The 143,469-nt window shown below is 39.1% G+C and overlaps 8 protein-coding genes across 16 annotated transcripts in view; 2 read left to right on the forward strand and 6 right to left on the reverse strand.

Annotated features, from left to right (window-relative positions):
- Positions 1–568: 568 nt before the first annotated feature.
- On the reverse strand, positions 569–9,475 carry pfn2b (profilin 2b). Of its 2 annotated transcripts, none has more exons than XM_010736631.3 (3): positions 9,101–9,467; positions 5,787–5,979; positions 569–2,551 (listed from the first exon to the last, which is right to left on the reverse strand). In XM_010736631.3, the coding sequence occupies exons 1-3, from the start codon at positions 9,227–9,229 to the stop codon at positions 2,454–2,456; spliced, it is 420 nt and encodes a 139-aa protein (XP_010734933.1). In that variant the 5' UTR covers positions 9,230–9,467; the 3' UTR covers positions 569–2,453. The 2 variants fall into 2 exon arrangements, with proteins under 2 accessions (XP_010734933.1, XP_010734934.1); XM_010736632.3 differs by lacking the exon at positions 569–2,551 and adding an exon at positions 2,609–2,953 and having other exon boundaries at positions 9,101–9,475.
- An 18,433-nt stretch (positions 9,476–27,908) lies between these two features.
- Positions 27,909–63,659, forward strand: tsc22d2 (TSC22 domain family 2). Of its 2 annotated transcripts, XM_010736643.3 has the most exons (3): positions 27,924–30,274; positions 60,711–60,762; positions 61,160–63,659. In XM_010736643.3, exons 1-3 carry the CDS (start codon positions 28,656–28,658, stop codon positions 61,469–61,471), a joined length of 1,983 nt encoding a protein of 660 aa, XP_010734945.3. In that variant the 5' UTR covers positions 27,924–28,655; the 3' UTR covers positions 61,472–63,659. The 2 variants fall into 2 exon arrangements, with proteins under 2 accessions (XP_027145830.1, XP_010734945.3); XM_027290029.1 differs by lacking the exons at positions 60,711–60,762; positions 61,160–63,659 and adding an exon at positions 57,497–58,098 and having other exon boundaries at positions 27,909–30,274.
- A 5,198-nt stretch (positions 63,660–68,857) lies between these two features.
- On the forward strand, positions 68,858–88,774 carry rubcn (rubicon autophagy regulator). Of its 4 annotated transcripts, none has more exons than XM_027290024.1 (22): positions 68,858–68,996; positions 71,111–71,264; positions 71,868–71,951; positions 73,121–73,280; positions 73,464–73,570; positions 73,850–74,075; positions 74,732–75,157; positions 75,905–75,952; positions 76,634–76,726; positions 77,214–77,329; positions 77,481–77,679; positions 78,008–78,115; positions 79,047–79,121; positions 81,378–81,438; positions 81,582–81,714; positions 81,896–82,041; positions 82,269–82,333; positions 82,653–82,891; positions 83,224–83,285; positions 83,368–83,521; positions 83,689–83,782; positions 86,306–88,774. In XM_027290024.1, the coding sequence occupies exons 1-22, from the start codon at positions 68,974–68,976 to the stop codon at positions 86,440–86,442; spliced, it is 2,910 nt and encodes a 969-aa protein (XP_027145825.1). In that variant the 5' UTR covers positions 68,858–68,973; the 3' UTR covers positions 86,443–88,774. The 4 variants fall into 4 exon arrangements, with proteins under 4 accessions (XP_027145825.1, XP_010734935.3, XP_027145828.1 ...); XM_010736633.3 differs by having other exon boundaries at positions 68,873–69,153; XM_027290027.1 differs by lacking the exon at positions 79,047–79,121 and having other exon boundaries at positions 68,873–69,153.
- Positions 88,775–89,102: 328 nt separating this feature from the next.
- On the reverse strand, positions 89,103–94,137 carry LOC113748018 (5-hydroxytryptamine receptor 3C-like). 2 transcript variants are annotated; one of them, XM_027290461.1, is made up of 9 exons: positions 94,024–94,137; positions 93,682–93,842; positions 93,532–93,576; positions 93,113–93,219; positions 92,573–92,742; positions 92,170–92,330; positions 91,217–91,427; positions 90,299–90,499; positions 89,103–90,138 (listed from the first exon to the last, which is right to left on the reverse strand). In XM_027290461.1, exons 1-9 carry the CDS (start codon positions 94,076–94,078, stop codon positions 89,852–89,854), a joined length of 1,398 nt encoding a protein of 465 aa, XP_027146262.1. In that variant the 5' UTR covers positions 94,079–94,137; the 3' UTR covers positions 89,103–89,851. The 2 variants fall into 2 exon arrangements, with proteins under 2 accessions (XP_027146262.1, XP_027146263.1); XM_027290462.1 differs by having other exon boundaries at positions 89,961–90,092.
- A 17,225-nt stretch (positions 94,138–111,362) lies between these two features.
- On the reverse strand, positions 111,363–120,696 carry LOC104923521 (5-hydroxytryptamine receptor 3A). Of its 2 annotated transcripts, XM_019273278.2 has the most exons (9): positions 118,730–119,047; positions 117,750–117,910; positions 117,595–117,639; positions 116,137–116,243; positions 115,724–115,893; positions 115,257–115,417; positions 114,501–114,711; positions 113,674–113,883; positions 111,363–113,042 (listed from the first exon to the last, which is right to left on the reverse strand). In XM_019273278.2, the coding sequence occupies exons 1-9, from the start codon at positions 118,782–118,784 to the stop codon at positions 112,750–112,752; spliced, it is 1,413 nt and encodes a 470-aa protein (XP_019128823.2). In that variant the 5' UTR covers positions 118,785–119,047; the 3' UTR covers positions 111,363–112,749. The 2 variants fall into 2 exon arrangements, 1 of the variants encoding a protein (XP_019128823.2); XR_003464016.1 differs by lacking the exons at positions 111,363–113,042; positions 113,674–113,883; positions 114,501–114,711; ... (3 more) ...; positions 117,595–117,639; positions 118,730–119,047 and adding exons at positions 119,835–119,874; positions 119,957–120,083; positions 120,168–120,696 and having other exon boundaries at positions 117,861–117,910.
- Positions 120,697–127,418: 6,722 nt separating this feature from the next.
- Positions 127,419–129,247, reverse strand: LOC113748022 (transmembrane protein 44-like). The gene is made up of 6 exons (XM_027290478.1): positions 129,093–129,247; positions 128,781–128,867; positions 128,520–128,690; positions 127,935–128,096; positions 127,686–127,754; positions 127,419–127,587 (listed from the first exon to the last, which is right to left on the reverse strand). Exons 1-6 carry the CDS (start codon positions 129,234–129,236, stop codon positions 127,465–127,467), a joined length of 756 nt encoding a protein of 251 aa, XP_027146279.1. The 5' UTR covers positions 129,237–129,247; the 3' UTR covers positions 127,419–127,464.
- Positions 129,248–133,001: 3,754 nt separating this feature from the next.
- On the reverse strand, positions 133,002–139,383 carry LOC104938924 (5-hydroxytryptamine receptor 3A). The gene is made up of 9 exons (XM_010755382.3): positions 139,308–139,383; positions 138,386–138,546; positions 138,229–138,273; positions 137,313–137,419; positions 136,868–137,037; positions 136,414–136,574; positions 135,707–135,917; positions 134,848–135,057; positions 133,002–133,529 (listed from the first exon to the last, which is right to left on the reverse strand). The coding sequence occupies exons 1-9, from the start codon at positions 139,360–139,362 to the stop codon at positions 133,255–133,257; spliced, it is 1,395 nt and encodes a 464-aa protein (XP_010753684.2). The 5' UTR covers positions 139,363–139,383; the 3' UTR covers positions 133,002–133,254.
- A 1,371-nt stretch (positions 139,384–140,754) lies between these two features.
- Positions 140,755–143,469, reverse strand: part of LOC104938923 (5-hydroxytryptamine receptor 3A) — a 7,877-nt gene continuing 5,162 nt past the window's right edge. Inside the window, exons 7-9 of one of the 2 annotated variants that reach the window (XM_027289941.1) lie at positions 143,388–143,469; positions 142,153–142,362; positions 140,755–141,504 (exon numbers count right to left, since the gene is read on the reverse strand). The exon at positions 143,388–143,469 is cut by the window's right edge and continues 129 nt beyond it. In XM_027289941.1, coding sequence (XP_027145742.1) covers positions 141,221–141,504; positions 142,153–142,362; positions 143,388–143,469 — 576 coding nt within the window. In that variant the 3' untranslated portion in view covers positions 140,755–141,220. Of the gene's footprint in view, positions 141,535–142,152; positions 142,363–143,387 lie in introns of both variants that reach the window. The other variant, XM_010755381.3, reaches the window with a different exon arrangement.

Genomic DNA, 143,469 nt, shown 5'->3' on the forward strand with positions numbered 1-143,469 from the left:
ATCTTAAGTCTCACCCCAAGGTCCATTTAGGAGCTGTCCTACAGCTTTCAACCATATCACATGAGCTCAATCAGCAGATGGTAATTTCCCCCTGGGATTATTAAAGTATTTCTGATTCTGGTTCGCACAGTTGTCATAGCAATGTTCAACCTGTTTGAGCTTCGTCATTCTGCTGTTATCACACGCTTTACAGCTGCTTCTAAAGAGACCATAGCACCTTGAGGAAGATTGTTTCGTCAACTGCAGTTTTCAGAGTCATGAATGAACTTCGATTACCTAAAATCAATGAGAAAACTGAGGGAATGGGACTTCAGGACGTTTCTGAGAGCTGCTTCATGAACTAGGATTAGTTAAAGGGGTTTTACTCTGCAAAGTCATGCAAGAACTTTGAAATCAGAAAGACTCCTGTCCAATAACTTCAAGTTAAACTTGACGAGTTTACCTTTCAGAGTTTTCAGTCTTGGTACTAAGCTAACTACCTGCTGGTTTTTGTGTTTTCTCATCTAACCTTTGGTAAGAAAAGTGACAAAGACACAGCACATTGGGTGTGAAAGACAGCAAACAATTATCTGGTTGGAATAAATTTATTTGATCTGTCTGTAAACAAGGTGATAAATCAATTTATGGCATTTCTTGGTTTTATGCATATGAAATCAGATGCATTAAAGAGACTGTATCCCAGATGTAAGAAAAAAAAAGTGGTGAGGAAAAGGAAATGAACATAAATCAGCTAACACGACTTGAAACTTTTTTTTTTTTTCTTATTTTTTCTTATGAGTACACATATCCCACAAGGCCTAAACAGTGGAGCTGAAGCTTAAAGAAAGAAAAAGTGCCAATGAAATGACTTCTTATTGGACAGTGGGTGAAATCCATCTTACAACAGCAACAGATCTCTATTATGGCACAGGATACACAGGTTCTGCAGTTAAGTTTCGACAAGACAACCATAAGCGTCTTTGTTCCAACCAATCCCATCTCACATTGAGTGTCATTTCTACTTTTGAAAGGGTTTGTTTTTTTTAGTTGGATGTTACAGTTAGCAGTACTGAGCGTGGACAGACCGTGTGATACCCCAGAGCTCAGCTGACTATAGAGTTGAAGGCAATTTATTCCACAGTTTTGTAGTTGTCAACACAGCATGGGTTTGTACAAATGCAGTTGTTTGTTTTCTAAAACAAAGAAAAAAAAAAGAAAAACCTGAAATGAGAATTCAGATACTCCCACCCTTACCTCCCCTGTAGCTTCATATTTTATAACCATAGTAAGTGTTACTGTCTGGTTAGTGATTCCTTCATCAGAAAAAGTTAGCAGTCATCCTTCACATGATTTAGAGCAATTGTATAAACACCCGAGCTTTGACTACACTTGGTCCTATACAAAGAAAAATAAATCAAACTGGACACACTCCAGATGGTAATATGCTGGGATTTCTACTGTCCAAAAAATGGCAGCCTTTCAAAAAACAAAAAAGGAAATATATTACAGGAGCTGGCAAACAAAAACAGTATTAAGTGCCTGAGCCATTGTTACTGTGGAATGTCCATGGGTTTTCGTGTAGTCGGGGAGGTTGTGATGACTGGAGGAGGCTACCAGCAACTGGACGACACCAACGCTCGCGAATCCAGCTCATGATTGTTAACTGAGCTGATCAGAGCATCCCCACATGCTACCTCCCTTTTTAGAAATGGTAGACGGGACAGAGCAGTGAATCTGTAAGGAGAGAAGTTGGGGCAGCTAGCTGGGTGGTGTAGTGTTTGATGTAGAGTGTCTCCTATGAGGTTGTATCGTCGCCTGCTTTGAGCAAACAGGATGGGGAAATGGGGGGGTGGGGGGGGACTGAAAATTTTGGCAGGAGGAGTGGGGTGGGAGGCATGGGTAGTAATCGGTGTGAGAGGGAAATGACAGTGGACTGAGATATGCACACAGTCTGTCCTCCTGGACATAATGTGGTGGGGGAGTAGAAGAGGAAGACATGACGAGCTTGGTTACCACTCAAGTGCTCCAAAGGCATCGGCTGCACAGAGAGGGAGTGTGTATGATTGGGTTTGGGAGGGATTAAGTAATGGGCACCGTGACAGAGAAAAGAAAGAAATATCTACTTCAAATCGATGCTATAGCTTTTATTGTTCAGGTGTTTGGCCAGAAATCTTTGCTGGTCTTGGTTAAGTACAGATTTGTCATGACATCCTGTTAGCAACATGCTCATCTTTGCTATGGATCAACTTATAGTGCTCAAGGGGGTAAGAGTACACAACGCAAGTGTGTTAAGGAAAGGACGGGTTAGGGCAAGATGACAAAATATGGGATAAAAAAAAATTTTAAAAAGAAATGGGGAGAAGAGAAGGCAAAAAGAAACAAAAAAACAAGTAACTAACAACTAGGACTGGAAGTAGTGTGAAATGCAACAGGGTGGTAAGGGTGAGCTGCTAGGTGGCTGGGTACAGGCTGCTTTAGTATCCGGACTTCCTCAGGTAGTCAGCCATCACATATGCTTTCTTGTTGAGTTGCCCTCCATGGACACCTTCCTTCCCCATGACAAAAACCAATGCTGGAGTACACAAAGGAAAAAAAACAAAATAAATGAACAGACATGGTGATAGCAGGGTTGGAAAATAAAGTACGTTTATTGCCACCTTGCTAAATGTGGGGCTACATTGTTGAGGACAGAGCCTGGACCCTGCACTTGTTCGAAATGCTCCTGGGATTTTGTTTAATGGGACTGTTCGGGCAGGAAACATGGGTCTGACAGTAATTTGGTATTTTTTTGTCTATTTTTTTTTATGTTTTGTGTTTTTTTTTCACGTTTTCTCTCTCTCCCTCAACTATGTCACATAAGCTACGTCAAAACTAAACTAAAACCCTGAATCCCTCAAGTATTTTGCCATCGTGTATGCCTTCTTATTCAATCCGCCTCCATGGACCCCTTCTTTGCCCATTACCAAGACCAAGACTGAAAGAAAAGAGACAGAGAAGGAACATTTAGAGAAGGAGCGGAGACCACACAAGTGAAAAGTGAAGAGCACAGAGCCCAAAGCAACAGGCAGACAAGGACAGCTACAGAGGAGGATAGTGGCGCGCGCACACACACAAACAAACAAAAAAGCAGTGCTTTGGTGTGAAGACCGTACCGAGCCTGAACGTTCATTTTCTTATCAGTGCTGCTGGTGGTGAAACATCACACATTAGAATTAGGAAGACAGAGCACAGGTACGAGGGGGGGAGGGGGTTCATGCAAAGCTGTTTCGAGTCACCTATGATGACTAAGCGACCAGGCTGAGGCTGAGCTGTCGTTGGTGTTGACTTCCACTAACAAAGAAAGCAGTTTGATATGGACTATTGATAAAAAGGTAGCCGTTACTACATCAGCGTAGTCCGTCCTCACAGAAAGGATTACTTGGTCTGACGCTATACCTGGTCACAACCTGATAAGATCAAGGACCAAGTAGACCAGGTGCAGATTGGTAATGTCACACCACAAATCTTTTGAAAAACAGACTTGAATACAACTTTTGGCAGCTATCGTTCATTAGGTGCACTATTATGAATGTATTCATCCATTTAGTAAAAAAAATTTAACAGCTGCATTCATTTTTTAGCAAATGTGCAAGATCTCTTCTGAAAGAATAATGGCAACAAGGATCACCATACATCTATATTGATTTATTTGGCCGACATATTGTCAATAAGTAAGCTCAAATTTGCAAACGCAACTTTCCCAAAGTCTGCCAAATCAGCTTCTACCAGGTATGATATGATCATGGTGCTAATGTAAGGGACTAGCTTGGCGTTCATCCTTTTGTCTGCACTAACTTCACTCTACTGTAAGAGCCTCATCGTTATGTTTCATCTGTAATCAATACACACCACGCCAGCAGCAACAAATAGGAAAGTGAAGCTTCTACTGAACACTAACAACCAGGACTAATGCAGCACATATGCAGATACAGGAGCATGCGTGTGGTACCTCTCCTCAATACATGTAAGAGCCCTGAATAAGTATTTTCACAGGAACACGGTGGAAGCACGTGAGCAGGGAAACAGATTCATACTTTTGAGGGTAGGGTGTGTGTTAACCAGGAAAGAGGAAGATACATGCAGTTCAGGAAATGGTTAGGAAATCCTGGCCCAAAGGGTGAGTCCAGTGTGTGGAGAATAGGAACCAGTTACAGTCTCACCTGGAGGTTTTAGTAGTAGCTGGGAAAAGTAGGGAGGACAGGGCATTGGGGCCCATAAAGGCAACATGAAAACTGGCACAACTCTCCGGCAAGTCCCCAAAACAGGAACTTATCTCCATTTTCTTAAAGCTGTACTGATTTTGTATGCTACAAAAGGGGAATTTATCATTGCTAAATCAGTGTGCAAAATTTAATTTGTTCACCAGCCAAACGGCTACTGAATGTTCAAATTTTACCAGCCATGTGCAGATTTTTACCAGCATTTTGCTGTCTCCATTCATATTTTACTGCTCAGTCTATTTAAAGCTATTCGTTGTAAACATCTGTCGGTATATTTATGGTTTTAATTCTCAGGAGGATTTCACATAACCTATGCACCAAACCAGAATTTTCTGATAACGGAATACATGTTACCAATGTTTAATATTTTACACATCTGCATGAAGCACTTCATTCAAAATAAATTAATGTTTTAAAAACAGCTCCATGAGAGTTGTGACTGCAGCAGTGGAGAGTTTCAGGCATGCAGACCACAAATCACGTGACAGATTTATTGTTCTGATTGATTCATTTTCAATTTGACGGATACTTATTTCTGTCTGAAGTTTAGAGCTGAACAGTACCTCGATATGGACTTTATGCAATAACATTTACTAAGAGTAAGAATATAATGCAATTATTTTTATCATTTTAACATCTTGTTATATAAACGTTATGTGAAAATCTGAATCATCGAATAGATCAGGAAAAGGAGAAGTTAAATCTTAACAGAATTGAATGAGGTCGATAAATGTCATGAACAAGGAAGCATAAAATCTCTCTACACAACAGGTATGCAAAGACCAATAATAAAAGTGCAAGCAGCATGTCATGAATTATTTATGAGGACTGACTTGTTCATCTGTAAGATAGCTAGTCTTCCTTATGCCAACAACAAGTCATACAAGTTAAATTAAACTACTACAATTAGGGATGCACCGAATATTCGGCAACCAAAAGTATTCGGCTGATTATTGCAAAAAAAAAAAAAAAGCCACATTCGGCTTTCGGTGAAGTGGCCGAATAGTGGCGTGAGAAAATTGATGCAATGAAACAACAAGCGCGGTGATCTGGCCAGGGTTGCTGATCCTTTTCTCATTCATACACAATAAACCGGAATGACTATGACTTCGGTATTCGGCCAACTATTTCATTTTTATTTGGCCGAAATTTTTCATTTCGGTGCATCCCTAACTACAATAATAAGCTATGCCTGACAACTACTGGTATGAGAGTTATATTGTAGGGAAATTCCCCTTTTATCCTGGCCTTACATAAAAACTTGACATTAACTTGCCTTCAGCTCTAAAACAAACTGAGTTTTTGTGTAGATTACATTTAGCTGAGATGCACTTGTTCCCCATCATAATTAAAAAGGACATTTAAGGGTAACATCCTGCGATTCACAGACTTTTAACAGCAGTGTATGTCATATATTGAGGAAAGGTGCATTCAAGATCTATTCCACATGCACAGACAACACAGAAGATATAAAAATGGCTTAACTGATGGCACTAGAATAAAAGCAGGGTATGGTGCTACTGTAGCACTACAGACATGGGAGCTCACCTTTGCCGGCTTTGCCTACAGTAATGTTGTATGTTGGCTCTCCTCCTTGACTCTTTGTCCGGATGTCCATTGTCCAGTCGCCGTCAATTAGGAGGCTGTCTCTGATTACGGAGCACTTTTTATTGCCTAAGGTCATCCCACTGGTGAAGAATCCCTCGCGGTCCTTTCCTATTAACACATCGATTTCTTCAGGCTAAAAGAAGGAACACAAAACCAATCAGTCAGGTATATGCACATTTCAGCTATAGTTATCATTTTAATGCAAATACCCATTAATCCAGGTGGTCTCTTCCGTTTTCCCTAAGACATAATTTGTGGGTGTTTCTCATTGCCTTTGCTGAACATAATTCTCATCTCCTGCTCCACAGTGTGGGTCTGTCAAGCCTTCTGAAGCTGATTAAGTGGCACACAGATAAACTGTTTAATTCCTCTGCCTCTCAGCTTTCTAACACTATGCAGTGCTCTTAAAAGTACAGGATACCCCATGGGTTTTGTACATATGATACGTGATGCGAATATGGAATCTCTTAATGCGATATTTCAAATCATGACATAAAACACTGATGATTACAAGTAGATCTTTTGTGTTTTTAAAACTGAAATTGTGAAAAAGGTTAATTTCACACCACACTCCTACACAGATTAGAGACATAAGGTTATACACAATCTAATCCATTTTAATAAACCATGCACTTCAGTGTACATGCTGGATTAAAGTTTAGAAACAGATTATGAAATATGGACTTTTTGGATGGCTTTGGGGTGCAAGTACAAACATTTTCAGGAAATGAGAGGAAGCACTATATTCATTGTGTTCCAGTCTATGAATGGAAATCTTACATCCAGACATAGGGATTCAACTGATGATTCAGATAGCTTCCAGTGACAGGGAAATTAGCTGCAGATATTTTAATCTTTCATATTAGTTGCATTCAATTTTAATAATCTATGGATTCGCAGAATATTCCATCGCTGCACCCGTTTAAAAAAAAATATTCATATACAGCAGTGCATCACAGATCTAGAAACACAAATTAATGATAAAATTGAAGAGTCATACTTAAAATGTGCAAATCTGGATCTACCTGACAAACCTTCAAGTCTCATTTCTATAACCACAAACTATTATCCAAGAGGATAACATGAGTGTGACTGCTTCTGTGACCAGGTATGATGACTTTCAATGAGAAACAAGGTTTTGCTGTGTTTGTTGTCATTCAATCTGGTTAATTATTTGTATTTATTCAGTTCCTCCGTTTAATAAATAGCCTATAAATCAATCCTCAAATGCATGTTTGATGTCTAAAAACAGATTTAATCTTGCCAATAAAAGTCTTTTTACTCTGCTAAAGTTGGTCAGGATGGTAGATGACAAATATTGAGAGGATGTTCAAATGAAGGGGGAAAGGTGCCTGGTGTGTTTAGAGACACAGCTGACTCGATTATACCATCACTGGCAGGTCCTGAAATCAGAGGCCCACTACAGTGGACACACATTATGCAGAGTACACTGTATTGCTAATATTCCACTTTGTTTATCCACTCTGCTTATATCTACAAAAATACATTCCCGCCCCACACACGTCTTCAATTAAACTGGATTTATTAAATGAATAAATCCGCAGGACCAAAGAAAAGAAGGAAAAAAAAGGCGTCGCCCCCTCAGCTCCAGAAGTGCACAGTCATGGCACACATGAAACCCTCCAGGAGGAAAAACTGTAAACTCAAAGGATTTCTGCCGGCTCGGATAACGTTAGCATGGCGGCTAGCTCCACGCCGAGGCCCGGTTAGCTCATTAATTACATTTACCGTCCTCTTTCCTCTCCCCTGAGGGGGGATTCAGTCTCCTATGTCCGCATGAGACTTGTATCGCCGTTTCACATATTCAGTGTGAGCTTCCCGCATTCCTATAGCAAATGTAAATCACCGGGTCTTAGAGAGCGGTGACAAAAAGAGAAAAGAAAGGCAGGCTAACGCTGATAAGCAGTGAATTAGCTCTGGCTACACGTGTGCCTTTTTCCACACGGCCAACAAGACTCGATCAGTTTGTACACTTTGGATAACGTTACCCGGGCCCAGGTGGCCGGAGTGGACACTCCCAAGCACCAGCGGCACAGCCCGTTCATAGTTCACTTTTCTGGGGGGCATGGCTTCTGATTTTTTACAGCGAAAACGAGCCACATGTTCGTTATAGTCGCCGTTTAGCTCGGTTAGCGTTCACCTGCACACAGATTTAAATTATTGACTACTAATTTATTTAACAGACAAAATGGAGGCTCAAGGAAGCGCCCGAGACGATTGTTAGATTACAAGTTGGATTTAAGTTGTTTGTTTAAACAAAGAAAAGTCTAAAGTGTGGCGACTTTAAATAAAATAAAAAAAACAAATAAAAAAGTATAAATACAAAAAGGCGCGAGTTTAACCGTTTAACGGCCGTCAGCCGAATCCAAACGGCTCGGTTTGCCTCCGTGAACAAAATGAATAAGAAGCCCGGAGTGTGTCCGCCATCTTGGAAAATAAGGGGCGGTATCACGGTGCCGCCAGTGTGATTCACAGAAGCCGTAAAGGAAAAAACGAGAAAGAGCAGCGGCACGCCAGCACGTCGCGGACGCCGTGTGATCGCCGCCAACTTTGCGCTATTACCGTTAGCGGATAATGATTTTCCAATGGAGGGGGGATGACCGGCCTGATTTGAGCTAACGGCGAGCTGCTAATCACCGTTAACGTTCCGCTGCTCGGTAATACAGCCGGCAGACGGTGTTTGTCCACTGAGGAATAAACGTTTAAAAATAAAAAACGTCCAAAAAAATAAAGCACATGGAAACAATTCATCATTCTTCTAATTTAGGATCGGTATAAATCGATTCTGCTTTGTCCGGCTGGCTCATTTCATCTGACCGGTATCACAAGCAAACACGGCTAGCTGACGCTAGCTTGCGAGCTAGCACTGCTAGGCTAGCCCGTTTAGCTCGAGTTCGCGGCACCTTCAGTCAGTGTTTCAGTCATCTCTGGCTGCTTTGGCGGCTATTACTAAAAAAAAGGGGGGGAAAAATGAATGTAAAAGTTAAGGTGAACATTGGGTCTAATTTACCAGATGGTGATATAAAAAAGGATTAGTGGTAGGTTGAAAGCAACGGCGCATACGTGCCAATGCATCTTGTGTGTGTGAGACAACCGGATACCATGTGTACCACACACTGCTCGCCTTATCCCCATTCAACAAGGCCTGGGCTATGCAGACAAACCCACCGGCATGCAAAACGTACATTTTCCTCCCGTGTAACCATAGATCAGGACAAACACATCACACTCACCGTTATGTTGGCAAAGGTACCGCCGACGAACGATGCCCAGACGTATTTGGCGTCCGTGTACCCAACAATGGCCGAGTCCTGGCAGCTGCCATCAGCCATCAGGTTGTCCACGTAGTTTTGCCAGGACATGTTTGTGAAATTAGTTCTAAGATGGAAAAAAATACGTAGGGTGAAGATAAGCCACAAACGTCTCTTGAGCGACGAAGAAACTGTGAGGAAGCTGTATTTATCAGTGGTTTATCGGGCCTCCAGCAAGCAGAACCCTCCCGGCTCCGTTACGTCCCGGCTTTCTTCTGGTCTAGGCAACGAAGAGAAGCAATCGGGCAGGCGCTTGGGTGTAGTCTTCACTAAATCACTCCGCGTGGGCTGTTGTTCGCCCTGCTGCCTCATTGCATGATATACTGCGCAGCGGATGAATACATTGTGGCAATAAGCAAGACAGACTATTTTTTTCCGTCTACATCAAAGATTTGTTAATTATTGGAGATTTAAATATCCAAAAAATGCGCATTTACACAGCTTTCAAAGAATAGTACACCATTTAGTCATTGTTCCAGGCCGATCTAAATCATGCTGGTGCAATATAATTCATTATAATGTATGTAAAATAGTTTTGGACACACAATTCACATGAGTTTTTACCTTCTGATGATCACTGAAGTCACATCAGCTACCTCATCTTGTGTGAACCACTGGTTGTTCTCATTATCTTCATATCTCAATCCATTTTTTTTTTCTAGTTCTTGATTTAAGATTTATCTGATAGCTACCCCATTTTAATCAACTGGGCAAATGGACACAAGGATACAATCACCACACATTTTCAGTTTTATTTCTACTGTAGTTGTTCTGTTGTTTTTTAATAGGTCAGGGTCTCACACTGAAAGACAGGCAAATACCCTCAAAAAGCCCCTAGGTCATCACAGGGTAAAACATGAGAGGCAATCACACACTGTCACTATTCTAACAGGAAAATCTGAATCTCCAACACATGCAGTTTAAACATCTCTGGATGATGGGAGATTAGCTCCTGTTATGAAGTTTACATTTACACTTACGCAGGATGAAAACTAAACCAGTGTGTTATATTCTGTAATGTAAACCACACTGTGCTGTGCTGTGTGCTGGAAACAGAAAATGTATTTACATATATGTGTGTATGTTTACATTTTAAGCATAGCTTACGGTCTAGAATATCTTCTTAAGCAGAAAGGATCTTTTGAGGTTTAGTCACAGTATTTTTCCTTTGAGTTAGCCACCATTTAATCTGAGGTACATCTTTGTTAAATCCTTCTATATACTACACCAAACTGGTGAATAATTGTGGAGTTTGTGTAAATTAAGGTACCGACATATTAAAAACTCAATACTTTATCGTCACTTTAATGTAGATGATGGTCGTTTGCTTTGGTGAGCTCACATAAAGCTAAACAAAAACATAATACAGTACCTGGTGATGAAGATTTATCTGCTGTGGATCAAACCTGTGGGTGTTCTTTTACACGACAGCATCAAAATACAAGGACACACATACCGTGTGTTTGCGTTTTATCCTTGGAAACCGTTAGTAAGGTATACACATGACTTTTTATATTCTTGTTATCCTTTCTCTCATCCTGTCACCCGAGTGAACTACTAAAATTAGCAGAACACATAAACAGGCTGTAAACAACTTTCAGAGTTTGATCACCACATCACATAGCACATCTTCAGTTCCCATCTTGGAACTACTTTTATTGAACAAGACCACATGCAGGTTAGGTTGTGCAATGGCAAATCAATGGCAGTTAAGAATCATTATCAGAATCAGAAATACTTTAATAATCCCAGGGAGAAATTCTTTAAGGTTTGAATTTTTAAGGATTGAACGGAGAGCATTAATCAGTGATTTTTTATTACTCAGATCAACATGACTCAATGAAATGGTGCACATGAAACAGACATAATGTCAACACTTGAAAAAGTTAACTTAATTCAGAATTTTATTTATTCAACAACTGCAACGTCTTAACTTCACCGAGCTCAGTTTTTATTGCACAGAAAGCATCTACTGGTTCTTTCTTCCAAGGCTTTTTGAAGCGCCGCATCATGTGACTGTTTTATCTCTATCTAGAAACTTCTAGTGACTTATTTCACTTACTCCCTCCCTGCAGAAGAATGAGTGGGAAAAAGTTATTAATTGACCAGGCAGAAGGAAGTGAGCAGGTCAAACACTTGTCAATCAACCAGCCACACCCATATTCTTTTCTCCTATTGGATGCCGTCAGTTTCCATGGCCACCTCTGTTTTGCACTTGTGCTCTGTCAAAATAGTACCACACACAGCCAAACCACTCAGGCTGCACATGAGTCATGGAGATACAGAAAAGAGAAAAACTTGTTTGCTTTAGAAAAGGCTTGGTTTTGAGAAAGGCTATTAACATCGTGTATTGTCCTTAACAGCTGGATAACAAGGAGATAAACACAGCGAGTAGCTATTCACTGTTTTTTCTGCAAGCTATCATCATTTTCCCTTTTCTGCAGGCACATGGTATCTATGTTTTTTCATGCATAAGTATATGATTTCAAGATAAAAACAAAAACCCTCACAGTTTCAGTGTTACAGAGAATAAGTCAGTGTAGTTGTATAGCAGTACAGTATTTGTGGTATATACTGTATAGTAGTATAGTATCTACACTCTGACTCTAACACCGTGTCCTGTGGCATCCTTTTGGCTCAGCAGGCAGATGCATATACCATGTGCCTGTAACTGATTTACAACTTGAAGGGCATGTCGCCATCTTTTTTTTTTCCATCTTTCATGCCTCTATATACAGATATTTCTAATAAAGTAGAAAACCAGAAGAATGCAAGGAAGTAAAAGGCTTTGAAAGCCAGCAGCAATACCAATGCTTGCACACTGAAGCTGCTGACAGCTAGTATTGTGTGCCTTTATGGCCTGTGACCTCGTAAAACGAGGCAACACATATTTGTGATCCCCTGTCACAAGCTGCACATGCAGACTGATGAACAGGAGACCTACATGTTTAAAACCACTTAGCCAGAGTATAAATCATAAATTACAAAAGTGAAACTTTTTATTTTGCATTTAGATAATCACTGTTTTAGTTAAAGCTGTCTATATCTTTTATGTTTATACCAAGTAAAGACTAACATTAATCAATCTGTTAGCCTATCTCTCAGTACTTTGGGTTTTCCTGGGTTTCCTGGGTTTGCCTGGGTTTTTGGGTTTGTGTTTCTCAGCCCGAAGCCCATTTGTTTATAATGAAGACATTCATTTTTATTTTATAAACAACTTGTCACAATTTTCCCCAAAACAGCTGGGCACTGTAACGTTTCACAAACGCTACTCAAACAGGAGGATTTTGTACATTTGATGGGGACTATTTTAAGTGGTGGATTAATACACATATGGAGTATTTCCGGCAGCAGGACAGCATATGTGGGATTGGCTAAAAAATAACTACAGTCCTAAATTTATGGTAATGAAGGAACATGTCACTGAGAGCAATAATGTGGCTCATTCGTGTGTTTTGAAAAGCTTTCAGACATCAACAAAGGTCTATGGTACAGAGTTCAGGTGGTATCATCATCAGGTGTGTCAGGGTGTGGCTTCTGAGCACAACTTTAGTAGAATCATTTTATTGGTGGGCTCGTTGGTTTTGGTCTAAATATTTCTTGATAGTAGAAAATTTTAAAAAAGCTAAATATTTGAAAAAAAAAACAGTTTTTGGTTCACATATTTCTGTAAGACCACAAAACCCCTTATCCTCGGTTTTGTAATTGTAACACAGGTGTTTCTCAACAAGCCTAACACATGCTAATGTATTAATCAATATGTTTACACTGAAATGAGTAGAAGAGTAGAATAAGCTAGGTGGTCAATATTACAAGCAACCAACAGGACAGAGGTCAAAGGTCAGAGCCACAGCTGCCTGACAGGGTTTGAAGTTGAAGTTATCAGCCTGCAGTCTTTAACTATGACTCTGCAGGAGGCTCTGCTTTGTCTCATATAGTTCTTCCAATTAGACAAAATTATTTATTCATGATTCTAGTATACTCTTTGTCTTGCATAGCAGTGGAAGAAGTGGACCCTATTTATAACTGACACAGATGAACACTCTCAAAGGTCGATAAGCTTTGGTGTATTTTTAATAACATATATGGATAAATAAATAATCTTTTCACTCCCTGACACGTGATAGCCTGAACTTGGGATTTCATGCTCAAATCACACCATTTTGTAATATATATTTCATTTTCATACATTTTTAATTCATTTGAGAGCTCATGAGAAATAAACAAAGTGCGTGATTCCTCTGTAAATTAGTGTTAAAGCTAATGAAGAGGAATTCCTGATATTTTTCTCCAATGTTGGCAGTGCTTCGTCAGTGTGTTCCCTAATAAAAATCTCAACATGACGACCATGATTTAAAAGTAACTGAGCCTTAGACTGTCATTCCTTCCTGGAGCGGCTCGGGTGCAGTGCATTAAATATTGAGCAGCAGCAGGTAGGGAAGATGGAGCACTGGGGCTGCTCTGTTCCTAGAAAATGTCTCCTCTCTGCATACTAGGTCCCAGGCCTGTCACAAACAAAGGAAATCAATAGTAGCCAAGGATTGGGGGAAACGGAGGATGCACACGTCTTCACCATTTGAGGGATACAGTGGAACGCATAAGCTTTGACATATGAGCTGTCAGAGTCAACTTCATGTGATGAGTGTCCCTCCAAGAATGGTTATAAAGGTTTTTTTACTCAACAAGGTCAAGACAGAGCTAGAAAACAATACCATTATCATACGATAACATATCTGCTGTTCATAGCAACTTATGACAAAACATGTGATAACGAGCTTGCCTGACTCTAGTAACCTTTGCTCCCTGAAAAAGGTCATCATGGGAGATCAAAGGTGGTCCATCTGCATGGCCAGTAGTCAGTCTGCATGTGTTAGACACAGCGAGTCATACAATGAAGCAGTCTTTTCAGAAGCCTGTAAACCCCCCATCTGTGGAATGAATCAACACCACCATTGATCACAACTGCAACGTGTGGATGTCACACACACATGCAAATTAACTCTGAAAAGCACATGCACATCACACACACACACACAAGGTGAGCCTACATAAACCTGCGTCATGCTGAGAGCAGTAGGTTAGTCTGCATTTGACTAGCAATGATGTAACCAGAAGGCCTTGTCTGCAACACACAGAAGAAGAAAACTGTGTAAGAAATTAAGAACTATCTCCCCCTTTGTCTTATTTGGGATAATAATAACAGCATCTCACTTAATTTGTCAACAAAATGCTGATATCTAAAAATGCTGAACCGCACCTTTAATAAATCTAAGAAAAAACATTTAATGATGCATGAGATCTGTGTAGTAAAAACACTTCCTGTGTGGCTCAGCTGCTTTGCTATGAAACCCTGCCTGCCTTACTGTTTCCTGTGTCTTCGTTTGGTTTGAAATCTTCTCCATTTTTCTCCTGCTCACCCCATAAAAAATGCTTGAGGAATGTAGATCATGCAACACCCACATTTTGTTTTCTTTAAAGAAGTTCACTTACAATAAAATGTAAATGTAATTCCTCTGATGGCATCTGGATGTATGTTCCTTAATTCCCAAAAGCACCTATCATGTAGCATTTTATGAACACATTTAGCAGGGATAAACTTTTATTACATGCTCAGCCAGCTGTAAGGAAGGGCAGGGTTGTTGTTCTGCAGGGCAGCAAGCTACTGTACATCTAGTCCCTCTAACTTCAGCGTGGTATGATAATGTACAGACTGGATATAAAGCCCCACTGTTCTGCACAGATGAATAGTCATGATTCATAGTGAAGGATGAACTGAGTCTTACTCTGGATGGACATTCAACACGGTCTTATCAGTTTCACTGTTTTACTGAAAGTCTCTCTTAACTTCTACTTTACGATACTTCTTATCATGATTTTAACTTCAGGGTTGGTCCATTTAAGCTATCTATATTAAGACACACAAAGAAAGAAGTAAATCATAAATGGTTAAATAATTAAGAAGGCACAGTCTGGCTGAGAAGTGTGAAACGAGGTTTCCTTTAAATCCTCCCAACGAGAATGAATGGGTTTTCCACTTGAATGAACTAACGCGAACTTAAAGTACCATATCCTTTTAAAGCAATACTTAAACGCTTTCATGCAGGTGGAATCACTATTGAGTAGTGCCTGTCAGTGTTAAAGAAGAAAATTGGCCTCTGTTTGATTCTGAGTTATTTAATATGTGTTTGACTACATGCCAAAACCTGTGATTCCTGTCTCATAAGTAAGATATATAGTGTGTACAGTTTATGTTATAGCATCTTTTAAATCATTCCAAAAGTTTAAAAAAGTGAGAGTGCAGGTGAACATATTGTTTTAGTACATACTGACAAACAGGTGTTGGTCAAGTCACAGAGTTAAATCTTCATAAATGAAAGCTACTGATGCTGATAAACAGCCAGACAATATTTATCACGGGTGTTTCTCCCACTTTGGTGCCTTGAATGTACTGAGGTTGGTTATGACACTTTTTACCCTTCCTACATCTGCCTGTAAAAGAAGCACAGCTCAGTTTCCTGTCCATGGTGCAGGAGGAGGTGAAACAGAAACATCCACTGTGAAATCACTGAAGTGTTTAATGTTAAAGTCAAAGTGAACTACTCATTCCAGTCAGTGACCTTTAGAGCAGCACATCTCTTCAGAAGGTTTTTTGAAAAATGATAATTTATGGGGAAAAAATATCCTGGAAACCAAAAGTGAGAGGCACCACTGCGGAGTGTTTGATTTGTTTATTTTACTGCTTATTTGTTTACCTTAGTAGTGAACTTTTGGCCAAAAGTCGCCAGTCAGGTGTTCATGACTCTGAAGGTGATCACTTGTGACAACCTGGTGCCAGGTGTGGTTATTTTTCTCTCTCTGTTGCTAAGTATTGATGAACGCCTTGCATCTGTCAACAGTTCAACATCTGGTTTGTTCTTTGAACACCACACCTGTTGATATGTACATGTGTTTATAGCTTGTATCGAGACATCCACATTTAAACATATACACACACTCACTTTCCAACCAGACATGCTACTAACCAAGAAAGCCTTCCTTTAAAGAGCAACTGTCATTTGCAAGTCAAATGAATAATAAACGAGAAGTACCACTGCAATGTACAGCACTTTGTGTTAAAGTACGTTGCATTGTTCAAACAGGTTGAAGTCTGACAGATATGTTTGTTTTTCTGCTACTGTTTGCTTAAATTATTAATGGTTTTGTAATAATGCAAATATCAAGCATGTAACAAGATTTCATGTGACAGAGCGAAACTACACTGCTAAACTACATCTCATCTGATCACATGTACAATATTATTTAATTATTATTTTAACCAATTATTTGTTATCAGCAAGGAAGACAGATGCCAGTGTGGTAAGTACAGTAGAGAATCTGCTGTTTCACTGCTCAGTGATGACACCTCCTGGATGTGGCTGTTTACTACAGCTTTGATTTATATCCTGAAGATGAACTGAGAGAAGTCATGAGCAAACTGTGGCACAGATGGTGCACTAGAGCTACTGGTTAGAAAACACTTGGCAGGTCAACACATAAAAAAAAAAATCCTCAGGGAAGAAGAAGAAGAAGAAGAAAACAAGCTGCCTCGAAGCCAGATTATTGTTTGTGTTAAATCATGTCAGTTTCTCACAAGCAAATAACCTGACAACATTCCTAAGTAACTGTTGAGTATTTGACCACATTAAAGCTGATACTGATGAGTATCCTCATTTGATAATGAGTGCCAACGGACCAGTGGAATTACACTGGCAGCAGTCACAATGTGGGAACACATTACTTTCTTTTATTTTTTATACAAGATTAAGTCAGTCAAGGATGATTAAAAGATCTTTATAAAATGACAATATTAAAAATTTCACCAAGCAACCTAACTGAGTTAAGAGTCTAATGCATTCTTGCATGGGCAGAAAAATAATACTGAATGAAACATCAGATCCAACTTGTTCACATAAAGGTTTTTTTTACGTTTACAGTGGCATTTTAAGATTTTAAACTTTTAAAATGATTTTATTGTCTTAGTTTAAATCTGTTTTGTTTTATTGGGGCATATAACGATTGAAGTGTGCCAACAATTCAATATTCTATAATATTTTAAAGTCTTCAAAAGCAAGCAAGACCAATATTTTCACTTAAGAGGTCATTTTCAAAAAGCTGAGTTAGCTTTAATGGTTGGAGGCTTGACACAAGAATAGAGAAAAATATTTAAAAAATTATACGACTTTGCTTCAAACAGTGCATTATATTGATGCCATTTTCTCCTTAAAGGGGCTCACAAGTGATTTAGTATTGGGCATAAAGGGGACTCACAAGAGAGATTTATAAAAAAGAATGTCAAATCAAAGATGAGAGCCTGAGAACTAGATCCTCTGCCATAGCCACATGTGTAGTTTCAGAGCTATACAGTGAGATAAACACATAGTTAGCCGTTGAAGTTTTTAGTGGAAAGAGTAAGATCAAAAGTACAAGTTAGTACAGTAACAACTAAAATGTGTGACAACTAGCTGTCAAACAAGTAACATCGTCTCTCATACCATTTTTATGAATGTTTCAAACAGAAACTTGTGTCCATTGTGTTCATAGCGGAAATGAATATGATTATACATGTATTTATTTCCTCCTATCTTAGCAAGACATCCCTAAACCCATGACAAATAGTCCAAATTTCTGATGAAGTTCATCAAAAGGTCTCATGTACGACCAATCCTGAAGTTTTTACATTGGCTACCCATTAAATTCAGAATCCAGTTCAACATTCCTGTATAATCGTGTTTAGAGGCTTGCATTGTCAGGCCCATGTCTACATTAAAGAGCTACTGCAGCCATATAAAACCAGTAGGGATCTGAGGGCCTCTGTTTCTTGCTCCAGGGCCCAGACAAAAGGAGACTGTGGTTTGTGAGGTTAGCTCTTACACTTAAGAGCTCTCTTCCATTGGACTTAGGACGATGTGTGGACACTATTAACACCTTTAAAAAAGCAGCTCAAGATGACCCATTTGGTTTGACTTGGTTTTGTTTAGTGTCAGCACATAAAGGGTTTTATGTGAATGAATGAATGAATGAATGAATGAATGAATGAATGAATGAATAATAAATCATTCCTACAGATGATGCTCCAGTAAGCACATTTGGGGATCTGACAAAATGGCGAATGTCACTTTGTCAGCTGTAGAACTATACTTGTAGTTGCTACTAGCAACAGAGGACCTAACTGGAACAAACCACGATGCCACCAACAGAGTATTTTAATCGGAGCCTCTTTGCCACATCTCTCAAACCAGACATCTCGAGTTTGCTACGCAGATTTTCCCCAATGAATAAGACCCTGATGACATCATCAAGGTTATTTTATTAAGCTCCTCCAGAACCACAGAACCCATTATGCAGTTGTATGTATTCACAAACTGCAGTGGTTCATCCTGTGTGCCCTTTAAACTTAAAGTGGCCTAATTATAAACAGTATACGTCACAGAAAGAGAAAACTCTGACCACATGGACTTACAGTGCTTCCCATTTGTTCATGTCCAGTCTCGGTTGGACACTTTGACCTCCACACCCACCTCTCAACCCCACATTAAGCCTCCCGATGGCCCTGCTGGCCTCTCAGACTACAATAAAACGCCATAATCCACTTCAAGCCTGGCAATTAAGAAAATAAGTCGCTCAGGATTTGGAATACAATGAGAAGATTAAAAGATGGCAGCACACCTGCTAAACAGTAAGGGATATTATGGCTTGTCTGTTGGTCAAAGGTCATTTGCTTTAGGCAAAACCTTGAGTCATTGTGGGCGGTGTTGATCCACTCTCTCTACACAACATATAGGCACTTTTATGAGCATTTAATCAAGGTGGAATGACATGAATGACATGTTTACTCCTTCACCTTCCCTGTGATTTTCACAAACACTGTTACTATGCCCGCTGGCAAATTCACACTGAAGTAAATGACACTAATTAAGAGATTTAATCCTTTCAAAGAAAACGGTGGTTTGCTGTTGTTCAAATGAGGATGAATGTTAGCAGGAAAACAAACTCATTGAGTCAATGGATGGTTGTGTATGCATGTGTGTGTGTGTGTGCGTGTGTATGTTTGTGCATTTATATAGAAGGATTATGGCACTACAATAGTTTCAATTGATTTTGTATTTAAAAAAAACAAAGAAAATTAATTTGACAGGTTTTCAATTCAAATTTTAATTGATATACTGAATCATCTGTTGAAAACAACATTTTAACTCCCCTCATTCAAGAAACATACTGCTTTTCCTTGAATTCTCCATTTGAGATTCATGTTTTGTTTTGTTTTTAATCTTCTTTTTCCAAATGTATGAGGAAGCATGAATTATTTTTAATGTTTTTTTTTTTTTTTTTGTGCAACGCTGTTGGAGAAAAATGTTCTGCCTGCCTCTACTGCCTCCACAGCATCTGCGAAAAGTTCTTTGACGAAGAGTGCTTTGAGCTAAGTGCTAACGTCAGCTTTCTAACATGATCATCACAACATAGCAATGGTAATATTCTGATGTTTAATAGATGTGAGCTTTACCATGATTACTATCTAAGTTTAGCGTGTTAGAATGCTGATATTAGCCAATTAGCACTAAACACAAAGTACTGTTGAGGCTGAGATAAATATAAGTTTTTCAGGTCATAAACCAAAATACTGAAAAAGTAAAAATATGTCCTGATGGTGGTGCTAGAAGTCCTTCTAATATGACATTACCATGTTTACAGCCATGCTGTTACAGTGGCTAAAAATTGAACATTTCAAGTTGATTTTTCAAGCTATTAAATGTTTTAAAGCTGTTAGTCAGACTAAATTAACAAATTTGAGAAATAACTTAAAGCTTATTATGGTACTTTATATGCACTTAATATGTCAATCAATTAAGATGTAACTGATATGTCTCTGATAATTAATAAAATTAATTTGTATTATTATCAATAGTATAATTAAGCATTATTAGTTAGTAAGTCAGAGGACTTACATCACATGATACAGCCTCCTTGAATATGAATAAAACGTGATTTTCTTTTATGTGATTCTGAAATGATAATTGTAACTTTATTACAATGATTTTTTGTTTTTGTTTTGTATTTCTAGGGTTTGTAGATGGAGATAAGTTACAGTGAGATGAGAGCTTGAATAGTCAGTCAGTCAGTCAAGTTTCACCTTTTGACCTCTAACACTGAGCTGAGCTGAGCCACTTAAACCTACCTGTTTACTGAAGACAAAGAAGTGTGAAAATGTAATGAAGACTTACTGGGTGCAAACAGGCAGTAGCTGATCACAAATACACATATGCACACTAACACACACACACAAATAGATTTATTGTGTGTATTGTTTTTTGCATTTTTTGCATGTTGAGATCCATTTGTGAGGTGTGGTGAATCTGCAAGTAGACACAAAAACTTGATATCTCATTGCATAAGACAGCACACAATCTGTTTCCATGATGCAAATCGCTATTCAGGGGAATGAGATGTTTTGTCAGTTGTTTTGACACTTTGAGCAAAATGATTACCCTGACTGATCGAGATAAAAATCTTACATGGCAGTAGTGTGAGGTCATTGTTGTAAATTTATGCCCACTCCTTTCACTTGAATTATGACATGTAGTGACTTCAATAAAATTCACGAAATTTGAAGAGGAACTTGTTCACGTTCAGTTATATGTGGGCGTATAAGCATATATTATTGTTTCCATGCTTTTCAACACGTATCCACATTTATGAGTCACTGTCTCTCCTTCTCACAAACAAACCCACAATGTGATCCAAAGTGCCTGATGAGAGATAATCTTTTGGGCCAAGTGCTTGAACACAGAAGATTTCTGTTGTTTTCTTCAGATGTTGTTGCAGTTTCACACAATGAATCGGAACTACGTCTATGTTCAGGATTACAGCTTAAAAATCTGTCCTTAACAGGAATGTTTCACCTTCTCTGCGTTCAGCCTAAGTGGCATTATTCTTTGTGTTTTAAGGGTTTTAAGACTGCAAGGCCCTGAACTTTGTACTCTTTGTTTTTTAGTAGTGTGCAATTTTGGTAATTAGGGAATTTAAACATATTCTAATGTTGGCCTCAGTATAAAATGCCCATGATAAGATTGTTGGTGAAATGAGTTACAGGGGAATAATCAAACAAAATCTTAAGAAATAACCTAAAATTACTGAAGTAAAACATGTTTTTAAAATATGGCACAAATGTGATCCTGATTGAGAGTTTGTTCCACTGTCTGACCGCTAAGACACTAGATGCACAATCCCCCTTTGTCTTAAGAGTGCACACAAGTGATCCCTCAAAGGTTTGATAAACATGGAAATTATGTGAATCATACTGTAAGCTTCACATTTATCTAAACCATATGAAAACTCCATTTATGACAGAATGTGCTATACAACTCCCTGCAACAAAACACAGAATGAGCAAATATCTTTTTGAATAACTGACAGTAAGATAGATCAGAAGTTAAGATTGTGTAGGATCTTTGCCAAAGAGAATTGAAACTGCTCTGGAGGTTTGTGGTGGTCAAACTCTGTTGTTGTCCTGACATTTTCATTGGATGCAGAGGTTAGCACTGTCACCTCACAGCAAGATGAATTGGTGACCTGTCCTGTGTGTTCCTCACCTCTCACCCAATGCTTCAGTCACCCACGACCCTGAGTTATGCAGGATGGAAAATGATGGATTGATGGATGACATTTTCATATTTGCTCTGATTTAAGATGACAGGCCTGTATTTTCGATTTACAGCCTTTAATGTACATTTCTCTTCAACTTAACGTTCTGACTGAGGAAGAGCATCAAACTTAAGTACTTTGCACTTTTTTTTACATCCAGCAGCTCCTCTGCTTTCCTCTTTGTGCCTGCTTCAGACATAAAATGACTTCATTAAAATGATAAACGCTATTGTCCAATGAATCACAACCTCCAGTTAAAAGCCCATGTAATGTAGTGTACCTGTCTTTGTCTGTGAAGGTGATTAGAGAGAATAGATGTTACACAAGCAGATGTATCAGAAATGATTCACATCCCACGACACAATCTTAACTTCTGATCTATCTTACTGGCCTATAGGAGTATTCCTTGTGAGTTGCAACTCCTGTGCCAAATAAACCAAAGGGAGAGACTGATTACTTTGGTGGTCTTACATTCTCTGTGAGTTTTCTAGTTAATATACACATGTGTTATATAATTTCAATATCATATGTCCTGGCAGTGTAAAAAGAAGTTGCTATGGTTCAAAATATTTTGTGTCTGTGTTCCAACAGTCTTGTTCAACCTTACAGACAGACTGTGTATATTACAGTAAATCTTGTGGATTAAACCTATGTTTAACTCACATAAAGCATTTTATAATCTCAGGATATTGTGTAATAATAACTGGACTATGAAACCCCCAACAGGCTGCCTCTGAAGGAATTCATTAGTGAAAAAGAGGATGAACATGCATACCTCGGCAGAATAATGACAACCCAATTGTAATGGCACTCCAACAGCTCTTCTTTCTTTACTGTACCACTTCTAGAGTCAGTCGAAAAAACACTCTTTTTCCACGTGAGCGACAAGACATGACAACTTCCTTTGTCTTTTAAAATGTTTATTCAAAAACAAAGTAAATTACAAAGTCTGACGCACGATCAAAAGACTGCTCCACCATGTTCTGACTCGAAACTTAAAGTATACACAGTCAATTACCATAGTTACCACTATATAGTGACATCACATCATAGAATTTAGAGCATAGAAATTTGCTATTTTAAACTAACATACTCTAAGCCTTGTATGAATTATAATGAAGTTATCATCAATCATTTTTGACTGTTTTTTAACTTAAATTACTATTGCTTAACTGGCCCTTATTGGCCCTTACACCAATAATTTCCGAAAATACACCAGACTTTAACTCAGAGTTTGTTCTGTGAATCGCGCTTATTTGGAATCCAGGGGACAGAGGTCCACCTTGAAATAAATATACACGTGACAGTAATTTCACTTTATTTAACACTTACTTTTATTAGCTGTCAGACACAGGGAAATAAATGGTCACGGTCAAAACTAACAAGCCAATGTGTGTTTTCTCTGAAAAAGGAGCCTAATAAACCTGAAACCATGCACAAGGTTCATAGGCATATTTCATTATTTCGGATTTAGGTTGGTCAAGTTGCCCTGAACCAACCCCTTGTACCCATTTCTCTGGGGAAACCCTTCTTTTAGCAAGTGCTGAGTGATGTTTGGTCAGTGTGTTTGTTGATCGTGCACTCTCAGACCCCACAGTGCTTTGCTAAAGGCCAGAGGTCTCCCAGGTTGGGCTGCTGAAAATGACCGCTGGCCTGGACCTGGGGCCCCAAAATACAGTGGTACAACACCAGTCTTGTTGCTGCGGTGGTACACTGAAAGTGGACCCAGCATGTTGGACTATGACAGCCTGGTAGTCTTCGCCCTCAGGCTAGAGTAAATAAACACAACCAGCTACACAAACACTTTGGCTGGGACTGGGAAAGCCCACGCACAGCCCGCTACTAAAGGAGGGTGTCTAAGTATAGAGGGGGCTGTCGGAGGTGATGTCGCAACATTGTTTTTAGGGGGAGTTGTTTCCAGGTCCATTTAGAGAGGAGTGAGAAGTAATGTTTGGCTAATAAAAACACATATGATCTTGAAACAATTTAAAGACCACTGCTATGTGCATTTCAAAATCAAATTAAATAAACTCATCACAGTAATTCAGCATCTTTGTTATCAACTGTTTGATTTGAGTACATCCTCAAGCTCATAAATAAATACTTTCTACGATAAGCCTGTAAACGAGCTGCTTTTCCACACAAGTAATCTTATTTCCATTTATATAATAATAATATGTATGAATGAAGTCATAATCTTTTGATGTGGTATGTGTCTTTATGTGTCACTCCTGTCACTCCTTATGTCATTCCACTCTCAATCCATATTCGTATTGAGTTGTTTTTCATCTCCCCTGTCTTATCTGAGGACAGCATGAAATTGTTTTTGTCAGACAGGCCTTGTGAGTCCGCACCCGGACATTATATAACAGTGTAATTCAATGATTAGTGAGTCATGTCAGGGGAACAATACAGAAAAGCTATTTTCAACGACACTGTTCATCACCTGTAATAAACTTTATGAAAATACTAGAATTAGTTGTAATCACACGGTTATGTCGTTTTCCAGAGCAACAAGGCTACAATAAATAAAAGGCTATGGGATGTGGGATGGTGAGCTGTTGGTTAAAGTCATAAGACTGAGAGGTCACAGGAGGTCTCTGTACATGACAAAATGTCCTTGGGTGACACACTAAATCTAATATTACTACTACTACTACAAAGCTTTTATTTTTACTGCCATTCTCTACAGTAACAGTTCTGTATTGTGCATGTAGTGTCTGTGGACAGAGGGTTTTGTATGTTGTACAAATTATAAACCCTAGGAGGCTAATTTGTGTTTTTGGGCTGGCTACACTGTACACTGGGACTGTGAAAGCCACAAAATAAACCAGAGCTCAGATTAAAGTTCTTCCAAATGGATGTCTTCAGTGTTTCTTCAGATTTTGTTTATGAGAGCGACTTCTCTCGATACTTCTTTCCACAGTTCCATATTTAAGTACAACTTTGAGATACCTATATTTACATTTACTGCTTCTTCTCCACTACATATATTTCACAGCTGTTATTTTTGCACACAACAAATTGATCATTTTATAAAACATAAGATAGTACTTTATTTAACATGAAGGAAAGTGTTGGAGTACAACGTAGGAAAAACAGACAATAAAAAAACAAACAAAAGATTTATTTTATAGATTAAATTACCCAACAGTATATAAAGTTTTCAAATTGAGCTCAGATGCCTCCAGATGCATTATTAAAATGCCTCTTAGAGGGTTGCGTATCACAAATTTAAATACTCACTAATGATAATAATAATATGACAACGTCCAAATGGAACGCTGAATAATGAGTACTTTCTTTTGATACTATAACTGATAATACTTATAATACAATACCTTTACTTAAGTAAATTTTTATGCAGGACTTTTACTTAATGGAGTAGTTTTTACTTTGTGCTGTTACTTTTATTCAAATGAAAGACTAAACATTTCTTCTACAGATGGATTGGCTGTGTATTAAAATTAGGAGTTTATTTAAGATTTTCCTCTTTTTCTGGGGCCAAATTTCCATCAGTGTATTTCTGACACATGTGCTTCTGCATCGTCATCATCATGTTTCTGCTCAGACAAGCAGTTCAAGAGAAAGTAGTGAAAATGTATCATTATTTGGGGTGTATTTTTGGCTTCATGATAAATGTGAACTGACAGGAAATGAGGGGAGGGCGATGTGACAAAGGCCCTGAACTGAACTTTAACGGAGGACTTTGCGATTATCACAAAGTCACCAGGATGTCCCACAGTAAAACTTTTGTTAAAATCCAGATGTATGTTTGAATATCTGTTTTGAAGATCTGCACCAAAGACTAATCACTTTGTATGTAATCACATTGTATTTCAGTTTTTAAAAAATGTGTCACAATTATTTCAGACGTATTAGCAAACAAACAGGTCAGAAAGCATCTTTTTTGGTCGAGGTAAGTTCTTACCATGATCAGAACTGACGTCAGTGAAATATAGGCCAACCCCGTGTCCCATTTCTTTTTGCGTCATGTGTTGATCTTGTGACAAACTGTCCTGCAGTGAGCACAAGCCTTTGATGACTTTTATTGAAGCAATAATCTCTAGTCATAAGATCAGTGATAATGAATCATTATCAGGGGATAAAGTCATTAATACAGTGTGGTTGAAATCAGATAAACAAGTTTATTTCCTTTTATTCAAAAGGTTTGATTGATGACAGGGAGTCCAAATCATTTAAACCTCTGTTTACATGCTACAAGTGCTGCTAAGCTCACATATGAGTCATCACGTTCATATGAATTTAGGTGTGAATTGTGATAAAAATCTGGGCAGTATCTTAAGGTGACTACCTCTGACACACCTTTTTATCAAGGGTGTTAACCTGTCCAAAAGGGGACTATTTCTGTCCTCACAGGATTGACCCTGTAATACTGTGCAGTAATCACTCACTCCTTAAGAATCTGACAGAACAACACAATTATAGCGTGATGATAAATGTTTTTTTTATCTTTTCAAAGCAAGACTCTGGGTCAAATGTCCAATGAAAAATTCAATTGAAGGAAGGTGGAGTAATCATACAGCTTCAAACTAGATCTATGGGGATGTACATGGGAGGAAACTGAAGATCACATCTGTTTTTAGCAGCATATCAAAAATGTGTCATGTACATCAGCCTCTAGTGACAAAACACATGCAAGAATTAAACTGGTGGGAAATTCTGACATTATTAAATGCTGGAAATATCAAAACACAGACAAGAATGCATTATTCTCAATGACTTAATGTGTTTTGTTTTGTGCTATAGGCTACCCTTAGGGGTCACCATAGTCATGGGCCATATGTATGAGGCATTTCCTGCTTCCTGGCCATGACTGGCTGAGAAATGGACACAAGCCAAATGCTGATATGCTGTACTGGAGATTCTGCCTATATTACTAGCTGCTTTGTTTGCGACAAAAGTTTGTTGTGTAAATCCATTAAAGGAAATAAAGAGCACCTTATTGGTGACATCTTCTTTTATTACTTTTACAACACAACACACAAACCTGTACAATCATAGAGAAAGTATTCATGAAACTCAGTCCGCATTATGCCAAGTTAGCAATTTACATAGGATATGGGCTCTAAGACTTCCTGGAGATAAGTGATTCATTCAAAAACAACTTGTGTCATGACTCAGTTTATTTAACTGACTGGCTGCTTTTGACTGCGATTTTAAAGAATGAATGTTTCATACTTTAATCCCATAGATAGAAGCTAATTTTGTAACAGAGATCATCACTTTAGAAAAGATACTTCCAAAAAAGGACTTCAACCAGGCAGCCATGTATATGTATTATGCTCCATTTGTGATTCATGGGGGTGAAATCATTATGGTACAAATAGTGCAACAAAATAAAGAAACAAAAAAACAAAAAGTTTTCAATGAACTTGGCCAGCTACATTATTAAAATGCTTCTTAGAGGGTTTTACTGTACATCAAAAGTGAAAATACTTACATAAATAATAAGATGATAGTAGATGTTTAAGTATGTAAGGGATTGTGTTGTGTTATGGATGTTGTACGAAAAAATAAAAAAAACTTTCTTCCTGTGCATTGATTGTCTTATATGTATTTTATCATTAATAAAAAGACCATTGCAAAAAAAAAAAGGGCTGAAAAATAAAACCATATTTTTGATACAACAACTAATCTGATCTACTTTACCTATACATGCACCTTTATTTTAGCAGTACTTTTACTTAAGGAGTAGTTTTTGCATTTTGCAAAAAGAATATTTTTGTCTGGTAGTAACAACATGTATTTGTGATTTATAGGGACAGTTTAATCACCAAATTATAAACCAGACGTCTCCTAAAAAAAAAAAAAACTAACATCTGTCGACCTGGCTCTTACAGGGGTGGGTGGGACGTTAACCGGACGTGACGACATGAACAAAAATCATTTTTAAGCGCTGTAAAAATGAATTTCGCTCTTATGAAATTGTTGCACGCCTTCACAAACTGCGGCTCAGGTGAAAGTCTGTCGGTGTGTATTTTTTATTTATTTATTATTTTTATGAGTATTAGTTTTTTGTTTTACTGAAAACTAGTCTGACCTCCGTACCCAGGATGCACTTCGCTCTTGCCATCTTGTCGAGCGGCGGGCAGCAGCTAGCCGCCTGTTAGCCTGTTAGCCTGTTAGCCTGTTAGCCGCCGCTGTGGTGAACTCGTTATCTGTCAGCTAGCCTGCTAGCAGCAGCTGCCAAAAGTGAGCTGTCCGCACGGCGAGAGGCAAAACTTCACCGACTTTCAGACCGTTTTTTTCCCCCTCTGTCCGCCACTGGATTATATCCTCTTTTTTCTTTTTCTTTTGAAAAGCCAGTGGATTTGTTTACATCATGATGTCGCACATGCTGGTGCCGAGGTAGGGGAAAACTAGCTACCATCAGCTAACTCAGCTAGAAACACATAGATAGCTGAGAAGAAGAAGAAGAAGAAGAGTGGGCTACGAGACCGGGCCCGCCTCAGACTAAAGTACCGGTGGCAGCTGCTGAACAAGAACTTTGACAAGGGCCTGTTTGCAACTCCGCTGCCGGGACAAAAGGAAGGCCGTCCGGGTGTCAGAGAAACAGCCGGACACCGCGCAGCGTTTCGGGACTTTCGCAGGACCTGGCCCCCGCGGTTGTGACACTTTACTCAGACAAGAGAGGGGAAGAGGAGCGGTATGGGAATGTCCTGTGACGGTACGTGTCTGTGTCATATCCCTCGACTGTGAAATTACTTCGCAAGACATTTAGTCTCAGCGCTTCGTTTTCATCTGGGAGAAGACAGACTTGACGCAGATAGTCAACATGTCGAAAATGCCAGCGAAGAAGAAAAGTTGTTTCCAGATCACGAGTGTAACTCAGGCTCAGGTGGCGGCCAGCAGCATCACCGACGACACCGAGAGCCTGGACGACCCGGACGAGTCTCGGACGGAGGACGTGTCGTCGGAAATATTTGACGTTTCTCGGGCAGACATGGGTGTGTGTGAGAGGAGCTCATCCGAGGAGACCTTAAACAACATCGGGGAGTCTCAGGAGGGACAGCCGCCTACCACGGGTCCTGTCAACGGGGGTCTCTCTTATAAAAGTTTTGGCACTGGTCGTGTCACCCCACATAATTTAGGAGGAAGTGTGCCCGTGCCAGCTACAGCTCAACCCTTTGTTTCAAACTCAGCCACCCATCCGTCGACAGTCACCAGTTCAGTCCCTGCTGCCACTGTCTCCACCAGTGTGGCTCCCACTCCTCCTGTGAGCACCAGCTGTAGTTCCCGTTTCAGGGTCATTAAACTTGACCATGGTACCGGAGAGCCCTTCAGGCGGGGCAGGTGGACATGCACTGAGTTCTATGAGAGAGATTCGGATTCAAACGTTAATCGAACTGTGGATAGCATAAAGCCGACCGTAGTCCTTGATCACAGTATAGACAGGGACAGTGGTCTAGGGGCCACCATTAACTCTGTGGTCACTAGCAGTGCTTTTTCTGCACAGGCTTTGGAGAACACCACAGACAGTGGTTACTCCGCCGCCGCCGCCGGGCACCCCGCCCACCCCCACCCTTCAGAGCCTTTGCATCAAGGCTACAGCGTGGCTCCTCAGATAGGGAGCGGGGCAAGTGCCTTCCAGCCCACAGGGTATACAACTATAGCATCACAGCAACCACAACCGGCTCAAGTCAATATGCAGCCTGTTGCTCCCCAAACCTTCCTCTCTAACAGCCTCAATGGTGTGCACCAAGGTGCCATGCAGCAGAAGTCTCCCATTATGCCTCCTGCCACGCAGGCCCAGCAGTTTGCCTATTCTCCTCATCCCACTGGCCTCTCAGCTGGCCAGCCGGACTATCGTCAACAGCACTTTGGCTCAAGCACTCAGAACCTTCCCATGTCTGCCCTCCCCGTGGGGCCTCCAACCAGCCAGATACCTTCACCTCTAATCATCAGTGCTGGTCCAGGAGCCCAGGGGCTGGGTGGAGAGGCAGGCTCAGCCCAGGGTCCCCTGCTACAAGTGGGCAATGCACCAGCCATGGCCACCGTCCTTTCAGGAAGTGGCCAACAGCAGCATGTCAGCCAGACACAGCCTTCAGGAGGAATAGGCATTGCCCTTGCACCTTCCGTCACCACCACCGCCTCACACAGTGGTGTCCAGAATGCGCCTGCCACAGTGCCCAGTACCACCAACACCCCTCCGATTGGAGCACTTGTCCCGCTCCAGGGAGCCCACGGAGGAGCCACAACAGGCCTTCCCTCCGGCTTCAACATCCAGGCAGAAGATAGTAGGCAGAAGTCTGACGCCCTACCTCAGCCCAGTGCCGGTGTGGTGCCAGGGAAAGATGGTGTAAAGCCTTTCATTGGTGAAGGCCTCAACCTGCCCACTCCTGCTGTCAACAGCCTGTTTGGCATCCATATTACCATGAATGTGGATGATGACAGGTAAGGGGTTATAACGCACAAAAGGCCTATGTGATGTTCACTTCCATAAATACTGTTTACTGCTTTTTTGATTGGGGCATGTTGGCAATCTATGGGCAACATAATATTACAGCACAGATACAAGCTGCCTGAGTGTATGAAGGGGGAAATAAAGCTAAGGTATTTACAGAGAGCAGCGCTGATGGATGGTTGGAGGTAGTACGTATGTATGTGGAAGTTTGCCCTCATATTATACATTCTTACTGCATTCTACAGCGGTGTGGTCACACTGTGGAGAACGCCTTTCCCTTCACCAGTGCCAAAGTTAAGCACACTATAAATATAAGTCTTTGGCTGTGCTGAAAGAACAATAAAACAAAACACAATTTACTTCGATCTGTTTATAAGTGTAACGTTGCCGATTGGGAGGAACGAGGGATTGGAGGCGTAGCGCGCCAATGAAATCTGGCAGACTCTGTCTTTGTCATTAATAGTCAACCCACAAAACACTGCCTAGTGTTGCCTCTCTAGACACCCACACCCCCCTCCCTCAAGGCTCCATTCAACCATACAGGCTGTTGGGGTTTAAGGGGCGTTAACAAACATTTGGATAAGTTGCAACACACGCAGTAGCTGTGTTTTGTAGCTGTCCAAACATGGACAGTCTGTTTTTATTCTTCTCTTTGCTTAGAAGAGACAGTTAGCATTGTTGCCCCGTAAGGCAAACACTGACTCTTCACTTACCTACTTGCTGAAATGTACACACTATAGCTATTTTTAGGGTCTATGGCATGGTCCTCTTCACATCTTGAGCTGAAGTGCTGTCACTTCTTTTTGCCATTCCAAGTTAGCAGCACAGAGTTGGAGAGGCGATGTGCGCGCACACACACACACACACACGCACACACGTGTAAAGTCTGTCCTGTATTTATGTAGGCCTCAGTGTTTATCAGTGTGCTCTGTTTTGTTCTTCAGTGCTTATTATGAATGGTACAGCCAGAGAAGGAAGTGTGTGTGTGCTTTAGGACATTGAGGCCTGATTTTTATTGCTCATAGTCGAGATTTTCCAGAAGCTAATCATTGTTTACTGAGAGACTTTATCCCAGCAGCATCATATATGTGCTGATAATGTGCAGAGGGCAGAGATATTGTGTGTCGTCCCTGATTTCAACAAAGGAACAGCCAGTGCCCATTTCCTAGTCATTCCTGTTTGTGTGTGTGTGTGTGTGTGTGTGTGTGTGTCTGTGAGAGTGAGAGAGAGGAGTGACATCAGTGGCTGTCTGAGTAGCTATGGTGATGCTGGCAGCAGGACAGGACAGGATGTGTCAGGAAGGTGGAGAGGACAGACAGACAAACAGACAGACAGACATCTACATCACACACACACACACACACACACACACACACACACCTGTGGCAGTAATACAGACACGTAAGCCACTCTGTCTGTGGCAGTGATGACATGGCCAGACTGAATCAGCAGTACAATGTCTGCCTGTCGGCTGTTGCTCTCAGACTCGAGTCCCTGTCCGTGTTGACACAGCAGCTTAACAAAGTGTTGACTTGTTCCTAACCTGTTAGGGGCTTAAGCACCTTCCTCATGTTCTCCTTACACTTCCTCATTTTTCATAAGACCATAATTGCAGAGGTTTGAAACTGCATATAAACCCTTGTCACTTGTCAAGTAAAAAAAAAAAGAATAGAAAAAGTTTGCAGCTTACTTAATGCAGTCACTAGTGGAGGTCAAAAACTGAATTTTCCAGTTGTGTTAGTGGAATTTGGTGCACCTCCAATATTTGTCTTGATTGGCGTTAGCTGTGATGTAATAACCATTTAATGACTTTTACACTGAGCTACTTGTGGATGTCGAGTTGACACCAAACTTGGTCGACCATCAAAGCTTTAAAAATGTTCCATGGGAAATATTGACCATTGCTAAAAATGTTCCTGATGGTTTTGTTCATTGATCACTTTGTACCAAACTTTATGCAACGCCTTAGCTGCTTAGGAACTATGAAACCAAACATGTTGGACAGTGAACTAGGGAAATCAGAAACTTGTACATAGGTAGTAGACTTTGTTGAGTTTTAACAAAACTTTGAACACTGGATGGATTGTGCCTGCTGCATATATGCAGATATGTATACACACTGAATTTTGGTTAACCTCAAATCTGTGTGCAGTTTTTAAGTTGAGTTTTGGGGCCCAAAGGCAAGTTGGCAGTCACAGGCATAATTTTAACTATCATCAGTTGTAATTAAAATGCCTCGTTAACTCACAACGTTCTTGTAAATTTTAGTGAGTACCCCCCTCCCCCCAAAAAAACAAACAAACAAAAAAACATATTTCAAGGCACACGCCCCATCATAACGGGACACGCGTTTTCAAACTTTCTCCTGATCCTCATCAGAGGTGCATTGTTCTCTGCACAAGATCAGCCTCGTCAAGGAATCTGCTGCTCCAAGTTTCATTGTTTCTGTTTTGAATTAGAGTACATCACAAATGTGGAACAAAGCATTGTGTGGGTGGAGTCGTAAGATTAGAATGATTTCCCCTCAGCTTGGAATGGTTAGCATCTCTGCTCAGCACGCTGCAGCGCTGCTAGATAAAGCGATGAAGCTGCCCCCTGGGAAAAATCAGTTTCCTTCAGTAGGGGTACTTGACCTTTAACTCAATTACTTCTTTCAGGACAGACCACCCTCCCTCCCACTTGTACTGTCTCATAAGGAATGTTAATTACTAATCCATAATTGATGTTTTCCCAAGCAAAAGAACAGTGGCAGCTTAATTGTACAGTGACAAGAAATGCGGTGTGACGTTAAGTCTGGTACACAATTTAATGCTCAATCATGACATCCAGAGAAGGAGCCCAATACCTGACCAGATCAAATAGATTAATGTGATTGAGAATTGAATTCTGCACAACATATTCATTTTCCTTTCACATGTTCTTACTGGAAAGAATAATGATGTATTATGGGTCACAGGGTAGATCTGTAATGCAACCTTCTTTTTAAATGGTGAGTCATTTTGCTCTTTTGAAATCACACAGAGCACCACTGGTGCACTGGGGGTATATTATTTACCTTTTCCTGGATGAATTTGTATGGTGGCAAGACTCACCTTTTACTACACTGTCTTGCTTTCATTTGACCCTTCCTCTGCTATCTGAAGCATGTGCCAGAGGCCTGCACACTCTTCACCCACCCTTACACTCACTAACACTCTTGACACTGTTGGCTGCTGTTTTTCCTGAGGCACATTCGGCATGTCAGTCTTCCTGAAAAACTCATTTTTTCTAGTGCTAAAAATAGAAGTTACCTCAGAAGAGCTACAGATCTTTACTTTAGTACAATACTCATGTAAAAGAACAACACTGAATATCTCTTTCAATATCACAGCAAAAAGTAAACAAAGTCCTTGGCACACAAAATACAAAGTTTTTTTCTTTTTCGTTAAATTAACACCCTGCACACAGTGCTGGTACAGGAAAGGTCAACTCAACACATAGTGGGACTAGTTGTAGTGTTTCCCACAGAATGATGGTGTAACTGCTTGTAAAACTGAGACTGTGTCTTTAACAAAATTCTGGATATCATGTCTGTCTCTCTTAGTGTTTGTCAGTAGACCTCACGGGAGGAGGAAGAGAGCAAGGCAGAGATTGTCTACCAGTTAATCGATACAATCGATTCAATAACTTTACTTTTGACTACCAGACTTGAAAATGACCAAGTTCAGCCAGTCTGCTGTTGGCTGCTGTATGAAATACAAGAGTTGAGGTGACAGTTATTTTTCTCAGTCAGTATGAAGATTCGAACATACTACCATCCAGTCATAAGCATGGTTTTGTAAACTTATTCCCGGCGGATTAAAAGGCTGCCGCTCATATCAGTAAGTAATCCAATAAACTTGTGCCAACAAAAGGAAAGTAAACCAGACCTGCCTAATTTACAAACCTCCTCGACTTGTATGCTAGAGCCGACATATGACGTCACCGTGCAATTGTGGAAACTCAAATACACACAAGAATAATTTCTCCTCACACACATTGAATGTCACATAAAGTTGTAATCTGATTGGAAGCTTTATGAAAGGTCAGCTGCAAAGTGCGTGCGAGTTCAACTTGGTGGAAATTGTGAGTCGTCCATCTCCAGCTGTGGCGAGTGCAGTTGGGAAAACAATGGTTCACACTGGTGGAGAGTAATTTTGTCGGCAACCTTTGTTGCCGTCAGTCTTTCAAGCAGCCGCCTGCTAAGATACATTAACACTGGATTGATTTGAAGCTTATTAGGATCTTAGCAGGTATCTAGATGGTTAGCACTTAATGACTGTCAGCTCAGTGTGTCAGAACAACATTGTTTTACTTGTCAATCAAGCAGTAGTGAATGGCCGTAAGGTATAAAGAAGAATCTGTGTTTCGCTCCAAGTACTACAACATGTAATTTCTGAGTAGAGCAGGAGGCAGTGATGCACTGCACTGTATCTAAAACTTAATTAATAATAATAATATATATTTATTTATTTCTATTTTCATCATTGTCTATCCCTAAATCTGAAGCAAATGAGCAGTACATTAAACATTTTAGAGAGTTGGAGTATTTTGTTGAATCCCTTAATAGTTAATTTCTATCTTTCTCCATGTCATCTTAATTTATTTTTTCTCTGGTGCTCTCAAACAGTCCGTCACACACCATCATTTTCATTTATTTTTATGAACCAGTGAAGAGACACTGGCCATTGAAATGAGCGGCGTTTTTTTTTGCCTTTTTAAAAGCTGTGAAAGACACATGGTTTGCAAGCCTGTGTCAGCGACTGGTCAAAAGTGCATGTTATTGACTGATATTTTATTCATTGTTTTGGACAGAAATCAATCTAAGGATTACAAACATAGAACAGGGGACAAAATGTATCTTTATTTAATTGTAGAAGAGCCAGCCTCCACTGATTGTTAGTCTGAATGTGCGTGCGTTCAATGCTCGTACTGTAGCGCCTCCCTCCATTTTACCTCTTGGCACTTTGACAGTTGAACACAAAGGGGGAGGAGCTGAAGACAGCGTGGGATGGAGAGTCCGGTTTAGGATGGGGCGCGTGTTTGTGTGTGTATGTGTGTGTCTGGGGTTGTAGTTTGGTTGCCACAGTGCCTGGAAACAAGGGAGCAGCTTATTTTCCACAGATAGCTGACCTGTCTGAACTTCCAGGGGACACATTCCAGGAGCCCTGAATGGCTGTGATTGTGGGGGCGTCCCGGGCTGTGGCCTGAGCAGACGGGTCTGCACCAGCTCTGTTTTTGGGCTGGCCCACTGGCTCTGCCTCGTGTCTGTCTCCCTGTAATGTGGCTGTTCTGTCTCCCTGCCTCTTGTTTTTTGTCTATCCCTAACCGACCTGTTAACTCTCGCTCTCTCTCTCTCTGCTACTAAACTGCTGATGCAGTTTTTTTTCTCATCCCATCATTCACATCATTGTCTTTTCTAGTTTTATTTAAAGCAAGAGAGAAACCTCAGTTCCTACACAAAGTTCTCTTTTCTTTGCTTTTAAACTGGGGTGAAAGTTTTGGTGTTGAGCAATCACCAGCATGTTTTTACAAGCCTAATAACTGACCACAGTTGGCTTTTAATAATGTCTCCTGGAACTGCTGTCATGGTGCAGGCGAGTACAATGCTTCTTTCTTGCACAGAGGCAGAGGAAAACTAATGTCCTGTTTTACTTTCCCTTTTTTTAAAAACATACATTTTCAAAGATCTGAAGAGGCCAGCAGTGTGAGGCAAAGTGTCGAATAAGTTAACATCGCTGGACCCACCCTGTTATCTCAACAAGATGTTGTCAGGGGATCACTTCCAATTAGAGTGGACCTGCCAAAGCAAGTAAACAACCATGCTCCTGGCGGCCTACCATAACTAACTCAGTTTGTGCTGGAAGCAAGGGCATTGAATTAGACGCAGAGTGTGTTGCAGGTTGTTCCAGGAATGAGGACAGTGTGTGCAAACTGTTGCTGTTTGTTGTCTTTTCCAAAATGGTCTCAGTGCAGAGCAGGTTAGACCCCTTCTTTTAGACCGGTCACAGCATGTTAAGTATGCACTGACTCATTTCTAGCCCTTTGACCATGGAAGAACCCTGTTGACAGGTCCTTGTTACCAGGCTGTACTTTTCAACACGGATAAGGGGATCCAGATCGATTGTGTAATGTTCCAGTGTATGTGTCAAAACTTTGGGTAGGGATGTTAACAATTTGGTTAATTTTCCAAGTGTTTTTGTAAGCTTGACATATGACAAGACTTTAGTAGAAGAAGTGGCTGATAAGTGAAAAGAGGAGAACACTTTAAGCCTCCAAAGTTAGCCAAGCCATGCCAGAACTAATGACTACATTTCCATGGTAACAATCAATGACATGTGCTGACCAGTAGCACCAAATGGAAAGAAAGTGGCTGATGGTTTGTAGTTTGTTAGCAGACTTGGAGTGAGTAAAAAAAGAAGGGAAAGAGTTTCGAGAGAGTACAGTGACCTGCTGGAAAGTGAAGACATTAGTCGCTTTGGTTCTGTCCTGACTGAGCTCTTCCACATCACTAATTTGATAATAGAATACAATGGCTAGAAAATAATAATTTATTGATAATGAAAATAAACGTCAGATGTAGCCCTCCATGCAAGTTGTTTCCATTTCACAACGTCATGTTAAAAATGTGTTAACTACTTATCTTGATGAAGTCCTCCCACACAAGCACCTGCAGCATGTAGCTCTTCCTCTAACAAGCTCACTCTGGCTCTATTCTTGTGACATATGGATACTGCTGTTGCTGTTGACCTAAAACTGTACAGCATGCAGCACACTATGGAGCAGGATGAGAAATGAACTTTTTAAAATGTCAACAGCTACCAGCCTCTGACATATAATCCATGTTCAACAATCTTTATTGTATCTACCACTGTCATGTTTTACCAGCATTTGGCTGATGCTAATTACCTTCCCTGCATTGGAGGGTGATCTGTTAAAAGACCTTAACTGGTTTGAACTTTCTGGCAGTAAGATATTTCTTTACAGCTTCAGAGTTTCAGGGTACAAAATTAACTTTTTTGTCCACCAGCCATGGCATGACAGCAATGACTAGGCAATATTCAAATTTTACTAGCCACTTAAAAGATTACTCTTGTGTTGTTTGGCTAAGACCATTTGTCGGTCTGCAGATCAGCATGTGGCTAGTGCTAATTTCGTGTTCTGACTCTTTTGGTTTACAGTAAAGTCAGATATTTAGATACGATGTTGAGGAAGTGAGAGAGAGAAGAGTTCAAAGTCTATTTCTGTGACTATTTCTTTGCAAACATCCCAATGCAGTTTTTGGAAAACCACTGGGCAGAACTGGCCACATCTTAGAGTTTCGTTTCCTGTTGTCCTTCTGATCCATTGTCATGCTAATGCTAATGATAAGCACCAATAAATCAATATAGTTGACCACATATCAGAGCTTGGTCTTAGAGGTGTGGATTTGACTGGAATTTTGGGGGATATTAATGTTCTCAGCTGTAAATAAGTTAACCACTTGCTGTAGAAAATGTTAAGCTCTGTGTCGCAGCCATCTCCCAGAGTGGGAAGCAAGAGCTGAACAACAGGGTTTCAGTGCCTAAGGCCCCCTGGAGCCCGAGATGACTGAATAGTGAGTAATGAGGATGTGTGGAAAGCATTGCAGGCAGCTGCATTTGAGTCATCCATCCTCTCCCTGTGCTCTCGCTGGTTTTCAATGGGTGTCGTCAACTGATCTGGCTCACTTGGTGCCTGTGACTGTTCATCTGTTCTCCTGTCCTCTATGTGAGCGTGTGTGACAGTGACAGTGTAGGATTGGCTGTTTAGAGAGGGTCCAAGTTAAAATGATTTAGAGGGTGCTCATGTTTGGTGTCTCCAAGGTCAGGGACTTTTTTTTTTCTGCAGTGTCTTTTTAATTTTTTTTTTATAAACCAATCATTGCTTTTTACATTCTTCAATCTTCAGGCTTTGTCTGTAGTAAGTCCACACACAGTGAGAAAAAGCACTCCAAGGATGAAGTGCTTAACTGAAGAAGACTTGGCCCTACCTGTTTTGGCATAGAGAATATGAAATAGGATTTAAGTTCATGGATGCCACATTTTGACATGAAAAGTTATAGTTCTCAATAAGCAAGTGAAAACAAGCACAACCTTCTCTAAAGGCCATCTAAGGTCACACCTATTCTGCGCTATTCTGAATCTAACATCCATGCAGGCTTTTTGCTAAGAAAGGCGCAGGTTTTGTAAGAACCGAGGTTTCCTGCTTTGCTTTGATGTCCGCTTTGGTATTCTGTCAAACGCTTCCGCCGTCGCCTTCCTCTTTTTTTTTCTCGAGTTGACTTTGAGTGTCTCCTCTCGCCAGCGGTGAACCACTCTCTGCCCCCCCTCCCACTACCACCTCCTATAATGTCTTACAATGAGCAGACTCCTGCAAGGAAACGGACGTGAGTCATTGTGGCTGGGTAGACTGATAACTGTTTATTCACTCAATCCAAAAGACCGGTGTTGAACAGATGGTACCTTGGCTTATCACTGAATCAGGTTAAGATTTGTCATAAGTGCCCCAACTCGTCCCCTTTATTTCCCATCCAGTGAGGCCATCCAGATAATATCGTTTATCTCAGAGCTTCCAACAAATAACTTCCTGTAATTATGTGATCATATTTAAGTAGGTCTGTGTGTATAGCTACTACCACTTAGAAAATGATTATTCTTTTCGTAACTCTTTGTTGAACGCGTTGCATCATGCTGTTGTGATTCAGTCTTTATTGATTTACTATGTAAAAAATGCTAAAATGTATAAGAACTCATTGATAATCAGAGGCCTTTCATCCTCTTTGACATTGTCAGGCCTCTTTTAGCCTTATCAGGAGCAGTCGTCACTGGCCACGTTGACCTCCTGGTTAGCACTATGGTGAGGTATGATGACTGGTTCGTCCTGAACTTTCACACTGTCGTGCCTCTTCATCTGAGTCAGCCTCTAAGTTTAACATGTTAAAACATTTCTCTCACATTCTTATCAGTCTTACAACGGCGAAACAGGAACACAGGTGAAAAGTAACAACACATGTGAACTGAAGTAGTACACTTAAAACTCAACAGAGATATCTTTTATAAAATAAAATCACATTTATTAATATTTATGGTCTCTCACCAGATGACCTTGCAAGTGTCTGTTCTACATTTAGTACTCTGTTTCTTCTCATTCCTCTTCTGTGTACTCAGTGGTGGAAGAAATACTCAGATCATTTACTTAGTAACTAAAAGTATTAAAAATACAGCTGCAAGTCCTTCCAGTCAGTGTGTGACAGCGGTCAGCGCACAGTATTATCATCAAAGTAAAGTACTAAAAGTACTTTATGTGCTCTTATGCAGAATGGTTTAAAACAATGTATATTATATCACAATTAGTTATAAATAGTTATAATGTTGCAGCTAGCAAACGTGGGACTGATTTTATGATTGACTAAACTGCTGTAATTTTACTGTCTTTTATTTATAATAATATAGTGATGTGTGTGTATATATATTTTTTACCAGTAATCTGAATCTGCATGTTAACTGATGACTACTGTTATCAATTGAATGTAAAATAAAAGTAAATATTAAAATATTAGCTTCTTAAATGTAGTAGAGTCAAAGTATAAAGTAACTTAACATGGAAATACTCAAGTAAGGTTCAATACTTCAGTAAATTCACTTCCACCACTGGTACAGCTCTGCTACTTTGCCACCCTCAGCTCTGGCTGAGAATGAGGTCAGCCAAAAAAACTCCATATCAAACAATGGAAAATATTCTGCTACCACTTCCTGTGCTGTCCATGAATGCACCTCAGCAGACGCAGCAGCTGAAACCAGGAAGGGCAGAGCATTGGCATTTTATCTAGGATTGCAACAAATATGTCCGACAGTGTGACTGTCCCTGGAATGTTCATTTCATCGGTGTGAGAGGGAACCAAAGACAATAAAACATAGAACTTCTGGAAAATGTGATATTTGATTAGATCTACTGCGTGTGTGCTGATAGAAGACGTACAACCAATACAGGGGACCTGCTCATAAACACACACATGCACCACCAGTGACCCAAAACTCCACAGTATAGCTTAAGTATAGCTGAGGTACATGAATGCATCAGTAATTTACCACACTTAGTCATCATCATAATGACTAATAAATACTTTTGATACTTTTGCATTTATAATTAACCTTACATGCAGGATCTTTTACTTTTCCCACTATCTTCCTACCTCTAAAGATTTAACTGTAATTTCCATGACAAAGAAATATGTAAATCCACTTATAGGGATAGTTTGGGTGTTATAAAGTGGGGTTGTACGAGGTACTCATGCATAGTCAGTGTGTTGCCTCCAGCAGACAGTGGTCCGCACGCTCCCAGTTTGGATAGACAAAAGCCCTGGTATGGAAGTAGAGCAAAGCACTACTGTGGTACGGTCAGCATAAAAACATGTTTTATTCATGTAAAAAAGGCGCAGCTAAAAAAAGTGTGCGCTATAGTGAGCATATTCTCTTCGCTTCAACTTGCCGTCAGACAGCCATTTCTCTTAAGGCTACATTCTACAAGCGTAGAATTGGTCTATTCCTGTCTGCTTCTTTAAACTGGGAGTGCGCTGACCACTGTCTACTATAAGTAACACACTGACTATGCATAAGTACAGCCTCACTTAAAAAAAAACCCTGAAGAGTCCCTTTAAGGGTTAACATGACAAACATTTTTGTATTTGTTCAACATAATACTTACCTTTTCAGAGAAGTGTTGAGAAATGTACAAAGAATGTCTAAATAACACGCACAGTAAAATAATATTTAGTTTTCAGTCATTATTAAAGCTGTGGCTTGAAATAGTAAAAATCCACGTATGATATTAAAGTTGTGCGTCTCATTAAGCATCCACAAAATGAGTGAAAATAAGCATTCATAACTATTACAAAACCCACTTTATAAACTGCTCATTTTGCTGTTTAGATGATTTCTGTGTAAGCACAGAAGCTAAGTAATGTAACGTGCAGCAGCAAAACAATTTTGGCCACCTAAAACAATCAATATCCGTTCAAGTGTACACCATATTTAGAATATTTTCAGCACTTTACCTTCCAACAGGCAACTGAAACTGTTACTAACACTCTCTCCTCCTTTAACAAAAACAGTAATTTTACCAGAATATTTTCACAATTGACTCCATGAATTGAGGAATTATACTGACCAAACCAGAGCTGGTGATTGTTGGATCAGTGGAAAGACTAACCAAGATGTTTGAATGAGTTTCATTTCATTTGAATAATCGTGTTTTACGATGAGTTAACAAAGCGCTTAAGGTTATCTTGGTTGTGTTTTTCTGTTTCTTAAGGATCATAAATTATTTGGTTTCTTTTGGCATGTGCTTGGCTTTGTGGTAGATTGAGTAACAGCAGAGAAGTTTTCTTATGTGGCACACCTGACAGATTTTTGTACCACAGATTTAGTGATTCTAAGAATTAATTGTGTAATACATTCCGAAGAATGACCACGCCAATTCAAACCTGATATCAGGAAGTTTACAAAACCTTAAATGTAATTATTTCAAATCTGGATTAATACTAGTTCCTAATACTTTTGAGATGCTTCTTATTATGCACATAAGACCCTAAATGACACTGTTGGAAGGCTTTAATGGATTTGGGTTTCCAGTGGTTTCAAGGATTAAATCTAAAAAGGAGTAATATACCTTACAGGGCTCAACATAACATTTTTTCCCTAATGTCCACCGCAGACATGGAGTTAAAGTGCTCAAGGTCGGGACCCTCCAGACATTTCCAAACCTGAAAAATAAAAAAGTAGTAGTTAGGACAACGTATTCACAAGGAATTATAGTTTTAGTTTCTTGTGATCAGACAAGTAAGTAAGGATAGGATGTAATCATACCTGCTTATAGTTTCGGCTGTAGCTTCAGCCTTCGTCGGAGCTGTTAAAGCGTCTTGTTGTGACGTGTCTTAAAACAGCTGACAGGGCCGGGAAACCTTTCAAAATAAAGTTCCCCAGCCCAGCCATGCCCGTCCTCACGCCACCGGTGGAAAATGGTGTCCCAGGTATGTGGGAGACACGTTACACCAAGACGCTTTGACAGCTTCGACGAAGGCTGAAGCCACAGCCGAAATTGTAAGCAGGTATGATTGTTTTGGATCTAAACAGTATAAGCACTATGAAACTGTATGAGCAAATTTACACACTATAAATTTGTGAATTTGAACTTTAACTCACCTTCGACGTCACATCGGAGCAATATTGGGACCCGACGTCGACAGTGTTTGAGCGACGGTCTTTTCGAAAGACATGAATGGCTGCTGCTCCGATTTAATTGTGTGGTAGGCAGCGTTGATTAGTTTATCATGAGCATCGATGGCATGCTTGCTGAAATTTTCGGTACCTTTTTAAAAAACAAAACAAAAAAAAAACGCCCCCGCCCGGTCAGCCTTCGCTGGAAATTGCCGACAAACACAACAGAACATTTCACCTCTGTCGCTAGGTTTTAGCCATGTATACTGTTGAGTCCATGAGGGAATAAAAAGCCTCCTGCTTTTTTCTGCCCTGTAGTTCTCTTTAGTGGACATTTTCTTTATTATTTATACTTTGTCTAAACAGTGTTTTGCAAACAACTTTAATGCTTTTTACCGGTGAAATTCCCGGCAAAAATCCAAATCTCAAATTTCGATTTATCCATGACTCTGATTGGCCAGTCACTGGCCCGTTCGGGTTCAGTGCCAGTCAACTTTCCCTGCATGTACTTTTACTGGCCCCGGGCCATGGGTTATGTCGGACCCTGCCTTATGATAAACATGATTTTGCTGTCCTACATTGAGCATTAAAGCCCCCGCTCTCTCTCCATTATCCTTTTCTTTAATACAAAGTACTGTAAAAGCAACCGTGGCACTGTACACTTACTGTACTAGAGAAAACTTTAGGTCAACGAAAGTTTACCTTAGGGCAGTCAATGTAATGCCTACAAGACACACCCAGTGTACGGTATGCAAAAGGAGTTGGTTGTGATTTGTCACAGGAATCTGCAAGTGTTTTTTCAGCACAGAGATATGAATGCCCAGGCAACCAGCAATACAACAGTTGGGAAGACCCTGGATCAAAGCCAGAGTATGGTATTGAACAGTTGCAATAACACTTCCATGTCTAGAAGTATGGCTCCTTCTGGGCCCATATAATAACGCATAACTGCCCAACTGTATAGTTATGTCTTAATGTTAGATATTTTTTTTGGACAAAAAATTATAAATGGAGACACGCTGCTTTGCCAAACGCTGCCAAGAAAGTCATGCTTGGTGTGCTCCTGTCTGCTCCACCCCTGGCAAAGTCTCTGGAGAGTGACAGACCAGTGTTGTTACACAGCAGCTGACAAGCTGAGACAGAAACAGACCTGAAGGCCAGTATGGCAGAGTTCACTTGGCTGGTGTCACGCTTCAGGAACCAATTCTACACTTTATTTAACCGGCTGAGTCAATGAACTTGAGCTGTGGTAAGTGAAATTGAGCAGATAGGGTGGCTTAGTAGCTCCAGGCAGACGCTATCAGCTGCCATCCAGCTGAATGAGCCACCCCAGATCCTGAATTATACTGAGTCGCCGATACTCATGGTAACAATTATGTGTAACCAGAGCAGAAATTAACACCCTCTTCTTATGAGAATGCTCATATCAGTGTGACATATTTTCACTCATCTTTCACTGACTTTAAATGGTTGCTAGTGTTTGCTGAGGCGTTCAAGCCTGCCTTTAACATCCCTTTAAGCCTGAGTGGAGTCTTATTTACCACGTTTACTTAAAGTTGAATCATAAATACCCCAACAAATCCCTCTTCTGTGTCCTACGTGCTGTAGCCTCCCACAGGAGAGTGGGCGGGGTAGGGTTGTCAGTCGTGGTTAGCTGCACAGCTGGGACTTCGCCTGACTCGGGTATGACTGCAGGCTTGGCCCCATGCAGAGGGTCACGTCCCTGTTTGCCATCGAGCCTTTTCCTCTCTCTCCCACGGCATCTCCTAATCACTGCGTTATGAGAAGAGCTCTTCCAACTCATGGGTCAAATCTCACCCCTCTGTCCAGTTTATTCAGCCTCCCCCTTTATGAGGCTTCAGCCAAAAACTCTCTGCAAATTTAACTTGTGTGACATAAGCAGGGAGGGAGTTTTGTATGCACGATTTAAAGATAAAGATGTATGGTCACATGTGTGCACGGGTTTAAAAGTCTGCCCCCACACTGTGTGCATTCAGCAACATCAAAGAGTCAGTTTCAGGAAAAACAACTCCAGGAAAACTGCCCACAGTTAAAAACCCAGTGTTTGGTGTTTCATGCAGTGTTGCCTGTCTGTATATTTCTGAGTCTATGGGCCGAAGAAAGCCCCCTTGTTTTTAAGTTATTTTAAAGGAAGAAAATTGAATTTTTCTGCATTCCATTAAAAGCAACAGTTTTCCTCAAGTGACCCGAGGGAGCATGTGTTCATTCAGGTCCATGCAGCAGCCTTTTCTGAGACAGCTTAAGGATTGAATGGGGTTTACAGGCGAAATCCCACTTGAGACTCTAGTCTTCATCTTGTGTATGTCGTGCCATGATTAACCTGTCAGAGCGCAGGGATTTTTATGGGCGTACTTGTTTTTATAAGTTCCTGCTCCATGGCATTGAGTTAGAACCTTATCAAACTATTATGTAATGTCATTGTCGTTATATCACATGCAATAACTAGATTAGATCGTTCTTGAATGACCATTTTATGTTCCCTACACATTGTCGTTAATTCAGTTATGTAATATACTAAACCTTTTGGTACGACTTCTTACGTTCTGCATGTTTGGGTTTTTATAGGCTCTTTGTGAGCCGCTGACTAGCTTCTCTATTGACAAAGGTTTTGGCTGCTTAATTCCTTGTCAATCACGCATCATAGGAGCAGAGAAACGATCTCACAGATCGGACAATATTGTGTAACTTTGCTTCCAGCAACTCTCCCAAACGTGAGACCCATATTTTGGCATCTTTACTTAGGGTGGTAACTCCATTTGCCACTTATTGTGGCATTGTTTGATTGTTTTTATTCAAAATATCTCACTGTGCAATGCCTGCATTTATGATCTGCGTGGGTGACTAAAGTCATAAACAAACACCTTCACTACGCAGTGTTTATGCTCTGCTGTAGCAACTCAGAATGCACGTAACCCCAAAGACATCTGTCCAGAATGTGTTACAGTATCACTTACAATGACCTTAAATGAATTAAAACAAGTGTTTTATTATCTTTTGTCCTACTTTTTTTTTTTTTTTTTTACACTAAAGCAGTAGAAGTAAATGTGGAAGGAATAATAACCATACAAGTTTAAAATGCCAAACAGGCAGGAAGGTAGAAGTATCATAATGTTTCTTATCTACCTGTTTATTATCCTGCATTGTTTTTGTGACCTGTGCAAATTTAATCAACAACCTGACACAATTTCAACTCTCGAGTAAATTTTAAAGCGTTTAGCTACAGGATTCTACATGTCAAGTCCAAGTAAACAGACCCAGGGAAACTGTTGTACGTTGATGGATGGGAACCGAAATGACCTTAAACACTCACGTGTTTTCAGGAGTCATGCGAACAGTGTACAAGCAGTGGCCTGAGGTGGAGGCGCTGCAGGGCTTCTTCCAATTTCTTCCTCTGATCCACAGAAGCTCACCTTTCGAGTGAAGTGCAGTCATGTGCACATCTGTCAAAATGCAAGTGTCAGTATTTAAATGAATTCCTGAGGGGCGCAACGAGTTTTCATAGCATTTTCTAGCATCCCTTGCAGCTGTAGGTCAGATGAGCCATATATTTGTCAGTTGGCATACCTACGAAACAACATTCTGCTAATTTGACTATAGTTGTTTAAATATTTGCTTCCAGCTACAGTGCTAGTTTCAACAGCTCAGCTTGGTCTAATTAAGTTAATGTTGTAAATTTTCAGAATGTAAGCAGTGCTGTCTAAAGATTATTTTAATATGATTGAACTCAACGATTTGATTTATGTTATGAGTTGTGTTATGATTTACTATCAAAACCAGTGAATGTTTGGCTTTTTTAAAAATAAATTAGTTATCAATATAAAGAATCTGATAGATTTGTGTGCGATTATTTAAGCTATGTTTTTGTCTTCTTTGTGACAGACCTGATTTTACACGTGTTTTAACTACACGTGTAACCTAAAACTGCAACATGGCTCTACATACAGCTTTACACACATGACTGTGACCCAAAGCATCTTTTTACTCTTCAGCTCTTTATTAAAAAATGTTTTTACGTGTTTTATGTACGTGATTGTATATTGACCTAAAATAAAAAATAACTACATTTTTAAAAAGATAGATTTCGAGAAGATTTGGAAAAATATTTTAGGTGAATTATTAATAATCTTATTTAAACTCCTGAAACACATGTAGCAAATCATAAATAAAAACAAGGATACATTTCAGTGCTGTGGATTTGATCAAGTGCAATATCCAGATTGCAGAGAGATGCCTTTGTCAACAATTTCTATATCCAGATGTACAAGAACATGTTAGCTTGGTACAGACCCCAACAAATTTCATATCATTATGACTTTGAGACAGTTTTTTTTTAAGTGGGGAAAAAAATTAGATTTAAAAATTCCCACTATTTCCAGATGGTTTTGTTCTAAAACCTTAAAGGTAGATTCATTGCAGATTGAAACCCCCTCGCCTCACACTCTTTCATAGCGTCAAGGAGAAACTAGGGTGGCCTGATTCAAAACAAAAACATAAAAACGACATAACAAATACATTAATAAAAGCTTAATTGGGCATACTCCATTTCTGCTATACTCTGTAAATACAGAAAATCTCACACAACAGACCTTTTAATTGTTACTATTCTCTACTGGCCTGTATACTGTGCACAGGCCAGTACATAGAGAAAAGCCAAACAAACATGTGGTGGGTCTTGTAAAGTGGCTCTTTACTTAATACTTCTGCGCACTACATAAAGCACTTAAAACACACTTTTCTTCCTCAGTCCTACAATTCCTGCTATAAAGAGAGAGGTTGTTGAAAGGAGTTCAGGTGAGGTGACATGACATGACTTTTAAATTCTGCTGCTTTTCACACAGCTTTCCCTCAAATATCTTTACTTCTCAGCTCTCCTGATGCCTCTGCTGCTTTGTTGAAGTATGTTGTTTGTGAGCTCTTTAAACTTACTGTGTCTAAATACCTCACCAGAGCATGAGGAAACTCGAAGGCTCTGAGCTGTTGTTTGTGGGGTGTGGTTAGATAAATCTGTCATGGGCTCAGATATGGAAACTCGGCTGTAAATCACTCGTGTCAGGTTACCAATACAGTAGCATAGTTAGCTCCTCTTTTCTTGTTTCATAAATGAATTCCTTTCTCCTGCTTTTGTTTTTCGGTCCTCTGGGGTCTCGTATATAGTGAAACTGTCTACTTTACGATTTTGTAGACCACCCCTACTCTCATTGTAGGACAAGCCCATAGAAAGTTTTACTTTTAGTGTGCAGACAGAAGGGTAAATGACATGAACTTGAACTCAGCAGGAGCATGGACTAAGTGAGCTGTTACATCTAACCTCACCTTGTTTCCCTGATCATTTGTTTCTTACATTGCCCCTTAGTACATTTAATATAAAGCTCTTTGTTGTATTTAATTAAATGCAGGTTAGTCTAGAACAAACCTCACAAGTAAAAGCAAATCTTCTCTGGCCTCAAAATGCACAGCCTATAGTGCCCTTCTAAATCAGACATAACAAATTGCTTCACAACAAAAGACACAAGATTAAGACATACAATACAGGCATATTAATAATAAAAGAATCAATTTAGAAAGTTAGACGATTCGATTAGACGATTATGTTACATTATGTCTAAAAGGGGTTAACGGTATTAATGGACTATCTTTAAAAAAAAAGGACACTACCACTACTACTATGTTGGCAACGTAGAGACGTTCCCACTTTGAGTTTTACGCAAAGTAATTTAAGAGGTGCTGTATTATTTACACAATATTATCATATGTATATTATTAATGTGTTATCAATATTTCACTTATTAAATATCAGGATTATCATCAATACCCACTTATCATGATGTCCTTAATTTGAAGCTGCAGTTGAAGAGTCAGAAGTGAAAGAGCTGAAAGGAGTTGAAATGTAGTGTCGCCCTTTTATAGTTGGGCAGTAACCAAAAGCAAATAATATATTGTCATTCACATACTATACAAACATTTAATTCACTTTTTGTCAGGCTTATTGGACTGTTCAGACATCCAGGACTGAGATTTTTCACCAGGTTATACAATGAACTTAGTGTTGTTAGTGTCATCTTGTGCTAGCAATTACCTGAATGCTAATAAATATTTAATGTGATTCGTAATTCTATCTCCCTTCAGCCGCTGTGCCAGGAAAAACTGGTCCTGTTTGAAATTCACTTTCTTTTCTACAAATCGCTCTGGCCAAGTTGTACAGTAGTAATACGTTCATGGATTTTAACAGCTAACAGCTGTCCAAGTTATCCATGATAGCTGGTAACTTGTGACATTGTTTACCTGACATAAAATTCCTTGATTACACACTACATACATTTGAGTGTATCTATAGAAAATCACATCTATCTAAAAATAAAAGGCCAAAACAAAGCACTTTTCAACACTTTTGGGTTTCTAGTTGAGGAAAAGATGGGCATTGGCCATGTGACTATCTGTCACATGATTTTTATCGTCTAAAACATTTTTATGTGTTTATTTTAAGAGTCTGACAGAAATAATCCTCCGTGGATGAGTACTACAGATGTTATTGTCACATAATGACAACAGATCTGTTGAATAAAACGGATGTTGGTTTAGCACTTCAGGTTATAACTTGAGTTTATTTCAATATTATTACGTAAGACATGGGAAAGTGGAGGACAGTAATAGCAAGATACACTATATAATGAGGATTTTAGGACTTGAAAATATACTGGTATGCCCATTTGGCACTTGGTCTTGCTTTTATTCATTTCATGTCTAAAAAGAGATGGGCAATCTGGATTGTATCCTCTTGACCTCTCAGTGCAGTTCAGGATCTTCCTCTACTCATTCACATTCTCTCTTCCCCTCTCAAAGAACATCTCTCTCTCTGTCCCTCATGTTTCTCTCTACCAGCGTACAGGTTTCCCCTTCCTTTTACTCATGTTTCTCCTGTCTCTGTTTCCTTCCCCATTAAAATGCAGGAACCCATCCACTGCTTTCTACCAGGCTTTCCGGCCTAGCAGATTACGAGGGTCAAAGCCTGTCAACGATAGGTATGAGCTCGGGTGTGTTTACATGTGTGTGTGGCCTGGCCTGGCTGACTAAACCAGTCCCTGCTCGCCTTCAGTACTGCGCACCTTGCAAGAAAACGTCCTTTTTCACTTGTCGTTTAGCTCGTTATGGATACTTCAGTGTCATTTTTCTGAAAAGGAACTGGCAGAAAATGACTGTCTGACCAATGATGATATAAAAATGTAGGTATTGGCAGAAGAAATTGTGCTGTTGTTTCATTCAAAAACTGACATACATAAATCGTTATTTCACTGTATTGGCAGACTTTCTCCCCCGGCATTTCAAGAATAACTACTGAATTGAGTGAAGAGCTGGACATTTCAGCAGCAGCAATGCATGTATAATGCATGGAGAAAGCATGGAACTGTAGGAAACATCAGGGCGCATTTTGTGACAATTTTGTGACGTTCGGCCAGTCATGCGAATCTGCTGCTCAGATTTCTCCTTCCTCTACGCTAGAGGAAACGTGCCAGGGGGTTTTAGCACTGCAAATAGCTAATCACACTGAGATAACATGACCGTGGTTGTGTGTTATATAACATACTATTCTCTAGTCCGTTTTGCATGCTCAGATAAGAAGCTGATGATTACTGACGTGGATTCTTTGGCTCAGGGAGTTGTATTTTGTATCTTTTAAGAACTCGTGCTAAAGCCATAGAAATGAACAAGAAGAGCTAGAGCTGCACTAGTAACTAACCTGTCATGACTGCTGATACTGAAATGATATCAGCTAAATCAAGTTAACCCAATATGCCACCACTCTCATAACCCAAGTTAAACAAAGAAGCACATTTGTGCAAAAAAGATGAATGGATGTGCTGCCATTTTGAGTTTTGAATAATGAGAGTATTAAACAATTTTTAATCTCACAGAAGTTAGGCTGCATTATCAATGGATCGTTAATTATTCAAAAGAATGCGAGTACCTGTCGATTAGTGTCAGCACTATAGGCAAATAAATGCCGGTTTTTCATGGGAGTAAATGTGTCAGTGGTTTGAGTGGTTTTCATTAGTCACATTTACATTTGTTCCCATGTGCTCTCTCATGGAACCTGTTTGAGGTTTTGATTCCATGCCATGGGTATGTAGTTGGCTGCCAACAAACAGCGGCAAACAAACTTTGGAGTTAAGGTGACAGCACATTTTTCATTCAAGTTCTTATTGTCAAACATGTGGTTGACTTGTCAAGTCATGAAATTATATGATAAAGTCTGATTAAGCAAGTCTTAGACACCAAGACCAAATCTGAGTCCAAGAATACAGGGGTTCTTTCAGGGAAAGCTGGGGCATTGGCAGGAAGAGTCATTTTCATTTGGGGTTTTATTTATTTATCACATCTGGACAGTGGGTGGTTTAGCTTGAGGATTCACTCAGCCAGATCTTACCTAGTCTATAAATAATCAACAAATAGCTTTTCATCATGTGGTTCTCCCTGGGACAAAAGCTGTCCCTCATTTAAATTAATCATTTCAGATAATCCAATTGTTATTTCACAGTTGTGATCAAAGAGATTAGTCACATCCATTATTTGATTTTAATGAACCCAAATGACTAACTGATAAATGCCATGTGAATATTGTTGTTTATCTAGGCTCCCATGTTTTGTTATAGCTGTTGGCAACTGAACAAAGATGATTAGTGGAGTAAAACAACTTTGTCATGAATCCAGAGTTTGTGGGTGTAATGTGCTGCAGAGAGCATGGGATGTACCAGCATACATATGAATCTATTCTTCAAAGCGAGCCCATCCAAATAAGATCAGGATGTTAAAATTAAATAACAGTAGCAATTGAGCAAGTGTGTAGCATCCCAGCTGGCAAAAGTTCGGGCACTTCTGTTTGTTCCAGATCCAGCTCATATTTGCCTGCGGCCTCTGTGACTAACACAGCAGCGTTATTCAGAACTTTTCAACTAACCGCAGGTAAACCTGAGGAAGGTGCCTCATTTCACCTCCCTTTTGTCCTGAGCTTGCTTTCCTGCAAGGTTGGACATGTTGGAAGTCAAGGGGAGATTGCACACAAACAGTTTAAAGGCTTAAAGGAGCATTCCTGAAAATGATTGCTTTGTGAAATATGTGAAACCTCAACTGGGCAGCGTGCCCCCACATCACTTTTCTCATAACCAGCTATGGTGTTTTGCACAACATTCTACTACATTGTGGGCATCAGAACATTCTTGCCTGTTTATCTTTTACAATAGCACATCTGCTGCAGCTCTGCAAGCTCAAGGATGGGTCAGAAAGATTTAGAGCGTCGTGTTCAGGCTGAATTTCAAAGCCAGGCGTTGTATAATTCCTTTTTTAAACAACACTGAATTCAAGTTGATAAATGTGTAGAAAAGATTTGTAGTTGTAGAAAAATATTTCAGATGTCTAAATAAAGTTTCTGCAACAGAATTGTGCCAACAGTGTGTTCACATAAAGACTCTGATTAATTGAATTGCTTTTGTCAACGTCAAAGTACAAAAGCACAAATTAAAAGTACATTTAAAATATATACATATTTAAAGCACAAATTAAATTGGCCCTGATTTTTCTGTGAAGGGATTTTTACTCATAAACGTGTGCCTCATGTGTAATTTGATGACGTGACTCGATTTTTCAGCTGCAAAGATTCATGGATGAATTAGCAGTTGATCAACTGAATATAAATATGCAACTATTTTGGTAATCAATTCATGAAGTTAAGTTATTTTCTTAAAGGACCAGTGTGCAGCAAACATGACAATTCTTCTTTGCAAGTGATTATACACTAATGAAAACATTTATGCATGGTTCAATAATACCATATTCTGTAAATCTTAAACACTTCTCCAATGTGAATATTTTGTTTGTCAGACACAACAAGACATCTATATAGTTGGAGCAGTTGTGCCCTTAGTTGATGTACATTTTTACATAATTTAATTAAATTTCCCATGCAGTTTTTCACAGATTTACAAAGGCTGATTTTAAAAGCACAGGTTTTTAAAAATATATCTGAACATCATTTCACAAGCTAAAAATCTTACTGACCGTCATTTGAACCCATCACAGTTCTGCTTAAATCTAACAGCTCGTCTTTCAACTGCAAAAGAAGCACAATTCGAATTTGCTTTAGCCGAACTAAATTACAAGTTAGACTCTGCAATTGGTAAACATTCCAGAAAAGCGATTTGTTGGTCAGCTGAATGGAATCATTGTGATGCTGCAATTGGTCCCGAGTAAAGCAGCAGCAGCCCTTTTACTGCCTTCAGTCCACAATGATCAACTTTATGATTCCAGACAATAAAGAAAAGACAGATTTATATTCCAACTGAGTACACCTGATCAGTGGCCCCATGCTCAGCGAGTGAGGGTTATTTGATCCAGACCAGGTATGCAGCCACTGTTTATGGCATAGAAACAAACATTTCATTATTGGGACGAAGGGGAGGATGAGAAGGAGGGAAGTTGAACGTGGGAAAGCTGTAATTGGCTTAGTTGATCATTTTTCAGCAATGTGTTTTTTCCTTTAGAATTATTACTAGTTTAAACAACTCTTGGATCTTTTTCTTGGCATAGACTTGATTAGAATCACCTTCCCGCTATACAAATGAAAGTCACACACACAAAACTACAAACGCACTTTGTGTAATTGCTAACAGGCTTTGTGGCATATCCTCAGGGGACTTGGCCCAATTCAATTTCAAGGTCTTTCTTAGAACTGCACACAACAGTAAGCACATAATATTGAACGGATTACTCAATGGTTGTAGAGGAGGTTCCCCCCTCCAGCGAAATCACTGACTGCAGAGCCTTAATGGACATGACATGACTTGACATTGTGCAGATCTCAGATCTCAACCTTAAAAAGCCCTCTTTTTAGATGCGGGGAGGAATTGATGGATGATGATCATAGCCATCTCAAATAAGCAGTTATGTAATAGACCTCATGTCTCAAAAGCGGCCCTGTATGCGCCAATGTTTTCCTCCTGTCAACTTTATCTTTGGAAACTTTTGGCTGACATTTGACCTTTATTTATCCAGAAGAAGTTTGCTGAGCACACATGCCTCTTATTAGGTATCAGTTAAAGGCATTCACACCTGGGAGAGATACCTAATATAACCATAGGCATCTACTGTTTGCCGTTAAACATTCCCTCTGTATCGGCAGAGGGTGAAACTATTACTCTATTACGCACCCAAATAGTAGCCAGCTTCTAGACAGTTTTACCTCAAACTCAATTTCAATCAGTTGATTTTGTAGCCACAAACCCCATTTCTAATCTTTAAGATAACTGTAGCTCCACTGTGTGTTGTCAAGTCATGATTGAAGCTTTTTCGAAAACCAGACAGAAACTAGAATGAAAGACAGTGGCTAAGACACGAATCAAACTCAATGTTTTTGCAGCATAGCGTCTAATGACATTAGACCATGCACTACAGAGAGGAAGCCCAAATGAGGCTAAGTCCTTGATCCCGTGATAAATGCTCTGCTGAATAAAGAGCCTCGTTAACACCGAGGTGCTAGGATTTTCCCATTAAAGCCTCGGGAGTAACCCTATTACTTTTAACACATTCCAGTGGGGTCCTAGTCCACATTGAGCCAAATGAGAGGCACAAGCCCAAATCACCGAAAGGAGAGAAGTAGTGAAATGTGATATCATTGCACGGTACATGCTGAAGATCTGGTTTTATTGTTTTGGCAGTGATTATTTAAGGGTACAGGACCCCCACCTTGGATTCCCCACTGTGTTTGCATATGGAATTTGATGGTCACATTAGACTGTGGCTCTTCATCATTACTTCAGGAGCTGTATGAGTAGCTTGGCGTCCATTAAAGAACATCCCTGCTGGCTGTTATTTTAGAGTCTGAAATAACAAGGCCTTCAATAACTACTTCAAATTAACGATGGAGAAGCTCAAGAATTCAGATTTTTATCATTGAGTGTTTTAAGCCGTGAGATCGCCTTGATTGCTTCTCATGCTCCCTGTTGTCTGGTTCAGCCACAAAGCCGTCTGCTTGAGGTGTCCTTGTCTTCAGGGGGGACAGGCTGATGGGCTTTGCGTATGCCTAATAGGGACATATACAGGCCGAGATGTTTGTGCACAAGTCTGGGGTTTATGTAACAGGCGAAGGGAAAGGTTCCTTGGTCTGTTTACGAGGAAGCTCTGTGGCAGCAGACACACCTACTCATGACTCTGATTTAGAGCTGGAAAAATAAAACTTCCATCTCCAGACAAGAGGTCCCTGAGGTCTGTCTTATTTTGTTTAGTCTCCATTGTGTAAGTATGGACCACCCTTTATGTAGACGACACGTCCCAACAATGCAGCATCCGAAAAATCCACCATGTTCAGAGGCACATATTAACATATTTCCAGCATCCTGCAATTGTCACCATTGTTTGCCTTACAGCGCAATAAGAACAGAAGCAGTCGGTCGAGATTCTTTGTTTTGTGGCTATTTTGGGTCAGTATGCAAATGAGTCTTTAAGGGGAGTTCCACCACGTATCACTACATACTGAGTCCTATGTATTGTGTAACTTGTTTCTGCCTTGTAATACTCAGGTTTCAGGTCATTTGTTTGGCTCATGATAAGCTGATAGCATGTAGGTTCCTAGTTTGTCATCTTGCGAGGCATAATGCCATTTTTACTTACACCTACTGCAAAAGTGAAGACGGAAACAACAAAAAAAAAGATTATGTATGATGAAAATTTGACTTTTACTGACAAAATAATTGACAAAATGATCCCACCACAAAATAATTGCAGTAGCTTTTGATAATATCACACATACAATTTATTGTACTGTATTTCCTTTTCTTTCTGAGCAGTTTAGTGACTTGTCTCAAGTTTGTAAGTATAATTTTTCAAGTTAAAATGTTACTTTCATATTTCTCCCATATGAGGGTTTGATGCTTTTCTCTGTCACATATGACAGTGAACTGAATGTTTTATGTTTTAAACCAGTACTAGCGTAAAACAAAACTGGAATAAGTGACTTTTCTGACATTTTAGAGATAAATACACACACAACAAAACTACCACACTAACAAAATAGTGGTACTTGACAGAGACACATTTCTTAAGTAAGTTAATCTTCACTTAAAATGTTGAAATCACTCCTCAAACTGACATTCATGTTTATTTTATTGAAGTTTTTGTTGTTTTTTCACAGTGGATCTTTCTGTGGAAAACTGGATGTGAGTGCTGCCATGATCTAATTTGTCTTAACTAGATGGGTAAACATGAGGGGCTCACAGGTCCTCGTAGAGAAGCCCTTCTTGCAAAAAATACTGGTCTCTTTGTCTTCAGACGGGCTGATCGTTAACTTGGTTGCAGGGTCATACATTTGACTCGAGTAAGCCAAACTGAGAAAGTACTTTCAGTTCTTTGAACCGTTCACGAAACGTGTTACATTTTCACGTTCATTTATAGCATTTGGCTGACACGACATAATAAGTTAGTGGTGCTATTGAAAGTTTCAGCTGCTGGATCACAGCTACAAATGGTAATGAACACGAGGGGTCAGAGCTATGAGACAGCAATCCTGTGACCACTAAGTGATGAACAGAAAGAGTGAGGTAATATTTTGAAACAACATGCATATTTGTGAGCCAGCTTGTAAAATAGAAGCTTCTAGTTGATTTCAGCCTCCACAATGAATTCATTGTGATCATTTAAACATGACTAAACAGCTCTTGCCTGAAGCTACCCTGTGTATTTTCACTCAAGTTTTATGGCCCAGCTAATCGGAGCCTCTGCTGACCCCATCTGGCACAGAAGCTTAAGTGCATTTTTACAAACAGACATGAGCTGTGCTAACGCTGAACTAAATGAATCTGAAAGAGAACAACAGTGAGTCGTTAGTTAGAGCACTCCTCTCTGTTGTTACAGCCCCCACCCTCCAGCTATTGTTTTGAAACACACTTGCCGGGGGGAAGAGAGAGGGTGGGTTATGACTGAAAAGCTGAGGTCTGATTTATTCAGCTGCCTCCCCCCACGGTGAATGTTTGTATGCTTTGCGATGGGGACGTGTGCCGGTGCATTTGTGGCCTTAATGGAGACCACATTGGATTTCTGATGCTGTGTAACATCATGTGATAAACCCAGAGACCACACTTTGCAGTGTCCCCACACAGACCTAAGCAGTGAGTTTACAGCTTTATTCAGAGCTACCTGGTTGGTGAGACGCGCTGATGACGTGGCCAAGTTCACTTAAGCGAGTATCAAACAACAATCAACAATGACTGTTTTGATAGAAAAAGTGAGGAACTTGACTTTGTGTTGTCACAGCGTGATGGTGGCCCTGACACAGATGTCTCTGGGCCGAAGGTGTCCACAGTTGGAATGTGCTGCCTTGCATCGCAGCAGTCTGCAGGGAAGGCCCATGTTGAGGTTAACACAGCAAGTGGTCCTTATATAAACCACCACATGTCTTCCTCCTTTAATAAAATGTACAGTTTGCTTTGTTTTCCTTGGACACCGAATAGCAACAAATTAGTTTAGGCTTTTGTTTTCTGTCTCTGTAACATTTCTTCTACGTTCTTCAGCTCAGATCTCGCAGTCACTTGGAAAAAAACAAATTTGATCACACTTGCACATCTCTTATCTTATCAACAATGAAAAAACACACACAAAAATAGCTTTCCAGCTTAAACTTGTCAACATTCTTCTCTTGCATTGTCCCAGATGTGTAAATGTTGAGTTCAAAGCAAGGAACATCTTCTCCTCATGTTTATCAGCTCTCGGATCACACGACCGAGTCGGCCTCTCATTGTGGAATGCGACTTATTTACCCCGCTGTCATCACATCAGTGTGGATCTGTCATGCTATACATGACCGGCAAACTGCAGTTAAGCCATTTTAGATGCTCGGTATTAAGATGAGTAGGAAAATAAGCTGACATCTGTAAGGCCTTACTTTTGTCTTTCCAGGTTTTGTTCTGTTGCATTGACGTGGGAAAGTGGAGGAGGCTGTAGAAATGTGGAACGCTGCATTGCAAATGTGATTACTGGCAAAGCACATGCATTCACCCAGTGGATTTGGATGTGAATTGCTGTGGTGTTTTATTGCACTGATGTGAGATTAATGTCAACGTGACCAATAAAATGAAACGGTATTCTTGTTTATCTTTGAGTTTCTATCACTAATGTACAGTTTATTTAGATGAATCACATTTCTTTTTGACATTGGCTTCACAGATTTGATCATTTAACAACTTGGAAGTTGCTTTTTCCTCAACACTCTTGATGCAATCACATTAAAAGGGCAGCAGACAGTCAACATGTGGGGATATGGAAAACTTGTGGAGATTAACTGAGATGAAACCGACAGTATATCATTTTTATGCTGTAACAAGGACAACCAGACCTCTACATTAAGAAAAAAAACACGGTCTCCTTTTTTAATGAACATGTATCCGAGTGAATAAGTCGTCCTGTGCCTTCGGAGGCCCGCTGTGTAATTTTTTTTGGGTAGACAGTACCAGTGAAAAATGTAATTTGTACCTAGGAATAAATGGAAGTGAGTAATGAGAGACTCCGCCCCCCTCCTCCCTCCCTCCGTCCCTTGTTTTCTCACCATGTGACCCAGAGGGCTTTTTAAGACACAGTCAAGCTCCCGACTCAAACAAGAGGAACCAGTGTTTTAACACCCAGTGTAGTTGTACAGCAGAAACTCTTTAACATGCGCTGCAAAATGAGCTACAGTCTGCCCTGCTCGCCGGGAACCTCGCCGACATATTCAGGACGATTGATGTCCTATAGGGCCAGATGCACCAGGTAATGGACTTCATATACGCTCTCTGCCGTGTGTTTTGTATTGTCTGATTAGATAACTTTAATATGTGTCGGGTGCTTGGTACATTTTGTGGCTGTGTTGCCGTTCTTACCCTCTGCGTATTTTGATTTTTAAATTGGCTTGCGCGTCCTTTAGGATCCATATTACAGGTTTTCTTACCTCCTACATGCTCTGTGCTTTATTGTACTTGTAAAGTAGTTCAGCTGATAACTTGGTGGCATGCTGCCACTGTACCAAACTCTTTATACCTCTTTATGCGGACTTAATGGGTTTAACTCACTGGTACAGCTGAGAGTTTCATCTTGGACATAGTTGAAATCTTCTCCATGTCCATTTGCCCGCGTGTCGACAGCTGTTTAATACCCAGGCCATTCTTTTACCTCCTTGGCTGAGCCAGTTCAACATGTTTCCCTCTTAATGTGGCATCTGTTTGGTTTATGTTTGTAGTACGTGTTACACCCCCTCCCCACCATTGCCCCCCTCCTCTCCACCGCGCCGTAGGGCTAAGTGGGCTACGTGCGCCCCGGCATGCAGAACATACATGCTGGACGCACTACTGGTGCTCCATTGTGATGATGGTCAGTGTGGTCCATGTCGTATTTTTAAAACGAAACCACAGCGAGTTTAACCGTGGTCAGTGGAGTTAGTTTAAGACGTTTTCTCTTCAGTTTTGCAAGCTGGATCAACAAGCTGTGCCAGATTTACGCACACAAAACCTCTTTTTATTTATCCAAAACACTCAAACACGTGACTGTGTTTCACATAAATGATGCTTTATTTGGTTGGCTGCAATCATCCATCACTGTAACGTTTGTCTATTTAACATTGCGCATCCGGAGGGACCTTCCCCCCTATTTTTGATTGCTTCCAAACTTTATGAGATCAGCTCTCTGCACATTATGTCCCCGCTCCTTTTCTCAGATTCAGTCCAGAGCACCGACTAGTGGCTCGAAGGCTCGCGTTTTTTTTTTTTTTTTTTTTTTTTTTTTTTTATTGTTTCGTGTCTGCATCCACATCCGAGCAGGGTGGCGATTGAGCAACCCGGCGTTATCTGTTGTGGTGGATTAAAGACGCCTGTGGTTTTTCTTTTTTTATATATATTTCCGCGAAGTAAATCTATAAACTTGGCATCGTCCTGTAGGTTTGGTAAGTTGGTGGTCTTTTTTATGCGTAAAGTATGGGGGGAATGTGTTTTTCTTTCTTTGCTCGGAGGGGGGGTGGAAAACAAATGTTGCGCTGCTCTGAAGTGATGTTTTTTTTTTTTTTGGCCGGGGGGAGATGTGTTTAAAGTGGGATGCTCACAGAGGCGACACATTTCACCAGGACCCGTTTTTTTCCCAGAGAATACAGAACAATGAGATTTTCCTGATGGTGTAAGCCGATCGCTGACGACGACATCAGCCGCACCCGGAGCGTAACTCCTGCAGGGGACTGAGCCACAATCTCCGTCTGTAATCTGTTTTATTACAGCGGACTCATGCATTGATAAAAGCTGATAGATTTGCACAATGCAGGCGCATTCTTATCCAGGCTGGAGCTGCTGACTTACCATGAAAATATTTTAGTTGGATAAACCGCGCTTCTTTGTGCCTTTTTTAAAAATATATTTTAAATCCCATCACAAGATCTTATTTTCTTTAGTCATATGCCTATACGTGTGTTCTCATATTCTGATTCACACATGACACAAGCTTTGCTGTGTTTTATCATCAGCTGGGTTTACAGCTGAAAGACGTCACGTGAGGAGCTGTAGTTGTTGATGCCTTAATGGAAATTTACAGTAAGTCGAGCTTGTGTTGCCTCAAGCCAGTAGAGGCTTTTCAAAATAAAACAATACGAGGGTTTTAGGGTTTTTGTGTCCCATCGACCTTGTGGTGTCAAGCCAAAGATATCAGTATACTGACATTAGAATTTAAGTTATCCCTCATTTATTGTGTGGCTTGATGCATGATTTGCTTGCTTTTTCCCTGCAAATCTTTGCTATGGGCGATTAGCATTGTCTGTTTGCCACATCCCTCCTGAACAGTGTCTCTCCTGTAGGTTTTGCCCAGGAAGTGCCCATCTGCAACACTTCCTGTCAAGTCTGCTAAAAATAGTACATGTTTTTTATTTTTGTTGTCAAATCTGTTCATCTCCTCCTGGACACGTATATACATGTGACTGGTAATCTACACATCAGAAATGTTTTTATCTCCGGAAATACCAGTGCAATCCCCTGAGGTTGTGTTTGGTACGTGAAGGAACAGATTTGGCTGTTTGGTAAATGCGAAAGACCTGATATCAATCTAAAACTTGGGTAGAAACAAGATGAGTATCTGTTGGCTCACTCCCGCTTCTTTCTCTCAACAGTGCATCTGGTGCCAGCGTGGTCGCCATCGATAACAAGATTGAGCAGGCAATGGTGAGTTTTCGCACAGATGTAAAAGCTGACAAATTTTCCTACATGCCTGTATAATGACTTGTTTTAAGTTGTCCCACTGACATGACTGTCTGAGACATAAAAAGAATATTTTAATGTAATAATCCATGATAAAAATGACCCACTTTCAGTTCATGAAAGCATTTGTGTTTTCTGTTCTAAACATTCGACTTTGAGTCCTGAAAGCCAAGTAGAATTTTGAGTATCTCAGTATCGCTCACACAGTTTGATTGGCAGGTGACCTTGAAAATATTTGCAAACCCCCCCCCCCCCCACGGCACTCTCACTTAAGTGCTTCAGATGTTGCCAAAAAAAGGTCACGCTTAAAGCTATGAGGTGACATTTTTATGAGCTTATTTTCCCTTTCCTCGTATTTCAGGACTTGGTGAAGAGCCACCTGATGTATGCTGTTCGTGAGGAGGTGGAGGTGTTGAAGGAGCACATCAAGGAGCTGTACGAGAGGAACTCAGTGTTGGAGCGCGAGAACGCTGTGCTGAAGTCACTGGCCAACTCGGAGCAGCTTGGCCAGCTCACCAATCAGCTCACCAGTCAGCTCTCCCAGGGCAGCAGCACATCGCCGCCGCTGCAGCAGCAACAGCAGCACCCGCTCGTCATAAACAACAACACCCCCTTGGCGCACCAAGAGGGGAGTCAGAGTGTCCCTCATCAGCCCAACATCACGTCGGCGTGATCCCCCTTCCCCCAATACACACGCTCAAACACATACCACCCATGGACAGGAGTGGAAGATCCTATTAGTAAAGACAACAACTGCTACCGTCCCCTTAGCTCCATAAAGCAAAAGGCTCGGCTCTGCGTTCAATATGCTCCATCTGAGGAAAAATCCAACAACAGCGACATCTTTGTTTGCCACCAAGAGCCATGCTTCAGTGTGTGCACGTTGCCGTCACCAGGCCTTCGCATTATTAAGACATTTACCACCCCTTGAAAAGTCTTATTCTGTCCCCGCAGTTGGCTGCAGGAAAGCTGAAAAAGAAAAGGGGGGTGAAGTGTGTGGGGGAGGGGGGCTGGTGCACATCATAAAACTGCATGTTGTTCTTGTGCAGGAGACGGGGTCAAAGCTTGCAGAGAGCTTGATTTGTTGGGGCAACAAGTGGTAGAGGACTGTGCAACTCAGAGAGGGACCTGATGACGGTTCTGTAACATCAAGCAGGGACTGTCCTTCAGGTATCCCCACTCCATATTACTCTCAGGCCCGGAAGAGGCCAGAGAACAGAGGGGGAGGGCAGGTGGGGGGAGAGGATTCATCCTCACTGAGCGGAGGAGGATGCCAGAGGGTGTATCGGCTTGGGTTGGGCGAGTCGAGAGCCTCTGCTTTGTTATATGCTGCAACAAAAGCTTGTGTTGTTTTCTCAGAGCCACCGTACTTTGACATGAATCATAATACTTTTTTTTTTTTTTTTTTTTTTTCATTAGTTCAGTTTTAGTATTTGCATTTATTTATTTCAGGGCTGCTATTTTCATAATGTAAATGAACAATGTCATGGAGATACTTATTAAAAACAAAAAATAAACCTTTCTCTTTGGTCTTTTGGTATTTTAGAATCTGTCAGGTATTAAATTTGGTAGTCTCTTGCAACAAGTAGATCTCAGTAAGTAGGCAATAAGTTCAACAATAGAAATTTTTCTTCACATGCAAACACTAAAGCCAAGCTTACATTAGGTGAAATCCAGGTTGAATGTATATTTTGTAAAGTGTAAAGTATTAAGAGCATGGAGGGTTTGTACAGGAGAACGCCTGTTGTTAAGATGTGATGGGATGTTTCGATAAAGACAAATATTAATTTTCTTTTCTTTTTTTTTTTAAGACTTTATTTGTCAAAATGAAAAAAATAAAATAAATTGGGGGTTTGGTTGGGGGATGAAAAGCTGTGAAAATTGTTCAACCTACTTTATAACCAAAGACGCAAAGCTGTGTAAGTCTTTTTTTTTTTTTTCTTTCCCCCCATTTTTAAATGCACATTCATACCTTTTTTTTCTACTTTCTCCTTACCTATATATTTTTTTTGTCGCTGTTTTGCATGTCCTGCATGATCTATAATCAAACCACTTTCTTACCTCATGTTTTTATCTAGCACTCTTTATTTTTCTGTCAAGTTGTCAGTCTGTGAATGATTGTGAAAGGATTCATGAAAGCGAAAGGGAACAATGAGCAGAGAGGGTGGAGTAAGTAGTCAAGGGCAAGAATAATAATAAATAAAAATATGAATGGAAAGGTGTTTGTGTTGGATAGAGGGAAGGGAGCCATCTTTTTTGTTTTTCATGTAAATGCTGTGTTGAATTTCATATGCAGAGAAAAGGTTTTGTTACATTGCAGATTTTAATGTATTTAATGAACGCAGCATTTAGATTTCGATTGTAGTGTACCAACACTTCGCTTACAAACAAAAAAATAACGAGACAACATTGGAAACTATTAAACATTTCACACTTTAAAGCTGGAACCCGGTCGATTGCGTGTGAGTATATTATGGGATGTCCTGTCTGTGTCACGTCTTCTGTGCCTCCTGTGCCGTCGTCTGCTTTCGTCAGGCGATTCGGTTTCTTTCTCTGTGGCTTAGAACCAAACCAAAATGCTTGGTAATTGTACAATCAGTCATCCTTCTACTTGATGGAGATGGACTTTTTGATTTCTTTTTTTTTTTTTTTGGGCTTATTGCTTCTCACTTTAGAGTTTTTTTTTTTGTTTTTCTTCTTGTTTTTCTTTCGTTTGAAGGAGATGCCGTGTACATGCCAAGTGTACTGTATGAAAGTGATCACTGAGCCTTGGAGAAAATATCTTAACAATGCCCTTGTAATGTGCTGTTCAGACGATTTTAGTTTTCGGTCAAAAATAAATTACTGTTTTATTAAGAGAATGTCTTTGTGTGTTTTTCTTTTCATTTTTAATCACCTTCCCTCACATATTTTTCCAGTTAGTTCTGACTGACCTCTGCTTTTCCTACTCAGGCATGTCAAAATGCAGTTTGTTCCTATGCATCTCTACAAAATCCTCCTTTTGTGGTCCAGATTACTTCGTTTCCCAAGTTAGGTATAGAAAAGGGTTTGAAATGTTGCAGAACTGAAATGGCTTGTTGTTAAGAATAAAGCTTAAGCGCTCCATGTGCATAAATTCCAGAGTAGGTTCGACCCAAATCAGGAGGTTGTTCAGATATCTATCTATAGATATCTATCTATATATGAAGAATGAAATTAACAGATGGGACAAGGACAACAAAAGAGAAAAAGAATATCGATATATACAATTAATAAATACATTAAAATGAAGTGTTTTCAAACGAATGCAGTTATAACGTGTATACTCCTTTTGTTTATCTGTCATTTTAGAGATGATTAAAAATGTAAAATCTTGAAGCTGTCAACATTCACATGGTGTTTTAGAAAATTCGTATTACATTTAAATTCATTTTGGGGTCTGTACATTTAAAGCTTTGTATGACGTCTTTAACAGCTTTAAACTGGTTCTATAATATTCAAAATGACAACAAAAATCTGCCCCAAAATACAATATATTTACATTGTGAACATCTCTACTTCTACTATTTTTCCAGAAGAATGACATCAACAGTTAATAGGTATCCAGCCCAGTATCCAATCCAGTTACTCTCACATCCTCCACACATTTCCTCAGAACTGCAGTCTGATAACGCTCCTTGGAATCTGATAGTATTGAATTTATTTTTCCTGCTTAGACATGAACAGACCTTATGTTCGCTTGAAGCTAAACAAAAAACAAACAATTCACTTTTACTGAAGGAGCTGACACCTGCACGGAGGCATGAAATCCTAAACTGACTACATCCTTAGTCACTCACCATCTGCCCCTCATTTCAGACATATATCATGTCTTCATACCTGTTGAGAAAGGTGGTAATTTTCAAAGCAACTCTGGCATCTAACTTGTCCTCCATCACCCCCGAGCTGACAGCTGATGTCAGTTTTGAAACTGCAAGATCGATTCAAAACAATGTTATAATTATCATTACCTACCTGAGCAAGGAATAATAATCTATATATATCCCAAAGTGAACTGGTCTCTCAGCGTTCTTGTACTGTAGTTGAGTGTATTTTGAAGATGAACATGCAGTTGCTGAATATAGCCTAAATTAGTCAAATTACTTTATCTCTAAATAGTTTTTATAGAAAAGCTTTTCATATTGTGCAACTATTCTGAGCCTTCCTGATTAAAATCATCTCTCTGTTGAATGGGGTCCAAATCTTCTCTCACCGTGTCCTCAAAAGAGCATGTAAATCCTCCACTGTAACTGTTTTTGAAGATTGAAGATATACTTTTGTTTTCTTTGCAGGTACTGACTCAGTTTTGTTCTTTATGAAGACTGACATTTGTCACGTCCTAAGACCAGTCTTGTTGGTCAGTTTAATCACAGATTATGATGCATGCAGTCATTCTAATTAAGTACTCCTTTAGTATATATATAGGTCTGCAGTGGTGAAGGTAAAGGTGGGTAAACCACAGCTTCAGGCAATGATCATAAGAAATAAGAAAACAAGAATCAAGCTACAGCTTCTGAGAAAACATCTATGATATTTACAGTAAGGATGACATTATTCAATCCCAACTTTTTCCCTTTGATCGTGGCTTGTTGACACAAAAGATTGACGCATTTTGTGTTTGTGGAGTTTTCAAGAGAATGAAACATGAGCGACTTTCCAAATAACTGAGTCACAATCCTTGGGGAAACACCTTCTTACAAACGAAGTCTGACCTACTAACTGTAATATGTTTCCTTCCTCTCTGAAGGTCTCTGCATCAGCTTTATACTCCTTATAAATAATACAAAATGGAAATAAAATAACTGCAAAAGAAGTCTGTGATTTGCACTTTGTGGAAGAAAACATTAGTTTTCATGGTACACTGGTTTGTATGTTTAGAGGTGCCACCATGTGAATCCAATTCCCCTTTAAGAGTTTTACAAAGTTACATCTAATTTGATCAACGATCACTTAGCTTTTCTAGCTACACCAGAAACTGGGTTAACTTTTGGGTGGCCTTAGATTTTTTTGTATGATCTAATTTTTGTATTATCATGTCAACAATCTTGTTAGAAAGCAATTTTCTCTATTTGTCCATACAGTCCATACCAGGAAATTATGTAACACAGTGTTGTGTAACATAAACGAAAGAGACTTCTGTGACACTAGTTGATAGATTTTGTATGAATTGAATTTAAATAGTAAGCCAATCCCACGCCACACTTGTTTATATGAATGCATTTATGACTTTGTTGCTGCATAAGACAAAACCACATGGTCAATTTCTTTGATTCCTCCATGAAAGCATAACATAAAAGATCAAACAAAAAAGGCTCCAACTGGCACATTGTTGCAAATTAAAAAAAACTGGATCAACCGGGCTTCCTATTCACCTACTTTTCACTCATCGTGTGTGTTCATGCCGCAGCAGGTTACATCTGTGAGTCATGACAGCTCATCAAGAGTTGTGGTAAGAGCGGAATGTGTTTTTCACGTCACTGTGTAAATAGAGAGCATGAATGCAAGACCATAACTGAATGGGAGAATGCTATAGAGACATTTCCTTTTCTACGTGACTTGATTTTCTTGCCCTGACACGTTCTGACTCCTGACACTTATTAAATACGTGTCATATGAGCACGTTTACCAGAATGTATTGTGTGCGTAATACAGGTGGAAAGTAGTACAATTCTGAGGTGCTTCTGTGCTACTTTTTTCTGTTTTATACTATACTTTATACTGTATACTTCCAGCACATTTCAAAGGGAGACATTGCAGTTTTCCACTTATTTATTTGACAGATGCAATTATTATTTTTTGTTCCAGAACTATATCAATGAAATTAGCGTTAAAGGGAAAAAGAAGAGAAAATAATTAAATTAAGTTGACATGTTAATGCATCAATAACAATAATCCAATAATGACATTGTAAGATAACACTCTGAAAGGGGCCAGTCTGTATGGTCAGTGCTTTTATTTTGAAGGCAATACTTCTTACTTACTTTCTCTTGAGTATTTTGAATGCAGTACTTTTACTTATGAGTATTTTAGTGGAGAATCAAAATACTTCTTACACTACTAGTACCCACTGCTAGAGTTAAAGACATTTGTGCTATAATAATTTATTTATGTGTTATGACTTAATTATAGCATTTTCTCTCAGAGAAATGTACAGCTACACTCACATTAGATTAAGATATTTTCAGAGTTATAAAATTAAATTAGATTTCTCCTCTCTCTACAACAGCAGACATCCACCATGCAGTAGCATCACTGACATGTATTGTGAAAGTTTCTCCACGTAAGAGCTCTAAAGAATCTCAAGTGTCAGGGATAATATCACTCAGCACAGGGGAAGGAAGTTTTATGTAATCACAGTACTTATTCAAGCACATTGTGTACATGCATGAGTGTGTGTGTGTGTGTGTGTGTGTGTGTGTGTGTGTGTGTGACAATTACTCACCATTGAGTCATCTGCAGCCACGCCTAGCAATTACTGCTGATGGGATTTACTGTTAGTGAGTTAAATGCTCTCCTGACTCGTTACTGCCATCAAGTGATAGAACTCATTCATGTGTCTTTGAGTACATTAAATGAACATATGACTCAAGACGTTGGTGCCATCATGTGGATATGACATGAAACTGGTTGTTGAGGTAGAGGGACTGCAGCAGTTAAATACATTATTGTTAAATCATTGAATTTGCTAGAAAGGAACAGAGAAATAACATCTAAAATCTATCCTGACTGAAAGGTTTTCATTTCTCATGGTGAATCATTTTTGTGATTATATGTATTAAAGTAATAATTTTCTCAGATGGGACATAATTATAGCAAAAACACAGGAGGAGGGGATGGCATGTAGATATTATATTATTATTATAGTATCAGGGCCCTTGTATTGTGCATGCTGCTTGATTGGTACATAGATAATAGTTGTCATGACAAGTCAAAATATCAAACAAACAAAAAATAGTACAAACTGCAAATTATAGAACAATTACCATAAAGCTGTTCATAGATCACCTGGTGGAACGAATGGTAATGAAAGGGTGCTGTGTTATTTAGAGAAACAGGACATAATTGTAGGGTGTCAAAGTCGATTTAGGAAAAGATTAGATAGTTTTGCATTATATATCAAGTTAATAAAAAGACAGTAGCCACAGTGTTGTCTGATATACAAAAAGTGAAGGATGTGTTATGGCAGGAGGAACTCCTGATTAAGTTACACTTCATGGGGTTTGGAGGAATAGTTTAGAAATAACTTAATGGACTTTTTAAAGAAGAGAACTTAAGAGGTAAAGAGATCTAGGAGATATGGCCTATGATCCATGAAATAAAAGTGCAGATTTAGTAAGTGAGTTTATGCGCAAGTATACAAATAATGCAGGTTGTGCAGTTGAAGTTCTTAGTCACAGAGTTTAAATATGCAAACAAATTTAAATCATGTGTACACTGATGATTTGTATGCCATTTTGTTTGCTTTGGAGTGGTCCCTGTGTGTTCACTAAAAACTTTGTTGGTAGATTACTTTAAATTAAAGTACGAAATAAAAGTGCAGATTTAGTGAGTGAGTTTATGTGCAAGTATACACAAATAATGCAGGTTGTGCAGCTGCAGTTCTTAGTCACAGAGTTTAAATATCCATGTGTACACTGTTGATTTGCATATGCCATTTTGTTTGCTTTAGAATGGGTTGAACAAATCAAACCAAACAAAGTTTTAGTCTTTTGAAACTCAGGTGCATCTACCAATCATACTATTTGCAATAAATTCAAGAGTAAGGTTATAGTCACTCATATATGCACTGTGGGTAATGTAGTGAGTAAGTAGTTGCCAAACAAGCTGTTAAAGAAGAAATATGTGCAATTAAATCAGGTTGTAGACAAATGAATACAGCGGTAGTCCAGGGAATAGTGTCATTATAAGGAAGCATCCAACATTAGACCATTTGTAAGATACCAGAAAATGTCCATAGAGAAAATACATGATACTAGAGAGTGGTATGCGGTGTAGTAGTTAACTAACTCCTGAAGATGGCGGCAATGAAACACGGAGCTGCAGCTGAACCCTGAAAGAAGACGGAGCACAACACCAACGCCCACTCGCTGATGATCGCAGCAGTCATGCGGCCTCGACTGTTTTGATCCACAGCCGGGACAGACAGGCAGGGCAGAGATGGCGGAAGACTGGATGTCCGGGTAACTATTGCTAACTGCCCAACTAACTGGGGTAAAAACTCCGTTGTACTAAATAAAGAGAGCGGTAGTCGCCGGACAAGCTGGCGGCTTTGCACGGTCCTCGGTTCCGCCCGGATGACATGGAGATCTCGGCCGAGGCGGAGGCGGAGGAGCGCAGGTGAGTGAAGCCCGGGCTGGGCTGGGCTGGGGCTGGGTAACTTACCCGGCTAGCTGCGCTAAGAGTGACTATGGTTATATAAACAGAAGTAGAAACTCCGTGAGTAACTCACACAGCAGGGCATGTTTTTATTTTATTTTATTTATTTATCTGGAACAGGTTGATTTGATGTTGGAGGATTACGCCGTGTGAGTGCTAGCGGCACGGCTAGGCTAAGCTAACCTGACATGTCATGGGGTTGACAGCTGCTCGCAAACAAAAGTATTCACCAAGTTTTGTCTAAACTGTCTAATATCAAACGTCAACTGTTGACCAAGTACTGATATTTATTTTGCTTTAAAGTAACTCGTGTGTTTGCTGAGCGGTCGTGTTAGCTTCCTAGCTAGCGGCTAATGCTAGCTGTCAAATCAAGTTGTACAAAACATCCAGTCACTGTTTCTATGGAAAGTGTTTAGCTGTGTTAGAGATATTAGACAATGTTGGCAAGTTTAAAGTGTGTGTTTATTCTTCACACCAGCTTCCAATAGTCACCTAAAGTTTAACACTGTTGGCGAGTTGTTGTTAACACGATTACAAGAGCACACGCAGTAAACTCGTCAGTATAATATTAATGGTGTGAGTTTTGTGACTTATTAACAAGTGTAGAGTTCATCCCTCTTATGGCATTACATGTGCACAGATGATGAGGGAAAAATTGGACCTGGTTATTGACACTAATTGATAGATGAGCTGGGTACACCATGATGGCTTTGAGATCTTTGTGTGTTTTAAAGATTTGAAGGTCAGACTAACCTAAACAAATAAACAAGTCTGTCCTGAGGCTTCACTGGTAGAGCAGACACACACACACACACACACACACACGTACACACAAATAGAAAACAATCCTTAACCTCAGTAACCTCTCTGAGCTGTGTAGAACTTCACGCCATGATGTCCAACACACACACACACACACACACACACACACTCACACACACACTCACACACACACTTACCTAACACACGTCACACACTCTCTCCGTGTTGCATAAACACACCATGCTCTGCAGCTCGTGGACAATGTTCTCTAACACTCAGCCTCTCTCTCTCTCTCTCCGTGTTACATGATGTGATTTGATTAGTTAGCTCGGCAGCTGAACTCGTGATGCTGCTGCTCAGCACTGCTGCTTTATGTGCGGGGGGAGAAAAAAAAAAAGAAAGACCTGTTGTTTGTTCATAAATGTGCTGTTCATACTGACAGACTTTTCAACCAGACACTCTGTTTATTGTGTCTGAGATGATGATTAAGTTTTTTTTTTTTGGAAAAGGAAAATAAGATGATTAGTAGTTGGTTGAGTCTTTTTGTGCGTCCTGGATTTATTTGTCAACCTTTCCTTTAAGAGATATATTTTGGTACAATAAATTAAATTTGAGAGCTGATTCTTAGCTTTTATCGCAGCTCTTTTATGTTGTTTTGTCTAAATTAAAAAGTAGAAAAGTGTTGCATGTATTTAAGCACAAGTATGCTCCCTTGAATTATTGACTATACTCAAAGAATACCCCCTCTCAATCTGTTGCTGCAGCACATGTGATCAGTGAGATTTAGTTTTACTGCTGACCTAAGGGGAAAACGAGGATGTTCAAGATATTGGCGAGAGCTTTATGGCTTTTCAGGGAATGTGACCTGAGAGAATTTTGTTTTGTATCTGACACTTTTGCCACAGAAGCTTTTCTAAAGATTTCCTGAGCACAGGTCTTCTAACTTCTAGTCGGGGAAATCGTGGCGGTGATACACTCACTGAGTACACGTAAAACTAGGTCATCATAACTAAAATGCTGAAGACATGATTTTTAATTTTGGCAAAAGTTTTAAGCCACACCAGCACTTCTTCACCTCCTTCCTCCTTCCTCATTCCTAAACTTCCTCTCACCTCCACTCACCTCAATTTTTCCTGCTGCTGCGTTCTCCCGACAGGAGGGAGCACTGGAAGCTACTGTCCAGCCTGAAGACCACAGTCGAGGGTCTTGTGTCCACCAACAACCCCAACGTGTGGTCACGTTATGGCGGCCTGCAGAGGCTCCACAAGGACATGAACAACATCCTGAGCCACGGGCTGAAGAACGAGCAGGTCAGACCTCAGAAGATCTGACTGATACCACTCTCCCTTTTGTGTTTATTTATTTATTTTGACTTTGACCTAGAAATCTGCATGGTTGCCTAATAGATAATAATAACTTGTGTTTGAACATGGAGGAGTTATTGATTTAGGGTGTGTCCCATAACCCCACAACACCGCATTATCAGACAACAAACTGCAATATTGGTTAGCTCAGTATCACCAGATCACTCATGTTACGCCTGCGACAGCAAGTTTTGTGGGAACTGAAGGGAGTCTGATTACAGTCGTAGATGCTGTGACATTGAAAACCAAGATCCAGAAGTTACTAAAAGTAAACATAACCCTCCTCTCAATCAGACATTTTATAACAGTAAAGCTGGTAAAGGGATTGGCTTAACATGTTATATTACATGCTAGAGGTCATTTTTCTTACGTTTTGACAAGTATTTACATTATCAGACATATATTACCGGTCATTATCAGCTGACTTCCTGAACTACAGGAAAAATGTTCACTATGGGATGCACTCTCGCTCCATAATGCCTCATTGTGTTTGTCGGAGCTGGTATTCTCTGTATCTGGGTCATGCTAACGGGCTGTTTTGTGTTGCAGGTGTATTATAAGCAGAGAGACTACTGGCCGTTCGTGTGGTGTGTTCGCTACATTAGCCCTCACCTCGCGACTCATGTCGAACAGGTACAGTCACTGTCAGCCCATGTGCACGATGTTTTTGTAAATATATTCATATTCTGGATTTGTATCCGAGGCGAGCTTTTGTCAACACACCCCCTCGTCATTTTTACCTTGCTCTAGAGGTTTTTCTCATTTACATCTCATTAAACAGTGTAAGGTAGACTTGCCTTGAGCTTTCAAATTGTGAACTCACTCTGCAGTACTGTTTGCATTGTCGCCTTAGAACAATGTAGTTATGAGGTAATGTGAAAATGTGGTATGCGTCACTGCCCATTAGCAATCTCTATCAGGGATTAAGGCTTTTCTAAGACATTGACAAATGTGATTCCAATAATGTAATTACTACTGTATCACTAGTGTTGCTCTTTAACATAAAGTACGAATAAGTCTGTGACTGACGAGCTGGTAACTCCAGATAGCACACAGGGTTTTACCCTGGGTTTTTTTGCATCACAGTTTTATTTATCTCCTAACCATGAGTCATCTTGTTGCTTGGTTTGCTTTTCAGGTTCCATATTTACTATCAGAGGGGACTGCTGTGTTTCAGTTCTGTAATTCATATTCACGCACAGTAAATGATGTGACCCGTGAGAGAATAAACCACTGATTTACACGTGAAAGCAAAGTGGCCAGGCTACAAATTTAGCAACGTGTATTATCCATATTCTAATCAGTTCTGAGCCACTGTTGCAGGAAACTAACCCTCATTTAGCTGGTAAACTGTGTTAGACAGTAAAAACAGGTACCTGCCAGAGGTAAAAACAATACTTCCTTTTTTTGTGAAGTTGTTATGCACAGTGTTTTTGTACTGTGCTGAACAATCCGCTCTTTGAAGTGTTAACAGGACTGTGCAGCAGCAAAGGGATGTGGAGTAGCTGTAATCTATAATCTTCATTACGATGTTTCTAATCATGTGACGATTGGTTGTTGATATCTTGTCTGCCGTCTCCTGCAGTAGTTTAGGCCGTCAGGTCTATCGTCTGCGTCAGACTTGTCAGTGTTTTTCAGACGAATAGAAGGAACATGAGACAAACTGGTGGACATCAACCGCAGTGTGTTTTAGGCAAATAGAGTAAAATCCCATCATACATGCTGTGGTACTGTGTACGTTTGTCAGTCCATGCTGCCATCTTCTTTCTCATGTACTTCTGTTTTGTTCTTTCCCTCCTCAGTTTAGTCACCTGGAGCCGGTACTGAGCAGTGGGATGAAGAGTGCTGGTGAAAGCTACAAGGCTGAGCGCTGGCTGCTTCACAGCTTACAGGTTCACATGCTGTCGGCTCAGCTCAGACCTCTGCTCCGGCATCTGGGACACACCCGTAAATACTATAACGGTGAGGCGTTAGTGTGAAATGTAAACTAAAGTAAGAAGCAGCCAAATGTACTCCTTGATACCCAGGGCATTGTTTTGTGACCTTCATTCTTCTCTTTTCATTTGTGTTCCATTCATTCATTTTCTTTCTCTCATTATCTACTTTTGTCTTTCTTCGTCTGTCTGTCTGCCTCTGTCCTTACAGATGATGCCTTCCTGCTGAGCGAGCCTCATGTGACCGCCATGTTTCAGTGTCTGGAAGCTGTTGAGCAGAATAACCCAAAACTGCTGGCCCAAGTAGACACTGTTGGGGTGAGTCACTAACACTGTTGTATCTCTCTGATTTCATGCGTTGTGTTTTATCTCAGAGATACAGTGTGTGGTTGATTCATGGCAATCTGTTGTTCAGCATCAGAAAAGAAGGAAGGAAATGATTTATCTGTTCTTGATGAGTGGTGTTATTTTACTTCCTGTTTAGAGAGCCACTCAAAAGTGAGGGTGACTTTAAAAACAAGAGAACATTTTAAGGAGGTAATTTTGGATTTATCATTAATGTTTTGTTTTTTTTATCTCTCCCTCGCCACCCACCAGCTGTCACCTCTGAAAGGCCCACCATGTCTGGGCCTGTTGAAGAGCCAGAGCCTGTGTGTGTTGCCAGGTGCTGGAGGGACATGGAGGAGCGCTGACTCAGCTCTCAGAGGAGAAACTCTAAATCGCAGACTCACCACCTCCAACTGCTCCCTCCGAGAAGCAGTCGCCACCAGCCACAACTCTGGGAACATTACAGGAGTCGGATCCCAAAACAGCAACAGCACAAGTAAGAAACTGATGGAGGGGGGAGTGGAAGTGTTGTTTTTAAATGGTCTTTGTGGATTTGTTCATATATATATTTTTTCTTTGTTGTTTTTGACACATCTGGATTTCTGGTCGATTTGAGTTACAGAAATGTATCAAGGTCATTCCACAAACTGATCTCAGATCCCAGCAAACAGTCTAGTGTTGACTGCAACTGTTTGTCTCTATTTAAGTGAAGGGTTTAGAGGTTGTACGTTGAGTGTATGAGAAAAAGAAGAAATGGTCCTCATTCTTTAATCCGTACATACAGGGCTACAGGGGGCAAGTTTGGGGGATGACACTATGAATACACTACAGTTTCCATGTGAATAGACTGACTGATATAACCATACAGAGGCCTGATTGTTTGTAGACAACGTCAGTTATTGAAGAATGTGCTGCAAACACTCAGTGTCCTGTCCTAAACTTGCTGTGCTCACTAAAATTGCTAAAACTGGTTCAGAGTGTTTTTTTTTTGTTTGTTTTTTTGTAACATTTTAGTTCTTTTTTGGATAAAAACAATCTGTAAGGTAAGCGGTGTTGATGCCACGTCAAAAAAGCTTGATCAAGTGATACAGGAATGATTAATTATTATCAATGTTTCAATCTATCTCACATTATCTACCTGTTGTGTTGCAGTCACTACCTCTCCAGCCAGCAGCCTGGGGGCTCCCTGGGTGTGTGTGTCCAGGCTTGGGGAGGGCGAGCAGGGTGTGACGCCCCCTCCCGGCCCCCCATCAGTCCCTTGTATCTCCCTCACAGAGTCCCCCTTGCCCACCCCTCTTCAGCCTGAGGCTGGGGACTCTTGTGACGGAGACTATGACGATGGTCCAGAGTACCTGGCCATTGGTAACCTGGGGCAACGCAGTCGTCGTGATTCCCGCAGCTCCACCCACAGCAGTGAGCAGAGCGAGATTCAGGACCAGTCCCTACAACGGGGTTCCCTGGTTGCACCCCCACCCAGACGCTCATCTTTCTCAGAAGGCCAGAGGGGTCCAGGCCGGGGGTCCCGAGGACACACACGCTCATTTTCTGACACAGGGATCAATCAGAAACTCAGGAATGGTGAGTAAACTTGGACAATCAACAACCGAGTATCATATGACTATCGCTGGGCCGCTGTCCATCTCTTTGTATGTTACTTATATTAAATTTGAAAGGGTGCATTGACATTTAACATTTAAAAATGAGTGTGGTTGGCAGGCTGTATGTATTTATTTGTTTTTAAATAAATTAATTGAAGAAGTATTATGAGTTATGATGGAGCATCTAGTCCAGTTTGCTGTTGTTGCTGTGTAATGGTCATAGACATACCAGTTACATGGAAGTAAATATAATAATATATTTACTGAAGTAGTGAACTTCAGCTTTTCAGGCATTTATTGGTTTATTTCTTCCTTAATGCAATGATGGATTGTGTTGTGCTGCATGTTCACAGACTGAAACATGATCATGATTAGTAGTACTTGCTATCTTCCGAAAGAATTTCTGGGATTAAACTCCTTTAGTGAGGCGTCATCTTCTTGCTGGTGATAGAAATATACCAGATTAACAATGTTTGCATGAAACGAAGGTGAGATTCAGATGAGGGTGTACCTATGTGGTTATTTGTGTCTCTGTCAGATGTTGCTGTGCCACCTTCTTCCTTGGAAGGGGCACACTTCCTGCTTGAAGCTCTTTAAATGTTTCCGAATTAACACCTCTGTTCTCTTGGCTCACTGTTTCTTCTCTTGGCTTGGGGTAAATTTCTCTCCTTCTGCCCTATCTCTCTCTCTCTCTTCTCTTTTTTTTTTTACTACTGTTCGTGCAAAGGAGGGGGCCACCGAAAAATCACCATAATAATAGAAGATCCGGTAGCAGGTTGGCAGTGCAGTTCTGCTGTGCTCCATCATTTGACTCCTCCCAACCCACCTTTTTTCCCTCCTGCATGCTGATGAACTTTCTCCATCCCTCTCATTTCAAGTCTTGACCTCAGCTCATAAATATGTCTTATATGCCGTTTGATCGTGTTGTTTTTTGTTGATAGTACTCACAAACGTTTTGTTACTTTTGTTCATGCACACATTTTTCATGATGTATCAGTGTTTTATTGAAAGTCTTCTGTGTACACACGTTCTGTTCATGACAATAATAATGTCCTGATAGGAGTATTGCCATTTTCTAAATTATATTTTATAGTTATACTAAAATAAGCACAGCAGGTGTTTTCCCTACATTTGTTACATGTTCAGGATGCAGTCCTACTGTAAATTAAGTATAACTGCACAGTGTAAATAATGTAGGAACTGGAGCACTCTTCTCAGTGTACCACTTATGTATCTGCACATCCCTAATTCAAGCCATTATACTGACAAAGGTCAGCAGTCATCTCCATAGATTTTATTGATTGTTGGAACACAAAGACAATGATAAAATCAGAACACCCTTTAACCCTCTGTATGAATAAGGATGCATGTTACCATCAGTTTTAAAGAATTCATAGTTTATTTTAGTGCATTTAGGTGATAAGAGGCCTTTAACAGAGACTGTTTGTCTCTTTAGAATCGGCAGGGGAAAGCTGTATGAAGGACTACAGCCCTTTTTCACCTCAGCGCAATGATGCCAGCACCCCTAATTCCCTCTACATGGAGTCTCGTAAGTGTTTCTGATTTTCTTTCTGCAGTTCTTAAAAAAAATCTTCTTTTACAGTTCTGTTGTAGTTAGATGTTTTAAGGAAGGTGTGAGTCAGAAAACCCACAGCAAACTTCAACATGGGAGGGAAGTTGGACAGGAAAGCTTGACGTGGAGTTTTCTTTCCCTGACTGTGAATGAAGTGAGCATGAGCCGTAAACATAACACATGGACGTGAGCAGGAAGGTCATAGAGAGGTTGCGGTTTTATTGGACACGTTATTTATAGTGAAGCTTCTCCGCCTTGATGCATCCGAGAACTCATGGTTGAGATAACAAGATATTCTGACTGCATGCAGCTGTAACACTTTCTGAGTTATTTTGAGACAAAAAATACCAAAAATGAATTTAGGAAACTAAATTGGATTACATTTAAAATCCAACAGAAACACATTTCATCTTCACTGTTTGTGTTGTGCATATTTTCTGTATAAATGTTTTGGTCTCTTCAGATGGGTCCCAGCACAGCGGTGTCCCAGATGGAATGTTCAGGAAGCCGTCGGAGGGTCAGAGCCTCATCAGCTACCTGTCAGAGCAGGACTTTGGCAGCTGTGCTGACCTTGAGAAGGTTGGTGGAGTCCAAAGTTCTTTACAAAGGCAATTCTGCTTTAAAGAACTCTGTACCAAAAGAGGTCATGTTGAACTTAGTTTTGTTTCATGACTGAAAAGATTAGATTAGTCTTCTCTGACTGAATCATTATTTTCTCTGTGCTCTTTAGGAGAACGCTCATTTCAGCATTTCCGAATCCCTGATTGCTGCTATCGAGCTAATGAAGTACAACCTGCGGCGTCAGGAGGAGGAGGGCGAGGAGGAGGGAGATAGCGACTGTGAGATTCAGCAGCTCAAACAGAAGATCCGCCTACGGAGGCAACAGATCCGACGCAGCCGCCTACCGCCTTGCGCAACCTCGCAGCACAGTGAGTCAACATTAACAGCTGTAAAATTCTGCTAGCTCCCTCTAACGCAGCAAAATTTAAAAAATGCAGCAGAGGCCTAAATCAAATCAAAAGGAATGTTTTAATTACTAATCGACCACAAATGTGATTTATTGAGCTACAACCATAATTTACCACCTGTTTGGCAACTAACTACTTCTCAACTTGGACCCAACTATGTCCTTTAATGTATTATGTGTAAAGTCCATAATTAATGCAATTAAATTGGTTGAATTAAAATTTTTCACCTTGCTCAAGACTACTGCTTTTGATGTCTGTCTCATTCTTCGCTTTGTCTCTCTCTCTGCAGTTTTCCACTCCACTGACAGCGGAGGTTCGAGGAGGAGCTCTCAGGACTCCTACCAGGGTCTGTCTGACTCCGGCTCAGCCGAGGAGGTGGAGGAGTGCGAACTACAAGGTAGAGAGAGGGAATGAGGGCACACCAGGGGGACAAAGGAGCACAAAAGGAATTTAATTAAATTTTTTTGTTTGTTTGTTTTTCCAAGTGTCACAATTGCTAATCAGTGAGTTCAAACTTTGTTCGTTCAGGCATTTGTCTGCACGTTTTGTATTTGTCAGTTCAGTTTGCATCTTTTTTAACTTGATGATGAACAGGCTACAGCTACAGAGCTAACAGCTGCTGTTCACATTCATACATTTGACCTTTGACCAAAATGTTTACAGCAAAAATGGAAAATTGAATTTTCATCATTCGTCTGCGTGAATGAGTTTGTCTCTGTTCTGGTCATAATTCATAACCTCATCACCACACTTCATGTGCTTCATGTTGCTCATCAAGCATGTCATGTTTTACCATAAACATAGAGGTCTGAGTACAAAAGTCACAGTATAATCGCCTGCAGTGTTTGTGTGACTGTAAACCATTTTTTATTAGTGTTACTATTTATACAGCCCTTCCAGTCATGGGAGTTGAATTTTTATGGTTATGATAAACTTGAAAGGGTGTGTTTGGTATGGAAAAGCTTCTGGTATATTATTACAGAGTTCACTCATGAACTCAATTGCTGTTTTCGTGTGACAAATGGTAACTGCAAGAGACAAATCACTAACATATAGAAATATCTAAATATGTATTGCTTTGTTATCGTTAACATGGGCTGTGGGGTTTTGTATGTGCATGTACTTTGTGTTTGTGTATAACTGCACTTCTCAGTACTGCAGTGTGTGCGCACAAACTTTGTTGTATCTTGGGGCTTTATAACTGCATGTTTCCACATGTACTGCATCAGTGCAGTGCACTGTGACACTGACACACACGCTCTGTGGAGTGTTGAAAATGTTTGTGCTTGTGGTGACGGTTGTGCTGAGTGTTAGTTTCTGTCTCTCAGATGGCTGTGAGGGTCAGTCCCTGCTGGCGGTGTCTCAGAACGGCCTCTCCCTGTCACTCGCCTCCCTCTTCTCAGGTATCTGCAGGCTGGATGGGTGGGCGAGGCTCCCCGGCTACATACAGACTGTTTACTGTAGTTGCGCTCCTCTGAGAGGACGCTGATGGCTCCACTCCAAACTAGGAATTTCTGCCCTTTAGTCTGAACTGGGTGGCCTTTCAACCACAACTCTCCATTTACGATTTATAGCTTATAGTTTGATCATAGTAATTATGCACAAATCTTCTAGTATCGACAACTCTCAGTAAGGTAGTCGGAAATCAATGTATTTTTGTATCAAGAATTCTCTTGATAATAAGATTTGAATATATTCATAATATAGCATGTCTTAAGCCCACGGAATAACTTTCACTGGCTGTATTTGCATTTTAAGGTCTTGCAGTACCAGCCTGAAGGAAGGGGATGAGAAGTACTCAAATTATTTTTAACTGTATTTCTTTGTACTAAAATTACATTTTGAGTTGATTTACTAATTTATTTTTATAGCCTGTTGAGCCAGAATGAGACTCACAAGTAGGTGTTTATTGAAAAAATACAATTTTGGCCAGAAGTATGCTGGACAGAAGATGGGAACACCCCGATCCAGGCCAGTACTGGTGCAGTGATAATGTGCAAACTCTGAACTGAGCCAATAACCAACAACATAATGATCAGCCCTCAGTAAGATATTTTAACTTCGGTGGCTGTGTTTATATAGATGATTTCCCTGTGTGGCTCTCCAGTATTCAATGAAAAATGTCTCTAAGCAGGGTGGGAGTGTTTAGAAGTTTTCAGTTTGGAGTCGAGTCAGCTGCCTACTCACCTCAGCTGTATGCACTTTGCTGTTTGTGTTGGTGCTTGTTGCTCAGTGCTTCAGGGTTTTGGTGGTGCAGTAGGACAAATATGCCTGTACCTGTTAGAGTTTAGGGAGGAGACGAGCGAGTTAACAAGTGTCATTCTGTGGCAACTGTAACCACAGGGAATATTCACTTATTCATTCATCTATCCATCCACCTCATTATTCATTATCTCCAATGCGACTCAGTGAGAATGACGTGTGATTGCTCTCACATATACTTTTACTTACACATATACAACCTTGTTGTTCTTTTTAAAGGTTGAAGTCAAACAAATATTTGTTGTCTCTCTGTCTCACAGTTTTTCTTTTTTGTGATGGCTGATGGCAGAACGTAGCACAGGAAAAGTGATGGTCTTATCAGGGGCACACGGGCTGTTTTGTCTGAGATTTGCAGTTGAACAATATACGAGCATTGTGATGCAGTATAAGACCTGATATTTCTTGGGAATATTGTGATAATATTGCAATTAGAGATAATGTTTTCTGTTTATATTCAACTATTTCAGCTTAGTTAAATAAATAATTTAAAAAATAATTTAACCTAAACTCACTCAGGATCTTTAAACCTAATTGTAATTTAAATGAATTAAACTGAAATAATGTGTGATTGAAAATAAGAATTGATAGCACTGCAACAGATTGTGTTCTTGCCTAATTCCAGTGATAAAATAATCCTCTTAATCTCAGTTACCGTGCACTGACTGCTCTTATGTGCTTTTTGCTGTGTGCCACTGATGAAAATCATCCTGTGCCTTTAGCTTCACTAAACTAAAGGCAAATGAATCCAGTTATTTATTCGACAGATTGTCAGATGTTCTTCACACACGATTCAGGCCAACCTGATTAGTTTTTATATAACTATAACTTGATTTTTTCTTTTTACAATCATTCCTATTGAAAGCATTTCTGTAAATAAACAACAAAAGGTTGTTTGTTGAACCCTGCAGCTGACTAACCCGCTCATCCAGCTCTTTAACTGACGCTGTGGAGCTCTGAATCTAATCAGTGGACCATATAAATAAGCAAGAAAGAAACTGTTGCACAATTCACGCAGGCGTTCTCCAGTTCTACCAAACCTGTACTGCTTACTGTCTTTGCTTACATGTTGTTTCTCCTTCCTTTGAATCTCTCTTGGCTTTCCTGCATGCTACCTGCTGAATTACATTTAAAACGTGCTTGCATTTGGTGTGATTTTTTTCGGGAGAGACTGTTTTCTTATATATTTAAATACTGCTTAGCTGTAGCAATGGTGCCATCTGACCAGTGGTCCACCAGCCAACTGCTGCTACATTTTCAAATTCATACATAATCTGTTATATCCAATTTTACAAATCAATATTTAGATTTCATTATGCAAGTATTGAGAATCTTCTAGTATCTATTACTGGTGGACTGTTCTTCATGAGTTTAATGTCTTTTATTATACTGTCTTCCAGATGCAGACATTAAGCGCAGTGTAAGCTCCAGCGGCAGGTCTTTTCTCAGCTCAGAATCCATGTAAGTAACAACCACTTCCTGCTTCCATGTCAGTTTTCTGAATCCTGACAGTTTATTGCTAAATTACGTTACACGTTACTATTGGCACTACTGGCAAAAGGAAAACAAAAATTATATATATTCTGTCCTTTGTGCATTTTCAGCTCTCCATCCTTCCTCCAGTCTAACTCAGCTGAGTCAGTAGCCATGGGTTTACTCAGGCAGTTTGAGGGCATGCAGCTTCCTGCAGCCTCAGAGCTCGACTGGCTGGTCCCAGAGCACGATGCACCACAGAAGGTACAACGTCTGTCTGACTTATAGTACTTAGCAGAATAGCAGTTTTCCACACATGGTGCTCAACATACAATAATTACTAAAATGTAAAAACTCGATTTGCAGTATGTAGCACTCTTCTGAATAATACTACCTGTAATTCACTAAACAAAACTGAACTTCGAACTTCTTTGCTCTCATGCAGCTGCTGCCCATCCCCGACTCTCTGCCGATCTCGCCTGATGATGGTGAACACGCAGACATCTACAAGCTGAGGATTCGGGTCCGAGGTAACCTGGAGTGGGCGCCGCCCCGACCGCAGATCATCTTTAACATTCATCCCGCCCCCAAGTGAGTCCACACCAGGTTTTACCTGCCCGCACTGACTTTCTCACTTTGTTTTTGCTCTTTTTTATAGTGTATGCAAATTACAGCAGAATTGGTTGGGTGAGCCGATTAGATTGGCCTCAGTCCAGTTGGCTGTTTCTAAAAATATTGTGTACAAGTCATATCACTCAGTCAGACCACTGTTCTCACTCTTTGTCCAACAAAATTTTTTTTTGTTTTTTTGCTGTCAGGAGGAAGATAGTTGTCGCTAAGCAGAACTACCGCTGCGCTGGCTGTGGCACCCGCATCGACCCAGGTATGATCAGAAAACTACAGAAATACTTGAAAATGTTGCAGGGCATTTAAATTTTAAAATGTTTCCATTAATCAGACAGAACCAAAACACAAATGATCTGTTTACAGTTTCAGTTCTTTTTTTAAATTTTACTTTCACGTGCAAATATAAAATGTTTTTTCCAACTTCATCAGCTGGTCTAAAACGTGGTGTTTTCCCCCAGGCATTTCCCTTTATGTGTAGAAAGACTGTGCAGATATACTTGTACTTTTCGTTCAGTATTATTCTTTATTCTTACCTCTCCCCCACGTGTGTTTTCTGCTGCCTGTCCACACTTCAGATTATATCAAGCGACTGCGTTACTGTGAATACCTCGGCCGTTACTTCTGCCAGTGCTGCCATGAAAACGCCCAGGCGGTGGTTCCTGGCAGAGTGCTGAGGAAGTGGGACTTCAGCAAGTACTATGTCAGCAACTTTGCCCGGGACCTGCTGAGCAAGATTGCCGGAGACCCCCTGTTCAACCCCAATGACATCAACAGTGTCCTGTACAAGAAGAATAAAGCTCTGGAAGCTGTCAGGGTGGGCTAGATAGTTGCATATTTTGGCTGTGTTTAACCTGTAGCTAGTGGGAATCCCATCATAATAACCAGTTTGTTTTCTAAGTATCATAATTGCAAAATAGTTACAGTTAGTACAGAATTGTTTTTTAAGGTGTGTCACGGCAGCTTGTACCTAATGCTACGTAGAAAGTTTATACATTTAATGCTTGTCCACCTCAGTCAGCTGGTAGGAACACGTAAATATTTTAATACGTAATCTTTCTTCCACCATGTATTTAACTGTATAGTCGTGTGTTTCTGTCAGTGTATGTTTAAGTAACAACATGTTTTCTCCATGTTGTCATTGTTTAGGTTTTGAGAGAGAAGCTGTTTCACATGAAGAATCTCTTCAAAACCTGTCGCTTTGCTAAAGAGTAAGATGTCTGCTTGTGCATTTCTTTTCTATTTTTACAATAAAAAAAGCATAAACATCACCATTATGTTTGTGTTCCTCAGGGTGCTGGACCAGTTTGACAGCTTGCCAGGTCATCTGACCGAGGATCTTCACCTCTTCTCCCTCAATGACCTCACTGCTGTGCGCAACGGTGATTTGGCCCCCCGAATGAAAGAGCTGCTTAAACTTGGTACCATGCACGTAGCTGGCTGTGTGGTAAGATAATCATTTGCTTTTAACATTTTATCCAGTTAAACTATTGCAGTGATATAAAACACAAGTGAAGTATAAAGTAGGCTGTCATACAGTACAGGGAACTGTAATGTCATAACATAACTGGAGTTTCTTGTCTTAGTCACATGTTTTTCTTCGATCTCTCCCAGCTGTGCCAGGCGAAGGGCTTTGTGTGCGAGTTCTGCGGCAATGAAAAAGACATCATCTTCCCCTTCCAGCTGAACAAGTGCCAGCGCTGCGAAGGTGAGCCCTCTCTGCTGGTGGCAGGCCTGGTTGGCTCAAGAGCCCACTCCCGCCGCCCCTCCCTTCCACTTATCTGGAGAGACTGGACGATCTCCAAACATCGTAGGCTGGCAAGGGCCCTCTCGCAAGACAGGAGAGAGGGGGAGGGAGGGGAGGAGGATTTAGAGCTAGATATGAATCAGGGGGTGAAGAGTGGAGAGGAAATAGGCAACACAGCAGAAGAGACACTGGGAAAAGGGGGGGTGTTTAAAGCTTTCAGTCCTGGAAAACTGGTGAAAGGCAGTGAGGAAGAGCAGGAGATAACAGGAGGGACGGAGTCAGAGAGGGAGGGGGAAACAAAGAGTGATAATGGAGAAGAGGGAGGAAATGGCCAACATGGGGAGGTATATAGCAAAGAGAGGGCAAAGCGAAAGGAAACGGGAGATAGGCATACAAGAAGGGAAAAAATCAACTTATTAAAAGTTCTTCACATAGACATACTAAAGAAAAACATCTCTAAAGGAGACAGAAGAAACAGTGATAGTGAAACATGCAGCAGCATCGAAAGTCTGGATGAAGTAGGACAAGGGAAGAAAAGGCGTTGGAAGGTACCAGGGTTAACCAGTCTCACCAAAGGTTTCTCAAAAAGAGAGATAGAGGATGAGGAGAAAACAGAAGTGAAAGAGGAAGAACAAATATTTTTGGAGAAGGTAACGGGAACTGAGGAGGAAAGAAAAGCTAAGAGTGAGTCTGGGGAGAACGATGAAATTTTAGACAAAGGCCAAACAACAGAAAAACCTAGTACAGAAAACATGGAGAAATTTACACTAATGAAACTGTTAAAACCACGTCAGCTGTCGACTGTCTTCTCTAGAGAGAGGAGCAAGGGAGAGGAGGATAGAAATGGGGAAAGTGATGAAAAAAGAGAGATGGATACTGAGGAGGAAGTTGTTACCAGGACTACCTGGAGAGGTTGTAAAACTCGCAGAGCTAGGAGAGGTAAGAAGATCTGGGAAGGGACAGAGAAAGAGAGCCAGTCGGAGGGTGGAGAGAGCGCAGAGATAGATGACTGAGATTATTGTACTGAGAAAGGTGGAGGTCAAGAGTAGAAGCAGTATAAAGATATATATTATATAAAGCTACAAAGGGTAAAGAATTGCAATTCGTGAACGTGATCAGACTTTACACAAGTCACATCAGCCAAGTTACAGTTCACTAAATTGGTAACCCTGTTTCTCATGTCTGAGCATGTTTACAGTTTGTAGATTTCAAAAACCTTCATATTCCCAGACAGCTTTCCAAAATGTCACATTATTTTTTAAATGTTCTACAAATAAGAAATTCTGATATGCAGACTTATTGTTCAGTTCTACCTCTATATTTCAATCTCTTTGTTTTAACTTTTCACAGCCTTGAAACATTTTGCACACTTTTTCTACTCTTGTTTGGCACAGACTTCTTTGCACTAGAGTGGTGTTGGTATCTTGGCTTTGGTTCTGATTTTCGCACATGTGCACAACTGGTGGAGGGTAGATGTTTGGCAGCTATTTGGTGGTGGATGCCTTTGGCTTCGATACCAGAGGTATTTGTGTGTAAAGCTTGATGACTGATGCTGTCTTCAGTGGTGTGGTTTCCTGTCTTTGGCTCTCAGCTCTGCACTGCTTTTGTCTTGGCCACAGGGGTGGCAAATGACACCAAGGTAGTCTTGTGAACGCTCTGGTCATGAATTTCATTTTGGACAAGTAGTATTAGTCTGTTTATATGTTGCTCGTGAACCAATGGACGAGTCTTTTATCCTCCTACATGTAGACTCTTCCTCCAGCCCAGAGGACACGTTTCCTGTTGTTATGCTGCCTGATATGATTGTTTTTAAGCCATTTTGTTTTAATTTATACTTTTTTTTTTTTTTTTTTGAAGGAAGCTGTCTTATTGTGCGTGGTTGACTGAGAATGAGTGTGTAATTTATGTTTTTAGTTGCTTTTACATCTGACTGCTATTATTTAAACTTCATCTTCATGTGAATATGAAATAAACACTACTTTTGAATTTGAGTTGCCATTGTCATTTTATCTTTTTCATTATTTTTTTTTTTTCTGTTCTTTTGGAAACATGGAAACAAAATCATTTCAGACAGGGATTGCACTCATTAGTTAAGACATAAAAGATGCACCCTGGTGGCCTATTTTGGAAGAATAGGATGTGTCTGAACAGGTTTAGGGTGTGGTCTGCTGTTTCACAGGGTATCAGCTTTTTCACATACCTGCTTCCTCCTGCCTTCTGCCTTGCTGCCTTTAACTTCTCTGTCTTTTATACTCCACTCCACTCCCTGCCTCCCTCAGATCTGATTGTGATTGGCTATCCTGTTGAGACATCACATCTCTTTGTCAGCAAACTGGTTTAACTGGTTAACGTCTGTGAACGCTTTGTTTGGTTTAGCACATCGGATACTGCTGTCTTCCTCTGTTGACATGACACACTTAATAATGTAAATGTTTGAAGTGTCACTGAATCTTTGTTTTTGTGATGTTTTCCCCCCTTTCTCAGAGTGCCATGCATGTTACCATCGCAACTGCTTCCGGACAGGTAAAGACTGTCCTCGATGTCAGCGCCTGGCAGAGCGGAGGGAGAGGATGGCGCGCAAAAACATGGAGGAACAAGAAGATGAGGGTGGTGGGAGCTAGTACTGGTAACAGAAGAAACTCAGAGACAAAAGAAGATGAGCACAATGCGACCATGATTGTAGTGACTTACCACCTCTCTTTCTGTTCCAGTCCTGTCAGACCTGGGTGACAATACTCGTGTTTTGATCACAAAATATTGACCGATTTAGTACACCATGGCATCAGTTTTCTCAGTGTCATAAGAGTCATCATCAGGAACATGGCTAATGTTAATTTTCAAATGCATTTAGTGTAAGCTAAATAAGACCCTTTTACACATGCACTTTACTCTGTGAGTAGTAACAGTTTTTGTGTCTGCATCATATTTGACTAGGAATAGTGACTTCTTTCTTTTAACTTGATACTGATTCATTCCTAAAATTTCCTTGCACTTACAAGATTTGAAAAGTCTGCTGTTTGGCGACACCTACTGGCAGTATCAAAAATATCATTGCGGCCAACAGCATGAAGTTTAAAAATGAATGATTTTGGCAGCCTGTGAGAGAAGTAAAAAAAACATTATTCTTCCTTTTGTGTTATTATTGTCACCTTTTTGAGCTGCGCTGTACCCGTCAACACTGAACTGTTTCATAAGAGAATTCCAAGTGTGAATGACAAAACCCTCTTTGTCTTATGGGGATGTTTGATGCTAGCCATGTTACAATTACATTAAACTTATTGGCACTTTGTTCCTCTGTGGTAAAACTAATATATTTGAGATTAAAATAGATCAGTAGAAATATATAAAAGTATTTGCTCAGACTGTTGTACCCAGGTTTGATATTTCTTCCCGCAATTGCAGCTTCTGTGAACTGCTTCAACTCTGGTGATTTTATTAGCTACTGGCTCTGCTGAAGTTTGTTTTTGTGGCCTGAAAAGGCAGAATCTATTTTTAAAAAATCTAATTAAGTTTCGTTCACTTTATGATTTGACCATTGATTTTCAGCGCAGATACTGTATTTGAGCAGTCCTGCCCTTTATGTTGAGGTTTCTATTTTATTTTGATAATACTGAAGATATTTAACCAATCCTTGAGTTATTATTCGCCTCACTGTCCTGTTTTAAAATATTTTAGCCTGGGACCAATGAACTTAAACTGGTGGAGTCACATTCATAGAAGGACTGGACTTGGCAAAGGGGTTTCGGAGTGTTGCAAATATTTTAAATGAAACTGAAAATACTCCATTTTTGTGCTGCTTTGAGTGAGTGAAAGAGTGTGTGTGTTTTATTAGAAAAAGCTGTTGGAATAAGTGTGGGTGTGTGCCCACGTCTGCTTGCTGTACATGCAGCCATGCACAATTGGTTTGCACCAGCCTAACCAGCACTTGCCTGTTTTCTAAAGTTGTAAGTTTTGGAATAAGAGAGAGCAAAGTCAATTGCACTGATCCTGTCTGTTGTTGTTGGAGCGGCGAGTTGGGATGTCACTCTTTGGGTTTTTTGGTAATGTTCGTTTTTAAGAACATGAACCATCACGGTGAAATGTTTCTGTTGTCATGAAGCTCCTGTCACCTGGGTTGCAATACATTGTGAGTCCAAAATAACAGCTACAGTTTAGTAGATTATAGTTGATAAATAGCCAGAAAAACAGATAGCCATTTCTTTGCACTTTGAGACCACTTGGGTTCAGAACCACTGGTCTAGTATAGATTTTAGAGAAACTTTCCACCTGTTATGGTTTATCTGGATGCTTTTAAAAAGGAAAAAAAAAAAAAAAAACTTGGGGTTGCTTTTATTTTGTTGATCTTGTAGGGTTTAGAAATATCTATTTAGTGGCTCTGTAGTGAGTTACATTTACCACCAGAGTATGATAAAATGAATTTCACGCAATAGTAAACGATAGGAGGACAGCTGTGGGGAAGAAAAAGTGCAACCCACTGATTTAATCACACATTAGATGTAAAATTAGATTTGTTGTATTGGATTTTAGTACCAGTCTATCAATGGATTAGGCTCCAGAGTGCATACCATCCTCAACAGGCGTTGCTTTATGTGTACAGTCCCTCATGAGGTCAACACACTGTCATGAGACACTACTTAAAGCAATAAACGTGGTATTCATGTCTAAGCCCCTTAAAGAGACAAACCGCACCCATGTCTTTAGTTTTATCCAGGATGCTTTTAAGCGAAAAACTGAACTCTTCAGCTCCTAAACAAAGTGACCGCTCAGCTCCACTGAAATGCCTCCTCAACTCAGCAGACTGTTTGTCCTTGGACTGCCTTTAACATGGATGCGTGTGGAGGTTTAAAGTGCACTACACATTAAAATGTCAATTATTGTTAATATGATTATTGTTTGTGTTAATTTGTCTTTATTCTGTAATTATGTTGATAATAAAAGACTGGCCAGACTGTTGATGAGGATTATTGTTTTTGTGTGCTGATAAGTTGAATCACAGTTTCTAAGACCCTAATGTGTGTGATAAAGTTTGGTATTTTTGGTTTAAATAACTCAAACAGTTAATTGATGTATCAAAATAGGTTCAGATTAATTGGTTGACAATTAATTGACCAATCATTTTAGCTCCTAAACTGAAGCTCAGTGGAAAAAGACTGAACAACTTACATCACTTATACTTGCTTTATTTGACATTGACAGTGCATGTTAGCCAGAAAGGCTAATCTTAATGTGTAATACATAACACATATAATATTTAGTTAAGAACTGATCAAACACAGCAAGGAACAGAAAATGTAAATAGTCAAAACTGTACTTGAGTAAATGTACTTTGTTACTTTCCAACACTATTAATAATATAACGTGTTGTACAGGCTATATACATTAAGGAATCATGTAGGAACTCTGCATAGTTACACAGTTACCCTGCATGCCTAATTCACATGGTTTACACAAAAACTCCAACCACCAATAGCACTATCTAGTGGATATAGTGCATAGTTGATATTTCAGTAGAATTTGAACCTCAATTTGCTTTGAAGCACGTCAGCACACTACACCAAAACTGTGAGGGCTGGACTATCTTTCTAGTAAACTTTAGATCAATCAATCAAAGTACAGCAACTTATTACTACATGTGTTGACACTGAAATGAAAACCATGTAATGCCATGTACACAATGATCTGAATGATTCTGGGGTTCACGGTATGCAGATTATAATTAGAGGCAACCTGTATTTTACAGTGCTGTGTATTTAGTTTCAATTTAGTGCTTTGTTAGCTGTTATATTTTAAGACGAATAAGTTCTCACAATCACACACAATCTGAAACTGTAACATTGCAAAAATGTGTTCACACTCAATACTTTCATGGTGAATACGTCCATGAACAATTACCTGCACTGTGACCTAATCAGACATCAAATCTCAGACTTAAAGCCCAAACCTCAGTTAGGTCTGGATGTTGACTGGCCTTTTGAAATGCCTGTTTTTGGGAATTATTGTTTATCCATAGTTTAAATATGCAATAACAAATCATACACTATGAGAGTTCTTCCAGATTCCTACATTCAGGATGGTGATGACACTGACCAAGATGAAGATAATGTACAAGCCGAACAGCAGACGGTCCAAGACTGTCCCAATCATTTGCCATTCCTGTGTGGTTTTGGTCCCATGGAGGTGACTGGCAATCTGGTGGCGGATGGCCATGAGATCTCTGCTCAGCTTCCTCAGTTCATCCAGAGCTGGTCCCCATTGAGTATTAACGGAGACACTGTGAAGATGACTCGATGAGATAGTGGAGATGGTCGAATTTGTTGCTGGTTTTGTCAAAAACAAAGAACAGCTTGTTTGAAAACATGTAGATACTATAATAACTAATAAGGGAGATTTGTTTTCCAAAAATTCATGATTTTTATGATTTCAAAAACAACAACAACAACAGCAATAATAATAATAATAATAATAATAATAATATACCTTTAGTATATGGGTTGAGGATTGAGATGCTCTTTTTCTTTCGAGGGAGACCAACTATAACAGCTATATATCGCAACACGAGGGTACTGAACCAGGGAGGCACTGTACTGTACTGGTCTGAGTTGTACTGGAGATTAGTGATAATCACGGTCTGCACCAGACTGGCCACCATCAGCGCCAGACTGATGGAGAAGAAAACGTCTGCAGAAAACAACAAGAGCAAAAAATGTACATATTGATTTAAGTGCTAAGTCTGTTTTACATGCATCATAGTATACTATATCTTGTGATATTTTGTTTGGGATCCTTTTTCGGGAAATGAAGAAAACCGGAGAAACCTGTTATCACCTTTTCCGGGATCATCTGCATCATCTTTTTTTGGGGGGGGCAAAATAATCAGCAGCAATCTAAAACTAAGCAAACAAAACTATATAAGCTATACATAAACTATTCAATTCAATGAAAAAATAAATTCTTTGGTAGTTTTGTCATATATATATATGGTGGAAGGTGGAACCCAGTGACAGATCAGTAGGTTTAGGTTGTGCCACAGATGAGGAAGATACAGATTCTCAGAGCACTATATTTACTCTCTCCCTAAGGCACAAATTTAAGTTGTCAACTTAATTTGTTTGTGTGTGTACACAGGTTTTCAAACACAGAACAAATATTTGTACATGCATATCTGTAGCCTGGTACAAACTATGTTGGTCTCTATAGCCAGTTTCTCTCTCTCTTTTTTTTTTTATATAACTCCATTTAAATTATATTAATGTTATGCATAATTAAGATTGACAAGTGGGTGCCATCATGGCTTGTTTGAGCAACAAGGCTTCATTCAGCCCACCACCTTAGCTCCACCAACTCTAGGTTCTTAGCTTCAAAAACACATGTAGCAATATCAAATGTGTCACTGACTGATGAGAGGTGTTGTGTCCCCAGTGACAGGCAGCAGGTCATTCATAATGAGCAGGAAAACTGTGTAGCCCAGAATGAGGGTCATCTTGAAGGCAGATCGGTCCACACTATGGGGAGGCAGCAGGAAGCTGAAGAGGTCCACTGTGACAAGGAAACAGCTGGGGAGCAAGAGGTTCACCACATAGAGGACTGGCCTACGGCTTAAAATGATCTTGGAAAGAGACAAAACAGGTACAAAACCTCAAGTTTTATTCACTTATTCACAGACATTTACCTTTATTTATATTTTCTGTTCTAAATTCAGATTCATTTTAGGTTATCTGTAGTTATCTTTTTCAAATTGCATGTGCGTCATCCTACTAATGCTGACATTTTTTTGTGTTCTGTGTATAGTATTTTACATTGTGTATAAAATGTGAACACAGCCAAACCAATTTAATCGTTATCTTTTACCTATTTTTCTTTAAAATAAAATAGTGATTTGGTTTTGGGTAATACATTCTTAGTGAAGCTCTGAATTGATCGATCAAATCAAAACCAATCCATACCACATATTAATTCTGAGCCCGTTAGTACATTGTCTGTTCACTCTAGAAACTACAAAATAAAATATTCCAAACTGCATGCATTGGAAAAAACTTAATTTTTAATTTTAATTTTTAACTTAAAATTTATTATGGATTGCGATGAAACTGCTCCAGGAGCAAAAACATTTATCTGCTTCTTTGTTACATTTAATTGGCAGTGTCATTCTTGTCATTGCAGTTTGATTGACTTGTGACGTAACGTATTATTCAATGTGATTGATTTTTTCTATACTCTCACAGCAAAATCAGTAAATTATGATTAGCCTATACTTTATACTGCATGCAGTTAGTGTGTGATGTGGAAATGTCCTGCTATTACAGTACAAAAAAAAAGAAGATAGAATAATTGGAATTAAAAGTGCTTACACGGTACTCAATCTCAGAGTAACTTCCCACAGCTAAAGCCAGGGTGTCAGACTTTATATTGAGATCTGTAAGCACCCACTCCCCTTTGGTCTCCAACACATTTCTGGACTCCAGCAGAATTTCTTCAGCTGTGGTGTCTGGATACATCCTTATGTCAGTAGCTAGAATAACATAGTATTTGTTTTGCATTATTAGAAGTCCAAAGTAAAGTTTTTGTCCCTATCCATATGCAGTACATTGGGGCATATTCTAACACTTTAAAGGGTTTTCTGAGGTGAATTTGTAAAATAATTAACAAAATAACTGAGTGTATGTCTATGTCAAATACATTTTTCTTACACTTAAAGTATGCCTCAGATATGTAATACGCTTACAACAGACATTTTCCAAAAAGCAGCCATACCAAAGTGTAGATATGATCCAAAGGTTAGAGTGCAGTTTTGGATATCAAAAGGGAAAGTGTAGATATCTAATCGGCAGGAGCTGACCACTCTGATCGGCTTATCATCAAATACAAGACCTGTGTTGTATAAGTAGACATAGGGAGTTTTGGGGGATTTGTCCTCGTCCACGCTGGAAAAGAATTGAATAAAATAATTATTAATGAGTAATTATTAATTGATTATTGAATTAAACAATTCTGAAAGGAGAGGAAAGCAAGAACAAGAATGTTCATGTCTCTCTCAGACAGACCACCCCTTTCATTGTTATTAACATTTGTATAATATTTTTCAACTAAAATGAGCTCTTATAGTTTTTTAAAAAAGCTTTTTTTAAATGCAAAAAAAGGTGAAAAGTGCATGGACTCTTTTCTCAGGCTTACAGTTTTCAAAGACTGCTTTCCAAGTGCTGACATCCTGCCAGAATTTTACTTGACTCTAAGGCTGATTTCTCTGATTTAGACAATAATTTCAAAAACTAACTGAACATCCATCTAACTTACTATTGGTTGATGTGGATGTCTGGGACCCAAAGATTTTCTCGAGGGACAGAGATTCTTGTAGTTCCACATTCCTTCTCATCCCAGCTTAGTCCGTCTATACGCCACTTCTACATTAAGCAGAACAATACCAAAGTGATGTATGACTTTGAAAATGCCAACCAATTCAGCCATGTCACTGCATACATTTGAAAAAAGAACATTTCATCCAAAAACAAACATACGGTATATTCATTTTTGACAAAGAAAGTTACCTGATAATAATAATAATAAGAATAATACTAATAATAATAATAATAAAACAATAATAATAATAACAATAACAAAATATCAAAAACAATATGCATACAAAATCTACAAATAATGGATTTAGAACACAACTTTGAATTTATTGGTATTTTTTCAGTGCACTGAAAACTTACCAGAGATTGCCACAATACTGTTGTCAGGATTTGGGCTTTTTCATCCTTTGGATGAGACATGTTTTAAGTTTAATAGAACCAGCAATACAAATATATATTAAGAATTTAAATGAATAACTGTTAAAAGCTTAAAAGTTTGTGTCGACTCACCACTCCTAAAATTCCCACCACAGTGATAGTGACGTTTACATCCATTGGTTCTGAAAAGCTGCTCACAGGACGCACCAGTTTTTCCGGGAATAAATCCTTCTCAAGTGCCTTCATTAAAGATTTAGGAGTTGGACTGGTGCAGTTTAATGCTGCAACAAAACCTGAAATTTAAAAAGAAGACATAGAAAACAAAATGATGTGATGTGATAACTAACCGATGATGATTGAATAAAATGAAATAACTGTGACTATGGTTGAGACTTGGCTTCTATTGTAGGATAAAAATGCATATATTTAGAACAACTGAAGTCCCCCTCCCTCAAAATGTCTTTCCCCTCTTACCACGTAGCAGCATGAAACAGATGAAGATGAGCTCAGCACGCTTTATTGCTGTCATTTTTAGTTTATCATAAAAGTGGATCACACTTCAAGTTGCCAAAAGTCTGCTTCATCAGATTGAGACATTCTGCTGAAGTAACATCTATTTATCAACAGTTAGGTGTGTATCTACCTCCAGAGGCTATCATCACAAGGTCAATGCAAACACAACACTAATTCTGCATTCCAGTCAAAGTCAGATGTTGGAATTTCCCAGTTGCATGCTATATGTGAACAAAAAACACACCTGACCATGAAAAACTTTTATTTGGTAAGTGTACACACAGTTAAACACTCAGTAGTACTCAGTAGTGCAGCCTTGTATATATAAACAGAATAGTGTAAAAAAATGACACACCAGGTAACGCGAAAGATTTTATTTTGTGGCACTTAAATACTTGAATGCAGTAAAGCGCTGGGCTGATTGCTGTGTTAGTTTACTTCCTAGGGGAAAGAAAAGAAGAAAATTATGCTTTGCCTCTTTTAGTTATTGTATGGTTTAGTGTGTTAGTATGCTGACATTTGCCTAGTACTACAAAACACAAAGTACAGCTGAGGCTAATGGGAATGAAATAATGTAAGTTTATTTAGTCATAAACTATATTATTGTAAATAAAAATTGGTTGATGCTAAGCTACCAAAGTTCTTAAAGCATGATGTACATGTGCACTACATCTCATGGCAGTTCATCCAAGTTGAGAGTTGCTTATTTCACTCACAATCTGGAGCACTTGAGAGGAACACTCATGGGATCACCAAAGTAATGAGGACAAACTGGCAACCGTCCATTTCTGGGAAAATTCCATTAGTTGTGGAGATATTTTTTGGGAAAAGTAAAAACTTTGACATGCTGGAAGTGCTAGAAGGACAGTTAGAGGATCACAAGTCATTCAGATCCATCCTTAATGAATGTCTGTACAAACCTCTGTGGCAATCCATCCTGTAATGTAGTTTTTTAGATATTTCAGTCTGGCCCAAAGTGGTGGAGCCATTAATTGAGGGGCTGATACTGTCAATTACTGATTAATGATTTATCATTAATTAAACTGTGCAAAAGCATTGAGGAAAAAAGTTGTCCTACAGTGCTATTATTAACGCTCTGTTAATCATGTCTGCAGTTAACATAATACAATAAAATATTGAGAATAGCTGCCATGTCTTGCATACGTGACTTATATAGTTTACACAAAGATGTGTCCTTAAATATGAAAATAGAATGAATCACCTCTTGAGACCAAAAATGTCATTTTCCTATACTGTTCTGTATCAGGACGCCTTAGAAAGGTGTTGCTATTAACAAAGGTAAGACTGTGATAAATAACTGAAGGTATAATGATTTATTGAGAACAGAGTACCACCAGTCATTACTGTGACACATAGGTTTATTTTCTGATATTCACGTTAAATTATTTATTTATTCTAAACATTTCATGTTCACATCCTATCTACCACAAAATTTGCTCCTTCTTAAAAATAAAGAAACTCAAAATGTCAGCGGCCAGGCTGTCGGCTTGATCCAGGATTATTGTTGCTTGTGTTGCAATTTGATGCATGCCCAACTTAACTCAAGGCAACAAAGGAATTTTAGTTAATTTTCTAATTCTTACAAAATAACAGGAAAATCAGACAAGGTACATCATATGATCATGAACTGAAACTTCCTTTAGACTTCTAGGGAAACTTATCAATGGTTGCATTTTGATTCAGCTGTACCAGAACACATATTTTACCTAAACCAGTTTTCAATTATGTTATTTGATAATTTAATCAGTACTGTCTGGATACTGTGTTGTGTTTGGAAGCCAGATTAAACTCAATTTAACAGGCCACTTACATTCAAACAGCTATAGAGTTAAATAAAAGCCAAAATATTTCTCTGTAAAGCGTTCTTGTTGCATTGTTTTACATGGACAAAGAATATTTTGTCCTCCCTTTACCTCAACTAATTTACTGAGAAGATATCAGGTGCTAACTATTCCCTGGAGTTAGTTAGCTTATTAACAGCAGCAAATAACACAAGGGAATAGTAAACGTCTCTGCTGATTAAGATAATCATACCATATTGTCATATTGTCCTAAACCATTACCTTACATCCTTCATGATACCAAATTAGCAGGATTGCATGTACCTGGCATTTCTTTGCAGAAACAAATACAGAAAACAAACTTCAAACTAACATTACAACAACAATAACTAATAAATTTAAGGCAGATACTTTGTTTTGTCTTTTAGTCATACAAATTGCTTTATAATTTGTTTTTAAACATCCTATGAATTACCTATGAATTGGATCCCAGCCTGGGTTCACACACAACCCATGTACCTACAGTTAGGACTGGCTGATCCAGACACACCACATGAAGATGATGACCAGCGCATAACAGGAGATGAGCAGCAGATAGATGCGGAAAAGCAGGAAGTCAAGGACATATCCTACGTGGCACCACTGATCCATCAGCTCGCTTTCCTTCTGCAATGAGGTGAGGTGGGCACGAAGGTCACCCAGGTATTGACAAATCTGTTGTAGTTCAGGCAGAGCAGCTGTACCTGGCAAGAGAATACACCCAGTGACTGCCAGCTGTAACCGTAATGTAGCTGCCGGCACAAACTGACAAAACTGACATGATCTGTAATGATCTGTTTACAGTAAAGAGTAGGTAAGAGTAACCTGGTACCTGATTAAAATATTTATTTTGAAAACATTTAATAAAAAACACATAATTAGTAAAATCAAATGCCACTAATAAGATTACATGAGACTAAATGACCAAATAACATCACCCATTTCTCCAACTATATGACTCATACCTAAATTTATGTAAGTATGGACAGTTTCATATTGTCTGACCTTCCAAAAACAGCAACAGTAACTGACAAGTAATGCTACACTCACTTCCTGTTTACATAGTTTGTTGCTTTTATTTGGACAGTGTACAGGTGTTTCATAGCAACCAATTTACTCTTTAAGGACCAGTGTGTAGGATTTTGTGACGTTTAAGGAGAAACTATAATGACTTTGAAACTTGAAAAGGCCTATCTGGAGAAAACATTTAGTTAGTCCATTGTGGGCTACTGTAGAGATACGTTGTTTCAACATGGGGGACCTTGACTAATGAATTTTCAATATCTGGTGTAGTGTTTTTTGTTTTTTGTTTTTACTTTTGAATTTGGGAAGCCATATTCTAATATATATGAAGAAAGATAATAATAGAGATTGACTAACTGATTATTGTGAGCAGACCAAGGCACACCTGTGTCATAGACAATATTTGTAAAAGATTTTTTGAGTGTGGTATTTGTCAGTTTGTTTAAATTACCTCCGTTGCTGTCTGTGTGCTGGACAGGTGTCTGGTTGGCTGGTTGAATGATACATGGCCCTGAACTGCTGTCAGGTGTATCCTTCTGTGGTATAGAAGGAGGCTGGACATCCTCTGGCCATCGGTAGCAGATAAGGTTGGCAATGTGTTTGAGGACAACCACCCTCACCCAGTTTGGCACCGCTTTATATTTCATGGAGTTGTGGTGGAGGACATTGGTAATGATGACTGTCTCCAGTAGACTGATGACCATGAGGGCCAGACACACAGAAAAATAGATACCTGGATTGAAGGACAGATTAAGATATCAAAGAATACACCTTCATGAGGTCAAATATATATATTTTTAACTATCTAGCTTACTCATCTGTATGTCTGAAATGGTATTTACATTTTTTTGTCACAGTATGTGATAAAATGAATAAATCTAGAAGCTGCCTTTATGCATTGGGATGGTCTCAAAGAAACGCACCTGAAAACAACACTGAAATATTATCACTTGGTTGAGTTGTAATTGGGAATATATTGGCGAACAAATACATACCTTTTAAATACATACCCACAGTCATTTGCTGATATTGTTAAAATGAAAACATCAATTAGTGCACCTTTAAGGAAACTGGTTGGTAGGGACCAGGTACTGGTACAGGTACTGTAATGGTGGAATCTATAACCTTAACCTTATCGAACCTCTACTTGCCACTACATCTGACCTATGATGGGTGTGCCATTTGCTGTACTGGGCAGAAGGTCGTTCATGATGAGTAGGAAGACAGTGTAGCCCAGGATGAGGGTCATCTTGAAGGAGGCTCTGTCGACACTGTGGGGTGGCAGGTAGAACGACAGGATGTCGATGAGCATGAGGAATGAACTGGGGATCAGCAAGTTGACCACGTAGAGCACTGGCCGCCGCTTAATGACCACCTAATGAATGACAGGTGTCAGTTTGATGAGTCTGACCATCTTTACTACATATATACATATATAAAATGCATCATTACTTTTTAAGTTGATATGGCTAACTTGTAAGCAAACAACTGCTTATTTGAGTTCTGTTTCTGGTCACCCGATGACTCATATTCACTCTTTAGCTTTAGTCTGACAGCTCATGACTGGTTATCCACGAGTCTCTGGGTTGCTGGCATTTAGCTCTCACTAATTATCAATTATAGCTACTTCTAAGTAATAATTTGACATTCTGCATCCCCATCTTGAGAATTAGCAGAGAAAATTGCTACAATTCTCATTTCTATACATTAAATATAAGGCTACAGCAAGCAGTTGGTGAGCTTACTTTATCAGACAGAAACAAACAAAACTAATTTATGTCTGATAGCCAATGGTTTTATCTGCAGATGTAAGGGTAGTAAATTCAGTAGTTTCTGTTACCCAGAAAGTGATTATATCCCACTCGTCTATCCCAAATTTAAGTATAGAGGTCTCCCCCAGTATGTCCACCAGCTCCCATTCTCCACTGGCTTCCAGGTAACGCTTTGAATTGTCAGACATCTCCTTAAATGTCAGGGCTGGACTGACCCTCACATCCTTTACTGGTAAATAGAAAAACAAAACAAGAGAGGGAAGTTATACAGTACAGTACGAGACAGTTATACAGTACAGTCTAAGATAACATGAATTAATAGCTAAAGCTAAAACTGATTTAAGTTTTTGTATTTGTTTTCCTTTCATATTTATTTTTTACCCTGCATTTTCTGACTCACTAATGAGCCAAGTGTAGAGCAGTGACTGAATGAATTTATGATTGTGTTTTATTATGATTTTTTTTTTAATGTTAGGAATTCTTTTCTTACTGGTGTGCATGTAGGAGCCAAATGTAAATGTGCAATTCTGCACATCAAACGGAAAACTGAAGATCTCCAGGTTGCAGGCTGAGACAAGCCGCAGCATCCTGTCCCAGCGGATGTGACCTGTGTGGTTCACGTAGACGTAAGGACACGCTTGGGAAACATCATCATCCACACTGGGAAGAAATAGACAGAAACGCAATGGATACAAATGGAAGATGGCATGTACAGTAAATGAGATCCATAGGGAAACAAACATACAGACATCATTTATACAGTTTTTCTGGTCAGCTAGATTACCATGCTGGGTTTTCAAAAATGTTTTAACCTTGATGACTGTGGTACCTCCTAAAAAGTGTTGTCCAAATGTCCAAGAAGATAATTAGCCCACCTTGTGTACCCCTGGGACTGATGGGTGTGCTAAGACCTCAGGGAGCAATAATACAGCTGAATCACAAGATCAAGACACAGAAGTGATCATTTTAGTATCTTCAGATCGTGGGTGTGCCATGTTGTGTTTGGTCGTAATTTAGATGGGAAGCAAGGATCCCCTCTTGTTAAGATCTGTGTGAACACCTGTAGCTAATTGGCTTTTCATTATACAGTGGTGGCCACTATACTATAAGCCATCCAGTGTTTACAGGGCTAATTGTTTACTGTTGAGTTGAAGCATGAACCATGCTTGATGATGTGAATAGGTATGTGCACTCATCTGTCTCAGGGTACCAACTATGATATAAGCCATGAGCCATTTAGTATGTGTGTGCTATACCCTCAGGGCTCCACCAAAAAGATTACAGCAGAAGAACTTACAACTCATACACAATGATGTCTGGAGACCAGAGCTGCTTTACAGGAAGAGAGATTTTGGTGACACCGTCACACTCCTCAGGTTCCCAAACTAGGAACTCGTGGTGCCAGTACTGCAGTGAAATAGAAATAAAAAACAGAAACAGAAATAATGCATTGTTAAAATGTGGTTGCAGACACATTTGATTAAAACTGCATTACATTTATTGACACTATATTAAGTCTTTCCAAGCTACTTACTAGTCGCAGCCACAAGAAAGTTGTGAGTATCTGGGTTTTCTCATTCTGAAACAGAGTAGAGGTAAACCTCATGTGAAACTTGTCAGAGTTGAGAAAAATGTAATGTTTATAACAATACAGTAATCAGTAATCAGTAATATGGCCTGCATTGATGTATGTTTGTACATATATACATGCAATTATAAAATTTGTTACAGCAAACTCACCACACCCAGAACAGCATACAGGGTGAAGGAGATGTTGGCTATGGTGGGATTGCTGAGGTTCTCTGCTGGCCTGAAGGCTTGCAAGTCAAACACAGCCTGCATGGACTCATAAGTCGGCCCACTGTGGCCTTCCTGACAGGACAGTTTACTATAACATAAAGACACTGACAAAATATGTTTTTTATATACTGTATATATAATAAAATATATATAAATACTAAACCATGTACAACAAAATAATACCCTTTGCATTTACAGGTTTGTTTACAAATGGTTCAAATAAATAAATAAACTATGATAATGTATGTGTTAAATGTAAAGTTACTAAACAGAATTTTATTGCAGACTTAAATATCAGATTAAAATCAGAAATGGTCTTTGAATAATCAATGTATCATTAAACTGGAAGTCAAACAGATGTAATGTTATAATATTGACATTATGATATTATAATATATACAATATAAATATTCAATAGACATTCAGTATTGACATTGTACAGGTCACTGTAACGCCTGTCAATTACTGAATATATTGTTCAAACATAATGTACTGTAATGACTCAAACTAGGTGAAAAATCCCTTTATTTTAAATTCAGCACCAAATATAATTTACAACAAACGTGAAATATAATCAATAGATACATTGCATGACAAGATGACATCAACATCATTGTACTGTGAGGACAATTTAAACCTGAAACAGGCAGAAGGAACTACTATAGTAATGACTAGTAATGATTAAGAGAAAAAGAACATGCTTCACTTTGGAAAATAAAACACATACATAAGTACAGACAATAAAGTAGTTAATAAAAGTAGGTTATCATTACCTGATATTAAGAGCAAACCCGAGACAACGCTGATACTCTGCTGAGATCGACTCATGCTGGATACTGGATACTTTCTCCACAACCACCAAACTAATTGTGTGTAAGGCACCCACTTGTATTTTCAACTTAGCAGGACATTGAAATGACTAACATTAATTCTCTGGGGACTTATCCTAACCTTAACCAAAACCACTACGTGTCTAACGCTAACCAAACGTCCTATTTCAAACTTTTATGCTTTAAGTGCCGGACTGGATAGTTCTATCCTTTCAAGGACATTTAATCATTAGATAGATATAAATTATAAAAGAAAAGATGATAAATACAAAACATGAATGGATCCTAAACTTACACTTGATAACATAGGACTTGTTATTCCACACCTCTGGTAACCACTCATCCATTTTATTTTTCAACACCTCTACCTATGGGAGTACAGTCTGTTCCACTAGTGTTGTGTCCTGCACTGTTGAACCATATGAACCTATGACTCAGTGGTCAACAGTCAAGATACTATCTTTGCTTTGATGATAGATTTGCGCCCTCTTGCCATTCTCTCAATTAGCTGGAATGATTTTTAATTACTTTTAATAACTTTTGTGCCTTGTCAAAAGTTAATTAGTAGAATGTCTTGCCTTCTTAATGTGTTTGATACCATCATTTGTTTTGCTCAATGCAGTGTGAGTAGTGTTAGCATACAATAAATAGCCTTATTCAATTACTGTAGTATTCCATTTATGGCAAGAAGTGCTCAGCTAGGTATAGAGAAATGACCATAATTACTTTAAGATATCAGTCAATTTAGAATGTGGAAAAGAATTTTGCATGTGTCCTCAAGTGCAGTCTCTTAAATCTCCTGCTAAAATAATCTTGTGACTAATTTGTGATCCAGATAGTTAAGATTGTAATAAAGCTGACTAAGATGAACATAATGTATATGCCGAACAGCAGACGGTCAATGACTATTCCGATCATATGCCATTCCTGTGAGGCTTTGCTCCCGAGGAAGTTATTGTCAATCTGTTGGCGGATGGCCATGAGATCTCTGCTTAGCTTCCTCAGTTCATCCAGGGCTGGCTCTGGAGGGGGTTTCTCTGGAAATGAATCACCAGAGATGCTCTGAAGGTCTTTTGAAGAGATTTTGCTGGTATTCATTGCTGTGGAGTATCAAAAGGTAGAGTGAGACTGTGGTCCATGACATGATACATATTTTAAAGAACAAGATACTACTAATAATTCTGATGATCACTTGTATGAATAATCAATAAACAACTCTTTAGACAGACACCCAGCCAATGTAGAGAAAATCCCCAACAGTAAAAAAAACACAGGTCAACAACAGACTCTACAAGATGTTGTCACTCTTTTTCATGATATCATATACACCCCTTTAACATTTGGAGAAAACTAAAAATAATTTGGATGTTTTCGACATATGTAATCACAGTTACCAGGCTATGAGTGTATCGTTGTTTAGAGGAGTGGTTCAGTGATTGAGCAAGTTTCGAAGACTGAACTGTCTTTGCTTTAGTTTCAAGTCATCAGATCTATCCAGAGCTTACAAGTGCATCTTGTAAACTGAGCAAATGCCATTGCTGATGAAGAGGATGAGATGCTGTTAGAAGCTCCAGAGGAAGCTAGTAAGTGGGTTTTCAGTTATGATTATTCCTATATGAGTATTTATATTATTTATGAGTATTTGTAAGATCAACAGTGAAGAATGAACCTTCATGCTCTACGGTTTGATACGTTAATGTCAATACAACTTTGTTCAAACCAGTTGCATTTAAAGTAAAAAAATGTAATATACCTCCAGTAGGTGGGTGAAGGGAGAGTGTGATGCGGTTACTCTTCTTTTGTGGAGGAAGACAAACGACAACAGCTATATACCGCAACACAAGGACACTGAGCCAGTGAGGCACCTTAATATACTGGCTTGAGCTGAACTGAATATTGATGATGAACACTGTCTCCAACAGGCTGGCCACCATCAGAGCGAGACTGACCGAGAATAAAACATCTGCAGTAAAAGAAATAAAGAACATTTGAACATTTTTCATTCAAAATTTTGTTTTCACCATAACAGACTGACATTTGAATTGTAGACAGAAATGAGCTTTGAATAAACTGAAAGTCAAACAGATGTAATGTTATAACATTGACGTTATGATATTATAATATATGTAAATGCAATCCAAAAATGCGCATAGCTCAGACACACAACAGAGATACAGCCACTAGGCCACATCTTCAGTCTCGGGGGCCAAGATAATATGCCTCAAATAGCTAACATCCTGCTAAAAAATGGCACAATTGTCTAATTTAGCCTTTTATCCTTCTGTAGTCCACAAAGAACCACTTGCAGGCTGGGCGATTGCACTATCATGGAAAGTTAACTTGGTTCTGCTGTGGTCGATGTGATCACCTCTCCAAACCTGTGGCAACAATATGACTTGATTATAGTAATGTAAATAGTTGTAACTGGTTATTTCCACCACTGATTAGAAGTAATCTCAAAGGCTAAATTAAAATTCTGTGAAAAGAGCAGTAAAAAACGAAGTTTCTTAGAACAAGATATTATTTACCCAACAATTGCATTTTACCAAGAAGAAGAATAGCATGCCTTTCATCTTGATAGATTAGAGCTATAGTTTGGCTCATTTTGTATCTACTACATATATCATAGGTGCAACTCACTCAAGAGAGGTATTTCATTTCCAGTGGCAGGCAATAGGTCACTCATCATGTTTAAGAAAACTGTGTAGCCCAGGATGAGGGTCATTTTGAAGGCAGACCGGTCCACAGACTGGGGAGGCAGCAGAAAGCTGAAGAGGTCTAATGTGCTCAGGAAGGTGCTGGGTATAATGAGGTTCACCACATAGAGGATTGGCCTGCGTCTTAAAATGATCTTGGGAAGACAGACAAATACAAATCCTCAAGAGTTTGGCCAGACTTTGGATATTATTATAATTATTATAAATGCATTAAATATTTGTCAGGAATATCCTCCTCCTCCTCTGGCCTCCATCCCCAGTCATCCTGTGCACTCTGTTTACATGCTTCTGCTATAACAAATTATCCACAAAATCACTTCTTGAAACTCTTAAAAAACAAAAAACAAACCTTTTCCCCTTGCCAGCTTTTGTTACACTGCTGCATTTAAATGTTTCCCAGCACCACTTTTGTGTAAATAATTTGTAACATTCAGGCTGGTAGTGATAGTATAAAAGACATTAAGACTAAAAAGAAGAAATTCAGAGTAATTTAAAATATGAATCATATAAGTGAAATTCATATAAAATTTAACACACAGCTTCTTTAATGTAACCAATTTAACAGTGATATTAAACAGATAGATAACTGAACCGAACTGAACTGAACTGATAAACTCACATAGTATTTGAGCTCAGAGAAGCTTTCCTCAAAAACCTCCAGAGTATTTTGAGCTATATTGATATCTACTAGTTCCCACTCCCCTCTGGTGTACATCACTTTCTGGGACTCCTTCAGGATCTCTGCAGCTGTGGTTCGTGGAAACATCCTTATGTCTGAAGCTAGAATAAAGTTAGAGAGAATGTTGTTCATATTAGATAGTCTGTAAGTCTGTAAGAGGTGTTGCATGTGTTTTTTTTTACAAATGAAAGGGGCTAAGCTAGGAACATTTTTAGGGTCTTTATACAAATATATTTAATCCTATTGAAATAATTTGACTTTTGTCCAGTATTTAGTTTCTATTATTTGAAAATGCACAATTTCTGCAAAAATAATGCCATAATTATAAATGAATTGACACTTCAGAGATAAGATTTGATATTGTTTTTGTTTTCTGCCGTAGTCTTACCAAGGTGTAGAAATGGTCCAAATGTCAGTGAGCAGTTTTGGACATCGAAGGGGAAAGTGTAGATAACTAATCGACAGGCGATGACCACTCTGATTGGATTATCATCCAATACAAGACCTATGTTGTTCAAGTAGACATAAGGAAATTTGGGAGATTGGTCTTCGTCAATGCTGGAAAAGAATAGGATTATTTAATGGCACATGCACACTTTAAAAGAAGTATGAGATGACTCTATTTTTTCGATAACTAATAATTAATCAAACCACCAAAGAAGCAAAAAAGAACAAACAATATCTAACCAAAACAAGTCAACAGCTACTGTATACTATAAAGTTTTACTGGTTGCTAGACGTGTTGAATCAGATGAAGGGTGAAAAAGTTACAGACTGCTGAGCAGCCGTCTAACTTACAACTCTGCGATGCTGATGTCTGGGATCCAAAGCTTTTCCCGAGGGACAGAGACTCTTGTAGTTCCACATTCCTTCTCATCCCAGCTCAGTCCGTCTATATACCACTCCTACATCAAACAGAACAATACCAAAGTGATGTACAGTTTTGAAAATGCCTCTTCCTCTTGTGTCATGTTTGTCTCTTGTCTGTCTCTCCCTGTGTGTGGTGGCAGCTGGGCATTTCTGCTTCCTCTCTCCTGGTCACTCTTGTGGTACAGATGCCAAGCCTCCGATTGTTATTTTTTTGCAGCACAATCCCCATATACAGTACACTGGCCTGTTGGAAGAAAACTGAAGTTCTTCCTGTCACTCCTAATATCTGCAGTCTGTTTTACTACCCACAGAGGGCGCTATTGACCGATTTATCCAGCTCAGAACCTGAGCCTGCCTGTCATACCTGTTAAGTATCATGCCCGTAAAGATTGTGCTCTGTCTTTACCCCTTCCTAGAATGCATGACTGTGCTATTAATCTTCTTTCTGGTGTGCCTCTGCCTTCCAGTTGTCTATGTCATGTATATCAAGGACCATCTTCATCCCCTGCAGCGTTTTTCTTTATTACAGAGAAGGACAAGACTGTTTCCTTGTATAGATTTTGAAGCTTAAATAACATCATAGTTTAGAACAAATGTCTCTCTGTCATCAACCCTGCCTTTAAACCTTTTCAGTGAATCATCTAAACAGGATCTTTGTAATGGATGCCATATGCTATGCATCAGAGTTTGAAGACGGCATTCAAAACGCTGCTGAGCCATTTATAATACCTAGTAATACTTCTTGGCTTGACCAATGCAGTCTTTCAGACTTGTTGTAATTCAACGTGTTGAGGGACTTTCTTAACCTTCTTTGTTTTCTTTCATCTTGACTGTGATGTCCTTGGGTTACATCATTGAAAGTGGTCAAATGCAAACTGACCCAGGAAAGATCAGAGCAATGGTGGAGTGGTTTCAACCCACCTCTAGGAAACAGTTACAGAGAATCTTGGGCTTTGCCATTTTCAATCAGCGGTTCATTAAGGATTTTAGCACCAGGCTGACCACCACCTCCATTCTGTACTCTTGAATTCAAGACACTGAAGACTCTCTTCTCATCAGCTATGGTCCTTATCCGGCCACATCCTGCCCCTTATGCTCACACTATTTTCCTAGCTGAATTATCTGGGGCTGTCAGTAAGCTGCTCTCATTAGCTGGTCACATCTATCCAATAGTGACACACCTGCATTGTTACCATATTATCTTGCTGATGTTTTTGTAAACATGATTATCTCTCTCTGCCTTCAGTACTTTCATGCTGTTATGCACACTCCCCTACTCCTGTGCTTTAGAAATGCCATCCCCCTTTCCTTGACTATTCAGGTTCTTTTTTATGTATACTGTGTCTATATCTGTGTAATTTTTAAAATGGTATGTCTTCAGTAGTAACCAATATGCATTGTGGCTGAGTGACAAAGACAGTAGAAAAGTTGGAAAGCGTTGAGAAATGGATTCATGCATTGGTAGAATTGGAAACATATAGAATATCAACAGCCTTATCCTTTAGCACACAAATATGTGAAGGTTAGGGTTAGGGTTATATCCATTTCGTGAAAAATAAAATCATCTGATACTGAAGACATTGTACACAGCCAAGATCAAGATATTTGACTACTCAAATTTCTGTCATGAGGGACAAAGAGAGTTTCTTTGTTTGATTTAACCTCTTTTTGTGTGACTCAGCTCACAGAATCAAATGATGATGTTTCAGTGCTCTGAAAACTTACCAGAACTTGCCATATAAATATTGTCAACGTTTGGGCTTTTTCATTCTGAGGATGAGACAAATTTATTATTATTAATGAGAATAAAATTCACTTACACTACATTTGCACACATGCACATGTTTGTGCATCTCAATGACTCACCACTCCTAAAATTCCCACTACAGCCATATCCATGGTTACGTTCAGTGTATCTGAAAATCTTTTTACAGGTCGCAGTAGATTTTTACGAAATACTTCCTTATCAAGTGCAGCAAGCAAGGATTCAGGAGTTGGGCTGGTGCAGTTCAATGCTGCAACATAACCTGAGTTCAGAGAGAGAACAAGAAAATCTAAATTCATGAGATAACCCAAATAAATGTATAATACCTTTATTGGTTTTTGCTTAAAGGTTTGGCAGATCTTTATTTGTATGCTGAACAGAATGCTGGAAACATGAACTATTCAACAAAATGCTTCATATCAGCTTCAGAGATCCATTTTCATCAATTACATCCACACACATACACATGTTCACTTTAATGTAGTATTTATGTCATATAAATGTTAACATGTAGTGTAAATTCACTGAGCCAAAATGCAAAAAAATCTGAGGTAATCTGTTACTCAGAAAATAATGTTAGATCTACATGCAACCTCTTTGTTTCACACGTTATGTTTCTGTGCGTCATCGTGTCAACTTAGCTATTTAACCATTTATAGTCATGGGTGATGACAAATTCAATTAATCCAAATACCTGCAAACTAATAATGTTACCCTGATCTATACTTTTTTCAAATCTAGTTTCTACAGTGTGTATTGATTAGCATGCTAACGCACTAAACTAGGATGATAAGCACGGTAAATGTTTTACCAGATAAACACCAGAATACTAGCACTGTCTTTGTGAGCATTTAAGTCTAACTCAGCCAAAAAATGCTTAAATGTTATTGTTGGGAAATTTTCCAAAGATGCCACCTTGGGACTTCAGTGCTGGTAAGCCCACACAGTAAAATCAAAGATGTGTATTTTAACTGATAAAAATATAATTTCTTGTCCATAAAATCATCACATCAGGGTCAAAGTCAGTGTTTTAAAATACTAATGTAACATTTTATCACAAATAACTTACTATGACAACCACCTGGTAAATGTGGGATAGGGTTCACACATTGCACTAAAATAAACTAAATACAAAAAATAAAATCACACAAAAATTAAAAAGACCAAGTATTTATCATAATAATGACATACTGAGCTACTACATGAGCTACTTGATGTACTGTACATTACTGCATGCTACATAGTGGTCCCAAAGCAGTCAAAGTACCGACAGCATCACAAAGCTGCGTGTCTATGAACTCTTACATTTGTTGTACTTCTCTCTGCTTTATTAGATAAAGTAACTTACTGGTTATACAATTTGGAGTGTGGAAATCAGTTTATTCTATAAATAATGTTTTAAAGTTTACTTAATTTAACAGCACAAGTTCAGCACGAGTCACTACTGCTATAAAAGTTATATTCACTAATATATACAATGTGTTTAAATTCAAGTCTATTCTAAAACTATTTTGTATTTTATACAGTATCTTTTCTCTTGCTTATTGATGAAGCATTGCCCTGAGAATATGTTTCAGTCAGTTGGCTATCTTTCATTTTTTAATAAATCATCTTCCTTTTCCATTTTGCTAATCTTGCGTATTGTGAAAATAATTTCTTCCTTACCATGCAGCAGTAAAAAACAGAAACAGAAGAGGAGCCCAACTTGCTTTAACTCTGTCATCTTGTCTGTGCCACCTCAAGAACGTTATTGTCATTCCCTTTCAAAATGTAAAATGTCAACAGTCTGAGCAAGTTGAGCTCTATGCAAACTTTAGCTAGAAACGCCTTTGGATGTTAAACCAAAACTTCTTTTTAAAACAAATTTGAAGAGTTACGCTGTTAAATTCCCTACATTAAGTCTTCAGTGCTGCTGTTATGCCGCTCCATCATAAAGATCAACTACTTTCATTACCCGTCCCATCTGTTTTAAAGCAAAACAGTCTGAGTCAACAGTTTGAGCAAATTCAGCTCTGGGCAAAGTTTTGCTGGGAAGACTGCCCTCTTGCATGCAAAGTTAATTCCTCTTTCAATCCTGCCATTCACTTCTGTGACACGTGTTCAAACTAATTTCCGTATCTGGAATTTTCTGGGTCTGTTAGTCCTGTTATCGTATGCTCAGTACTTATGTTTATACTGGTAATTCTGTTTTTACTGCTACACTTGTCATATTTATACTGTTTATATCTTTTAGATTTGCCACTGTCTTTTCTTAGATATCTTTTAGCTTGTATATATTTTTTATCTTATACTTTATATTTTATATTTCATGTTTATTGCTGTTTGCATTAGGGATAAGAGGGAAACGCTATTTAAATTCTCTGTATGTCTTGTACATATGGCAGCATGGATTATAAAGTTGACTTGACTTGACTTCAGTATTTTAATATTTGCACTTTTCAGTGCAAAATGTTATTTTGCTCTGCACTCATATTCAGTCATTTATTATAATGTAATAAGTAATAAATATGACAATACACATAAATATGGTTTAATCACACTTTAATGTGAACAATTCCGGAACGGTTTAGGTCATGTGGAGAAATTGCAGAAGTCACGGTCAATGGCCAAGGAGAATTAGAGACATTCTCAAAGTACATCAGAAGTGCCTGAGTCGGTCTCACATTCTGCCAAACTCATGCTGGTGGTCAGACTTTAAATCCCTACAGATAACACTACAAATACTATACACACAGAAGTAGAATTCTCTACAAAGAGAATGTATTTACCCATGTTAGTGTTACTGTCAGCACATTCCAGGCTGGAGACACTGTTGTCTGTTTATGTTAAAGAAATGTCAACGACAAGCTATCTATTATGTCTAAGAAGGCAACATTAGGTTTCTTCGACCAAGGCCACCAGTGTTGAAATAGGCTGGCACCTACTATTCCCAGTCAAAGCCAAACAACTACTACTGCCAAGGACCTAAAGGTCTACACGTGACCTTGTGTAGCTTAAGGATAGAAAATTCTACAACAGGTCTTCTCTTGTGTTCATTGTGTTCATCTCATTATTCAGAACAAGTACAGTCCTTGACTACAGTTTCTTATGGCCTTTGGAAAGAAAGCAAATAAGAACTTTGAGAACACAAGAACAGGATTATTGGTTACTAGAAACCTCCATGGTAGAGTGATTATCATAGTTCAATAGTTCAAATGGTATGTTGAAGAATGCAAATATTAGATAATACTATACTATTACTATACTACTTTATTACTTTATTACTATATAATAGGGAAAAGTTCAGTATGTCCACTCCAAGTTAGCACATCATTTACAAGGGTTTGAAAGACAACTGGAGAGACAAATAAGGGTGTTGAAGACTCTGTGTGATGAGTGGAGATATATTATGATATATATTACTATTTTGGGTGATTACTAGAATAGGTTTACATGATGAAAAAACACATTACTTTTCTCTGGTGCAGCACAGTGGAGTCGCCTCACAGCAAGAAGGTTCCTGGTTCAAACCTCTGTGTATGTGTATGTGCACTTAATAGGTTAATTGCTGACTCTACATGATCTGTAAGTGTGAATGTGAGTGTGATTGGTTGTTTGTCTCTATGTGCCCTGTTGTGAGCTGGTGACTAGTCCAGGATGTACCATGCCGCTCGCCCAAAGTCAGCTAGGATAGGTCCATCATGACCCTGATGAAGATAAGTGTTTACAGATAATGGATGGATTATTTTTCTCCTATTGGCTATAGCTGCAGCAGCTCTGTTCACCCTCTGTCTGAAGCGCTCCGTAGCCTCTGTCATATTAAAGCTTGAGCAGGTACTATCCACCACACTTCTATGCTTATTATATAGCAGAAGGCAAATACTGTTTAACAGGTCACTAGGATATCCTTTAATTACTAAGCATGTTCTTCAAACATAAGCTTAACTCATGTTAGTTGAAACATTCCTTTATTTTGAATTTCACACAAGAAATAATTTTGAACAAATGTCAAATATAGTGGACACATACATTAAAGATGCGATTTTGCTTTATTAGTAGCATTCTCATTCATAGAGTACATTCTTATATACAAATAAAAGATAATTCATTTCCCTGGACAAAACAGAAAAGATGACATCAACACAGGACAGGATGTAGTACTACAGTAATGATTACTAAAATAATAATAGCACTGCTTATAATTCAGCTGCAGAGCTACACATATTTCACTCCGGAAAGTAAAATACATACAAAACTACAGTCATTAAAGTTATGAATAAAAGTAGGCTACCATTACCTGATATTAAGAGCAAATCTGAGACAATGCTGATACTCTGCTGAGATGGACTCACGCTGGATGTTTTTCAAAGATAGAAAATATAGTTCCTACTGGAAGTGCAGATGGCAAGCACCCACTTGTTTTTTTCCACTAAAGACACTGAAATGACTAACATTTATTCTCTGGAGACTGATCCTAACCTTAACCAAAACCGCTACATGTCTGACCCTAACCCATGACATAACCCACACCAAATACTTAGTGAAAAACAAGATAAATCCCTAAATTTTCCATATTTGTGTCCCCATAATGTGGTTGTGTATTTTGTCAGCTTGTCACCGGCAACACTATGCTGCAAACAAGTGCACAGACAGGACATCTCTATTATTTTTAGGGCATTGAATCCTCATAAAAAAATGACAAATACAAAACACCAAATTGCGGTAAGTGTAGATGGAGCCTAAACATATACTTGACAACACAAGACTTGTTATTCCACACCTCTGGTAACCACTCACCCATTTTATTTTTCAACACCTCCACCTATGGGAGTTACAGTCTGTTACACTAAAGACTTCAAAACTATGAACAAACACATATTGAATTATGAAGTGTAGATAACGCAAAATATGTGGAGAGGGATGGGCACCCCTGACTTGCCTGTTGCTAGACAGCCCCATATGTAACAAAATGCTGTGACCCAGGTGTCTAGCCATCACAATTTGGCCTTTGTTAAAATTGCACAAATCCTAACACTTGCCCATTAACACATCATCTTTGAAACAAAATGTTGACAATTGTTGCCTAACATATCCCACCCATTGACGATAACAAGGCAATCAGTGTTATTCACGTCACCTGTCAGTGGTCATAATGTTATGGCTGATCAGTATATGTATCTCATCTGGATTGGGAATGCTTCAGGGTCCCCCAATGGAACTTTGCCTGTTGCCACAATGACTTTATTGTGTTTCATCTACCATGATGGCCTCCCAGAGGGCACTCTATTATGTTTTATCTACTATAAAGGCATTCAAGAGGGACATTTTGCAGTATTTTGGAGGGTGTCCATCCCCACACTAGTCAAAATAATTGTGTGATTGTATGATTTAAATCTTCTGCTGAGTTCATCTTATACATCATGCACGAGCCAGATAATTAGGATGTTCAAAAAGGTGACCAAGATGAAGACAATGTATAAGCCAAACAGCAAACGGTCAATGACTATTCCGATCATTTGCCATTCCTGTGAGGTTTTGCTCCCCTGGACTTGATTCTCAATCTGCTGGCGGATGGCCATGAGATCTCTGCTCAGCTTCCTCAGTTCATCCAGGACGGGCACTGAAGGGGGTTTCTCTGGAGGTGTATCAGGTGTAGCAGAGAAGCTCTGAAGAGCCTTTGAAGATATGATGCTGGTATTCATTGCTGTGGAGTATCAAAAATCAAGAGTAGAGTGATACTGTGGTGTGAGGCATGTATTAAAAAAAAGCATTTGTAGCAATCTAAGCAACTCCAAAAAAAAAAGCAGGGAAGATCTGATAATGTGAACTCTGACTTGCCCATTGCCATTGGAAATAAAGCTAGGATACTACTGTAGGAAGTAAGCTGGCTAGCAGTGCATGGTCTTGTATTTGTAGTTTTAGAAAATTAGAAAATTTTTAGAAAATTATATTGTCCTTCATGAGAGGATGTCACTCTTCGTATGATGTCGTATACAGTATATGGAAAAAAATGTATGCTTTGGACATATGTAGTTATGGTTACCGATATATGACTGTACAATCCTTCAGGGAAGTGGTTTAGTGATCGATCAAGTTTCTAGAGACTGAACTGCCTTGGCTCTAGTTTCTGTATGTTTTTTTCCAGGAAATGCAGAAGTGTGAGAAAATCAGTTATGATTATTTTTTCAAATGAGCATTTTAAGTAAAAAATTAACAATGAACCTTTACACACTACAGTTTGATACATTAACGTCATTAGGACTTTCTCTAAAAGAGTTACATACAAATGATTACAATGAGATGTAGCACCAATAGTAGTGAAAAATGTTATATACCTCCAGTAGGTGGGCGAAGGGAGACTGTGATGCGGTTACTCTTCTTTTGTGGAGGAAGACAAACAGCAACAGCTATATATCGTAACATGAGGACACTGAGCCAGTGAGGCACTGGACTATACTGGCTGGAGCTGTGCTGGATATTCATGACAAACACCGTCTCCAACAGGCTGACCACCATCAGAGCGAAACTGATCGAGAATAAAACATCTGCAGTAAAAAACAAAACAGGAATGGTAAAGAAATAAAGAGACTTTTCATTAAAATATCAAAGGTGGGTAACAGATCGACATTTAAAGTGCTAAGCTGCCATGACGCTAGAAGCACTGATGGAAAGAGTAACAAAAACATCTACTCCAGTAGAAGTATTGTTACATTACTGAAATATTAATTGATAAAAGACCTGTACTTATGTAACGCCTTTCTAGTCTTCTGACCACTCAAGGTGCTTTTACACTATATATCCCATTCCACTATTCACACACACATTCATACACTGATATGACATTGGCTACCATGCAAGGTGCTAACTGCTCATCAGTTTTTGGGAGCTTTCATACACCCACACACACACTGATGGCGCAGTGATTGGGAGCAATTTGGGGTTTGGTATCTTGCTCAAGGAAACTTCGACATGCAGAGAGGAGCTGGCGATTGAACCACTTATCATCTGATTAGTAGACGACCCGCAATATTTTTTACTCAACAATGGCATTGTACCAAAAACAAACATTTGTTTTAATATAAAGGTAACAACATGCCTTTAATATTCACAGAAAGAGCTATAGTTTCATCTTATGTCTACTTATATCATAGGTGTCACTCACTCAAGAGAGGTGTATCATTTCCAGTGACAGGCAGCAGGTCATTCATCATAAGCAGGAAAACTGTGTAGCCCAGGATGAGGGTCATTTTGAAGGCAGCCCGGTCCACAGACTGGGGAGGCAGCAGAAAGCTGAAGAGGTCTAATGTGCTCAGGAAGGTGCTGGGTAGAATGAGGTTCACCACATAGAGGATTGGCCTGCGTCTTAAAATGATCTTGGGAAGATAAACAAATACAATTCCTCATAATTTTTGCCAGATTTTAAGAAATTACTCTAAGTACTATAAATGCATTAAATATTTGTCAGGAATATCCTCCTCCTCCACTGGCCTCCATCCCCAGTCACCCTGTGCACTCTGTTTACATGCTTCTGTCATAACAAATTATCCACAAAATCACTTCTTGAAACTTTTAAATACCAAAAAACAAACCCTTTACCCTTGCTAGTTTTTATTATACTGCTTTACTTTTTATGGGCCCAACCACTTCATTTTATTTTGTTACTAATTATTATATGAAATATTACTTTTTTTTTTTTTTTTTTTTACATCTTGCTCTTGTCACAGTTGTCTTTTATCTGCTTTTTTTCAGTTGATCTTCAATGGGTTTGTCTAATTCTTTTGCACATGAAAGTTTAATCAAAACAATTTCAAATATGAAGTATAAGTAAAATTCCCATAGAAATTTGAAGCAAGTGAAGTAACTGATGTAACAGATAATAAACAGATAAATAAGGAATAAAATGTCTAAAAGAACTCACATAGTATCTGAGCTCAGAGTAGCTTCCCTCAATTATCTCCAGAGCATTTGGAGCTGCTTTGATATCTATAAGTTCCCACTCCCCTCTGGTGTATATCACATTTTTGGACTCCTTCAGGATCTCTGCAGCCGTGGTGCCTTGAAACATCTTTATGTCTGAAGCTAGAATAAAGTTTGAGAGAATGTTGTTCATCTTAGATATCCAGTCTGTCTGAGGTGTTGCATGCGGCTTTCTACAAATGGCTAAGCTGTAAAGATAAAAGTTGAGGAATATTTTTGGGCAAATTTATTTAATCCTATTAAAATCATTTGGCTTTTGTGTAGTTTTTATCAGTATAATCAGAATTAAATTGCCATTTTTTTTTTACCATAAGTACAAACTTGCTGTAATTGTAATAAAACTGAAAATGAGGTGAATTTACAGTTCAGAGATAAGAGTTGATTTTGTTGTTTTTTGGGTAAGCTTACCAAAGTGTAGATATGACCCAAATGTCAGTGTGCAGTTTTGGACATCGAAGGGGAAAGTGTAGATAACTAATCGACAGGTGCTCGTCACTCTCATCGGCTTATCATCAAATACAAGACCTGTGTTGTATAAGTAGACATAGGGAAATTTGGGAGATTTGTCTTCATCCATGCTGAAAAAGAATAAGATTATTTAATTGCAGATATATACTTTAACAGATGTATGAGATGACTCTATTTCTTGGTTAACTAATAATTAATCAAACCACCAAAGAAGCAAAAAAACAAACAAACAATATCTGGTCGAAACAAAATAACAGCTACTGTATAAAGTTTTACAAAAGTGCTGCAGGACACGTGTTGAATCAGATAAAGGGTGAAAAAGTTACAGACTGCTGAGCAGCCGTCTAACTTACAACTCTGCGATGCCGATGTCTGGGATCCAAAGCTTTTCCCGAGGGACAGAGACTCTTGTAGTTCCACATTCCTTTTCATCCCAACTCAGTCCATCTATATACCACTCCTACATCAAACAGAACAATACCAAAGTGATGTACAGCTTTGAAAATTCCATCAATTTTCCTCCCTCCTTTTCCTTATGTTGTCCCATTGTTTACGTTCTTATATGTAATGTTTGTCTACAGTCTGTCTCTCCCAGTGTTTGGTTGCAGCTGGGCATGGCTTTCTGTTTCCTCTCCCTTCTCAAATTTCTAATCATCTTAAAACCCGGACACACTCTTCCAAATTCTGCCAGATGATTCATTCACCTTTGTAATACAAAGGTACACGCCACAGATAAATTAATTTTGCAGCACAGTGTCCTTTTACACTAATTTTCAGTCACATTCCAGTCACTCCTAATATCTACAGTCTACAGTAATCTACAGTTATTGATTGATTTGTCTAGCCCAGAACCTGAGTCTCTAGACCTACCTATCAAAGCTGCTGAGTATCATGACAGTTAGAAAATATCACCCTTTGTCTTCACCCCCTCTTAGAATAAATGACTGTGCTATTGATCTTCTTTCTAGTGTGCCTCTGCCATCCAGTCTTGTATTGTATGTCTCCTGATCCAAAGAGGAGCAATGGAGATGTACATTAAGGACTCACTGGCAGCAGGGATCACAAGACCATGGTCGTCACCTCTTGGTGCAGGGTTTCAAAGAAGCACAAGACTGTGTCCTTGTATACACTTTTAAAGCATACAGTTTAGAACAAATGCTCTGCCATTAATTAAGTCTGGGTTTTTATTTCTGGGAGCCACCATCTTCTCTTAACTGGATCTTTGTAATGCATAACATATACTATGCATCAGAGAGAGAGAGAGAGAGAGAGAGAGAGAGAGAGATAAGCACATTTAATACGCTGCTGGGCCATACTCACTCATGTTGATAATTTTTTCCCAGGCTGTTTTTTCACTTTACGTTGCTGTGCCTAAAATGCCCACTGCCAAAGAGACTGTTCACCCACAAACCAAGGTTAAACTGAGAGAGCTAATCAAGACCTGAGTCAGCTCATCTGATCCTGGTGCCTGGAGTTACCATCTTCCCTGGGCTCAATATACTCATTATGCACACAACCACTAACACTGGTGTGTCACCTGTCAAGACCTCTTGAGGATATCAGCCCCCTCTGTTTCTTTCCCATGACTGCCATGGCATAGCAGAGCCCCTAGTGATTCTTCCTACTCCCATGCTTTAGAGATGCTGGCCTCCTTCCATTGACTAATCAGGTTCATTTTATGTATACTGTGCCTTTTAAAAAATAAACTATTTATTTGTGACTCATTATAAAGATGAAGAGAATTTCTCTGTTTGTTTTTGTGTGACTCACATACACAATCAAATGTTGATGTTTCATTACGGAAAACTTACCAGGGTTAGCCATATGAATACTGACAATGACTGGTCTTTTTCATTCTGAAAATGAGACATATTTATGATTATTAATGATGAATGAAATACACTTACACTACATCTGCACATGTTTTGAAGCAATGAATAGATGTTTGTGGATCTCAATGACTCACCACTCCTAAAATTCCCACCAGAGTTATACCGATGGTTACGTTCAGTGTATCTGAAAATGTTTTTACAGGTCGCAGTAGATTCTTACGAAACACTTCCTTATCAAGTGCAGCAAGCAAGGATTCAGGAGTTGGCCTGGTGCAGTTCAATGCTGCAACAAAACCTGAGTTAAGAAAGAGAACAAGAAAATCTAAATTCATGAGATAACCCAAATAAATGCACAATTCCTTTGTTGGTTTTTGCTTAAAGGTTTGGCAGATCTTTCTTTGTATGCTGAACAGAATAGTGGAAACACTTGCACTGAACTATTCAGCAAAATGCTTCATATCATCAACACAGTTAACACATTGCTACATTTCCAACACTTACATCCACACACATGCTCACTTAAATGTGGTATTTGTGTCATAAATGTTAACATGAAGTGTACATTCACTGAGCCAAAATGCAATAAAATCTGACATAATCTGTTACTCAGAAAATAATATTTGGTCAGTAGGCAACCTCAATATGCAACTATTTTCAGTCATCGGCGATAAATCACCATATAATTTGGCATACATTCTTCTCATTCCTGTCAGGATGAATTGTAAAACATTCGGTGACCCCTAAACTTTACATTTAGCACCACTATCGGATTAATAATGATTATAATTATAAAATTAATTATTATTAAAATTACTATAATTTCTAAATACCTGCAAACTAGCAACATTTTCATCAGCTGTTTTTTGCTTGAGTATTAGCATGCTAACACACTTATCTACAATGGTTAATATGCTAAATGTCATACCTACTAAAAAACAGCATACCAGCATTGTCATCATGAGCAATTAAGTGTAACCCAGCCAAAAGAGGACTCAGCTAATTGTTATTGCTGGTAATTTTGAACAATGGCAACTTGGGACTTTCACCCAACGATACAATTCAATGCTGAAGTTAAACTTCCCATATATTGTCAAAAGAAAAAAAAAATCCTTACTGTGAAGCAGTATAAAAAAGATGAAGATAAGTCCAGCTCTCTTTAGGTCTGTCATCTTGTGTGTGTGTCCGATCAACTACTTTCATTAACTGTCCCATCAGTTTCAAAGCAAAACAGCCTGAGTCAGCAGTCTGAGCAAATTCAGCTCTGGGCAAAGTTTTGATGACCCTCTTGCATGCAAATTCAATTCCTTTTTCGATCCTGCCATTCACTTCTCTGACGAATGTTCAGACTTGTTTCCTTGTCTGGAAATCCCATTATCTGGAACTGTTAATCCTGTTACCATATGCTCAGTACTTCCGTATGTTAATATTGCTGTTATTCCCCTACATCACAAAGATCTTGTTTCTAAATGGCCTCATCTCACACCCTTTCCTCCTGAATTACAATCATGCAAATAAAACCAGTCAAACAGGGTGTCAGGTGGCTATAATGTTGTTTTAAATTAATGTAGTTTAACTGTGCCTGTGTATTTTGGCAGTTTGCTAATATTTTAAGCAAACACCTCAAGGATGAAATGAGTCTGAGTCAGTATGATGTCCGAAACACAGTGTTGATATTTGAAACTGGAGAGCAGGGGCGGACTGGGACAATAATTCAGGCCGGGAATTTGATACCATCCCAGGGCACCACCACCACCCGATTAACACAAAACACCAAGAGTGAGTTAGGCTGGACACCTACTGATGTAAGAGTGTAATAATAATAATAAAGTAAAGGCTCCACATGCGCCCACATACAGCTTTTTCTATTTCTTTCCCCTACAAAATAAATGTTTCTGTTGTGCTGCAATAACCTGTACTCAAATCACATAGCAGCCACCCATAATTTCCCAGCTATTCAAATTCACTAATTGACAATCTTTATATGCATTGGCTATGTTCATATAACAAGAAATATGTTCTTAATCTCAATGAGATTTTACCTGGCAAAATAATGATTAGATGAAATAATATAATACATGGATTTCAATGTTCATATAATTTATTATGCTGTGTCTATGTCAGTTAACCATATTCTAAAATTTGCAACATCCTTTCTTACAACTTAAAACTTTTTATTAAGTCAGTTTTAGCCCCATCAGCTTCCACAAAGTGGAACTAACCTCCTCATGAAGCTAGTCGTGCTGGATGGTTGTGCGTTATCTGCAGAGGATGGATCAGAAGTTATTATCAGACTTATTACTGCCTGCAGAAAGATGAAAAGCACAATAATTTTAAGTGTTACCTGAAGATGCAGCTGTCTGGACAGAACGGCTCCAACTGTGCTGCACAGGTTACCGAGGAGGCTGTAAAACGATGTGACGGTTTCTCCCGGATTTCCTCTCCGGAATCTGCACCTCTGGTACACGATCCTTAAACAGTTAACACCGGTCAGTGCTGGAAACCTTTTCAATAAAAGTCCTGGAACAAAAGCTGGATAAAAAAAACGTACTTACAAAAGACATGAGAGCAGTAAAATGAGCGCCGATAAAGCGCAGAGACCGATGGGGACGCACAATTTATCTGCGTCTTGGGAGAAACAGGTGGTGGCTGAATCCACGCAAAATTCAACCAGACTGGAGAGAAAGGAGTTGGGGTTTCCTCTTGTCACTGCAGGACGCTCCATTTTAATTTGAAATATATCTACATTTGGGTTTCTTTGAAAAAACGAGGCGATGCAGCTGAGTGGAAGAGCCTGCGTGTTTTTAGGGAGGAGCTCACCTGTGTGATACACCTGCTGATCAGCCTGTCATATTTGCATACAGTATTTTAGGATCACCTTCGAGGAGTTCAGGTAGTCTACTGAATCCTTCCGAAGGATGAGGATCACAGAGGTGACTCTGATGATAGAGACATGTTTTCCTTTTTCCTTGTCGTGGGGCTTCTTGTTCTCAGTTTTTTAAAGTTGAGCCTTTAGACTGTAATTGAAAGGCAGGTTCTTCAGATCTCATCAGGACTTTTAAGGTCAAGCCATTCACTGCCTGCTTCAGATATGGCTGCATGAGTAAATGTTTGGTGGTTTTGGGGCGATTGTTTGGGACAGACCTCTTTCATAATGCACACATTAGAACAAGTTTAATTGACAACATTAAAAACTACTGCATTTTATTTAGGCGAGTCCAGACTCTTGTTATGACAAGACAGAAAAAGGTCTAATGTGCAAAGAAAAAATAAAAGAAAAAAGGACCTGTTTTTAGTCTGTCTTTTACTTGAATTATATTTATTTAGTTAGTTTCTCTATTAATAAATGATCATGTGTTTTATTATTATGATTTATTCATTTATTAACCTGCCTCTGGTGTTTCCTCAGTTCCTCAATGTTTTTGTTGTGTGAAGCACATTTAACAGTATTAACAGTATTTTTTAACCAAAATAAACTATATCAGTGTTTTCCCTATATTCATTCAGTAGGGGCGCAGATCATTAATATCAATGCGCCACTAATGATCTTTACTCGCACTGCGCGAACACAACAACACACAACGTTATTCTGGACTTGTTTTGAGTCATTAACTAGCGCAGCAAATCATGTCGGAGCCTCTTCTCATTCTTCAAAGGGCATCTACGTAAAAGTTCACGTTCAAGTTTACACACGTTAGAGTAGTGAGCAGCGTAGGTAGCGTAACGTCAGCGTAACGTCAGCGTAGCGTAGAGTAGCGTAGCTCCGTATGACGGTGTCCAACACATAGACATATATATGTCTATGGTCCAACAAGTGAGCGGGCAGGAAAAGTGACGGTGAAGTGGTAAAAGTGAACGGAGCAGCAGCAGCACAGAGAGAGAGGTTCACGGGAAATGTAGTTTGTCAGTTCATACATGCTACAGCTTCTCAAGCTAACGATAATTAGCTGCTTGTCATTACGACCTGTGTGAGTCCAGAGGAGCAGAGAGAGGAGCAGAGAGAGGAGCGAGGAGAGGAGCAAGGAGAGGAGCAGAGAGAGGAGCGAGGAGAGGAGCAGGGAGAGGAGCAGGGGGTGATGCAAAGAGAGGAGCGAGGAGAGGAGCAGAGAGTGATGCAAGGAGCAAGGAGAGGAGCAGAGAGAGGAGCAGAGAGGAACAGGGAGTGATGCAGAGAGAGGAGCAGGGAGAGGAGCGAGGAGAGGAGTGAGGAGAGGAGCAGGGAGTGATGCAAAGAGAGGAGCGAGGAGAGGAGCAGGGAGAGGAGCAGGGAGTGATGCAAGGAGCAGGGAGAAGAGCAGAGAGTGATGCAGAGAGAGGAGCAGGGAGAGGAGCAGGGAGTGATGCAAGGAGCAGGGAGAAGAGCAGAGAGTGATGCAGGGAGAGGAGCAGAGAGTGATGCAAAGAGAGGAGCGAGGAGAGGAGCAGAGAGAGGAGCAGGAAGAGGAGCAGAGAGAGGAGCGAGGAGAGGAGCAGAGAGAGGAGCAGAGAGAGGAGCAGAGAGTGATGCAAAGAGAGGAGCAGGGAGAGGAGCAGAGAGAGGAGCAGGAAGAGGAGCAGAGAGAGGAGCGAGGAGAGGAGCAGAGAGAGGAGCAGAGAGAGGAGCAGAGAGTGATGCAAAGAGAGGAGCAGGGAGAGGAGCAGAGAGAGGAGCAGGAAGAGGAGCAGAGAGAGGAGCAGAGAGAGGAGCGAGGAGAGGAGCAGAGAGTGATGCAAAGAGAGGAGCAGGGAGAAGAGCAGGGAGAGGAGCAGAGAGTAGAGTGATGCAGAGAGAGGAGCGAGGAGAGGAGCAGGGAGTGATGCAGAGAGAGGAGCGAGGAGAGGAGCAGGGAGTAATGCAAGGAGCAAGGAGAGGAGCAGGACCTAGATACTTTGCCACACTGAATATATTTAATCTTAATAGAATTAATTGTTAATTGATTTCTGGCCTCACCTTCATGATTTGTATTTGTTGTACTTCTATAAGACTGACCTGAGAACAGACTACAAGGAGAGCATCAATGGCTGCACCACTGCTGAGCTCTACTACAGAAGAGCTCTGAACATGTTTTAAATTGAAGTTTCTTTGTTACTGTTCATGTGTGACTTTCTTTGTTACTGTTCACTGTTGTTTTCTTCATACCACACATTGCATGTCGGCTGTTTCAGCGGCCTGTCAAGCAGGCAACAGAATCCTTTGAACCTCAGTCAAACAAAAGCTCTGAATTCAAAATGAAAAAACAAAACAAAAAAAAAAGATTTCTGAAAAAATGAACTTTCTATTTTTAATCTAAACTCCTAAAGAGGATACTGTGTTTAACTGTTGCTGCCATGACAGAGCTCTGTCTACATCTATCAGTGTGTATGATGAAAATAATCAAGTGGGCCAGAAATGATTTCAGGTGGGTTCCACTTTTAGTGATTGCTGCTGTAGACTCTTTGTCAAAATGTACTCTCATCATAAGTAACCTGTATCAGCCAAAACAAGACTACCGTAATCTGTTGTCCTGGCTCGACATATGCACCTTACCTCTGCCCCCTAATTTATCAAAACATGGGGATGAATTGTTTCTTTTGTGCTAATTCAGTGAGCTCTATTAATATAATATATATAATATAATTAATATATATATATAATATAATATAATATTTAATATAATATCCTAAACTTTTATGGCACCTATAAATGTTTAGAAAGTTGTTTTTTCCCCAAAATAAACTAAATAACCTATATGCAGATATATTTTTAGGGCTTTTTTTTCATGCTGCTTATGGTGTTAAAACACAGAACATGTTTCTTTTTTCTTTTTTTTTATTGTTGTTATTGTCTTTAGTGCATCAACACTTGTGGAGCACCTGGAGGAAACCCACTGAATGAAATTTGTGTTGATGTTAAGGTATATGTAGGTGACATAAATTTGATGTTTTTTTGTTTGTTTAGTGTATGTGACTACACCTGTGGGAGAAACCGGAGCACCCGGAGGAAACCCACTACATCTTTTTATGTCAACCTACTTCAGTCCCAGAAAGTGATGGGGACTTTTCCAGAGTGATGGTGTCCTTGTTGTCTCTGGAAGATTCGTCTCAGACATTTCAACGTCTTTTATGCGTCCGAGGGATGATCCAGAGTTGATGGTTGCCTGCTTCTTCATTGGCTCACACTCGTCTTTCTCCTCACGTCTGCATCTTTTTCGGGGAGTCCCATAGTCCTCTTTCTCAGCCTGTAGCTCGGTGGTGAGCTTGAGGTTAACTGAGATTTGTTCCTTGAGCTGGGCTTTAAGCCCCTCCAGCTCTCTCTCAAAAGTCCTCTCCCTTTTGAAGGCGTTTTGTTGGATGTTATTGACCTCTGCCATCTTCTGACGAAGGGCATCCTGCTCAGCCCTCAGTGTCTTGATCACACGCCAGCCCTCTGAGACCGTGTCTGCATGAGCCTTGGTTTCTCTGTCAAGCTCACGCTGAAGGGTCTCAGCTTTCTGTCTGACAGCGACGACATCAGTGTCGTACAACTGTCTGAGCTGGCAGTGTGAAACATGTATGGTTTCCAGTTCATGTTGGACAATCTTGATTTTCTCTGTGTCGCACTCAGCAGAGAACTTCTGCTGGTTCAGTGTGTATGCCGCCTGCAGTTTGTCGTAGTCAGCTTGCAGGGCTTTTTTCTGCTTCATCTCCTTGTCGAGGTGAAGCTGGAGGTTGTAAGCCTGCTGTCTGACGTACTTGATATCAGTTTCATATCTGGTGTTGACCTCCTGCAGTGACACACTGGTCTTCTCCAGTTGTTCTTGGAGAGCCTTGCACTTGTCCTTTTCTCTCTGCAGCTCAGCAGAGAACTTCTGCTGGATCTCATTTTCAAGAGAGGTGTTAGTCTGCTGTCTTTTGTTGACGACATCAGACTGGTACCTTTCGTTGAGCTCCTTGTTTAAACCGCTGACCCGCTCCAGTTCCTTTTGGAGAAGCTGATTCTGATCCTTCTCCCTCTGGAGCTCAGTGGTGTTTTTATTCTTAGCCACACGAGCTGCAGGAGCCACATGAGCCACTTGCCGGTGATTTTTCTTCTCCCACCATTTGTTATTGTTTTTTCTTCCGTCAAAGGGAAACCTGGCTTTGTAGAAGGGCTTCTTGTCTTTATTCCACTTCTTCCGCGATTGCTTGGTTTTCTTGACTGTGTTGCTGGATATTTTATTCAACTCGCTCATCATCTCGGTCCAACCTTGGTCAAGTCCATTTTCCATGCTCTTCTGGGAAGCGCTGAGCTGCATAGGTTCAGAGGTCTTCTGGTACCGTCTTGAGTTCCTTGCTTTATCCATTTTCTTTGGTTGGATTGATGAGTCTCAAAGAAATGCTGTTGTAGTTTGTCTCTGATCCACAGATGTAGTCTGTATCTCGAAGATTTTCTTTTTGTGAGTAGTTTTTACACAGAGGTGTCACCTGTTCAAAGGTTTGAAACGGTCTGACTGTCTGATTGGTGTCTGCCTTTTATACAGTTGGCAAAACATTCCGGAATGTAACTCTGTGATGTAGAATCTCCTTTGATCTGAAGTGCTTTGTTCTGCATGTTTACGTTCAAACTCACAATCTGTGATTTTAATGTTAACAAAATGGCTTCCCCACTGACCACTTTCAGAAGTCCCAGGAGGAACATCCTTATTGATGATGAGTTGAGAACCGTAATTGCACTTTCTCAAATGTTAAATAAAGATATGAAATCCAAATAAAATAGAGGTACGCAGGTACAATATGTGCATCAAAACATAAGAATGAAACTATCATCAAGCTACGATCATATACGGCAGTAATGGCAAGAAAAGCAGAAAACCAAACAGTGTTGAATAATAATTATGATAATACTGATAATCACTTGCTGACTAATGCTGACCTGCTGTGATGTCTACAACATGGATGTATACAGGGCATAATGGTTATACAACAATATGAATTTGATGACTATTTGTAGTTGTAAATTATTATCTTGATTTGGTTTAAGGGTATGTTGAAGACTTCACTATAAATCACTGTGACTCATCAAATCAATACAACCATAATGGAGACTGCACAAATATGTAAAATTGTTAATGTCAGAAATGTATTCATTAAATTGTATTCATTTAACTGCTTAACTTACAAAACCTGAGCAACAATGAGCCCACTGTTCAACCTATTGGTCAGTCATTTTCCATCAAGAATTTCACTTCTGCAGCTCATGGAGACAAACTGACCTAAGACCAGACCCTGTAAATTTCTGTCTGGATTTCATTTGCTCTTTTCCCTGCTTTTTTTTTTTTTACCTCTGACATTACACGGCCGGATTCAGTAGAGGTAATTGCAGGTGTTGTAAACCAATAGATCATTTTGTTTAAAGTGTTGCAAGCCCGCTACAAACGACTCTTGACTCTATTGCACCTCTGAAAAAGAAGATAAGTAAACAAAGGAGGTTAGCACCATGTTATAACCAACAGACTTGCAAATTAAAGCAAAAGGCACAAAAATCTGAACTCAAATGACATGCTACTAAACTGGAGGAATTTCGTTTAGTCTGGCAAGATAGTCCTAATACATACAGAAAGGCTCTCCGTAATGCCACAGGCAGCGCCGGTTCTGGCTACATTTGCGCCCTGAGAATAGTTTATGAGACAGAGGCCGCACCAATGAAAGTTACGTATAATATATAGATCTTAGTGCCACATTTGACATTCAAGACTTGAACATCTAATTGGCATTAACACAAGTGTTATTTTTTATATCTATCTCATTTTGTTCATATTAATGACCAATCATCCATGCTCACCAAACAAACCAACAAAAAAAAAATGTAGTTGATAAGATATACGGTATAGAGAAAATCTAATATAAAATCAGATTGTACTGCACAATTCTATCAAAACTTAAATCGAGAAATGAGCGCATCTCCACATGAAGGGCTCACTCAGGTATTCTCAGATGTCGTTTCTTTAGTAAATGTTTGAAGTTTTTATTACACCAACTTTTGAGTACCTTCTGTTCTCTGGACTCTTTCGCCAGTTCTTGTTAAAAACATGTATTATTCCTGTGTAGGTCAGATTATGTCTGACCTCTGTAGATGAATGTCTCTGAGAACAAAAGAATGAATGGCCGAGCCATATTCTGAATGCATCTTGAGAGATATCAGAAGACATCCTCTCCTATCTGTGAGCACTGAGCAATCAAGGACTTGTTTTTATGTCTGATAATAACTTCAATATGCTAATCTATGTGCTAAATTTCCTCTAAACAGAAAGGTCCAAACAAAAATCACACAAAGAACTGAAGAAATCTAGATGTAAAAGGGCAACAAACTCAACTGATTCAAGTAAAGACAACAGTACACACAGGGTGATATAAGAAGTTAACAGCAGTCCAACACCCTGTTAAACTGAAACACACAGAGATCATCCACCACCCATCATGTCAACATGCTGTCACCACCTAGTGGCAGACTATGAGAAGTACACTCCCTAGCTTTATTTTTGCCATCAGATTGAGTCTGAAATCACTCAAAAACTTTTCAACATCAGTAATTACAAAACAGGCAAAGTTATTCTTGACATGACAATGACTGCAGAATAAATGTCTATCCAACAGTGCAAATTTGATACTTCTCTATGTAATGTCAAAACAACAGCAAACGCAAACCTGAAGTAGATATCTGAGATATTCAGGTGATATTCAAGCGATTGATATCAAATAAAGGTGAAATATTACTTCCAGGTTATTAAATCAAGGGGGGGTCTTAATAGGATTGTTGATAACAGAAACATGTCTTGTGCAGCTTCTGCAGTATCAGTGTATTTTGAACCTTCACCTCGTCCTTTTAAAAAAAAATGTCACCCTGTTTCTGTGACAAAATGGTCAAGATGATTTTACTTAACCTACCTCTAGATCAGAACTCACTACTGACGAGTCATAGGATGTATCTGAGGAGCAGAAACTGCTGACTCTGATCACTCGCACCTTTCCATCAAAAAGTTGGTCCTTGGTCATCACCTCCTTAATTCATTTGAACAAAAACAATAATAAATACATTTTTCACTGCAAGAATGACGATGGTGATTTCATATGAAGAGTCCAACAATGCTGTCACTTACTTTTCTTGGAGGTTGAACACTGACATCCATGTAACGGCCCATCTCAGTCATCTTCTGGACATCTTTAGTCTTTGAAGATTGAAAATTTTGAACAGCACAGCACATGTTGTATTTTTTTAATGTACATTTAAGCTGACACAGTAAGTAAAATATTGTCAATGTTAAATATAAAACAATCACTCATCGAGATCAAGATCTGATTAACACCAAGAAATACATAAATAAATAAAATAGGACCTAAAACATTACTTTTGTTTGTGCTGATAAGTGAACTTGCTGTTTTCTTTGTCTCTTCATGACAGCGTTATCCTCTGCCGGGGTTTGTGTGCCGCCTAAAAGGCTTTGAGTGTCTGTAGAAAAACTGGAAAACTGCTGTCTGGTTCCTCTCTTGCACCAGTGGATGACTAGAATCTGACGATGCTGGGTTAAAGTCCAACGAGTCAACACTTGGTTAAAAATCTGAACAATTGAGATCACATTCACAATCTAATTGTACTGCGTATTATTTCCCATAAATCAAACATTGTGGGCAGTATTGTCTTCTCTTGTATTTTGAATTGATGACCTTTTCTTTCCTTTCTTTCTGTTTCGTCATGGGGGATACTGCTGCTCTTCTAAATCTAAAAACAAATTCCAGATAATTTTTCTCCAGGGAGAATTTAGATCATGACAAAGCTTTCATAGGATGATTCAATATTTTGTTATATTACCACAGATAATTTCCTGCTCTGAGGCCAATAACCTGCTTTGGCAGGAGTGTTAGTCTGGAGTTGTAGTCCTGAGCCTGAGAGTAAGATGAGTAAGATGTGGTCACACTGCACTATGTAAGAATACAAGTAGGTCCAGGGTGACACAGCATATTGCTGACAGCAGCCACGGCATGACTCTTAGAAGAAACCCAAACTGAGTGTCGTAGAGGAGTATTGCAGCAGCATAGAGGCCACTAGCCAGTGAGCAGAGCAGTCCAGAGAACATGGAAGTCCAGGTGAACATCTGTCCTTTGTACTAAAAGTAAAAAACTTTCATTCCACAAAAAGCCATTTAAAGCAATAAGAAGCAGTTCTGACACCAAAATATATACTGTGTGTCACTTACTGCTCTGCAGACTGCAGGGAACCTGGAGGTACATGTGATGACAAAGGACAACAGGCCAAGTATGTAACCGAGGATTTCAGTGTTGTCCTGTCGGAAGAACAGTTTTAAGTTGTTATAATGTCAGATACAACATACAGTACAATCTAAATAGACTAGATTGAAGAAGACAATCTAGTCTTTTTTTAATACACTACTTTAATACACTGGCAGGTTTCACCAGTTATCTCCCACAAAATGTAAATGTATTTGTATATTGAACTACACTAATTCATATCATTACTACAACTAGCCACAGCAAAGGTGTGTGCTTACTTGGAGTGTGACATGCAGCAGTCTCCTCCTGATTAGAGGTCTGTCTGCTGGGAGATTGGTGACCCTCGACTTCAGAAAACCTCCAGCAACGACCATCAGCACACACACAGCAAGGAGGTGCTGCCTCCTCCGCCCCCTCATCATCCTCTGCCTCCTTTCTGAGGAAAACACACACACACACACACACACACACACACACACACAAACACACAGACACAGAGTTTTTTTGCAGTTGGAAGCTACAACACATGCCTTATTCATGTGTTTGGTTATCTGTAATGCGTCTCTGATAATCCTCCTGTACTGTTTTGCCTAAAGGGCCAGTTGGTTGTTAATACTAAAACGCCTGTGCTTACCTTTAGCGTATGTGAAGAGTGATAAGGATTATTGAGATATGGCATATAACCTTACCTGCCTTGCAAACGTGAGCGATTTAAGGAACGCAAGGATTTACTTGCAAACCATGATAATTGGGTCATAAGCCGATTTCGGTTACCAAGGCCAGTGTTACTGGAGTTGTGCACAGAGCTGCGGCTGGCCCAAGAGCGCAACGGGGGCCGGCGAGTAGCTCGGGGTTGTGCTGACTACGCTGGGGATCCTGGCAACAGGGGAATTCCAGCGGTAGCTGTTTATCTAAGTAGGAAACATTTTAATTCCATCAATGTTCAAATCATATGTGATGCGCGAATGCAGCTAACTAACATCGTGGCAAGGTGGCCTGGTTCAACACAGGACTCATTCATTATGACTGACAGCATGGCTGGGAACAGGCTGGAGGCTAGCACGGTGCGATGGGTGGCTTCTATTCGTTTAATTGTCCAGTATGTACATCCTCGGTCCTCGGTTGTCCAATCAGATTATAGCTCGCAAATCGTCGGTGGTTGAGCATTCTGGGTAGTGTAGGCCTTTCCGCTATCCAAAACATACGAAAAAAAGTTTATTTCTCAGGCTAGAAGGAGAAGAAAAACATACTGAGGGCCACAACATGAAGCTATCAGGTCCTCGGTTGTCCAATCAGATTGTAGCTTGCAGCGTCATGTATCGCTGTGGTCGGGTTATTATTGGAGTGAATGGACGGCTGGAGCCAGCGCAAACGGATTATACTGGATTCAATTGACAACCCAGAGCGTTTCATACAGACGCGGAGAGAAGCCCCTGGCTGCAGCCCGCAGATCGAGGCGTGCCTCAACGTTGAGCCACGCCCACATTGAGCCACGCCCCCAACGCTTGACTCCTTTCCGGGGGCCATCTGGTGGCGGAGACTATGAACGGCAAGTGGCCGTCTGTGTAAATAATATTTTATTCTGTGTATATATATAATATATAAATATAAATTATATATTATATATTATTATATATATAATATATATATATATATATATATATATTATATATATAATATATAAAATTAAATATTTTTATTTTGTATAGTTTAAAAAACTGGGAGATTTTCAGGTGTTACATTTAGTGCCTATATTTATTCCTTAGTTGAACACACTGAACCTGACACTGAATTCAAAATAAAGAGGAGTAAAACAGGAAACAAAGACACAGACAGTAGCCTACACTTCAAAGCAGAAAATGCTGCAAATGTCGCGTGTCCATATTCAGTGCAGAATGCTCCTGGTCTTCCTGTAGACTGAAAAGGAGAGAAATGGCTCAACAACAACATGGTTGTCACACGACCTCGAAGCTATTAAGCTAAATTCTCATATTTAAAAATGGGTGTAGGAGCATAGTACAACACTTGTTTTATGAGACACAGCTTTTTAATGAAATTTAGGCAGTGCTCGTTTGTTTTGAAAACTGGACTTTTCCACTTCTGTAGTAGGTTAGTGCTGACTTTCTCAATCATCTACGTCTATTGCAGTCTGTAATCTATCTGCATTTGCATGTTGGAGCTACTGGCTTGACTACAGTGTAGAACGCAAATACATACAAAGCTTAACCTGTTTCAGAAATAAAATAATGTTACTTCCTTCCCCTTCCTGATATATATCACAAAAATAGACGTCACAACACAAAAAAAGATTTTGCAAACTGATTTATGTCGTCTTCGTCTGCGCACAATATTCTTTAGCGGTCCACAGAGCGGCCACTTGCAGTTCATAGTCTCCGCCACCAGATGGCCCCCGGAAAGGAGTCAAGCGTTGGGGGCGTGGCTCAATGTGGGCGTGGCTCAACGTTGAGGCACGCCTCGATCTGCGGGCTGCAGCCAGGGGTACTTGGGACGCGGAAGGGTACCTTTTACGTCGGTATCAGACGTCAAGGGGCGTGACAAATCGTCGGTATTTTACGCGTTGGGAATGAGAACGGGTTGGCGTCTGTTGTCACCACTAGTGTTTAATGTCTTACCTGCTCCCTTACTGACAAACATATCAGTTATTTTACAGCACTTCCCTGCATCTGTTTAGCTTTTTAAGCCTCTCCCTCTCTGCTCCACCTTTCCTCTTGGGCTGTCGATCTTGCTCCATTTTTGAAGCATGTAGAACTAGGGCGTGTGTTTGTGCCCAACGTTGCCGCTCAGTCCGTGTGAGCTTCAGCGAGGTAGATACACCAATGAGCCACACGATGGGTTGTTTATTTAGAAATCAAGCGCGACCCGAACCGAGCCTTTGGTCCCGACCGTAGGCAATCGCTGAGCAGGCCAGTTCGGTGGCCAGGCTACCGGGAAATGTCCCAGTGCTCCCGATGGCCAGTCTGGCGGGAGTGGCTGGAGAGAATCTCCAGTATATAGTCAGCAGTTTAACATTTTTTTAGTGGAAAATGTTTCTATTGTGTTTTAGTGCTCCATAGTTCAGTACAGTCCAAAATATTCTAAAGAAAACAAGAAGTGGTTTATTGAAACATGCAAATGTTATATTGTTATAATATTAATTTCAGTAAAGCTTAAATGCATGTTTTTTTTCTAAATATAAGTCTATACTAAACCATGGAAAACAGGTTTGTTTATAAATAGCTCAAAGTTAATGCAAAGATAACTCAATTAAATGTTAGCTTTTTTGCACCTGCTCCCAGTAAAATCCAGAACAAAATTCAAAATCATTCTCCTCACCTACAAAGCTCTTCATGGTTAGGCACCATCATATCTTAAAGAGCTTGTAGTTCTCGATTACTCCAGATGCAGGGTTACTTGTAGCTCCTACAGTCTCTAAAAGTAGAATGGTTACTAAACACAATATCCAAAATTTGGATAGGATCAGTTTTGAAAATCATTTATAATTTATCATTTCAATTCTTTGTACATGGACGATAAAATGAGCTTTAAATAATCATTAAACTAGGGGCCAAACAGCATGCATTCAATAATGTTGTAATATTGATTTGTTCGAAGGCAAATGTTGTTTGACAGGTCACTATAACATTCTTTAATTACTGAACCTATTTTTCAAACATAAGTAGTGTAACTCATATTAGTTGAAATATTCCTTTATTTTGAATTCCACACCAGATATAACTTTTACAAATGTCAAATATAAGTGGATAGATGAATGCTAGATATGCAATGATAAGAGGCAATTCAAATTTCCCTGGACAAAACAACAAAGGATAACATCAGTATTATCGCACTGAGTGGAATTTAAACCTGAAACAGACAGGATAAAGCACCAAAGTAATTTTTACTTAAATAATAATAGTAATGCTTATTATTCACATGAGGACAAGGGACAACTTTTCACCTAAAGAGCTGCACGTGCTTCACTCTGGAAAATAAAACACATGACTACAGAGAATAAAGTAGATGCAAAATTGAAGATGTTGCTGAGATGGACTTTTTCCACAACCACCAATTAACTGTGTGTAAAACAAAGATAGTCTACTGGCAACCCACTTGTTCTTTCTAAATAGCAGAAGAAATATATATATATATATATATATATATATATATATAATTCTATGTGTTGTGTGTTTGTCTGTTGTGTCCCATATGGTCATTGTTTTGATCACTTCTTCAGTCTACAGTGAATATGGTGGTGGTCACATCTAACTGGTAGGAGACCTTGTGATAGACTCAGAACATGCTAAAGGTATTATATATCTCATCTGACAGGATTTTCCTGTCTTTTCCTATACTTCAGTAAGTTATCATGCATTTATGGTGCAATCACACACAGATAACCATTTAACCACTTACAGAGGCATGTAGAGGCCTGTTGAGTTATTAATATGAAGAATACCATAGAACTAAGATGGTGGTAAAGCTGATGAAGATGAAGATAATGTACAAGCCGAACAGCAGACGGTCAATAACTATCCCAATCAAATGCCATTCCTGTGAGGTTTTGCTCCCCAGGAAGTGATTGTCAATGTTCTGGCGGATGGCCATGAGATCTGTGCTCAGCTTCCTCAGTTCATCCAGTGCTGGCTCTGGAGGGGGTTTCACTGGAGGTGTATTACCAGAAATGCTCTGAAGATCTCTTGAAGAGGTTTTCATTGCTGGGAAAGGTCAAAAATCAAGAGTTGAGTGCTACTATGGCACATGGTGTAACATATTTAAAAAAAAAAAGCTAGAGTCAAATTTGTCTGCTTTAGGAATAAAACCTAAACATGCAAACATGATACATGATACATTTAAAGCAATATTTTCACTATTAGATGAAACAATGAGCTATGTTCTGACAGACCATCACCAACTTCAATTAGGACATACGATTACTTATAATACTGCATGGACTTTATGGATGGAGTTACAGTTGATTGTTAAGATGTGTGTATGGGTGAGTATGTAGTCATAATATGTTATAAGCCTCCCCAGTCAACCTTTAGTTTATAACTAGTCAAGAGGATCCATAAGGCACTTGAAGTTATAATTCATTATAGGTCACATCTACAGTATAATGTTTTCTGATTGTTGATGGAGTAAATCACTAAGCATTATGTGTTTTTATGAGGGTAGTCATGAAGCATTAGAAATGCATTATAATTCACTATGGATGATGTGAGCTTCATATAAAGTTCTACCATAAAAACTATTTCAAAACAACTAAAGACTGACAAAAAACAAAGTACGCAAGTCAACTTAATAGCTTTTTCCAGAACTTCCAACCATATGTCATCTTCCTTAGTTGTTATCATCAAGTGACCGGAGTCTATATCATATGATAACAAGTCATAATGTGTCCGACACCAAATATTTAGTGTAGAGTATATTTGGCTAGGTAAACAAAGAGATACTTGCTAATGTCAACTCTGACATGTAGCTTCAAGGGAGATTCTTCTAATGTAACCTGTAGGCTTTTCTATGCTCTTGTATTTTTTAGATAGATAAGGTAGATAAAAAGACACCATCCTTTATTATAAATAGCTGTCACTCTTCATATGATGTCAAATACACCACTTTAACATTTGGAGGAAACTGAAAATACTGTTTTGGACATACAGTTACCAAGCTATGATTGTACAATCGTTGTTCAGGGGAGTGGTTTAAGTGACAGATGATTCAAAGTCTATGGTCTATGTTTCTGAGACTGAACTGTCTTGGCTCTAGTCTCTGCAATGCATTTTTTTCAGGAAATATAATTGACAATGTAAAAATGTAATAGTCATCAGGTCTTTTGAGAGTTTCTCATAAACTGAGCAAACTCCATTGCTGATGAAGAGGATGAGATGCTGTCAAAAGCTCAGGGAGAAGCTTGTAAGTGGGCCTTGAGTTATGATTTTTTTTATGTCATGAGAACTTTGTTCTTGGTTACATATAACATGATCACAATAAGATGAAGCACCAGTAGTAGGGAAAAATGATAATGTAATATACCTCCAGAAGGTGGTTGAAGGGAGACTGTGATGCGGTTACTCTTCTTTTGTGGAGGGAGACAAACAGCAATAGCTATATATCGTAACACGAGGACACTGAGCCAGGGAGGCACAGGACTATAGTTGCTGGAGCTGAACTGGATATTCATGATAAACACTGTCTCCAACAGGCTGATCACCATCAGAGCAAAACTTACCAAGAAGTAAGCATCTGCAGTAAAAAAAAAAGAAAAGAAAAAAGAAAGGGTTAAGAAATAAAAACACATTTTCATTTGAAATGTAGTTATTTAGGTAACAGATTGGTAAAAAGAGTATTCAAAATCTATACTCCAGCAGAAGTAATGTTATATTACTGAAATGTTAATGCACTACAAGTAAAACTACTGGTATTAAAAAAAATTATCTGATTTGAAAAAAATCTGAGCATTATTTTTGAAAAATCTTCTAAGAAATTAGTATAGAGAGTATTAGTTACTTATTGATTCATTCAGTGTATTGGACCAAAGTTACTTGTTTTCCAAAATAAATATACAGTTATAACAAGACCAAAAACAAAACATACAAAAATGTCTTCGACCCTAACCAGAGCACATGTAGATATAGAGCACAAACCTCAAACCCCAAAACTGTGCCGAAAATATGACTGACAGCAATGTGAGTAGTTGAAATAGGTTACTTTCACCTCTAGTTAGAAGTCATCTCATTGGTTGAAGTTAAAATTCAGTGGAAAGAGCAGGAGAACCAGTTTTTCAGGACAACCTATTATGTACCCAACAATAGCAATATGCAAAAAAGAAACAGTTGATAGATCAGAGCTATAGTTCCATCTTAATTCTACTTATATCATAGGTGTCACTCACTCAATAGAGGGGTTTGATTTCCAGTGACAGGCAGCAGGTCATTCATCATGAGCAGGAAAACTGTGTAGCCCAGGATGAGGGTCATTTTGAAGGCAGCCCGGTCCACAGCCTCGGGAGGCAGCAGGAAGCTGAAGAGGTCCACTATGCTCAGGAATGTGCTGGGTATAATGAGGTTCACGATATAGAGGTTTGGATTGCGTCTTAAAATGAGCTTGGGAAGAGACACAAATACAAAGTCTCAATGTTTTAGTCAGACTTGACAATATTATTATTTTCCAAAGAAAAAACAAACCCTTTAACAAGCTTTTGTTATACTGCTTCATTTTTAATCTTTTTAATCTTTTCATTTTATTTTGCCATTATTTATTTTAATTTCATTGCTTGGTTCTGACTTGTATTAGTGTCTACATTTTTCTATATGATGTAGTATGAAAAAAGAAAACAAAAGAAAATTTAGTACATTGCCAGACGCGCTAACCTTAAATATTGATATAAGAGGGTAAACAGGATGGATTGAAGTTTTCATGGGGTTTGCCCCATTTGTCTACAGACTAAAGTTTCATCAGACTAAATTCATTAATTTCAAAGAAAATTCATATAAAATTTAACACACAGCTTATTTAATGTAACCAATTTAACATTGATATTAAACTTATAGATAACTGAATAAAAATTAATTTAAATTAAAAATTACTAAAAAAACTCACATAGTATTTGAGCTCAGAGAAGCTTTCCTCAAAAATGTCCAGAGTATTTGGAGCTGCTTTGATATCTATAAGTTCCCACTCCCCTCTGGTGTACATCACTTTCAGGGAGTCCTTCAGGATCTCTGCAACCGTGGTGCCTTGAAACATCTTTATGTCTGTAGCTGTAGAAGTTTGAGAGAATGTTGTTCATATTAGATGTCCAGTCTGTCTGAGGTGTTGCATGTGGCTTTCTGCAAATGTGTGTAAGTTATCAATATAAAACTTGCAGAACATTTTAGGGCAAAAGATCTCTACACAAAATAATTAAAAATTAATTTCCTTGACCTTTGTATGAGTCCTCCAAAAATCTGAATTACTCCAAATAAAAACCTGCCATAATTATAATGAAACTGAATATGAGGTAAATTTACTGTTCAGACATTAGAATTTTGTTTTGTTTTTTCGGTAAGCTTACCAAAGTGTAGAAATGATGCAAAAGTCAGTGTGCAGTTTTGGACATCGAAGGGGAAAGTGTAGATAACTAATTGGCAACTGCTGACCACTCTGACTGGCTTATCATCAATTACGAGACCTGTGTTGTGTAAGTAGACATAAGGAAATTTGGGAGATTTGTCCTCGTCAATGCTGGAAAAGAAGAATAATAGGATAATTTAATTACACGTACAGACTTTAAAGGAGATGACTCTATTTCTTCATTAACTAATAAATAATCAAACCACCAAAGAAGCAAAAATGAACAAACAATATCTATCTGAAACAATATCTGTCCGAAACAAGGCAACAGCTATAAATGTAATACAGTTTTACAAATGTGCTGCTGGACAAGGTCCGTTGATGGTGTGATATTTTCTAATGAAGAGTGAAAAAGTTACAGACTGCTGAGCATCCGTCTAACTTACATCTCTGTGATGGTGATGTCTGGGACCCAAATATTTTCCCGAGGAACAGAGACTCTCTTAGTTCCACATTCCTTTTCATCCCAGCTCAGTCCATCTATATGCCACTCCTACATTAAACACAGCAATACCATTGTGATTTTCAGCCTTAATGCCATCCATTTCAGCTATATCATAACATAAATTAGACATAACATTTTTTAATTACCTGTTGTGATAAATCGTAATGGTGAATGGTGAATAGACCTATATTCATATAGCACCTTTTTTGTCTACTACTCTGACTACTCCCTACACACTTTGCAGTGTGTCACATTGAGAAGAGCTAAGTTGTCAACACGAAAGTCAAGGAAAAGTATATGACTAAAGTTATTTAACCAAATGTATTTCATCCTGTTTAAATTTGATTTGACCTTTGAATAGTAATAAGCATACTGCATATGTGTGTGACCTGTGTGATGGCACAGCAGGGATTTGGCTTGAGAACCGGAAGGAGGCCAGTTCAAGTTCGTCTGCCTGAACTCGACCAGGCTTGGCACAGAGGACGCCGGAGTCAACTCCATTCAACTTAGTCCTTTTATTTGACTTTTGCCACTTTTTGTTGAGCCATCAGCAGGTTGATAACCAAAAGTGTCTCTGTGCTCCACTGACTCAAACCACACCCAGGGCAGACAAAAGGCCACCCAGGTGCTCACCCAAGGCTAATCACCCTGGTGCTTCTTCCTCTCTCTCTGAACACCAAGTGAACACTGGGCCCTCTACTGCCCTCTGGCACACTCCATTCACCACATCCCCACAATGAAAAATAAACAGCATATAATGCATAACCCAACAGTATTTGACCATCAAGTTTTAATTTGGATAATTCAAATTTCTGGCATGAGTGACTAGGAAAATTCTTCTCAGTTTGAAAACTTACCAGGACTTGCCATATGAATATTGTCAGCGTTTGCTGTTTTTCATTCTAGGGATAAGACATATTTATATAATTAATAATGAATAAAATTCACTTACACTATACTTGCACTTGTTTATTTGCAGCCACAAATAGATGTTTGTGTGTCTCAGTGACTCACCACGCCTAAAACTCCCACCACAGTCATAGTCATGGATACGTTCACTGAATCTGAAAATCTTTTTACAGGTCGCAGTATGTTTTTAGGAAACAGTTCCTTCTCAAGTGCATGAAGCAAGGATTCAGGAGTTGGGCTGGAGCAGTTTAATGCTGCAACAAAACCTGAATTCAGAAAGACAACAAGAAAATCTAAATTCATAGGTGAAGCTAAACAAATGTATCATTCTTTTGTTTTAGCTCAAAGGTTTGGCAGATATTTCCTTGCTGTACAGAATGGGGTAACACCTTATGAACCATTATTCAGTAAACACATTCATCCATTTTCACTTGTATCCACACATATGTTCATTTGAATGTGGCCTTTGTGTAATATAAAGGTTAAGTCAAAATGCCAATAAAATTTAAGGCAATCTGTTATACTTAAAAAATTATGTTGAATTGTAAAAGATTTGGTGACCCCTAAACTTTTCATCTAGCACAATTACCAGGTTAAACTTTGAATTCTTTGAAATACCTCCAAACTAATGATATTTCCTTGGCTGTACTTTATTTTAGTGTTTATTGGTGAATATCTGCATACAGTAACACAGTAAAGTGACTTATTGGTTACATAATGTGGTGTGTGGAAATCAGTGGATTATTTGAAAAAAAAAAAAAAAGCACACATCATACAGTTTAAGTCTTTTTGGAAGACTTAAACCTCTTAAGCCATTTCTCTTGCTTATTGATATATGAATATAAAGTGAGAAAAGACATTTAATTTCACTGTGTCATTTGCTGTTCGGTGCATCTTGGGTTTTCTGTGAAATAATCTAGTTTTTGAAAGCATTACTATGGAAATATGTTTCAACCAGTTGGATATCTTTTAACAAATCATATTTTTCATTTTGCTAATCTTGTTTATTGTCAAAATAATTTCTTACCTTGAAGCAGTGAAAAACTGATGAAGATGAGGCCAGCTTTCTTTAACTCTGTCATCTTGTCCGTGTCTCATCAACAACTTTCATACTTTGACCCTCACAACATTACTTGCGTGCAAGTCTTGTTTGTCTGTACAACATTGTTTTGAAATTTAAGTAAAACTAGTCAAACAAGTCTGTGTCTGTAAGCTGTTTATAATGTTGTTTTAACGTTATATGATACTTATTTACTTATTTTACAGCTGTTAAATATTGAGAACACACACAGCAGCATGCAAAAAGCCTGAATCAGTACATATATTTGCATCATAAAAAGATTATGTTTTATAACTGAAACATAGTGGTGAGGCATGAAATTTTCTCTAGTACAATCAGCAGTTTCTTCTTTTCAGCAGAAAATTCTACTTTGCTCTGCACTCTTATTCAGTCACTTAGCTAAATGTAATCAGTTATAATTAAGAAAATACATACAAGTTGATCTTTACTGTATTACATTTTAACATGATCAATTCAGGAAAAGTTTATGTCATCTCTTGTGTTTGCATGTTTGCATTATGCTGCATATTTCAGGGAAACTGCAGTTTTTCAAAGTACATTTTCAAAGAAAGCAAATAAGAACTTTAAAGACACATAAACCGGATTTTCCTGGTTTCTAAAAACCTCCAGGGTAGAGTAATTACTGCAGGCAAAATTGGTTTGTTGAAAAAAGCAAATATTTGTTGCTCATTAAAAAAATGCAAGCCTAGTAGAGTTTCAGTGCCAATAGTCAAAGAAATACACACATAAACAAGCTTCTTGTTCAGTATTTAATGTTGAAAGAGTCTCCCCTCTGGTGCGCTACTTCCTGTCTTTTTCTCTCCTGTTTTTCATGTCATCTGTGTTTTATTAGTTAATTAGTTCTCTTGTACATATTCCATGTGTTGTTCCTCTTTCACATTTCAGGTCAAGTGTTAGGCTTAATGATTATGGATTCGATATGCTCAATATGCTATATGTTCTGAATGTTTCATTGTTGGACTACTGTTGATTGTATCTTTCTTTGTCATGCCAAGTTTGTTTTTACCTGGACTCATTTTCCACCTTTTGTTCAGTCACCTACCTGTCATTTTAGTTATGTTTTTTAACTAAACTGTAAGGCCTATATGAACAGGTCTATGGGTTTCTTATATAGGACAGTCATGGCTACAGTGTATGTAATTAAATTAATTAGTTTTGTATGTTTGTGGCATGGTGGAGCACTTACAGCAGAAAGGCTTTCTCCGTGGAGTTTGTATGTGTGTGTGTGTGTGTGTCTTCTTTAATCTATAATGTAGAAAGTTAGAAAAACAAACAAAACATTGATCAGCAATGTAAGCATTTTTTTTCAACTAGAAAAATACCTTGCACATCAAATTTAGCCACCTTAGCTGTTTTATTTTTTTTCCCATGGTGGAACAACATGTTGGTCACATCTATCACATTTATCTCATCTGTTTTGGGAATGGGAAATCTTCATGCAGTTATGGTGAAACAGTACACAATCACTGGTTTACATTAAAATGTTTTATTATATGACTTCAACTAGTATATAATAACTACAACTCAGATTAAACACACAGAGAATCATATCACATTTTACAGAGGCATGCAGTAGCTTGCTAAGGTAATCTTATGAGTTATGAATGACACTAAAAAGAATGTACAGCCTATTGGGTGACGTCATGCATAGGTTTCTGAAGTGCCGCTTTGAATCTCAATATGTGTGGCATTGGCTGCCGCCATGTTGCTGTCCTGCCTCTTCCGCTAATCTAAAATTTGGCAAAGATGTGGATCATCAGTGGCCCTAAGGCAGGCTGAATGATGCCTGGGTGCTCACACAAACCATCTGGAACAGCGTGTAGACATTTTAATACAACCTGAAGTGGCCGCTTGAATATTTACGGTTTTTGACTCTTCCAGGTTTCTGTCTTGTAAAACCACAGAGCTATAATTGTGATAAAGCAGACTGAGAGGACAACAATGTACAAGCCGAACAGCAGACGGTCAATGACAATCCCAATCATATGCCATTCCTGTGAGGTTTTGCTCCCGAGGATGTGATTGTCAATCTGGAGACGGATGGCCATGAGATCTCTGCTCAGCTTCCTCAGTTCATCCAGCACTGGCCCTGGAGGGGGTTTCTCTGGAGGTGTATCACCGCCAGCAGAGATGCTCTGAAGATCTTTTAAAGAGATGGTGTTGGTATTCATTTCTGGAAAATCAAGAATATAGTGATACTGAGGTACATGGTGTACATATTATTAAGAGCAATGTAATATTAATACTAATACTTAATCTTGATGATCAAAATATGAATAAACAACTCACAAAATGTAGACAAAATTTATTTTTAAAATTATTAAAATATTTTAAGGTATCTGAGAATATTATAAAATATAATAATAAAAAGTTTGTCTGGAACAAAAACTGTTAAAAAACATTGACAGAAAACAAAACACAAAACCTATAGGTTTACTTAATAGCTTTTTCCAGAGCTTTTATGATCTTTCTCAGTGCTTATCTTCAAGTAACCAAAGAGTGTGTCACATGTTAACAAGTGATCAGGTATCCAGCATCAATATTTAGTGTAGAGTGTAAACTTGCCCAAACTTAATAAAGAGCAGAAAATTGCTGCTAATGTCAACTCCCTCAGAGCAGATTTTTGTAATGTAACCTGTAGGCCTTTACAAAGTAATTTAGTGTGATGTTGACATATGTACTTATGATTACCAAGCTATGATTGTACAATCATTGTTCAGGAGAGTGGTTTATATAGCATACAAAATGATTACAAACCATAGTAGTTAAAATGAATGATAATGTTATATACCTTCAGTAGGTGGGCGAAGAGAGACTGTGATGCGGTTACTCTTCTTTTGTGGAGGAAGACAAACAGCAACAGCTATATATCGCAACACGAGGACACTGAGCCAGTGAGGCACCGGACTATACTGGCTGGAGCTGTGCTGGATATTCATGACAAACACCGTCTCCAACAGGCTGACCACCATCAGAGCGAAACTTACTAAGATTAAAACATCTAGAGTAAAAGTTTAAGAAATAAGAAATGTTTTTCATTAAAACTTCAAGGGTGGGTAACAGATCAATTAAATTCAATTGTAGAGAGAACATCAAAAAAAGGAAAATGGAAAAGTTAAGAAATAAAGACACATTTTTCATACAAAATATTGTGATTAAAGTAACATTGAAATTTGACTGCATTGTGGAGAACTGTCCCATCCTTTAATCATTTAATGTGATTATTATTATTATTATTAATATTATTATTACTGAAAACATAGTAACATAACACACATATTATATGTCATTTTTGCTCATAGATCACCTAAAAAGTTACACGCTGAACCATTAAAATGTATAACTGCCACGAGCTTAGAAGTAGTGGTGGAAAGAGTATAAAAAAAAACTATAGTCCAGCAGATGTACTGCTACATTACTACACGAAATACTAAACGTAAAACTACTGGTGCTAAAAAACTACTTAAGTATACTTAAATACAAAGAATTCTTCTCAAAAACGAGAATATTTAGTCATCACTAATTACTTTAATGCCTTGGCCTGTCAATAGCAGAGGGATATCCATGTAAAAAATATCTACTTTCAACCAAGCACATTTCTCAAGACTTTGTCCATTAAAAGCATACTAAAAATGTCTGAACCTGCCTGAATACATGTAACTGTCTTACCTAAATATTTTTCCCAATATACTGCAAACAAACAACCAGGCAAAAGTCTATGTGTCTGTCTGTCAGTCTATGAGTCTATTCAGTTTGTATTTCTTCAAAATACAAACATCATTCTCTAAATCACGCTAAATTTGTTACGTCAACCAGTGGTTATAAGCAATCTCATTGGTTTGGTTGAAATTCAGTGAACAGTGCAGGAGAACTAGTTTTTCAGGATAATATATTTTTTACTCAACAATGGCATTTTGCCAAGAAGCGACTGTTATTTAAATATAAAAGAAATAGCATGCCTTTCACCTTGATAGAGTAGAGCTATAGTTCCATCTTAATTCTATTTATATCGTAGGTGTCACTCACTCAATAGAGGGGTTTGATTTCCAGTGACAGGCAGCAGGTCACTCATCATATTTAAGAAAACTGTGTAGCCCAGGATGAGGGT

The sequence above is a fragment of the Larimichthys crocea genome, chromosome XVII (assembly GCF_000972845.2).
Source record: "Larimichthys crocea isolate SSNF chromosome XVII, L_crocea_2.0, whole genome shotgun sequence".
In the NCBI taxonomy this organism is placed as follows: domain Eukaryota; kingdom Metazoa; phylum Chordata; class Actinopteri; family Sciaenidae; genus Larimichthys; species Larimichthys crocea.

Bases quoted from the DNA above. Each gene is read 5' to 3' on its own strand.
- pfn2b (XM_010736631.3), bottom strand. From the start codon at position 9,229: ATGTCCTGGCAAAACTACGTGGACAACCTGATGGCTGATGGCAGCTGC. The intron at 5,980-9,100 runs GTGAGTGTGATG...TCCTTCTTTTAG, and splicing joins GTACCTTTGCCAACATAACG to CCTGAAGAAATCGATGTGTT. The intron at 2,552-5,786 runs GTGAGCTCCCAT...TGTGTACTCCAG, and splicing joins TGTAGGCAAAGCCGGCAAAG to CATTGGTTTTTGTCATGGGG.
- tsc22d2 (XM_010736643.3), top strand. From the start codon at position 28,656: ATGTCGAAAATGCCAGCGAAGAAGAAAAGTTGTTTCCAGATCACGAGT. The intron at 30,275-60,710 runs GTAAGGGGTTAT...TTCTCTCAACAG, and splicing joins ATGAATGTGGATGATGACAG to TGCATCTGGTGCCAGCGTGG. The intron at 60,763-61,159 runs GTGAGTTTTCGC...CTCGTATTTCAG, and splicing joins ACAAGATTGAGCAGGCAATG to GACTTGGTGAAGAGCCACCT.
- rubcn (XM_010736633.3), top strand. From the start codon at position 69,116: ATGGAGATCTCGGCCGAGGCGGAGGCGGAGGAGCGCAG. The intron at 71,265-71,867 runs GTCAGACCTCAG...TTTGTGTTGCAG, and splicing joins ACGGGCTGAAGAACGAGCAG to GTGTATTATAAGCAGAGAGA. The intron at 81,715-81,895 runs GTACAACGTCTG...GCTCTCATGCAG, and splicing joins AGCACGATGCACCACAGAAG to CTGCTGCCCATCCCCGACTC.
- LOC113748018 (XM_027290461.1), bottom strand. From the start codon at position 94,078: ATGACAGCAATAAAGCGTGCTGAGCTCATCTTCATCTGTTTCATGCTG. The intron at 93,577-93,681 runs GTGAGTCGACAC...TCTCATCCAAAG, and splicing joins TGGTGGGAATTTTAGGAGTG to GATGAAAAAGCCCAAATCCT. The intron at 93,220-93,531 runs GTAAGTTTTCAG...TGCTTAATGTAG, and splicing joins CAGTATTGTGGCAATCTCTG to AAGTGGCGTATAGACGGACT.
- LOC104923521 (XM_019273278.2), bottom strand. From the start codon at position 118,784: ATGACAGACCTAAAGAGAGCTGGACTTATCTTCATCTTTTTTATACTG. The intron at 116,244-117,594 runs GTAAGTTTTCCG...TGTTTGATGTAG, and splicing joins TATTCATATGGCTAACCCTG to GAGTGGTATATAGATGGACT. The intron at 115,418-115,723 runs GTAAGCTTACCC...ACTTTATTCTAG, and splicing joins TGGGTCATATCTACACTTTG to CTTCAGACATAAAGATGTTT.
- LOC113748022 (XM_027290478.1), bottom strand. From the start codon at position 129,236: ATGATGAGGGGGCGGAGGAGGCAGCACCTCCTTGCTGTGTGTGTGCTG. The intron at 128,691-128,780 runs GTAAGTGACACA...TTTTACTTTTAG, and splicing joins TCCCTGCAGTCTGCAGAGCA to TACAAAGGACAGATGTTCAC. The intron at 127,755-127,934 runs GTAATGTTTTAG...CAATCTTCAAAG, and splicing joins ACTTATCAGCACAAACAAAA to ACTAAAGATGTCCAGAAGAT.
- LOC104938924 (XM_010755382.3), bottom strand. From the start codon at position 139,362: ATGACAGAGTTAAAGAAAGCTGGCCTCATCTTCATCAGTTTTTCACTG. The intron at 135,918-136,413 runs GTGAGTTTTTTT...TCTCTTCCCAAG, and splicing joins TCTCTGAGCTCAAATACTAT to CTCATTTTAAGACGCAATCC. The intron at 133,530-134,847 runs GTATATTACATT...GACCTTTCCCAG, and splicing joins CCTTCAACCACCTTCTGGAG to CAATGAAAACCTCTTCAAGA.